At 42.1% G+C, this 121,896-nt stretch overlaps 1 protein-coding gene across 3 annotated transcripts; it reads right to left on the reverse strand.

Moving 5' to 3' along the window:
* Positions 1–25,999: 25,999 nt before the first annotated feature.
* Positions 26,000–105,107, reverse strand: LOC126253225 (trypsin-2-like). 3 transcript variants are annotated; one of them, XM_049954413.1, is made up of 2 exons: positions 104,677–105,107; positions 26,000–26,648 (listed from the first exon to the last, which is right to left on the reverse strand). In XM_049954413.1, exons 1-2 carry the CDS (start codon positions 105,052–105,054, stop codon positions 26,271–26,273), a joined length of 756 nt encoding a protein of 251 aa, XP_049810370.1. In that variant the 5' UTR covers positions 105,055–105,107; the 3' UTR covers positions 26,000–26,270. The 3 variants fall into 3 exon arrangements, with proteins under 3 accessions (XP_049810370.1, XP_049810369.1, XP_049810368.1); XM_049954412.1 differs by lacking the exon at positions 104,677–105,107 and adding an exon at positions 51,774–52,180 and having other exon boundaries at positions 26,007–26,648; XM_049954411.1 differs by lacking the exon at positions 26,000–26,648 and adding an exon at positions 90,342–90,901.
* Positions 105,108–121,896: the final 16,789 nt, after the last annotated feature.

The following is a 121,896-nucleotide window of genomic DNA, read 5'->3' on the forward strand; positions in this document are numbered from 1 at the left end:
ATTGGTTACTTAGGAATACATACTGAAGTAAATTCTTCACTACATGGTCATCTTGGATATTTGCGTTTCAGTTCCGTTTACTTCTGTTTGGGCAGATGCATTAAAATCATATGGGTCAAATGTTTCATAGGAACGACGGAATCTGGTACGACATGTAGTGAGTTAACAGTTATAAAAGTGATCGGGATAAAAATGAGAGTCACGCTTCGTTTTCGGTTCCAACATGTCAGGGTAAATTCATTAAAGTAGAAATTTAAAACTCCCCATATCAATGCCTCAGTTTTATCGGCCAATATCAAGTGAATAACTGCACTGTGTCACAGTACTGAGAGGTGGCAAGTGATCATACAGGAGTTTAGTAGGGAGAATCCAGCCGAAGAACTTAACGAAGGTCTTTTAAGACGTTACATGCTTTCTAATGGGCTGAGTGTAGGGTGATCAGTACATCTCTTCTCTGTGATGATGCTGGCGACAGGTCAAGGGTTATTCTCTACGAGATACTGGAAGCAGGACCTCAATAATTGTATTTTATTTGCTAATACACGATTGTTGACGGTCAAATTTTCTATCCAGTAAAAGGTTGCCTGGACAGTGCCCGTGAAACCTGCAATTATGGATAAAGGGATGTAAGGAGAAAGCTTAGGGTCCACGTACCATCATGCGTCATTTCCTGTTACTACCTTATCGACATAAATACATCTGAAACAGGTAGGCCTTTTGCAGTCATAATTACAGTTAATTACCACAGGTTGAATAAGATATCAGATCCCAATAACAGAGCAATAAAAATAGGTAGGCCCTGATTAATAAGAGTTTCAGCTAAAACAAATTATGAAATAGCTCTTAATTTAATTAAAACGGAACAGGAAGGCTTTCAACAACAACAGCTTTAGTTAAGTAAAATTACCAAATAGAAAACAGGCAGATCTTCAATAATAACAAGTTCTGTAAAGAAAAACTACCAAATAGGAAACATGCAGGCCTTCTTTAATAACAACTTCAATTAAATAAAATTACGCAGTGGAAAGCAGGCAGGCCTTCTTTAATAACAGCTTAGTTTAGTAAAATTACCAAATACCAACAGGCAGGCCTTCTTTAATAACAGTTTAGTTAAGTAAAATTACCAAATACCAACAGGCAGGCCTTCAATAATAACAGCTTCAGTTAAGTAAAATTACTAAATAGAAAACAGTCAAAAACAAAATTACCAAATACAAATCTGGCAGGTCTTCTTTAATAATAGCTTCAGTTAAGTAATATTACGAAATACAAAACAAGCAGGCCTTCAGTAAGAAAATAACAGTTAAAACATCAAAATCCAAAATTTAACTGAAGTTCACGAATCGAAGCTGAAGCTTCCCAGTTCCAAAGGGGGTCCAGAATTCAGCACAGCACATCCCAGAGCTGGCCTGCCGGGCTACACATGAAGACAGCCACGGATTCAAATCGGCCCATAAATATGCCCAACAACCACTTGCTGGACTCCGTGCTCAAGATGCTCGAGCAGGTGCTCGCCTTAATCGCTGGGCGGACCTCTCAAAACGTCCTCCTCGCTCCTTTAACTCTCCAACTCGCCATGCCACAACACGCCCCGTCCTCCATCAACAACCTCGAGCAAAGATTTTCGTGGCCCCAAACCAGAGCGACATCACATGACAGATCGAGTTAGTGGTGCCAGAAATTCGAAATGCGACACCAGCAACGCCACCACAGCTCAACCTCCCCCCCCCCCCCCCTCCTTAAACCAATGGATCCCGGTCCAGACCACAGAAGGAGGACGGGGAAGTTAATTACCGGGCTTAAGTTGATTAAGGTGCGCTCTGAGGACCTTACTTGTGTCCAGTTGCCTGACAAGAAAGTTAACCGGACCCAGAATTTTGATGATAGAGTATTTGCCTATGAAACGCAGAGTGAATTTCCCGAGCTTGGCACCACCTCTCACCCGATCAGTATAGTTCTTCATGAAAACCTCATTTCCTACCTTGCCCTGAAAGGGGCGTCTATTCCTATTTATCGCCGTGCCTGGTGGCGGTGGGCTGACCTAACATTATTCATGGCCCATTCCCAATTTTCCCTAAGATCTTCAGGGGTAATGGACAAAGGCAGGTGGTGGTTGATATCCCACAAGTTGGAGCGGCAGGAACTGCCTCGGATGCTTCATGCTGCGCAGTGTTGTACGCAAAATTGAGCCTAGGCAAGGTGGTATCCCACTTACTCGGAGATTTATGACGGTAAATGATCAAAGCTTGCGATTCAATCTGTCAGCAAACGATGCCTGGGGATAATATGGGGCGGTGATTAGGCACTTAACAGCATTATGAAAGCAAAACTGCTTAAACTGTTCGGAAACAAACGTTGGAGCGTTAAGCCTTAGGGCGTCCAAACCTGCTGAAGATGTTGGTCAGATGTGCAATGGTAATGGCCACCATGACCCCACGACTAGGTATTAAGCATACAAATGTGGAAAACGCGTAACAACCACCAGAATACATCGGCTCCCCTTCTTGGTACGGGGAAGATGTCTACGTAACCGATAAAGAGTTTGTCTATAGTGTTCTCCTTGTGCTCGGATTGTAACAACCGCTTCGGAGGACTATTACTGGGTTTAGCCTTCTTACAGGTTTCACACTCACCTACTAATCGCTTGATATCCTTATACAATGTGGGCCAAGTGAGGTGATCCTTAACCATTCCCAAGGTTTTTTAGAGGCCCAGATGTCCTCCCATGAAAATAACGGAAAACGGGATGCACCAGCTCCTGAGGCAAACAAATTTTTTTGAGTCCCCGGCTTCGTTAACACGTTTAAACAGTATGCCCTTCCTGATGGAGTAGCCGCTAACCTCACCACCAGATAAGAGCTGCTTTCTTAACGGACCCCACAACGGATCTTGATCCTGTTTGGTTTTAAGGTCCAGAAACAATTGTTGAACTTCGGCTAAAATGGTACACAAGACCGGGTGAGACTCAGTAACGCCCTTATTCTCGACAGCCCTCTCCTCCTGAAACATGATACTGAAGGCGTAGGTGACTTGGTTGTCAGATCCTCCTATGTGTCACACGTTGAAATGAAATGCGGAGATGCGGATCGCCCACATGGCAATCCTACCAGTTTTTCTGGATCGAGCCAACTTAGTGTCTGGTTGTCCGTCTAGTGATCAAACTCCCTATACTCAAGATAGAACTAGAACTTCTCTAAGGCGAAAAGCACAGCCTGCTTCTCGCATTCATAAATGGAGTAATTCATCTCGGGTTCAGACAACCTTCTAGAAGCGAAAGTTAATGGACGTGTTATACCTTGATCCTCCGCCAAAACAACACTGCAGAGGCATGAGTTTCAACTATAAATCTTTTGGCGGTATCCGGGACGGCTAAGACCAATGGGTTGGTGATAGCGGTCTTGATAGCTTCAAAATTCGTGTGCTGGCTCTCACCCCAGACAAATTTCTCCCCATTTCCTACGTAGTTTATTCAGGGGAGCGGCGATGTGGGCAAAATCAGAGACAAAACGGCGAAAATAATTCGCCATCCCATTAAATCTGGCTATCTCCTTCCTATTTCGAGGCTGAGGAAATTTCTTCAACACCTTAGTTTGTTCCTGATCCATCCTAATACTGTCCCCAGAAATTAAATGGCCCAGAAAGGGCACCTGTTTCCTAGCAAGTGTAATATTGGGAGGCTTAACAGTCAACCTCACATCCCAAAGCTTGGAGAGGATCTACCGAAGATGAGAAATAAGATCCTCAAAAGACTGACTATAAATGACAACATCATCAAGGCAATTAATTAAAAACAAAAGAAAACTTCAAGTCACCCAGGATATGATCTGACAAAGGAGACAAAACCGCCGCCCCAGTGGACAAGCCGAATGGCACCCAGTTCAACTCATAAAGGTTCCAATCAGTGCAGAATGGGGTGACATGTTTAGAATCCTCAGTAAGAGGAATCTGATAATAAGCTTTGTTGAAATCAAACACCGTGAACCACTCAGCCCCTGGAAACCAGTAGTGAAAATCCGGTAAGAGGACAGATTCTCAAATAACCTTTTTATTAAGGAGTCTATAACCAACCACTCGCCTGTAGTCCTGGCCTTGAACTTTAGGAACGAGAAAGATCGGTGACGCGTAGGGTGATGTAGACAGCCTAATGACCCCTTCCTTTAACATGCTCGCCAATTTCTGTATCAAAATTTTCATTTTGGGTGGCGAGTGGCGATAAGGAGACTGTCGCACTGGAATGTCGTCAGCTAAGCGTATGTGGTACCGCATGACGTTATTGACCCACACTTATTAGAGAAAACCTTGGGAAACTCCCCTAATAAATTCAACGACTGCCCTGCTTGACCTGGCTCAAGATGGGCCACATCGAATTCGCTAGAGTTACAATTTACTGAATACCCCACAGTTGCGCAACGGCAAGAGCAAAAGGCTATCTTATCACTAGGCGAAAACCTAAAGGAGAAGGTGCGGCTCACAAATCGAGAACTAATCCAGTTTTCTGAATAAAATCACACCTGAGCAACAAACTGAGAATTAGATCTTTAACAAGCATCAGCAAAACAGGCCACGAGAAATTACAAATAGACAAACTACCACACACCTCACTGACCTGATGCAACTCTCGCCCATCGGTCACACGACATTCCTGAGGGCAGGAGCACACGGAAGATAATTTACACAAATGCCCAAACTCCAAATGCCAAATATACTTCAACAAGGACACTGAACTACCAGAATCCAACAGTGCGCACAAGGGTACTTGAGCTCCCCCCTTCTTCACCTCCATCATTTGCCTGGTCCAGGAGCTTGTGCTACGGGACACTCGTGATCCAAGTGATCGCGGGAGCCGCACTGAAAACAACCTTTCCCAGAAAATGTGTTGGATGCTTGAAGAGCCCTATTAATTCTCGACGTGGGCGGAGGAATTTCCAAGTGCTCCTCACGCCTCCGCTCCTCATCGGGAAATGACAAGGATTCAATGAAGTCAACCAATGTTTGCAATTGCTGGAAGCTATTGGGGCGGGAAGAAAAGGCCGAGCATGACCTATCATCAGCACACATGCCCCCCAAAAAGTTTGATACAGTATTGAGTTCTCAAACCAACATACCAAGAGCCAAGGTGACTATGCTCAGCGGCTCACGTGATGCCTCCACCCGCCAGTAATACTTGCATTTAAGTTCGTTCCTCTTCCACAGCGAGAGCTTCTTATCGACAATCAGTCTCCTTAGTTGTTCTATCGATCCCTCCCGCTTTAGAACGTCAGATGTAAGGGGTAAATCAATGCTAATATCACATGGTGGCGCGTCCTCAAGGCGTCCGCATGAAATTCAGATCACACCAACAGCCACAAAAAGTGCTGGGAACGGCCCAAAGTATCGAGTGAAAGGAAATACCATTGAATAGGCACATGAATTGGTTGGTTAGTCTAGCGAAACGATTAACTGGAGGAATACCTAAACCTTGAGTCCTGGACGACTGACCAAAGAACTGATTTGTGGGGTAGTTGCTGCACTTGCTCCCACTCCTTGCTTTCCAAACTTAAGGACGCTGCTTGGACCTGCAAATCCCTCGCTCGATCACTCAACTGCCCCACCCTGGTAACTTCAGGCTGGCTAATTTGCAAGGAGGTAATGTCCTTCAAACGATTCCCCAAATATGCTAAGTGGGCCTTAATTTTACAAATTTGCCTAACAATAGGTTGACTGTCCTGCAGAAATGAAAGGTTCTGCTGCACCTCATCCAATCCCGTGGAAATATTATCAAGATAAACACCTGCCTCCCCAATGGTGCTCGCCGAAACGCAAAGTGCGGTGCCTAGCGCCACGCGAAACCTGTCCGCCAGCTCTGGAGCACTATCCTAGATGCTAAGCTCCCAGATTCTAAGTTCATACTGCAAGTGCTCCTTCTTTAGATGCCCGATTCCGGGGCAGCCCCTTGGATCCATAGCAAGTTAGCTCCCTGCAAACAACGGAATAAATTAATACAATGCTCGACAGGCAGTAAGGGATTCTTACGCACTAAGGAAATGATCTCAGGAAATGACAAATGACAAGAGTAAGGGTAGACAATTCTAAAACCCCCCTGTCAACAGAACGCAACCACGCTCTTTTACCAGTTGAAACCTACAATTATGGATAAAGGGATGTTAGACGAAAGGTTAGGGCTCATGTACCATCATGTATCATTTCCTGTTACTACCTTATTGACATAAATACCTCTGAAACAGGTAGGGCTTTTGCAATCACAATTGCAGTTAATTACCACAGATCTGAATAATAGGACAATAAAATCAGGTAGGCCTTGATTAATAAGAGTTTCACCTAACCCAGATAATGAAATAGCTCTTAATTTAATTAAAACAGAACAGGCAGACCTTCAATAATACCAGCTTCATGTAAATAAAATTACCAAGTAGAAAACAGACTGACCTTCAATGATAACAGCTTCAGTTAAGCAAAATTATCAAATAAAAAACAGGTAGAAGCAAAATTATCAAATAAAAAACAGGCAGGCCTTCTTTAAAAACAGCTTCAGTTAAGTAAAATTACCAATTAGAAAACAGCAGACCTCTTGTAATAACAGCTTCTGTTAAGTAAAATTACCAAATAGAAAACAGGTAGGCCTTCAATGACAGCAGCTTCAGTAGGTAAAATTACGAAATGCAAAACAAGCAAGCCTTTAGTAATACCAGCTTCAGTTAAGTAAAATTACCAAATGCAAAACAGGCAAGCCTTCAATAATACCAGCTTCAGTTAAGTAAAATTACCAAATGCAAAACAGGCAAGCCTTCAATAATACCAGCTTCAGTTAAGTAAAATTACCAAATAGAAAATAGGTAGGTCTTCTTTAATAATATCTTCAGTTAAGATCTGAAAACCCAAAACTTAAGTGAAGTTCACGAATCGAAGCTGAAGCTTTCTGGTTCCAGAGGGGCCCCAGAATTCAGCACTGCGAAATTGGCTTCAATTCTCTCATCGGTGTGCCACGTCCTAGAGCTGCCTGGCCAGGCTACACTGGAAGACAATACTCGAAGTCAGCCACGGATTCAAATCCGTCCACAAATATGCCCGGCAACCACTTGCTGGATTCCATGCCCAAGACGCTTGCGCAAGTGCTCGGCTTAGTCCCAGTGCGGACCTCTCACGCGATCGTCCTCGCTCCTTTACCACTCCCCAGTTTGCTACGCCACAACACGCGGCGTCCCCCATCAACAATATCGAGCAAAGATCTTCGTGGCCTCAAACCAGAGCGACATCACACGACATATCGAGCTAGTGGCGGCAGGAATTCGAAGGGCGACACCAGCAACTTCGCCATGGCTCGGGGTGTTCAGTCAGACAATGGTACTTGAAGGGTTGCTGCAAGCTGGTATTTCACTGCCGCAGCTACAGTACTTCTAGGTGAAATCTGGGTGCGTCAAACTGTTAGGGGAAAAAAAGTTATAGAGTGAAAATAATTACGAAGAAAACGATACAGTCGCTAACAGTAGTCTTGTCGGGTATGAAGGCCAAATGCTACAGGATAAATTAGGCATAGGTTATCAGGTCACAAGTATGAAGTGACGTGCAACTTTCAGGCAAGTGACGCTTAAAGTGGGGCCAATGTGTGAAAACTTTCTCAAAGAACTTCATGTATTTGTGGCAGCGAAGTGTGCCATTTCCTTGGTGTCCCAGTGCTTGCGTACTGCTCTAGTTGTTGATTTATCAAGGGAGGTGTAACGGCATCGCTGCTCCACCTGTAGTAATGCTGCTCTGTTGTAATTTTAAAGATTAATTTTAATTTTAATAACCAACAGCCTCAGTTGCACCGTTTACCTAGAATTTACCTAGGTTTCAGTCGGCATGACCCAACCTTCTTCAGAATAACAGTAATTACCGTTTGTCCACAGTGGAGATCGTCAAGCTAAAACTACGGTAGTTACTGTTATTCTGAAGAAGGTTGGGTTATCCCGACTTAAACCTAGGTAAATTCTAGGTAAAATGTGCAATTGAGGCTGTTGATTACTGTATTAAAATTAATATTTATACAGTTGCTCACAGGGCCGCGAAATATTGAAAATATTTAATTTTAAAGACCCAGAAACACAATACCTACTGCAATATATAACAGAATATCCCATTCAACCACCGATTTTTTAAAATCCATTATATGTCTCTTAATGATGTGAAATATTTTCCGGTTTTTAAATTTGTATTGTGCAAAGTGCTCTCGGATTGAGTAGAGAGCTCCTATTGACAAGCGAATTTACTACACACCAGGTCCCAGGCAGTCATTCATAGTTTCTTGCAGCTGTTACTTTCACAGGACCAGTAACAGATATGAAGAATTTTTCAAGAGAGCTTACTCGAGTGGCGGCCGGTGATCACGTACTACTGTGCTATAGCACACTGTAAATATCACACTAAAATTACGCCATTTCTCTTCGAATACATGCTGGTTTGCGAACAAACGTATGACAACATGCTTTGTACCTCTCTGTCTGCGATAACTAGAAACCACACAGTCGAGTGCTGAAATGATTTGAGCCACGCTACAGCGCACTTGCAGAGAGACACGGCTTCTATGTTCGACTACGCATGCTCTGATGTGACATCATCCCTGCTGGTGCTAAAGGTGCTATGCTCCTCGCAGCACCACATCAGTCTTTGGCGACATTCTGATGCAGTGACAGAAGAGCCAATGATCGTTTCCAAGCCCTGAACCATCTATAACAGGACTAGTCATCCTTTATTACTACCACTCACTTTGTATCTCTGTTAGTAGTAAAATTTTCTAACTGCCCACCGGTTCCTCAGAAATCGTCTTTCATAAAGAAGCAGAGCTACAGCAAGTTAAAGCATATAATAACAATTACTTACCAAATAATTTACATCGATATTTTATGAAAATTAATGGAAAATTTTCTAAAATCCCTACTTCCTACCGCCCACCATGAAAACTGGAACGCCCTCTAGTGGGTGGTAGCTTGACCGCCCACTGATATAGAGACAGTAATGCTGTTGGATTCCTCAGAGTTTGAATAATACTCATGATGTTTCCTTGAGAGAGAATTTAATGTTGCTGTCCAGGCTTACACTACACTGGAAAAACGAAGGTTAAATTGGTATTGTACCAACGACCAGATTTCAGGAATACTGTTGGGGGTGTATCACGACTCCGTTTCGAACAACAGTCTGCGGGACACTTTCTCTCACATAAAAAAACTTCTGAAAATGGTAGTGACAACAGTGGTGACTGCTGAACGTGAAAGATGTTTTTCACCTCTGAAGAAGACCAAGACCTTTCTTAGGAAGCAATGTCAGAGGAGCGACTTAGTGCCCTTGTAAAGCTGTCCACTGAGAAGAATGTGGTAAGCAACGCTCACTGTTTCAGCTCCAAAGTTCTGGGTGAATTCTGCAGCAGAAAAAATAGCGACGTATGGAATTCGTTTTTCGTCACAGGTGGGTACTACTTTTTATATTTTTGTGACTTCTTTTTTGTTTATTTTTCTAATATTGTAGGAGATTGGTAAAATTTTGCACGAGCTGGCACTGATCTCTCAGGTGCGTAAGTATGTTTGAACTACTAACATGATCCGAAACAGTAAGGAACTCCCTTTACAAACAAACTACATTTACAGGAGACCATTCGAACAGCCCAAATGGAAACGGCTGATCAGCATGTGGTCGAGGCAACAAACAATTTGGTATTGGCTACAATTTCAAAAGCTCATTCACACGCAGTTAACAGTGTGTTATCCGTAGTTACCAATAATTTTCGACTTATATTAAATTATCCATTCGCTCCTTGATAGATCAGCATCTTGCAGGTAAAAATGAAGTTAAAAAAAGTAAAACCACATGTAACAATGGCATTACTCACTGCATGTGACTATTAACATCAGGGCACAGTTTTTCGTTCTACCCCAAAATGTGGCATTTGCACGTGTAAGCATTACCCGGTGCAAACGGGCAAAAGAATTGCAAAATATTAACAGTTGCAAACGACTACATTCCAAACCCGAAAGACTTGCTGTCAGTTCAGGCTGTGACACTACAGCTCAAGCCAGCATCGCAGCGTCGAGACGAATACATGACTCGCGCAAGGCCAATTAACTAAGACGGAAACTCCAATTCATTTAAATCATATTCATATTCCCATGGAATATAGATCCTTTCTTGCGACTAACATGCCAGTGTTTTAAATCTGCATAACTTCATAAGCAGTTTAATTCCTCTAAGAAAATTTTGATAGAAAGGAGACAACAATAGCCAGCTTCCTTATGTATTGCAGAGTAACATCCCGGAATCTGATTTCTTATACGATCATTTTGAAAGAACTTATCATTTTTATCAAAATGGCGACTAATGTCAGACTCCGCGAAAACTTTGAACGGCTGTTTCTCCTTCAAAGAGGTGACTTGATATGAGAAATGCCCACACTGGTCTCGATTGGCGTAACAGGCAGCATGGGAAACTTCCAAGAAACAAAGGTATTACCTGCCTTCTATGATCCAGCAGGCTAAACTCGGCCACTGCCCTACTCAGCAGTTTGTAGGAGACTTGCTTTTTCTGGCCAGAAGCTTACTGTAGAGTGGCCACTCTGAGATCATAAAATTCCGGAACATGTCAACATAGTCGCACTTTCTCTTCTGACAGCAACGGTCGAAGTTAGATGGTGCAAATGGAAGACATCAACGAATATCGCATTCGGCTCTCGCCACTTTCTGCCTCGAGTCTCACTGCATTGTTGCTGATCATTACATTCGACCGAGGCACGTAATGATGCCCGCAGTAAAGTGCACCGATTTATTGCGGATAGAGCAACTTGCCATCGCAACCACCCTACCCCCTCCTCTTCGCCACCTCTAGTCTTTGACCTCTCTGCTCTATCTCGAAATGAGTCCCCTGCAGTGTCACCAGCACAGAGGTACAATAGGCTATTTTCCTATGTTAAAAATATGGATGGGGCCGTTGTTATTCGGAGTGATTATAAGATTCTAATTGCATTTATGATTAATATTCTCACAAAATATCTCTTGTCTTTATGTAATTAAAGCTTAAGAATCATTAAATAACAAGATTTAGTCACGAGATCGAAAACGGTCTGTTATTGGCTGACGCTCTGGTGACGTCACACACTAGGAGTAAGACGATGCTGTACACTTGTTACAGGAATGTTGGTCGTAGTTACTAGGTTTTTACGTACTTTATCTGCAAATAACTTAGCTATTTAGCGATGAAAAACCCATTTACAACTTTTAAGTAATAACAGAAAGGAATTTTGCGAATGCTGATAGTGGAAACCTTACGAAAATTGATGCGTTTATGCTCTACTCATTTAGAGCGGATACATGTGCAAGGATGGACATTCTTTTCCCTGCTCGTTGCAACAACATTAAAACAGCTCAAAAATCAAGGAATTGTCGAAATTTTGCAAATGGGTCCGTACCTTATACTAGACTGTCGACTGTCAGTCATCAAATACGAGCCAAAGCACAATAAAATTATTCTTGGTAAATGTTGGTGCTGATTTCTGCTGTACATGAAACACAGCAACGCAGGTTCGAATCCTAGGAGTGTCATATATTTTAAAAAGTTATACACGAAAAATGTTGCCTTAGCAAAAACTCATTGTAGCAGTTATTTCGATGGTGGAATGTATTCTGTATAGCTTACAACTGAGGATAAATGCATCTACTTTGCTTACAAACAGTTACCTTTCTAGAAAAACATTGCCAATATTGAAGATATCGCCATATTCCCGCACTACACCAAGGTGTAGAACGATGAGATTTTGTATGCGGAGAGATACAAAACATGTGCACCATGCAGGTAACACAAGTATTAAGGGCTGTGCTGTTTGTGAGTGTAAACTAACTTCTGTGTCTGAAGCAGATTTAACTTCATTTTATGTAAGGGAATAAGGATTCTAGCTGGACAGTACGAAGATTAAATAAAATTGTTTCCAAGAAAGTAAAAAGTTTGTGGTCACATTAACTAGAAAATATCTTCTTGAACATGACGTGTGTGAACAGCTATTGAAAGTATAAGCACATGAATCGCCAAGGATAACAAAGTAATATTCTGTTTCTAATCGGTGCAGTGATGTTTTGTAAATGCAATACGTTTTTCGTATGAAAGAACTGCCGATTTGTTTTACAAATAATTCGAAATATAGTTACAGGCTAGATTCGAACCAGGGACCTAATATTCGACAGTCCATCAGTGTACCAACAGAGCTACCGGTGATGTGCAAAGAAGTGGGCACGATGATAATTTTTACTAAGAGTTTAATTTTGTCGACTAACGCTATCCCAACAGTGGGCAAGCATATCTCGGAAGTAAATTAACGTTAAGTTCAGACTGCAAGACATTTATAATTAAGTATAGGAACTTGGGAATCGACGTGGTGGCATTTTTCTGGTACAATGCAAACAATTTTCACGCTCATTCTAATTCTCTGAAACACTCAGAAACAATTTTTCAAGAGTTTTCGTGGAAGTATTTGAACAGTGTGATACTACATGCCTGCCATTTGTAATCCATTTTCCGAAATGTAAATTCCCAAACAAGACATCACTGTGAATTAGCTTCATGACAGTTATTAGTGTATTTCATGTCATTTCTTGAAGTGAATCTTGTGTGACATCAGCATATTGTGAAGCCTGTTGTCGACAATGTGTAAGATCCATATTTTCAACATATGAACTTGTAAATGATAACGTAGTCCTACAAGGTCTATGGCTATTGAAACTGGAGTGAGTTTCCCCACGGACGGACCACAAGGTGGGCGCCCTCCTCTCTCTCTCCTAAATGGGAGGGCTCATACGCCAGTAAGGTTACAATCTGGTTTCCCTGTTCCAGGCCTGTAGAGTTATCGAATTCAGATGCTGTTCCCTCTCTGGCGCAGGGGTCAGCACACTGGACTCGGCTTTGCAAAGACAACGGTTCAAATCCTCGTCCATCTATCCAGATTTACGTTTTCCGTGACTTCCCTAAATCGCTCCATGCAGTTGCCGGTATGGTTCCTTGAGTAGGGCGCGGACGGCTTCCCTCCTCATCCTTTCGTAATCAGAACGTGCGCTCCATCTTTAATGACCACCGCCTCGACGGAACATTAATCTTTCTATTGTTTCCTCCCAGCGAATACCAAAGTGACAAGGGGACAAGACTCTGAATGTATTCTTGCAGCACCTACAAATAGTACTCGAATTGATGTCTTGTTTTCTTGAGGTCACATACGTGTACTTCGAAAAACTGTTTTTCTGTAAATTTTCGAGCACATTGTTAATGTTACAATATTTGTAAACCAAGAAAATAGTCACAGAAATCTTTCAGTCTTTATCTGTAGATTGTAAGGAAAGAGAAGTTGCTTTGATAGAGATGCGTAAGACAAAATGTCCATGCTCTCTGTTGATCCATTGTAGACATTGGACAGCGACTGGTCAAATATTTAACAATGAAATTCGCCAAACAGCCATGCGATTGAGACGTTATTTTATTTTCGCTACCAGTTTCTGCAATTCATTATACCATCTTCAGGTCCCATACACACCTTTCAAAAATAATCGATATTGGCATAGAGAGGCCAGTCAAACGAAAATAAAATAAAATAACATCGCAATCGCACGGCTGTTTGGCGAATTTCATTGTTAAATGTCCACACTGCCTCTTAGAACGAGGCGAAAACTATATCACTCAGTGATGGCTTATTAACAACACAGGAGAAGGGATACTAGTCGGCGATCCCAATAGAGAAATGGTCTTGCAAAACATAACTTTGTATCTGAAGAAAGTTAAAATATGTTTCAGACGTACATATAGGCATAATTGGTGAAACATGGAACTGTAAGAACAGCAGTTCTGAATTAAAAATTCTGAGCCAATTTTCGGAACAAATTTTTCGTAAAGACAAATATTGGAGTGGATGCTTACAAAACACATTATATCCAGAATGAAACAAATTATGGCTATGGATCAGCTGCTACCACTAAGTAACTGTAGAGGAAATGTGTCATCTACTGTGGTAACTGAGACATTGCAGCGCGTTATATTGAAGCAAATGACAATTGTATACACACTAAAATATAACTGCAACTATGCAGGAAACATAACTGAGACGATACTATAGCATATATAGAAGAGCGTAAAAGAAATCTGCATTAAATTTACGGACGCTTTATGAACTGAAAATTGGGATCACTGAAGTTGACTAGCACACTATCATATACTTTTGGACCAAAGACGAAAGTAAAGTTTTAAACATGCACGAATAAACAAGTTGCATGAATTAATCACACAACTACTATTTATTGTTAAAATTCCATTTTATGGTACTAAAATATATGAAATTCTGAACATAGCCGTTAACTTCAAATATTATTCAATGGTCTGTCAGAGTGCGAAATCTCGTTTGTTGTCGAAGTTGTGGCCTAATGGCAGGCGCCAGCTCCTTTTATAACGTACCTACAACAAATGAAGCCTATGTTCGTCTGTGAAAATGGACTCGATAAGTAACCTGAGTTACCAGACTCGGAATCTAACCTACATAACACCGTGTGAGTGTCGTATGAGTGTCAGTTTCACAGTCATTTAAGCCCTCAACAGATCGTTACAAGAAAAACTTAAAACTAACATTTGGATAAGCTATCTGACTGCGTATTTGAATATAAGAAACTACAGGAACAAATGAACCTGTAACAATGAATATCTAAGCAATCTGAGTGCGTATTTGAATAAGAATTTACAAGTGATACAGAATCTGGCGTGTGCAACGGAATTTACTGAATTAGAGTACATGACATGTTGTGGTGCGTCAGTGTCTCTGTTTTGGCTCTAAGTTTTGCACTCACTTGTTTAGATGACTGCCTTTTTCTAAGCGGTTTACAGAAATTCGCAGCAGCATGCTGCAGCTGCAGTGGCTAAAGCTTATTGTTACTAAGAATGAATTTAACAAAAAGGAGTTTGCTTGGGTCCTGTTAGCTACTAAATAACTTGTAAGAACGGATTTCATATATTAAGTCTGTTTAAAAACTTCAGAAACCATCATGACCAATAATAATTTGGCAAATATTAATAATGGCGAAATGCCTGACAATGACCTTATGAGTATCAATAATAGCTGAGTGCCAGATTAACAAATTATTTCAATTTCAAAGTTACATTAACATTTAATAACCACAGCATATTTATGAATTAGATGGGGAGAATAATTATTATTATTTGCAGGATACGGAGGCTTCTTCAAGTGACAAGAAAAACATGGGATTATCGCAAACTCGGACTAACAATCACGAGCCTACCCCTGCACTTGCTCTTTACGCTATGCTTACGAATTTTACCTTGAATTTAATCTTCAAGCGTAGCTAAGCCATCTAAATCTCTTCTTGCCATGTAAATGAAATCAGGCGATCTGCCATCACCGACATGAGGGTAGCATGACAGGTCTGTCTCTGAGCTCTCGACCAAAACTACTGAAATGTTACTCTCGCAGGCAGACTTCGTCTCACAACAATGCTTAGAATCTGGCTCCCGTGTTTCGCCCTCAGATTGTTACTGTCGATATCTGAGTGCTTATTTATTTCCATAGAGAATCGCAGAATCTTACGCAATGCAAATAATACCCTTAAGTTGGCTATATTGTTTTCGAAACTCAATGTAAATTTGATCAATGTAATCGAGAGTTTTGACACACTCCTTTCATAGCCTCCCTGTCGCTTCTTTAAGAATCTGAATGGGACTTAAGTATGAATAGGACAAAGCGGAGTTAAAATTCTTAATTATGAAACAGATGTATATATAAACGTATAGGTTAGACAGTAAACATTGTATTTGCAAAGAATATGGTGAGACATTTCTTGCTTACTAAAAATGTTCAAATATTTAAACAAAATACATAAAGATGTAGAAGTTCTATTAATGTTACAAGGATTGTTCATTATTGGCTCAATTGTCTTGAGACAGTTATGGGATTCTTTTAAAATAAGTAATTAGCTACATTTTAATACATGAAAAATTCCAAACTGTAAAGTTTAGAAAAATAACAAGAAAAACATGTAGAGTGTTTTTGTTTTGTAAAAATAGAGAGTTTTGTATTGTTTTGTACTTTGCACACTTGTAGAAATCACCGCACCACCGGCAGTCAACGCGTGTGAGAGATTGAAGGCAGAGCTAATACGACGAGCTCACGCATCAGGAGAGTAGTGTACACGACACGTGTTAATTCAAGAGAAAAAGGGAGAGCGCAAACCGTCGCAGTTTTTACGGCACTTGGCGCAGCAAGGTAGATATTGGTACTGTGCCTGATAGCCCGCTGTGTACGTTGTGAAGTCGCCGTCTGCCGCCACCCGTACAAGCCATCATAGCGTCGCAGACTGACAGGCTCCCGGACGTAGTGGCCGACTTGACCGACCATATATTGGATGCTACAGACCAGGCTGCAATTAGCACATGGGTAGCAGCATGCAGTGGTGCGCCGGCGTTGAGTTAGCGCCACCAACAGCCACGCATAGCATCATGATAATCTGGCGGCGGACCTCGACCACCTCACCAAACAAATTGAGGAGTTACTCTCTCGACAAGACAACAGTAACGACACGCACCGGTACCGAGGGAGGTCCAGAAGTCGTTCCTCAACTACCTCTTCCAGGACAAGAACAAGCCTCTATCTGTTGGTACCATAAGGTTGGTTCAAATGGTCATCAGTCCCCTAGAACTTAGAACTACTTAAACCTAACTAACCTAAGGACATCACACAACACCCAGTCATCACGAGGTAGAGAAAATCCCTGACCGCGCCGGGAATCGAACCCGGGAACCCGGGCGTGGGAAGCGAGAACGCTACCGCACGACCACGAGCTGTGGACAGGTACCATAAGGAATTCGGGGTCTAGCAGTCGGCTTTGACCTGTGACGTAATGGCTGCTGTGACGTCACCTTTTGGTGCGTGTTGGTGCGAACTGAATTACTGGTCGGTTTACACATATGTAATATGTAAGGATGAAATTTTGTAATTGTATTAATGGCATCTAAAACCCTATCGATAATACTGTTATTAAATGTATGTGGGCTCTGAACGATTGCATTTAGGCTTGGCATTTCGTGAATGTCTGCCCCGGTAGCTGAGTAGATGCCGGAAAGGTAGCTCAGCGTGTTCGGTCAGAGGGATAGCTGCTCTCTGTAACAAAAGAACTGAGTGAACGAATCAATAATGAACTTCGAAACTTCGACAGTTGTCTTGTGACTCCGCGCCGAAGAAACGCAACGAACAAAATGAGCAAAAAAAGAAAAAAGTGGTCAGCGTGACGGCATGTCATGCCAAGCGTCCCGGGTTCGATTCCCGGCTGGTTCGGTGATTTTCTCCGCTCAGCGACTAGGTGTTGTGCTGTCTTAATCGATCATCTCATCCTCATCGACACGCCAGTCACCGAAGTGGCGTCGACTCAAAAGACTTGCAACAGGCGGGAGGCCCTAGTCACACGACATTTCATTTAACTTCGTGAATACCAAGTAAATATTTTGCTCTGATTTTAACTAACGCGCTGAACTTTCCTATGTTCTGAACGAAATTTCGAGCATAGGTTTAGTTTTAAAACAAGATATGTAACGCTAATTTTGTTATGAATAAATAGATCATCTGTCCTCGACTTTGTAAGAACGGTGAGACACTAAAAATACTGACGTTTCACGAGCTCAGGCCAGAGTCGTAAAAAATTGTGCTGTTTAATGGAAACCTATTCTTTTGTATGAATTATGAGCACCTTTCTCACAGAAATATGTACATATCTATCCTGTAAATACCTTACTTGCACTCAGTTTCACATTACGATACGTGGGGGCGATATTAATGGACGTGTTTGTTGTTGATGTTGTGGTCTTCAGTCCTGAGACGGGTTTGATGCAGCTCTCCATGCTGCTCTATCCTGTGCAAGCTTCTTCATCTCCCAGTACCTACTGCAGCATACATCCTTCTGAATCTGCTTAGTGTATTCATCTCTTGGTCTCCCTCTTCGATTTTTACCCTCCACGCTGCCCTCCAATACTAAATTTGTGATCCCTCGATGTCTCAGAACATGTCCTACCAACCGATCCCTTCTTCTAGTCAAGTTGTGCCACAAGCTCCTCCTCTCCCCAATTCTATTTAATACCTCCTCATTAGTTATGTGATCTACCCATCTAATCTTCAGCATTCTTCTGTAGCACTACTTTTCGAAAGCTTCTACTCTCTCCTTGTCTAAACTATTTATCGTCCACGTTTCACTTCCATACATGGGTGCACTCCATACAAATACTTTCAGAAGCGACTTCCTGACATTTGAATTTTCAAGACACTGTCCATTCCGTTCAACTGCTCTTCCAAGTCCTTTGCTGTCTCTGACAGAATTACAATGTCATCGGCGAACCTCAGTTTTTATTTCTTCTCCATGGATTTTAATACCTGCTCCGAACTTTGCTTTTGTTTACTTTCCTGCTTGCTCAATATACAGATTGAATAACATCGGGGATAGGCTACAACCCTGTCTCACTCCCTTCCCAAGCACTGCTTCCCTTTCATACCCCTCGACTCTTATAACTGCCATCTGGTTTCTGTACAAATTTTAAATGGCCTTTCGCTCCCTGTATTTTACCCCTGTCACCTTCAGAATTTGAAAGAGTATTCCAATCAACATTGTCAAAAGCTTTCTCTAAGTCTACAAATGCTAGAAACGTAGGTTTGCCTTTCCTTAAATACTGTAAGTACTGAAGGACTATGATCCAGTGAACTCGATTTTAAAAATGCTTTTGTATTTGCGAGTGTGCAGTGAAACTGTAAGACTACGGTAAACAAAGTATAGTCCTAGCACGTGTTGAAATGGACAACCAGACTAGTACATCAACAAAAATCCTATAAAGAATTTTGCTCTTGCCTGAGGCGAGTTGAGCAACTTGATTTCATGCTCGTGGGGCTTTGTCGCAGATTAGGATCATCACCGAATGTGGCGATGAAGTTTTATCTGCACTAGCGCTCAGTAAGTAACAATGTTGGACACGTAATGATCACTATGCTTCGGCGTGGAGTAACCGACAATCTCCTCTGCTTCCAGCAAAACTATATTGTCGACGTGCGCACAGTCATTATTGACTTAAACTGTGAAGTAAATATAAATGAAAATTTGCTCATCTGAGATACCTTCTCGGTGCATGTTGTTGACATTAATTTTGCACGACTGCGATTTACGTAATCTGTTGATTAAAAGCGATAAATGGCAGTATAAATCATAGAGTACTGAACACTAAATAATGTCTTCAAGATGAAATATAAAAGGTCTCCTCTTCCCCCACCCCTCACCCCCACCCAAAGCTGAACACGTATCCATTTCATGTAGAGAAGTCATTCTCTGTTCTCCTACCTTACCTGAAAGATTAATTGTGTGTCCACAAAGTTCTTGCTTCAGCACAACTTCTGTAAGCTGTGCATTACGTCTTTCTGATTTCTTTGTGCAACTGTTACATGTAATCAGATTACGCTAGACTACCTGATGTTGCCTCTTTGGGGTGCAACCAAACTACTCTGAGGTATCCTACCAGCTGCTCTGGCCATCAGCCTCACTGGCCGGATCCTGCCCTTTACGCTGGGTGCTTACGCAGCCGACAACGGTCGCCTACATCTTGTTCATGGGTCCAACTTACCTCGTCAACGTCAGCTGAACCGTTCGACGAGCACCACAATCTAATATCTTTTAGCTTCTGATATTTATTGTCACAAAAGTATGAACCGCAATTATTTTCTTATTGCACTGATTACGTGTCATACGTCACTTATACTATACAACCTGTGTCATCAAACGAATACAAAAGGAAAAACAGCTCTAAAAATATGTGTACATATCTTCAAATGAGTATAAATTGCGCATACAGAACATTTTAAGAGACATGCTAGACGCCACTTATGCTGAGCAATATGTTTTGTTAAATTAATTTGCCAAGAACGATGACTAAAAGATTCATCATTTGCACTGCATTTCGTATCGAACTTTGAATGAATATTAATTTATTTTGCAATGACCTATAACGTCTTTAATCGTGTAAAGTTTGAAGACCTCACACATTTTGTCAGGTTTCCTATTGACTGCATCCAAATGGAGGAGGGGGGGAGACTAAATTTATTTAAAGATATTCCTGAGCGTAGAATTAAATCCAGACTTTAACCCTCAATCATGACATCTGGTATTCTACTGCAAAATTTTTTCAGGTCTATAGCTCTCAGATCACCAGCATAAATGTCATGACAGAGAGATCCTTGTTTACCATTGTGATTCACTAAACCGTCTTCAAAAATTCGTTAGTAGTCTATAATAAGACAACTGTTTTAACAAAACTACTCCATATTCCATTTAAATTGGCGAACTCATTGTATTCTTGTATGTCGATGTTCAAACTCCTGAGTGAAGTGGGTAAAGTGTCATTGAATGGCGCATCTATTTATTATGATACTGTCTCCGCCATTCAAGAAGACTTTTAACAAAACATTTTATTTCAAGCAGTAACCCTGACTGGACTTGATATCTGGATATTAGAGGTAAGATTACGTCTCAGAGAATCAGCTCCATCTTTTTATCTCAATTATCTGTGAAAGACATTTTCGAACCTTTCTTTGTTAAACTAACAGAACTGATGTTCCTTCGTTTCATCTCTATCTTCGAGCATCGGTGAGACAAGGTTCTATCATTTCTGTAACTTGTATTTTGTGTTAAATAATAATGCTGCTTGAAATCACGTTCCCTTTATTGTGGTAGCGAAGTACGAGACCACGCGTACCGTACCAATGAATTTGGTTTTGTGTAATTTTTGGCCTGTAAATTAGTTGGAGTTAGTTCAGTGACGCGACGATTGCACGCCATAGGTGTGCTATCGCCTTCCCATTTCATCATTCGTAAGTCCGATTGTGATTATTATTATCATGCAAAACTAACTTTTGCATCAACGATTAACAATAGCAGGGTTTCGCGTCTCCAAGTTCGCTGTTTGCCAACGACGGTTGCTGGGCCTGAAGCTAATTCTTGCATGACAGTGAAGTGCCTACAAGTATGAATCAACTTAAGCCGTAAGAAAAGACTAATAAAACCAGTTCCTTCCCGCTAATTTTGTGATTGCATGTTTTCTTTTCTTATCGGCAATGTGAAGTATTCTATCGTTGATAAAATGTGTACTCTCATGAACAAATTTAAAATAACAAAATCCATATTGGGGAAGAAAGGTGATATATTACACGTTGTACAACTTACGAGGCTGGTGTAAACATTAGGGCTAAATCAGGGTCATTCTGAAGCGTGAAAAAAAACCAAAGAACAATCTCAACTCATATAGACCTATTACTTTGCTCCCAGTCATACGAAAATCTTCGAAACAATTATTAACTAAAGACTACAATAATTCGCAGAGGACAACAGTATCGTCCCGTAAGAAGAAACCGGATTCAGGAGCGACCATAGCGCAGCCGTCCCTGTTCTGAGGTAAACCAGTAAAGCGACACAAGCTTTGTAACATGGCAGATGCAACTGCAGTGTCGTAACGCGCATTTGATAAGGTCTGCGATGTTTGGCTACTCTTTAAAATTTTACGTTTGAACTTCCCATGCAAAATTGTGCAATTATAGCAAAACTCATTTGTCACACAAACGCACAAGTCCAAGTTGTTAACCAAACTTCGACACGTTTCACACGAAAAGCAGAGGTACATTAAGGATCAGTCATGTCTCCAGTGTCATACACAATCTATAAAGCTGACGTTTATAGACCTCCATGGTCGAATGAGGGTATATCCTTATATGCAATTGATACTGCTTGCAGCTGTTACACTCTAACTTGTGACAGAGAAAATGAACATGCCAACGGCAATATAAACAGATTGTAATCTTTGGCTAACCCCCAAAAAGCCGTGTGATATTGTTCTGACACCGACACCTCACTAATTTGCAAGGGGACGAGAAATTATCCCCGAAGCACACATAAAATACCTTTGAATCCACGTAGACGAACTATTAAACTGGCAAGAAAACACAAGAGAAAGAATAAGAAAGGCAGAGAATAGACTTGTGAAATTTAGAATGCATGTCGCACACCCGCCAGTGTCATTGTTCACACAAAAAACTTTCGTTATTCCTATACTTGCGTATGGATTGCAAGCATGGTTAATGACACCCAATCGAATTAAGATCATTTCTGCAGACCTGAACACCTATCATACGAGTCCTTTACCGCCTCACTACGTGAAACTCTCAGTACAAAGAAAATACAGGACAGACTTAACAATGCACTAGATATAGACTCAACAGATTAACTGGATATATGTAATCGAATGCTGCGAGTAAGCAACAAGTATATGACCATCGTCCTCCCTTCAACCTGCATCACAAATTTCATCCAGTCTAGTGCCAACACAGCATCACAACAACTGGCTGAAATGGGCTCCACCCTACCACATTCCGCCATCTCCTGAAAGATGAAAAAAATGAACAGGTCTTTTACATTATAGTTCCTTTTGAGTTTTAAAACTTTATACATAAGTGATTTTATGCAATTTTCAGAGGCTTGTATATTTATACTTCAGTAGCTTCGTTCTTGAAAACTGAACACATAGCCAGCATTTTAACAGGCAGTGCTTATTGTTTACCTCATCCAGAATCCCATGCAGTATACCGGTTGGTCAGTACACACTAATATGAGGTACATTCAAGTTCTAAGGCCTCCGATTTTTTTTCTCCAGACTGGAAAGAGATAGAAACATGCGCATTGTTTTAAAATGAGGCAGCGTTCATTGTCAATACGTCCCAGAGATGGCAGCACCGTACGACAGATGGAATTTTACCGCCAGCGGCGAGAATGAGAACTGTTTTAAATACTTAAAATGGCGACGTTTTCCTTACTTGAACAGCGTGCGATCATTTGTTTTCTGAATTTGCGTGGTGTGAAACCAATTGAAATTCATCGACAGTTGAAGGAGACATGTGGTGATGGAGTTATGGATGTGTCGAAACTGCGTTCGTGGGTGCGACAGTTTAATGAAGGCAGAACATCGTGTGACAACAAACCGAAACAACCTCGGGCTCGCACGAGCCGGTCTGACGACATGATCGAGAAAGTGGAGAGAATTGTTTTGGGGGATTGCCGAATGACTGTTGAACAGATCGCCTCCAGAGTTGGCATTTCTGTGGGTTCTGTGCACACAATCCTGCATGACGACCTGAAAATGCCACGAATGCTGACGGACGACAACATGGCTGCCCGTGTGGCATGTTGTCAAGCAATGTTGATGCGCAACGACAGCATGAATGGGACTTTCTTTTCGTCGATTGTGACAATGGATGAGATGTGGATGCCATTTTTCAATCCAGAAACAAAGCGCCAGTCAGCTCAATGGAAGCACACAGATTCACCGCCACCAAAAAAATTTCGGGTAACCGCCAGTGCTGAAAAAATGATGGTGTCCATGTTCTGGGACAGCGAGGGCGTAATCCCTACCCATTGCGTTCCAAAGGGCACTACGGTAACAGGTGCATCCCACGAAAATGTTTTGAAGAACAAATTCCTTCCTGCACTGCAACAAACCGTCTGGGAAGGGCTGCGCGTGTGCTGTTTCACCAAGACAACGCACCCGCACATCGAGCTAACGTTATGCAACAGTTTCTTTGTGATAACAACTTTGAAGTGATTCCTCGTGGTCCCTACTCACCTGACCTGGCTCCTAGTGACTTTTTGCTTTTTCCAACAATGAAAGACACTCTCCGTGGCCGCACATTCACCAGCCGTGCTGCTGTTGCCTCAGCGATTTTCCAGTGGTCAAAACAGACTCCTAAAGAAGACTTCGCCGCTGCCATGGAATCATGGCGTCAGCGTTGTGAAAAATGTGTACGTCTGCAGGGCGATTACGTCGAGAAGTAACGCCAGTTTCATCGATTTCGGGTGAGTAGTTAATTAGAAAAAAAAATCGGAGGCCTTAGAACTTGAATGCACCTCGTAGTTCACACTGGGTTACATTCTCTCAGCTTCACTCCGCATAAGACGTAATAAATATACTTACCCGCAAAGGTACTTTGAAGAGCAAACAATGATCCTTTCAATTGTTATAAATACTCAACTCATACTGATACATTTACGTATACTTCTATTTTTACAATTTATGTAGTGTGCCAGTGCCTTACATCGCCCGGCCTGTATCAAGACAGGAGGGAAGTTAATAGCGAGCTTCTTCAGAAGCATCAGTTATTGTCTTGAGACTGGGGCAGCCTAAATGCGCGTCATTTTGAGATACCTTCCAGTTGCAGCCTTGCAAGATACCTATGTATGAACTGTCTTGTAACAGCATAAAATACTGTAATCATTTGGTTATTGTAGACAGTGAGGCGATAACACTGTGATAAGTTGTCACTGTCAAGTGTGCAGGCCGTATTCTAGTGTACATTAGACGTGTTGAAGAGTATGCGAACGCTAGTGTAGCGTACATAGTCAATCAGACGTTGACCAGTACGTTATCACATAATAATAAAATTAATATGAAAACATACAGCCTGTTTTAATGTATGCTTATACACTCCTGGAAATGGAAAAAAGAACACATTGACACCGGTGTGTCAGACCCACCATACTTGCTCCGGACACTGCGAGAGGGCTTTACAAGCAATGATCACACGCACGGCACAGCGGACACACCAGGAACCGCGGTGTTGGCCGTCGAATGGCGCTAGCTGCGCAGCATTTGTGCACCGCCGCCGTCAGTGTCAGCCAGTTTGCCGTGGCATACGGAGCTCCATCGCAGTCTTTAACACTGGTAGCATGCCGCGACAGCGTGGACGTGAACCGTATGTGCAGTTGACGGACTTTGAGCGAGGGCGTATAGTGGGCATGCGGGAGGCCGGGTGGACGTACCGCCGAATTGCTCAACACGTGGGGCGTGAGGTCTCCACAGTACATCGATGTTGTCGCCAGTGGTCGGCGGAAGGTGCACGTGCCCGTCGACCTGGGACCGGACCGCAGCGACGCACGGATGCACGCCAAGACCGTAGGATCCTACGCAGTGCCGTAGGGGACCGCACCGCCACTTCCCAGCAAATTAGGGACACTGTTGCTCCTGGGGTATCGGCGAGGACCATTCGCAACCGTCTCCATGAAGCTGGGCTACGGTCCCGCACACCGTTAGGCCGTCTTCCGCTCACGCCCCAACATCGTGCAGCCCGCCTCCAGTGGTGTCGCGACAGGCGTGAATGGAGGGACGAATGGAGACGTGTCGTCTTCAGCGATGAGAGTCGCTTCTGCCTTGGTGCCAATGATGGTCGTATGCGTGCTTGGCGCCGTGCAGGTGGGCGCCACAATCAGGACTGCATACGACCGAGGCACACAGGGCCAACACCCGGCATCATGGTGTGGGGAGCGATCTCCTACACTGGCCGTACACCACTGGTGATCGTCGAGGGGACACTGAATAGTGCACGGTACATCCAAACCGTCATCGAACCCATCGTTCTACCATTCCTAGACCGGCAAGGGAACTTGCTGTTCCAACAGGACAATGCACGTCCGCATGTATCCCGTGCCACCCAACGTGCTCTAGAAGGTGTAAGTCAACTACCCTGGCCAGCAAGATCTCCGGATCTGTCCCCCATTGAGCATGTTTGGGACTGGATGAAGCGTCGTCTCACGCGGTCTGCACGTCCAGCACGAACGCTGGTCCAACTGAGGCGCCAGGTGGAAATGGCATGGCAAGCCGTTCCACAGGACTACATCCAGCATCTCTACGATCGTCTCCATGGGAGAATAGCAGCCTGCATTGCTGCGAAAGGTGGATATACACTGTGCTAGTGCCGACATTGTGCATGCTCTGTTGCCTGTGTCTATGTGCCTGTGGTTCTGTCAGTGTGATCATGTGATGTATCTGACCCCAGGAATGTGTCAATAAAGTTTCCCCTTCCTGGGACAATGAATTCACGGTGTTCTTATTTCAATTTCCAGGAGTGTATGATAGTTGACCTCTTTGCGATAATACAGAATTATTGATTTATTCATATCTATGAAAAAAATACATATTTTGTTACCTAGTTTGGTTCTAGGCAGGAACACCATAAATATTGGGAAGGGGAAAAAGGATATCCAACGCCGTGTACGTTTCATTGGGTGTTTTAAAACGAGTTTTTTTGTATGTTCTTTCCAGTTTTTTATCACTGTTTGATTTGCGTAATTTTATTTACATTCGTCTGAAGCTGAAATAGTGTCACCAAGACGATAGAGTGTCACAAATGGAAAGCACAGCAGCAGCAGGCTCTAGACGCCGGTGGTGTCATTGATCCACTGCCTGATGTCGGCGTTGGCGATGTTGGCGTAGACGCTGGGCCAGCCGGGAAGGGCACAGCCGTTGCCCCAGGAGGAGATGACCCCCACCAGCACGCCATCCAACACCATGGGGCCCCCATAATCGGGGCCACAGCGGTCGCGGCCACCGCCCGGCCACCAGGCGCAGATCTTGCGGACGCTCACCTTGCCTAGCCCGTCATAAGCGTCGTTGCAGACGTCCCGGTCCACGATGTAGAGCTCCACCATCTGCAGCTGGTCCGCCAGGTAGCTGCCGCTATAGACCGTGCCCCAGCCAGTTATGGACACCAGCGTGCCGGCCTCAGGCTCCACTGTCGTCAACGGAATGGGCTGCTCGGACATAGCAACGAAAACGAGGAGTCATCACAGAGAATGCTCCAAGATAACGAGAGAATGTGTTAGTAGTTGCACCCTCCAAGCCTCAGAAGTCTGGCTAAACATAGACCTAAGATTTGAAAAGTAATAATGGGACATCACAGAAACAATGGAGCGTTCTAGGTAACAGAGTCTCATCAGAAAGAACAGGAAAATTTACAAAGTATCCAGAATACGTAAGAAACCCAGAATACTTTCATAATACACTGACGGAAAAAATCGCAACATCAATAAATAATTAATGTAGAGTAATTAAATTTCGGGAACACATTGGTGTGGGTAACATTTTAAGTGATTAACATCGCAAGATCACGGGTTAATTAAGCGCGAATAAGCCATTGCAAATGTAAAATACTGGTACATTAATAACAGGTGTAACCACTAGAATGTTGAAAAGATGCACGCAAACGTTCATGCATTATGCCATAAAGGTGCCGGATGTCAGTTTGTGAGATGAGTTCCATGCCTGTTTCATTTGGTCAGTCAATATAGGAATGGTTAATGCTGTTTGTTCGTGACGCTGGAGTTGACGCCCAATGATGTCCCAGATATGCTCAATTGGAAACAGATCTGGTGATCGAGCAGGCCAAGGCAACATGTCGACACCCTGTAGATCGTGTTGGGTTACAACAGTTGTGAATGGGCGAGCATTAACCTGTTGGAAAACACTCCTTGGAATACTGTTCATGAATGGCAATACAACAGATCGAATCACCAGACTGACATACAAATCTGCAGTCAGAGTTGTTGGATAACCATGAGAGTGCTTCAGCTGTCATATGAAACAGCACCCCAAACCATAACTTCAGGTGTAGCTCCAATGTGCCAATGTGTCTAGGCCACTGACAGGCTGGTTGCAGGCGCTGAGCTAGCCTCCTTCTGCTCAACATACAGCTATTACTGGCACCGAGGCAGAACCAGTTTTCATGAGAAAACGGAACAGTCCTCCACCCAGCCATCCAAAGAGCTCTCGCTTGATATCACTGAAGTCGCGAATGGCGGTGGTTTGGGGTCAGTGGAATGCACGCTACAGAGCGACTGACTCGGAGCTGTCCTTGACGTAACCTATTTGTAACAGTTCGTTGTGTTACTGTGGTGCCAACTGCTGCTCAAACTGCTGCTGCAGATGCAGTTCGATGTGCTAAAGCCGTACGTCGATCATGATGGTCTTCCCTCCCCGTAGTGCCACGTGGCCGTCCGAAGCCCGGTCTTCTTGCGGCCGTACATTTTCGTGACCGCTGCTGCCAGAAATCATGTACACTCTTTGACATAAAACTTGACCGGCGGCCGGCCGCTTCAGAGGCTAAGTCCGCGCCGATCGCGACATGGGACAAAAAAACTGGCCAACTCGCTAATTCTCTAAGTCCGGTTATCTGCACAATCTGGCAACACTGTAGACTGCGGCACTTCCTGGAGGAAAACTTGTCCCATGATAGAGAAACTCTAGGCTGATTACGCCTGTGGTCTAGCGGTAGCGTGCGTTGTTTCTGTTCATAATGTCAGTGGATCGAGAGCAGCTGGCATAAAATATTTTTATAGCCTCTTCTGTCTGAATGCTGAAGACGTGAATGTAATGGTAGCGCAGATTCAATCTATTTCGCTTTGTGACACACCGATATCAAAATTTTATCCAGTAACGATTTTGCGGCAGATTTCCTGCAGACTGTCCTCCTCTGGACGCCGTATGCGGCAAAGCTCCGGGATCCATTTGCTGGCTACTGGCAGCGGCCGTGGCGACAGCAGCGGCGCTGCACTCCCCCGTTCTTTATCGAAAGCGCCTGCTACCGCTCATCGCTTTTGATGATTTAAAACGCTTTATTATTAAATGTTGCTCCACAGAAAATTTCTACAATTTCCATTCACGCTCAAAAGCAACGGAGACAGACGCCCTGATTAGAAGGCGGGTATTATATTACATTAATCGGCAAGAGCTGAGTATGGCCCGAAATTAATTTTATAGACTGGGACGAAATTAAACCACCTCACTACATTCGATGAATTTATAAATGCTTCATACCTCGTTTCTTTTCCTTTCAAACTCAATTATTTGTGCAACTTTTGGACAATGTTTGGATGTTTTCGTCAAGCCAGAGTGAGCGTCTGTGGTGTAAAATGTATTACAGTTCTTGTTTCATTCCTTATGGTAAGTCTATGCGATAAACTGTGTGAATACCTTGCAATGCATGCTCTGTAGCAGTGCAGGAACACTGCACATTTGGAGTTCCATGTATGGGTTCATGAAGTATTTATTGTTGATCGGAAGTGATAGTTAAGGTCTTCAGATTTAAACCAGAAAAATTTGTCGTTTTGAAGGTTTCAGAGAACGGAAAGGAATTGCTAACGCCGGTGTTAGAAAACGTCTACAGTTAAATGCTATTGCAAAAATTTAGAAGAAGGGAACTATATTAATGAACATGTGCACTTCATAAACAACCTTCTGACATGTTAGACCTATATGACGAACAAAGCTCAAATTTATATCGTTGACAGTCGGTTTGAATCTTTTCAGGGTCTATTTTACAGTGAAGCACCTTGGAATTTGCAAAGCAGAAATCCATGATATTAACTTAATTTACTAAGTCGAAATCGGACGAAGATTGATGTTTAAAGGCATTCTTCAGATTTCGCATAAGAAATTTTTACTAGCAGTTTGCAACTCCATTAATTAAAATGGAAAATAAAAGGTTGTAGTCAGCGGCTTCTACCGTGATTCGAACTGCTATGTTTTATAGTACAAGCACTGCAACGCACAAGGGAACCTCTGAGCTAACGACACACTGGCGGCCAGAGGCGGAATATAGTCACTGCGATGTTGCCTGAGCCTCAAAACGCAACCTTAAACACACGAACAGAGGAGGTGGAGATTACTGTTTTAACGTCCCGTCGACAACGATGTCATTAGAGACGGAGCACAAGCTCGGATTAGGGTAGGATGGGGAAGGAAATCGGCCGTGCCCTTCCTAAGGAACCATCCCGGCATTTGCCTGAAGCGATTTAGGGAAATCATTGAAAACCTAAATCAGGATGGCCGGGCGCGGGATTGCACCGTCGTCCTCCCGAATGCACACACAAACAGGTGTTACTTATGTGAAGCACGCCGTTCTTGGAGTCCAGAAATTAAATATACTTTCTAATTGTGTCATCTTGCAGTGGATTATATCGTACGAGTCTTCGATGTGGAAAACGAATGTCAAGTGAATTTAGCGAGGTAACGCCGACCTACTCCCGGAAGTAAATGCACTATCAGAGTGTTGACAAATACTTGCTACGACGCTGCCATTTCTAGGCTCTCTGACGAGGCAGCTCTTCAGCGAAATGCTTGCCGTGATTCTCCGATACGGTTCTTCAGAGTGGAGACGCGCGCGCACGTTTGGTTTTTATGCGGCGTTCTCCCCTGATGGTTTCTGACGTCGCCTTGTGGGCTATGTATACATATGAGACATTCAATTATCATTAATCCAGAATCATAAAAGTTTCAGCTTCCGGCGTGGAAGAAGGCTGTTGACGCCGACATTATATCATTTCAACGTAGGGAAAGCAAAACGGATCATTCAATGTTTCTCATTCAACATAAAGCATGTGAGATAATTTTCCGTAACGTTCATAATCATCTAAAAATACAAACGAAGTAAAAATACACCGGAAGCTTATTCGAATTGAATATAACGCTTTGCACCTCGATGTCGAATTTGTCCACCTGTAATCTTTTGCAGCATACACATAGAATGTCATGATTACCACGAGAATGAAGAAATATGTTGGTAAGGATGGAAGCAGGAAGAGACGCAGTCAACAAATATTCTATTCCTCATGGCATTCATTTCATTTGACACGTAAGAAGAGGTAAAGCGGGAATTTACTTTCGTTAACACGAAAGATATGCCGCACATACTGATAACGAGGAAGTCTGCGTCTTCATACGTTTCCTCCTTGAAATCTGTATGCTCTATTATATACTAAGTAGCCCGATCATTGTTTCAGTAATGTTACCCTCTTGTTTGACCCCGTAACGATGAACAGATTCCAAATGCATGTCTCCCTTCCTGGGTTGTTTTTTGTGTTTTATTGCTTGGAATTCCTGAAGCAGACCACTGTGCCTTCCCCCCCCCTCGTGGGTTAGGTCTCAAAACTAAACCGCTTTGTATCCAATGGTATAATTTATTCAGACAGCATCAGCATAAGACTATCAAACAAAGCCTTCCATTTACAGTTGCAGCACTCTAACCAGCACTGACCAAAGTGTAATCCACGGTCATGGTCCTAAATTACCAGCTGTCTGCTACTGTGGCAAAGTCCGTACTACACTTTCGATTCCGCAGCACCATTTTATCTGGTAACACTGTGTAGTTGCACAGTTGTGCTACCAGGTCTGTCCTTACACTGTCAACTTTACGTATCTCACTTCTCCTGTAGCGTAGATCACGAGGAGCCGAAGTAAATGAGTGTATTCTGCATGACGTAACATTCAGTATTCCCTTCTTTCATAGCCACTCTTCATGTGCATCGATACCAAATAGGAATGCGAAAACTCTTGCGAGTGAGAGAATGACAATAACAATCGTAACAAGAACAAGCAAATAATGAATGATGTTTATTCCAACGCAGAACGAGAATGGCTTTAAATATAAAAATCTGTATCTATATCTATATCCATATCTATTGATCTTTGAGTTGGCACAATGCAAATATATTCTTAGCATTTAGTTACTGAATTTAGTTCTGGATGTTTGCAGAGAAAAGGAAAAGTCGGTACTTCTCGCTAGTGTAATATAATGTGAACCAGCAACTACCCTTTCCTTAGAACACGACTCAAGCAGGTCCTCAAGTAGGTAGCAAGGCACTGCTGCATTCTGTTCCCTGACATTGCTCTGATGACGGTTAATGCTGATAGTTCCGATTATGAAATACAAAACGTATTGCAGGTTAGTTCCTAGGATAGTAACATTAAATTTGCGTTGTAGACGGCACATGAACGTGACGACTATCCATATCACTCATCAATATAAAAAGACAATATTTTGGGAATTTAGCAGGATTACTCAAAATGAATTCTGAAATTGGGTGACTGACTGCACAGGTGCTAAACGTCGTCAAGAGTATACGATGTCCTAATCGCATTAGGAATATGAAGATCGTCTTCGACAGCTCGCAACTTTCACATTGCTATCTCCACCCTACTCCAGACAGCCCTCGGTGGAGTTGCACTACGTTGCCGATGTTATGGAAGGCCTTCAAACCGACAACAGACCACATATTGAAAAATACAAGCGAATTCTCTTGCAGCGTAAGCTTATTGTAACTAATCTAAAAATTATTGGAGAGGAACATTGTCCTATTCAAAAAAAGTAAAATGTTACACACTGTTGACGTCAAACGGACATTATCTATGTCCTGTCTTGTGTCCCACTCATCTATAATATCAAGTGTACTATGAAAATGATTATATATAATGGATGATAGGGTAATGCATTGATACCAGATGGCGGGGGCCGGCCGGTGTGGCCGTGCGGTTCTAGGCGCTTCAGTCTGGAACCGCGTGACCGCTACGGTCGCAGGTTCGAATCCTGCCTCGGGCATGGATGTGAGTGATGTCCTTAGGTTAGTTAGGTTTAAGTAGTTCTAAGTTCTAGGGAACTGATGACCTTAGAAGTTAAGTCCCATAGTGCTCAGAGCCATTTGAACCATTTGAACTATTTAACACAAAATGACATTAAAAATTAAAGTTATTCACGAGCAGCTAGTTGAGAATATGTATGAACATTAAATGACACGACGAACTGAAATAATATGACGAAGAGTTCAGCGCTCACTGGGAATAGAGCCCCACACATATCGTTGTTGACTACACACAAAGAGACGTCAGCTACCGAATTTTTATCCACCAGCTGCTCAGAATAGCATCTTGAACTTACAGTCATCTCGCAAATAGTTCTGTGTCTCACTGGGAGTTAAAAACGTCAGATATCGTTAGTGTTGACAACGAATGAAAATACATTAAAAATCAAAATTATTATCCACCAGCAGATAGGTGTTCTCATGATAGAGCTTGATGATACATAATTAAATCTTTAGTGCCGGGCCAGGATTCGATCCCATTCACGCGTAATATGTGAAGGTGTTGAGGAATCTGCAGTTTTGAACAAACAACAAATTGTAGCCGAGCTGTATTGCCACGAAGGGATCAAATTCCGCGTTAAGGGCGGTCTGAGTTGCATTCCCAGTTTAGAACCAATTTTATCGACACAGAGAAGCTCAAATAAAAGATGGAATAAGTGTCCTGTGACCATACATAGCGTTTGTGTCGTCACTTGAAATAAATAACTAGTATAAGAAAGGTTACTGGTGATAGAGTTTCTACATGTCGCCACTCCAGACTTTATTGTGGTTCAACCTACCGTCTACTTGGTAAAGAAGGAATATCATCTTTAATGTGAATTTTCAGACCACGCAGCCATTATATCTCCTTCACTTGGTGTAGCCAGGAGAGAATGGAATCTGTCTCTCCCTATCTAAAATCATTGACGGAAGTGGGAATCGAACCCAGACCATAGGTATAACAACCTACCATCCGTCCAACAGACCACGAAATCCTATTCTCTGCGAGTCATTTTTCTATCGTAACGCAGTTGCGCCACACTGGATGAGAATTCTGACACACAGGCTCCCTGTAGTAATTTGCAGCATGTTCAGTAAATTCATTTACTTGGTTGACCGAATCACCAAGAACTAGCTGCCTCGGCTACCCAGTGCATACATTCGACTATTTTGTAATCACAGAAATAAAATCACGTAACTGCCACCTACACACAATTGCCAACAGTGTAGGATGCAGAAGTTTAAATAGGAAGTGTTCCTTTCCACTTGAGCTATTCTATTGCGCTATCTGTTACTAGAAAACGTCGTTCAGTCCAAAAGAAAAGCTGTAACTGTTTGTCTCTCAGAAGTCAAGACCTGGCCATATGCATAATCTCACAGAGCTGTGGAATCCAAAAGTTCTGGAGGAATAGTTGCCGAGCTCTGGAGCTGCTGTAGCTACGTGTCAGCTTGTAGCATAGATAAGATGTCGCGAGTTCGAATACATTCAGTGCTACATTTTTTAAAACGCAATTCTGCTCTCTGCTGAAGGTATCAATCTAATGGAACTTTGAACATAATTCCCTTCACTTCTCAACCCAAAGTAGTCGCATGTGGAAAAAGGGCTAACTACTGTGACATTTTGTTCTATTCAGGTTTAATAGACAGCAGGCAGCAGATGCATCTCGAAGATGTGCAGGGAGAGCGCATCGTGCCATAATATGTCAGAAAAGTATTTTCTACATTAGCCGTCGTGTGGTAGTGATATTTTATTCTTCTTCAAACTTTGTTTGACAGCTTTCACTCAGAACAAGTTTTCTACATGCATGTAATCAATAAACTGCATGTGCATTGTCAGACTGTCATAGGTAACATCAGAGAATTCGCATATATCGTTGATGTTTAATTTCTCTATCATGTTTACTATTGTTTTAATAACACTAAAGGAAACCTTACGAAAATTGTGCACTGTATTATAAGAAATGAAATAAAACTAACCATGATAACCTTATGACGAAAGTATCTGTACACAAGCATGCCTCTATCGACACGAATTAGTAAAATACTACTCACTTAGATTTTGATTGGGTCTGTGTTTAATTGGTATGCTGTGTCATACTCAAGAGGTATGCAAATGTGGCATTTCATAAATATAGTTACGTATTCCTAGAAACCCAAAATTCGCTTTGCAGCAGCGGAAAGAGGCCTTACCTGTTGTGCAGCATTGTAAGTTTTTCATCATTGCACTATGAGCTGAAAGCATTTTCTTGCGATTTCCTTATTGATGTTTGATCTGACTGCTTGTAGCTCTTTCACAGAAGGGATAAAAACGTTACAGTCAGTGAGACTGGAACTGCGAACCGTAACAGACGCTTTTTCACAGGTCAGCACGTTACCACAGAGCTGGCGAGGAGGTATGGGTCTTAGCTTCCTATTACGAGGGCAATAGTAACTAGAACTCGTAAACCGCTATTTGAAGGTCGAGATTAGTTGCGGTTTCCACCTGCAACGACTTTCCTGGGCTGAAAACCGTAAATTTTCAATCTTTTGTTACCCTTCAAGCGATAATAACTCAGATTATTCAATGGAAATGACAGGTAAAATCAAGTGAACTTTGAGGCTTAATTCCGTGCACACCAGGAAGTAACTCGTCGATCACAGAGTTGCCAAACATACGTTGCCTTGTTGCCAAATCTCAGTTACAGTACCAGCAGGAAGAAGACGAACCGATGTGATCCTACAGCGGTCTGGGAAGTGACCATAGCTGGTGTCTCCAAGCCGCGGCTGCTACGGCCTGGAATACGTAATGCGTCTGATTCGCTTTCTGTAACTAGGTTTAGGGACTGGAGCGTAGTTACTAATAATACTCAGAACTGACTGCAAACTGAGCATCATAAATCAGTAACTCTCATTGTTGTTTTTATATTTCTTTCGTAAGTGTACTCAAAACTAAGAAAGTCATTCAAAGGCGTTTTCGTGCCTCGTCGATAGTCGAGCACAACATACAAATAAAAATAAAAAAGAATGTATGTGTGTGTGTGTGTGTGTGTGTGTGTGTGTGTGTGTGTTTGTGTGTGTGTGTGTGTGAGAGAGACAGAGAGAGAGAGAGAGAGAGAGAGAGAGATAAATAAAAAGCAATGAGAGAGAGTGTAAAAAATTGTTGTAAAGAAATTGAATCATGGTATTTAAAGAAAACTTTCATTAAAATGACACGTTCCACATCATTACGAAATGTCGTATTCATGATCTATGGAACAAGAGTTAATCTAATGTAATCTAATCTAATCACATCATATTGATGATTAGCCATGAAGAGTCATGAATTACCGAAATTTTGGCCAATACCAGTAACCAAATCTAAACTTGAAAATAAAAGACGACAATTTTTGTAATAAACCGTGACTCCTATCAAGACCCTTTCGTCCCTGTTATCTAACCACGAAAGATGTCTGATATACCTCCATTCTGAAGTAACAAAGTGTGCATGCATTTAAAGATGAAGTGCATGATGTGAAGTTCTGTGACGGAGATACGAACCCAACACGTAATCCGATTGTTAACTAAGAAAAATCAAATGTTACGTATCGGTTTTTCTTACGAGCCGCTAGGTGTCTGAATCTAAAATAAGGATACAAACGTTTGTGCCTAAGCGACAATCGAACTGCACACCTACCGTGCATCCACGAATATAGCTTAAGTATCAGTTGCTTACTCATGAACAGTAAGATGTGTGCGTGTTTGACCAGAAATAACGACACCTGTTGCGATTGTTGGAAACACATGAACAGACATTCAAATTGCGCGTTAATTTTCACTAGCAGGTGGGTGTACACTTGATAAAGCTAGAAATGAAATTATGAACATTTTTGTACTGGATCAGGTTTCAGACCCACATACTTACCTTTGGAGGAGACCTAGAGAAGATTGCAGTCTTGGGAAAAGGAACGAAATGACTGAACTATACTGTTCCGAGAGATTCAGATCCTCGAAAGAGGAGATACGAATTCGAATCACAGTCCAGCACCAAATTTTTAAACGTCTCTAGTTCAATCAAGTACAAGTAAAATAAGAGCCCTGTCCCTTTAAATGGCTATCGGTTCATCAAATAAAATAAAATTTCCTAATGTAAGTAAGCTTACTGGCGACTGTATTTCTGTTTACCATGACTTCCGCTGTGTCATTTCCCAACGTAAACCGGCTCTGCCCAGTTGGTAATGAAGGAACGTGATGTTTAATGCGGATTCTGGATTATAACGTCTTTCTCTTGAGGTTACCAGAGGTAAAATAAATCTGTTTGTGCCTCTTAAAAGTAAATGCCTGAACCCACGCATTGCACCTGTGATAGCTCGTTCCACCAATCCATTGTGGCCACATTACCCAGCCCCAAGAGTGTGCTGTAACGGATGATGTGCTTAGCTTACAAAATTAGTCACGGTGGAAAAAATGCGAGTCTATTAAATGGTCAAGTAGAAGCAAGCTTCTGACGCAGAGATTATGCTATTCTCATGTCAGCAGGATGTAAAGACTCTTCTAGGCATCATAGGCTGGATGTGAAGCCATTTTGATTTTTCACAAATTCAGCAAATTTCTTAGTTCGAGAAAATCCACTGTGAAGTGTGAAGTTGCCGGATAATTCGATTATTACTGTTATTATTACTATCATTCTATTCATACCGCTGCTGTAACACAAGTGCTTGAACATCATTTAATGCCTTTTGATCACTATAGATGTAGGTTCCCAAGAACAGGTTCTTTCCCTGTCTACGGAATCCTTTTCATGTTAATATCAAACACCAGCAATTACTCGTAGATTACTTTAAAACTAAAGTAATTGACGAAGACGTTACTTGGTAACAAAAACGCACTGCCTTTCTTCATTTACTTTCGCCTAGAAATGGCTATCGAGTACTGACAAACCAAAAGGCAAGAGATCTTACTGCCTTCCGATATACGTTGCTGTTAGTTCTTCCACATGATTTGGTCGACATGACCTGTTTCAAGTTGTGTATGACAGACAGTGTTTTAGAAAATCTATTGTTTCCCTTTGAAATAAGCAGAAGTATTTTCATTCTAAGCTGTCCAAGCACAAAATTTTCGCAATATTAGTTCAAATTTAATATTCGCTTCTATAATGTAGGAAAGTATTTCACAGTCGCAAAACTCGCATCCGAAACGTTGACCTTACACTTTGTCGCTGACCATACATTCTAGCTCAGAGTGACACCAGTTTAAATAACCTAATGTAGCGAAGACTGTTTGCCAGTGCTCTTTCTCACCGGAAAATACGCAATTCACTCATTTGGCTCCATAAGTACACTGTAACAGTAATTTCTGTGTGAAATTTGTCAGTAAGCTTTTGCCTTCCAACCGGCAAAATACGGCAGAGTACGGCCGGTAAACAATTCACAAACCACGATTTAGTGCCAATAAGACGATTTCTTTAAACATTGTCGAAGCTGAGGGAATTTAGTTTCTGCTTAAATCGTCTTAAGCAGCAACGTTCACAGATATCTCAAATAGGAAAAAGCTGAATATCCAGGTACGAAGGTTGTAAAACAAACTTCCCACAGTTTGTGTCAGGTTGATCTTTTCGTCTGATAACACTGCTTAAGTATTTTGTCTAAGAGGTATCACAAGTAGTATCCCTGTAGCTGTGGGAATCATTGGTTGAAAACGAGTTTAACACCAATGGGTACAGTGCTGCTAAATTTTCACAATTATTATCAACCTAAGTCTGAGTTCATCCACAAACTGAGGCGTATTTATAATATTGGAGCTAGACTGTATATCCTTGTCTTTCTTGAGTGGTCATTGGAAGGCGTTTACACACACGTATACAATACTATGAATACTTCGAACGCTATGGTTAACGTTGCTCTCATAAACTACTTTTTTTTTACAGTCTTCTGGGTCTTCAGCGTGCAATATGTGTTGTAGATACAGTCTCAGACCAAAAAATTGACCGCCGAGTCGTTCACGTAAGGTGGACAATACAGTCGTGCTCCTCTCAGAATTCTATGTCTGGCAATATGCTCGATCTAGCAACATGTAGACTGCGGCACTTCCCAGAGGAAGTCTTAGTACATTACTCTTGACTACGACCGTAGTCTTGAGGTAAAACGCGAGACCAGCTAATATGATATTGTAGATTCGCTTGAATTACACTCATAGCTTCAGCACCGAGAGGAAAGGGGCGATAAAAATTTTGTCGATATGTGCTTTCGGTCGCCAGACGTCATATTAGCTGGTCTCGCGTTTTACCTGAAGACTACGGTCGTGTTCCAGCAGCGGTATGAATAAAATGATAGTAATAATAACAGTAATAATCGAATTATCCGGCAACTTCACACTTCACAGTGGATTTTCTCGAACTAAGAAATTTGCTGAATTTGTGAAAAATCAAAATGGCTTCACATCCAGCCTATGATGCCTAGAAGAGTCTTTACATCCTGCTGACATGAGAATAGCATAATCTCTGCGTCAGAAGCTTGCTTCTACTTGACCATTTAATAGACTCGCATTTTTTCCACCGTGACTAATTTTGTAAGCTAAGCACATCATCCGTTACAGCACACTCTTGGGGCTGGGTAATGTGGCCACAATGGATTGGTGGAACGAGCTATCACAGGTGCAATGCGTGGGTTCAGGCATTTACTTTTAAGAGGCACAAACAGATTTATTTTACCTCTGGTAACCTCAAGAGAAAGACGTTATAATCCAGAATCCGCATTAAACATCACGTTCCTTCATTACCAACTGGGCAGAGCCGGTTTACGTTGGGAAATGACACAGCGGAAGTCATGGTAAACAGAAATACAGTCGCCAGTAAGCTTACTTACATTAGGAAATTTTATTTTATTTGATGAACCGATAGCCATTTAAAGGGACAGGGCTCTTATTTTACTTGTACTTGATTGAACTAGAGACGTTTAAAAATTTGGTGCTGGACTGTGATTCGAATTCGTATCTCCTCTTTCGAGGATCTGAATCTCTCGGAACAGTATAGTTCAGTCATTTCGTTCCTTTTCCCAAGACTGCAATCTTCTCTAGGTCTCCTCCAAAGGTAAGTATGTGGGTCTGAAACCTGATCCAGTACAAAAATGTTCATAATTTCATTTCTAGCTTTATCAAGTGCACACCCACCTGCTAGTGAAAATTAACGCGCAATTTGAATGTCTGTTCATGTGTTTCCAACAATCGCAACAGGTGTCGTTATTTCTGGTCAAACACGCACACATCTTACTGTTCATGAGTAAGCAACTGATACTTAAGCTATATTCGTGGATGCACGGTAGGTGTGCAGTTCGATTGTCGCTTAGGCACAAACGTTTGTATCCTTATTTTAGATTCAGACACCTAGCGGCTCGTAAGAAAAACCGATACGTAACATTTGATTTTTCTTAGTTAACAATCGGATTACGTGTTGGGTTCGTATCTCCGTCACAGAACTTCACATCATGCACTTCATCTTTAAATGCATGCACACTTTGTTACTTCAGAATGGAGGTATATCAGACATCTTTCGTGGTTAGATAACAGGGACGAAAGGGTCTTGATAGGAGTCACGGTTTATTACAAAAATTGTCGTCTTTTATTTTCAAGTTTAGATTTGGTTACTGGTATTGGCCAAAATTTCGGTAATTCATGACTCTTCATGGCTAATCATCAATATGATGTGATTAGATTAGATTACATTAGATTAACTCTTGTTCCATAGATCATGAATACGACATTTCGTAATGATGTGGAACGTGTCATTTTAATGAAAGTTTTCTTTAAATACCATGATTCAATTTCTTTACAACAATTTTTTACACTCTCTCTCATTGCTTTTTATTTATCTCTCTCTCTCTCTCTCTCTCTCTCTCTCTCACACACACACACACACACACAAACACACACACACACACACACACACACACACACACACACACATACATTCTTTTTTATTTTTATTTGTATGTTGTGCTCGACTATCGACGAGGCACGAAAACGCCTTTGAATGACTTTCTTAGTTTTGAGTACACTTACGAAAGAAATATAAAAACAACAATGAGAGTTACTGATTTATGATGCTCAGTTTGCAGTCAGTTCTGAGTATTATTAGTAACTACGCTCCAGTCCCTAAACCTAGTTACAGAAAGCGAATCAGACGCATTACGTATTCCAGGCCGTAGCAGCCGCGGCTTGGAGACACCAGCTATGGTCACTTCCCAGACCGCTGTAGGATCACATCGGTTCGTCTTCTTCCTGCTGGTACTGTAACTGAGATTTGGCAACAAGGCAACGTATGTTTGGCAACTCTGTGATCGACGAGTTACTTCCTGGTGTGCACGGAATTAAGCCTCAAAGTTCACTTGATTTTACCTGTCATTTCCATTGAATAATCTGAGTTATTATCGCTTGAAGGGTAACAAAAGATTGAAAATTTACGGTTTTCAGCCCAGGAAAGTCGTTGCAGGTGGAAACCGCAACTAATCTCGACCTTCAAATAGCGGTTTACGAGTTCTAGTTACTATTGCCCTCGTAATAGGAAGCTAAGACCCATACCTCCTCGCCAGCTCTGTGGTAACGTGCTGACCTGTGAAAAAGCGTCTGTTACGGTTCGCAGTTCCAGTCTCACTGACTGTAACGTTTTTATCCCTTCTGTGAAAGAGCTACAAGCAGTCAGATCAAACATCAATAAGGAAATCGCAAGAAAATGCTTTCAGCTCATAGTGCAATGATGAAAAACTTACAATGCTGCACAACAGGTAAGGCCTCTTTCCGCTGCTGCAAAGCGAATTTTGGGTTTCTAGGAATACGTAACTATATTTATGAAATGCCACATTTGCATACCTCTTGAGTATGACACAGCATACCAATTAAACACAGACCCAATCAAAATCTAAGTGAGTAGTATTTTACTAATTCGTGTCGATAGAGGCATGCTTGTGTACAGATACTTTCGTCATAAGGTTATCATGGTTAGTTTTATTTCATTTCTTATAATACAGTGCACAATTTTCGTAAGGTTTCCTTTAGTGTTATTAAAACAATAGTAAACATGATAGAGAAATTAAACATCAACGATATATGCGAATTCTCTGATGTTACCTATGACAGTCTGACAATGCACATGCAGTTTATTGATTACATGCATGTAGAAAACTTGTTCTGAGTGAAAGCTGTCAAACAAAGTTTGAAGAAGAATAAAATATCACTACCACACGACGGCTAATGTAGAAAATACTTTTCTGACATATTATGGCACGATGCGCTCTCCCTGCACATCTTCGAGATGCATCTGCTGCCTGCTGTCTATTAAACCTGAATAGAACAAAATGTCACAGTAGTTAGCCCTTTTTCCACATGCGACTACTTTGGGTTGAGAAGTGAAGGGAATTATGTTCAAAGTTCCATTAGATTGATACCTTCAGCAGAGAGCAGAATTGCGTTTTAAAAAATGTAGCACTGAATGTATTCGAACTCGCGACATCTTATCTATGCTACAAGCTGACACGTAGCTACAGCAGCTCCAGAGCTCGGCAACTATTCCTCCAGAACTTTTGGATTCCACAGCTCTGTGAGATTATGCATATGGCCAGGTCTTGACTTCTGAGAGACAAACAGTTACAGCTTTTCTTTTGGACTGAACGACGTTTTCTAGTAACAGATAGCGCAATAGAATAGCTCAAGTGGAAAGGAACACTTCCTATTTAAACTTCTGCATCCTACACTGTTGGCAATTGTGTGTAGGTGGCAGTTACGTGATTTTATTTCTGTGATTACAAAATAGTCGAATGTATGCACTGGGTAGCCGAGGCAGCTAGTTCTTGGTGATTCGGTCAACCAAGTAAATGAATTTACTGAACATGCTGCAAATTACTACAGGGAGCCTGTGTGTCAGAATTCTCATCCAGTGTGGCGCAACTGCGTTACGATAGAAAAATGACTCGCAGAGAATAGGATTTCGTGGTCTGTTGGACGGATGGTAGGTTGTTATACCTATGGTCTGGGTTCGATTCCCACTTCCGTCAATGATTTTAGATAGGGAGAGACAGATTCCATTCTCTCCTGGCTACACCAAGTGAAGGAGATATAATGGCTGCGTGGTCTGAAAATTCACATTAAAGATGATATTCCTTCTTTACCAAGTAGACGGTAGGTTGAACCACAATAAAGTCTGGAGTGGCGACATGTAGAAACTCTATCACCAGTAACCTTTCTTATACTAGTTATTTATTTCAAGTGACGACACAAACGCTATGTATGGTCACAGGACACTTATTCCATCTTTTATTTGAGCTTCTCTGTGTCGATAAAATTGGTTCTAAACTGGGAATGCAACTCAGACCGCCCTTAACGCGGAATTTGATCCCTTCGTGGCAATACAGCTCGGCTACAATTTGTTGTTTGTTCAAAACTGCAGATTCCTCAACACCTTCACATATTACGCGTGAATGGGATCGAATCCTGGCCCGGCACTAAAGATTTAATTATGTATCATCAAGCTCTATCATGAGAACACCTATCTGCTGGTGGATAATAATTTTGATTTTTAATGTATTTTCATTCGTTGTCAACACTAACGATATCTGACGTTTTTAACTCCCAGTGAGACACAGAACTATTTGCGAGATGACTGTAAGTTCAAGATGCTATTCTGAGCAGCTGGTGGATAAAAATTCGGTAGCTGACGTCTCTTTGTGTGTAGTCAACAACGATATGTGTGGGGCTCTATTCCCAGTGAGCGCTGAACTCTTCGTCATATTATTTCAGTTCGTCGTGTCATTTAATGTTCATACATATTCTCAACTAGCTGCTCGTGAATAACTTTAATTTTTAATGTCATTTTGTGTTAAATAGTTCAAATGGTTCAAATGGCTCTGAGCACTATGGGACTTAACTTCTAAGGTCATCAGTTCCCTAGAACTTAGAACTACTTAAACCTAACTAACCTAAGGACATCACTCACATCCATGCCCGAGGCAGGATTCGAACCTGCGACCGTAGCGGTCACGCGGTTCCAGACTGAAGCGCCTAGAACCGCACGGCCACACCGGCCGGCCCCCGCCATCTGGTATCAATGCATTACCCTATCATCCATTATATATAATCATTTTCATAGTACACTTGATGTTATAGATGAGTGGGACACAAGACAGGACATAGATAATGTCCGTTTGACGTCAACAGTGTGTAACATTTTACTTTTTTTGAATAGGACAATGTTCCTCTCCAATAATTTTTAGATTAGTTACAATAAGCTGACGCTGCAAGAGAATTCGCTTGTATTTTTCAATATGTGGTCTGTTGTCGGTTTGAAGGCCTTCCATAACATCGGCAACGTAGTGCAACTCCACCGAGGGCTGTCTGGAGTAGGGTGGAGATAGCAATGTGAAAGTTGCGAGCTGTCGAAGACGATCTTCATATTCCTAATGCGATTAGGACATCGTATACTCTTGACGACGTTTAGCACCTGTGCAGTCAGTCACCCAATTTCAGAATTCATTTTGAGTAATCCTGCTAAATTCCCAAAATATTGTCTTTTTATATTGATGAGTGATATGGATAGTCGTCATGTTCATGTGCCGTCTACAACGCAAATTTAATGTTACTATCCTAGGAACTAACCTGCAATACGTTTTGTATTTCATAATCGGAACTATCAGCATTAACCGTCATCAGAGCAATGTCAGGGAACAGAATGCAGCAGTGCCTTGCTACCTACTTGAGGACCTGCTTGAGTCGTGTTCTAAGGAAAGGGTAGTTGCTGGTTCACATTATATTACACTAGCGAGAAGTACCGACTTTTCCTTTTCTCTGCAAACATCCAGAACTAAATTCAGTAACTAAATGCTAAGAATATATTTGCATTGTGCCAACTCAAAGATCAATAGATATGGATATAGATATAGATACAGATTTTTATATTTAAAGCCATTCTCGTTCTGCGTTGGAATAAACATCATTCATTATTTGCTTGTTCTTGTTACGATTGTTATTGTCATTCTCTCACTCGCAAGAGTTTTCGCATTCCTATTTGGTATCGATGCACATGAAGAGTGGCTATGAAAGAAGGGAATACTGAATGTTACGTCATGCAGAATACACTCATTTACTTCGGCTCCTCGTGATCTACGCTACAGGAGAAGTGAGATACATAAAGTTGACAGTGTAAGGACAGACCTGGTAGCACAACTGTGCAGCTACACAGTGTTACCGGATAAAATGGTGCTGCGGAATCGAAAGTGTAGTACGGACTTTGCCACAGTAGCAGACAGCTGGTAATTTAGGACCATGACCGTGGATTACACTTTGGTCAGTGCTGGTTAGAGTGCTGCAACTGTAAATGGAAGGCTTTGTTTGATAGTCTTATGCTGATGCTGTCTGAATAAATTATACCATTGGATACAAAGCGGTTTAGTTTTGAGACCTAACCCACGAGGGGGGAAGGCACAGTGGTCTGCTTCAGGAATTCCAAGCAATAAAACACAAAAAACAACCCAGGAAGGGAGACATGCATTTGGAATCTGTTCATCGTTACGGGGTCAAACAAGAGGGTAACATTACTGAAACAATGATCGGGCTACTTAGTATATAATAGAGCATACAGATTTCAAGGAGGAAACGTATGAAGACGCAGACTTCCTCGTTATCAGTATGTGCGGCATATCTTTCGTGTTAACGAAAGTAAACTCCCGCTTTACCTCTTCTTACGTGTCAAATGAAATGAATGCCATGAGGAATAGAATATTTGTTGACTGCGTCTCTTCCTGCTTCCATCCTTACCAACATATTTCTTCATTCTCGTGGTAATCATGACATTCTATGTGTATGCTGCAAAAGATTACAGGTGGACAAATTCGACATCGAGGTGCAAAGCGTTATATTCAATTCGAATAAGCTTCCGGTGTATTTTTACTTCGTTTGTATTTTTAGATGATTATGAACGTTACGGAAAATTATCTCACATGCTTTATGTTGAATGAGAAACATTGAATGATCCGTTTTGCTTTCCCTACGTTGAAATGATATAATGTCGGCGTCAACAGCCTTCTTCCACGCCGGAAGCTGAAACTTTTATGATTCTGGATTAATGATAATTGAATGTCTCATATGTATACATAGCCCACAAGGCGACGTCAGAAACCATCAGGGGAGAACGCCGCATAAAAACCAAACGTGCGCGCGCGTCTCCACTCTGAAGAACCGTATCGGAGAATCACGGCAAGCATTTCGCTGAAGAGCTGCCTCGTCAGAGAGCCTAGAAATGGCAGCGTCGTAGCAAGTATTTGTCAACACTCTGATAGTGCATTTACTTCCGGGAGTAGGTCGGCGTTACCTCGCTAAATTCACTTGACATTCGTTTTCCACATCGAAGACTCGTACGATATAATCCACTGCAAGATGACACAATTAGAAAGTATATTTAATTTCTGGACTCCAAGAACGGCGTGCTTCACATAAGTAACACCTGTTTGTGTGTGCATTCGGGAGGACGACGGTGCAATCCCGCGCCCGGCCATCCTGATTTAGGTTTTCAATGATTTCCCTAAATCGCTTCAGGCAAATGCCGGGATGGTTCCTTAGGAAGGGCACGGCCGATTTCCTTCCCCATCCTACCCTAATCCGAGCTTGTGCTCCGTCTCTAATGACATCGTTGTCGACGGGACGTTAAAACAGTAATCTCCACCTCCTCTGTTCGTGTGTTTAAGGTTGCGTTTTGAGGCTCAGGCAACATCGCAGTGACTATATTCCGCCTCTGGCCGCCAGTGTGTCGTTAGCTCAGAGGTTCCCTTGTGCGTTGCAGTGCTTGTACTATAAAACATAGCAGTTCGAATCACGGTAGAAGCCGCTGACTACAACCTTTTATTTTCCATTTTAATTAATGGAGTTGCAAACTGCTAGTAAAAATTTCTTATGCGAAATCTGAAGAATGCCTTTAAACATCAATCTTCGTCCGATTTCGACTTAGTAAATTAAGTTAATATCATGGATTTCTGCTTTGCAAATTCCAAGGTGCTTCACTGTAAAATAGACCCTGAAAAGATTCAAACCGACTGTCAACGATATAAATTTGAGCTTTGTTCGTCATATAGGTCTAACATGTCAGAAGGTTGTTTATGAAGTGCACATGTTCATTAATATAGTTCCCTTCTTCTAAATTTTTGCAATAGCATTTAACTGTAGACGTTTTCTAACACCGGCGTTAGCAATTCCTTTCCGTTCTCTGAAACCTTCAAAACGACAAATTTTTCTGGTTTAAATCTGAAGACCTTAACTATCACTTCCGATCAACAATAAATACTTCATGAACCCATACATGGAACTCCAAATGTGCAGTGTTCCTGCACTGCTACAGAGCATGCATTGCAAGGTATTCACACAGTTTATCGCATAGACTTACCATAAGGAATGAAACAAGAACTGTAATACATTTTACACCACAGACGCTCACTCTGGCTTGACGAAAACATCCAAACATTGTCCAAAAGTTGCACAAATAATTGAGTTTGAAAGGAAAAGAAACGAGGTATGAAGCATTTATAAATTCATCGAATGTAGTGAGGTGGTTTAATTTCGTCCCAGTCTATAAAATTAATTTCGGGCCATACTCAGCTCTTGCCGATTAATGTAATATAATACCCGCCTTCTAATCAGGGCGTCTGTCTCCGTTGCTTTTGAGCGTGAATGGAAATTGTAGAAATTTTCTGTGGAGCAACATTTAATAATAAAGCGTTTTAAATCATCAAAAGCGATGAGCGGTAGCAGGCGCTTTCGATAAAGAACGGGGGAGTGCAGCGCCGCTGCTGTCGCCACGGCCGCTGCCAGTAGCCAGCAAATGGATCCCGGAGCTTTGCCGCATACGGCGTCCAGAGGAGGACAGTCTGCAGGAAATCTGCCGCAAAATCGTTACTGGATAAAATTTTGATATCGGTGTGTCACAAAGCGAAATAGATTGAATCTGCGCTACCATTACATTCACGTCTTCAGCATTCAGACAGAAGAGGCTATAAAAATATTTTATGCCAGCTGCTCTCGATCCACTGACATTATGAACAGAAACAACGCACGCTACCGCTAGACCACAGGCGTAATCAGCCTAGAGTTTCTCTATCATGGGACAAGTTTTCCTCCAGGAAGTGCCGCAGTCTACAGTGTTGCCAGATTGTGCAGATAACCGGACTTAGAGAATTAGCGAGTTGGCCAGTTTTTTTGTCCCATGTCGCGATCGGCGCGGACTTAGCCTCTGAAGCGGCCGGCCGCCGGTCAAGTTTTATGTCAAAGAGTGTACAGTGGCTACATTGCTGCCACGTCTTTATGCAATATCGCAGAAGGAACATCCAGCTTCTGGTAGCCCTATTAAATGAACTCTTTGAAACTCAGTAATGCGTTGATAATAGCGTCTTTATCGCCTTAAAGGCGTTCTTGACTAACGTCAACTTCCTTCATCCAATTTCAAACGGACTAACGCTCACGACCGTTACAGTGAGTATTTGGAGGAAACCTGATTTGCATCCTCGTAATGGGGCTCCTAGTGCCATTCTTATGCCACTGACACAAAATTTGTATAGACGCCATCTTTCAGATGTAGAACCACGCGTACCAACTTTCGCTTATGTCGCACAACTCCTTGGTGTTGCGGTTTTCTTTCCGTCTGTGTATTACTGCTAGACAGTGCACCATCTCACGATATTTAACGAAAGCACGAGTAAACACTCCTGAATCGTCTACTGCATCCCCTACGAGCAGCAGCTGCAGCATAGCCGTTACAAAACCCATACACAAAATACCATACTGACATACTGAGGATTTGTAAATACATGCGGCATGCTGAAACGGTACAGTAGAATTGTCAAGAAAATCACAGTTACAGTTTAAAACACGGTTAGTTAAACTTTACGTTTAAAAAAATTACTGTCGACAAACTCATAGCAACTAGTGTGCCAACACCGAGATGAATACATCAGCAACCAGCTTTATCTCTGTTACCAACAAAAATTTGATCCATGTTAAGTGGAATAGTTAATTCGAATTAGTTTACTCTACCTTTTCCTAAAATACTTGCTATTCCTTCTGGAACACATTTCATGCGATGTAAGAAAACTGGGTCCTCGCCTGAGATTCGACCTTGGATGATTGTCTTTCGTGTGCAGTGCTCCACTGCACGAACAAGCTAAACGAACCGACTGAAGATATGAATCTGCTATTGCTTTCACTCCATTCCTTCTAAAATCCCATGAGGATCCCACAAAATTTTGTGCTATTAGCAGACGTTGTAGAGCCGATACAGTGGAGAGTTAGGCTTCACCACAGCTTCAGTGTTGTAACTGTCGAAGCAATTCTTTTGCTCTTACCGGTGTATACACTTCCTTAATCGTATGATTCTGTGGTATTTGAAAGCAACGTAAGGCAGCCGTGGCAAGTCACAGCTTTACGTTAGTGGGTAGCGCATGTGCTAAAATAAAGCACTTGGAAGGTAAGTATTTGCTGTGGAAACAGAGTGCCGTGCGGCTTAAAGTTTTCGTGTGGGTCTACAACACACACAGCGTGTACTCTTCAAAAACTAAAGAAATCCAAGGCTGGAGCCTCTGAAAGCTGTGCCTGCGTGTAACAATTCGTAGGGATATGAAATGGAGCGGTCACCACAGTCATAGGCATGGCAGGTGGAAGACTTCGTTCCATTTGCAGAATACCGGGAAAATACTGTCAGCCTATAAAGAAGACTGCTTACAGATCAGTTATGCCTCTCATTCTAGAATATTGCTTAAGTGTGTGAGACTCATATCAGATGGGACTAACACGAGATATTCAACATATAAAAAGCAGAAGGCATGAATGGTCACAGGTTTGTTACCTCACACTTGATGTACAGCCAAATATCCTGCGGAAACTACAAAATTTTCAAGAACAAGTATCAAGTGAAGAATCCAGACATACCGTCCACGGCCGGCCGCGGTGGTCTAGCGGTTCTAGGCGCTCAGTCAGGAACCGCGCGACTGCTACGGTCGCAGGTTCGAATCCTGCCTCGGGCATGGATGTGTGTGATGTCCTTAGGTTAGTTAGGTTTAAGTAGTTCTAAGTTCTAGGGGACTTACGACCACAGATGTTGAGTCCCATAGTGCTCAGAGCCATTTGAGCCATACCGTCCACACCCCTGGCTGGAGAGAGTGCCAAGACATTCTGTGTATTTGCGATAAACACTGTGTTCGGGTGTTGCAGCGGTTAACGCAGCTGCCTACTCAGCAGGAGATCTCGGGTCACAATCCCAGTCCAGCACGCATTTCCACTTGTCGTTGATCCCTCATAAAGTCCCGATGCAGCTGATCTCATTAGTCTTTCCCCTTTCCTTTCCTTTTTACCACTTCACACAGAGGGATTTAAAGAGTTATTCTGCCAGCTCTCCATATGTTATTAACAGGAATCAGCATGGGAGGATGTATCAAGTTAAGTACATTACATGACACCCTTCAGTGGTTTACAGAGTGTGTATCTGGATGTAGACGTCTTTCACATCCTCCTCTTTCCATCAATGCGCAGAGTTTTACAGTTTCTTGAAACTATATGCACACCATACAAATCTTCAAGAAAGTTGTGTAACGAAATACGTAAGATTAAATTAGATAAATTTTTAGTTCCATAAATACAAAGTGAGGACATTCACGGGGATGTACAATACGTCACAAAACAAGAATCCATATCAGTAAGTAATGAGATATACTAATGTTCCTTTGACAGATCTCAAATTAAATGGCTATCTTGGATGTGGAATAAGAAAAAGAAATTGAGAACATACTTTCATCTGAGATGTAATAACAAACCTAGAACTAAACTAAACTCCGTCTGAAGAGACCTCGGAAGGTTCAACGGCACTGACCAACCCCTATGTCATCCTCTGCCGATAGACGTTACTGGATGTGAATAGCCTGTGGTCAGCACACCACTCTCCCGGGCATTGTCGGTTTTCGTGACTGGAGCCGCTACTTCTAGATCAAGTAGCTCCTCAACTTGCCTCAAGAGTGCTCGGCAGACCTTACGGCCATTCAAGTGCTAGCCAAGCGCGGTCCTCTCAACTTCGGTTGTCTAACAGGAGCCGGTGTTACCACTGCGGCAGGGCCGTTGACAATAACAAACCTAGTTACAAAACTAGCAGCTGCTAATGGTAACTCTTGGACTGTTGTAGCCACGAACGTCAATAGAAAATCAGTTTCAAACTCTTCTTTACGTTGATCACTGCACTGCAGACCTGCAAAGTCCGACTTTACGTAACACTAACAATGTACGATACTGTTAATAAAATATGCATCCGGTTGGTTGTGAATGGATTAAAAGGAGTTGGCCACTAATAAATCTATCATGCCCCTCATAAACTGAACTTTATAAGTAGGTAAACTTTTTATGATCGCTGGTAAGTTAACGCAAATGTTGTGTTCTTCAGTGATGGACACCTTTCTGGACCAATTGAATCACTTTAAATATTTATGGAGATTAATCTTAATCCTGGCACTGATTTCACGAATTGGGCTGTTGGCCTGAAAAGAAGATAAACTATTTACGATAAATTTGTAAATTTCATTAAGGAATAAATATATTGGGAATCAGTAGAAAGTATAGCCAGTTCCTTGAACGTACTCTGAAAGACGTTCCTGAGTTCACACCACAGATAATTCGTATTAAACGTTTTCGGACTCGGTTGACTTGATGAATACCCCCTTCTATTAAAAAAAAAAGAATAAGCTCGTATGAAATAATGGAACCATAGTAATCACAGTATGCTAGCTGTTTCACATATTCAGGGTGTAACAGGTATAATTGCAGATATTTCTATTGGTGACTTAGAACGGTGTACTGAACAACGTTACACCAGTATTTACGTCATATACAAACTAACAATTATAGCTATCACAAGTCATATGTTTTTAGGTTGGGTAGTGCCTCCAAGTACATGTGGCAAGAGCAAGCCATTTATGCTTCTTTTCCTGTAGGCAACACGTCAGGTGTTGAAGTGTTGACGAGTGGATGGAAAACGGTTGGTCTATACTGACAGGTGTACTCCACTTGTTGATGCAGCTATGACCCTGCAGAAAACATCAGGTAGTAAGGAATGAAGTTTTCTCAGCGGTGCGTACGCTAATATGAAACTTCCTGGTAGACTAAAGCTGTGTACTGGACCGAGGCTCGAACTCGAAACCTTTGCCTTTTGCGTGCAACTGCTCTAGCGCTTGCCCGCGAAAGGCAAAGCTTCCGAGTTCGAGTCTCGGTCCGGCAGCAGTTTCAATCTGCCAGGAAGTTTCATCAGGTAGGAATGTTTGTTACATGTTTCAGGGAACACTGTTCGAAGCTGAGAAAAAAATGACGAACACACTCGTGTGTATATATTTAGGTGCCATATATAAAAATATTTGCACCTGTACGCGTTACACCCTGTTATTGGGAGGAAACCAATAACAACTTCTGAACAGCTTGTACTTTTCAACGTTTAGTGACGAAAAATTATTTAAGAGCCATTTATTAATTTACCTGAATTTTCTCATTGAAGGTGAAGGTGCCCAGTATCTGCGCTGCTCCGATGTCGTAGTCCATGGAGGTGGAGCTGTAGTGGCTGTTGTGGGCGGTTTTGGTAACGTTGTAGAGAATGCCGCCAGTGTCCCGGATGGATGTGCCAACGCGTACGAAGTAGTACGAGGGATCGAACTTCTGTACGCACTCTGCACAGGTCAGGACCCAAGTCTCACTGATAATAACGCCGCCACACTTGTGCCCGTCCTCAAACTGAATGGACGCCATCCACGGGTAGTCCTGGATGTCGACACTGGTGCCATTCACTATCCGTGGTGCGCCCTGCACACATGGCCAGACAGAGGCCACTGCGAATGCACACACCACGATCTTCCACATGTTTGTGTCTACAGTTAAGCTATTTCCGTTGTTCAGCTGAGAGACTCTCGCGACGCCGTAAGAGCCTTTATATAAAGTTGCTGATTAGATTAAAGAAACACATCACTTTAATCGTTTGAACTATTCCGATAAGAATACGAGTGCGTCCATTAAAAACCACTGTATGCTTTATTCTGAGGAGCGATTTGTTATTTATATTGCCAGCAAGACATACGAGGTATGTGTGAATCGTAATGAGATTGATTTTTTAATCTAACGAAGACGTTTTTTTTTTCAAACAACAGTATTATCCATTTCAAAGCAGTTGCCTTCGGCAGCTGTACGTCGGGGCGGAGTAGTAGTTCCCAAGTCTAGGCAGCAGCGCAGAAAAGCTTCAGCTGAGAGGACTTTTAATATATCAGTCTCATTCTTTTAAATGGTCTCTAGATTCCCAAAATGTCATCCTCTTAAGAGAGTTTTCAGTTTCGGGAAAAGAAAAAAATCACCAGGATCAGGTGAATATAGGGGCTGTGGAACAATCGCTTTTTAAGGCCAAATATAACTGTGACTTGTGGCGTTGTCATGACACACCATCCTTTTGTCTACACTATCCTATCTCACTCGATTCACCAAGTCCTTCAAGGACAGCTTTGTAACACAGTTGGTTTATGGTTTGTCCTGGAGGAACAAATTCCTTACGAACGATACCTCTACTGTCAAAAAATCAAATTTGTATTGTTTTGACCTTAGATTTGCTCATTCGAGCTTCTTACGGTCGAAGGAATGTCTCAATGTGTCACTCCTCACTCTGCCGCTTCGTTTCAGGATCGTACCCAAAAATCCAGGATTCATCACCTGTGGTCACACAGCTGAACCATTAGTGGTCATTGGCAATCCTCTCAAAAAGACCAACATAAACGTTTGTTCGATCGCTCTTTTGCGCAGTTGTAGGGGTTTTCGGCAACATGTTGGCACAAACGTTTCGCATGTCCAAATCTTCGTTCAAAATTTGATGTGCGGTGAAAGTGTGTAAGTTTATCAGGCCACCCATCATCCTTTTTGTGAAACGTCGATCTGATGTCGCAAGAGCACGCACACATTCGACGTTATCATCGGTTTTTGAAATTGATGATGTTGCTCAGCGAGGTTCACCTTCAGTGTGATCTTGGCCTTCCAAAAATGATTGGTGCCAGCGAAAAACTTGTGCTCTTTATAAGGAATGTTCCCCATAGGTTTCAACTTTTAGAAGGTCACACTTGCGAATGCCCCAAGTTTAACACAAAACCTGACGGCGTAACGTTGCTCTAAATTCCGCTGATCGATTTTCGTAACACACAACAAAAACTCGACTTTATTGCAGGCGCTCTCAGAAATCACATGATGGCTGTACGGAGCTGAAACTCGGACTGAGCATCTGGAAGGGATGAACACACCGGTTTACACAAGGAGAAAAACACAGCGTTGCTATTTCGCTCGCACTGTTGTCAGTGTCATTACTCTCCTCGCACAGCTTGTAGTGTCAATCTAACTCCACAGACAAAATTTAGTAAGTTGTTCAGGGATATTTTATGAGTATTTTGGAGCACGAGACCTATGGTCTCTGGCAGCGCGTCACTGACTAATAGTGCAATTATGATTAATTCGATTTACTAGCTCAGTTACATTTGTTTCCGCGAAACTACCTTCGACAAAGAGTAAAACCCTTCATTATCGCCGAAATTTACAACACAGAACACAGAGTAATGCAACAACCTTCAGATGCGAAAATACTGTGGTGTGCTTGCCGACGCTGCGAGAACAGTTCCAAATAGCGTCGATGTGACATTCTTCCATAACATTCAGTGAACCAATAAACGAAATGGATTTAACTCTTCATCCGTAAACCTATCCAACCTGATCTGCATCACAAGGTACAATGCCTTGTCGCCTACTTGTGGTTCCACTATCCTTCAAACCACTCTCCATGGACCCTCACGACAGTAGCACGCAAACAGCTGACTGGCTTCAGTGTCTACAAGATGCTCATTCCCAGGGTCTATGTGGACTTTCCGATCGTGGTGTTTCCAATTCTTTTGTAAGTGCCGAAAATACTGTGGGATTTCCAAGTTTTGCACCGTGGGTTTTCCGACAAGAGCCTTCCCCATAACTGATTTCACCAGCAGCAGATATGTTATCGCCGTCGCGGATATGTTATCGCTCACAGCCATTGTTTCCGTATATAGTTTCGTAGGCCGGAGCTACCGGAATTTCATATACTGTGACTAAAGGAAATAATTACAGCAAAGACCGGAAGCAGTGTATTCTCAAGGATGGTTATCGCTACAATATTCATAGAAAATGTTATGAGTGCACAAACTGATTGTGCGTGAAGTACGAATAGAGTAAGTGCTGAGTCCGTTTAAAAACTGCAAATGCTGAATCATGGCTGAACAACAACCCGACGAAGCAGATGTGCTGATTAAGAAACGAAAGCATAACTGAAAGAAAAGAGTCCACGAAGGAAAATCAGTCCATGTTTTCAGGCTTTTAAAGAGTAATTTCAAGATTTGAAAGATAAAAGTTTAAATTTTGTCCCAAACTCCAAGACTGGATTGTGTAACGCAAGAAGAGAAAATATTGGGACGAACCTGAATCCTGGCACTAATTCGGAGATTCAGCTGAGCGAAGGCATTTGAAATGAACCAAAGATTTTTTGAAAAATTGACGCTGGGTCTGTTCCTGACAAAAGAATCCTGTTGTTCGGTTGCGAAGAAGGGAGAAAATCCTTTGTGAAAATGGAACTGTTCTTATGTATGGGACATTTGACGATTGTTTGAAACAATTTTAAAATGTGTCCACTATACACGATGACATTGGAAGCACAGAAGAAGGGATGAAGATATTTCCTGTTTTATTTGCTTAGCTCACAGACAAACGTCAAAACAAATATTAAATACTTTTTAAGCGAAAGATTAGATGCCTGGGTGGTCACCGAAAACTGCAGTGCTAGACTTTGTAATGGCTACAATTTTCAAAGCTACGAAAACAATTTTCGCCGAAAGAGCCCTTTCCGGTTGCTAATTTCACTTCAACCAATGTCTGTGGAAGAAAATACAGAAACTAAGATTAATTGCCCGTTACAGGAATTGAGAAGACGTCCGATTGTTTTCCTCCATGCACATCTTTCACCGAACACTGTTGGTGAAGTATGGATGGTAATAATGGAAGAAATGTCCAGTGGAGAAAAGGTCACGATGTGTGATCTTAGGCTTTCCCGGCGAATTAGCTCTTTGTACTGTTCTCGGGTCTCCAGCCGAGCGCAGTCGTTTTCAAACCATGATATTTCGACAGCGTTCCTTGCCGTCATCTTCAGGTGATACCTGCAGACTGAGCGTCTCCGCTGAATCTCCTCCGCTGCGTGGAGTGTTGGTGGGCAGGGGCGGGCTGCAGGCTGCTGGATGCGAACTGTGGACCATCAGATGTCCTGTGGCCTTCGTCGGGCACGGAAGTCGCTTTGGGTCGGCGCTGTGCTTTTAGTTGGCTGAGTGCTGGGTCCCAGGCTTTGCTGAGGTTGAACCCGGCGTCTCTGTTGATCAGCCCATCAGCTACACGTATTTCAATCACCTCCTTCAGGACCTTTTTGGGACTGTGTTCTAAGGTGGTTTGAAAACGATTGCGCCCGGCTGGAGGCCCGAGAACAGTACAAACAAAAGGTCACGAAATTTGCAGATAACATGATCAATCAATTAAGGAACATCTCAACATACCAAATGAAATATGGAATGTTCTCAATTAGTGTCACAGGACCACGAATGCTGTAGACGGTTGGCATAGGAAACTAAACTCCTCAATAAATCGAAAACATCCGAACGTATGCTTCCTGATAAGCTGAAGGAGGAAGCAGTAAATGCTATACTTGAAATTAAAATAGATTCCACTGACGTGCCGCTTCAAAACGGAAGAGGAAGATACATAGGTCTTGACAAAAGGCTGCAAGGCATTACCTATACTTACATACTACTGTATAAAGACAAGTCGTTGTTTAAAGTTGTTACCGAAATTTCGAAAAGTTCATAGCCAATTTGTTTCAGATTTTTACACGATACTCTAATAAACTTTCGGGCGGAAAAATCTCGAAAAGTTCTTGACTGACTTACTTCAAAGTATTATACGATACTCTAATAAACATTTATACGGACAGAGGCTAACTTTTTTAAACAACGAAGTGATCGCATGTTTTCAATCATACCGACTGTGAGGAAGAAAGCAGTCAGTTTTAACCACGATAGCATAGCTTTTAAACCATTAGATGAACCATTTTTCTCATATACGGTGTATTCTTTCTCCTTATAAATAATTTTACACACAAATTGTATACACAACAATGAGTGGGCTTGTCTTCTTCCTCACACTCGGTTGTAAAAGAAAACAGGAAAGTTGTATTTGTGACTAATTCTGTATTCCTACCAGTTCGCAGATTAAAAAATATGCGAAATATGTCACTAAAGCCACCAGCTTCACAGTTTCAGCAGCTGAAAGGGTCTCTCTCGTGCCCCGTATGTCAGTTATCTCAGTCGATTTAGCCGTTCATTTTAAGCGAACACTAAGGTTTCGTTTGCAATGACAATAAACAAGGATCAAGGTTAGACGCAGGGGAGAAGAGGAGACGGACAGAAAGGCGTCGAGAAGTAGACATAGAGAGGAGGAAGGAGAAGATGTATCAAGACATGGGGAGGAGAAATTGGAGAGAGGGCGTCGGGGAAGAGGGTAAGGGACACAGATAGCGAGAGAAAGGGGGGAGGGGGAGGAGATAGAAGGGGCTTAGGACGTCTATCCAATTCCCACACATATTCAGCAGGTGGGAAGAAGCATCCCCATGTTCATTAGTAAGAATATATAACAACTGGGATGGATTTAAGAATATGTTTAAAAAATTTGGTTCTACAAAAAATTGAGTTACACATTAAAATTCATTAAATAAGCCGGGAAGTTTCGTTATTTGCTGAAGTTATAGTGTAGAAAGAAAAAAGATAAAAAATAAAACGATAAAATAAAAGAACAAACAATAATTTAGACATGCCTATGTACCATGAGCGTAGACAGTCCTGAGCCTGCATAAAATGTAGAGGGATGTTGTTATCACAAACCGGACGGCAGTTGAGACCTACATCTACATCTACATCTACATCTACATCTACATGACTACTCTGCAATTCACATTTAAGTGCTTGGCAGAGGGTTTATCGAACCACAATCATACTATCTCTCTACCATTCCACTCCCGAGCAGCGCGCGGGAAAAACGAACACCTAAACCTTTATGTTCGAGCTCTGATTTCTCTTATTTTATTTAGATGATCATTCCTACCTATGTAGGCTGGGCTCAACAAAATATTTTCGCATTCGGAAGAGAAAGTTGGTGACTGAAATTTCGTAAATAGATCTCGCCGCGACGAAAAACGTCTTTGCTGTAATGACTTCCATCCCAATTCGCGTATCATATCTGCCACACTCTCTCCCCTACTACGCGATAATACAAAACGAGCTGCCCTTTTTTGCACCCTTTCGATGTCCTCCGTCAATCCCACCTGGTAAGGATCCCACACCGCGCAGCAATATTCTAACAGAGGACGAACGAGTGTAGTGTAAGCTGTCTCTTTAGTGGACTTGTTGCATCTTCTAAGGGTCCTGCCAATGAATCGCAACCTTCGGCTCGCCTTCCCCACGATATTATCTATGTGGTCTTTCCAACTGAAGTTGTTCGTAATTTTAACACCCAGGTACTTAGTTGAATTGACAGCCTTGAGAATTGTACTATTTATCGAGTAATCGAATTCCAACGAATTTCTTTTGGAACTCATGTGGATCACCTCACACTTTTCGTTATTTAGCGTCAACTGCCACCTGCCACACCATACAGCAATCTTTTCTAAATCGCTTTGCAACTGATACTGGTCTTCGGATGACCTTACTAGACGGTAAATTTCAGCATCATCTGCGAACAACCTAAGAGAACTGCTCAGATTGTCACCCAGGTCATTTATATAGATCAGGAACAGCAGAGGTCCCAGGACGCTTCCCTGGGGAACACCTGATATCACTTCAGTTTTACTCGATGATTTGCCGTCTATTACTACGAACTGCGACCTTCCTGACAGGAAATCACGAATCCAGTCGCACAACTGAGACGATACCCCATAGGCCCGCAGCTTGATCAGAAGTCGCTTGTGAGGAACGGTGTCAAAAGCCTTCCGGAAATCGAGAAACATGGAATCAACTTGAGAGCCCCTGTCGATAGCGGCCATTACTTCGTGCGAATAAAGAGCTAGCTGCGTTGCACAAGAACGATGTTTTCTGAAACCAAGCTGATTACGTATCAATAGATACTGGTGCGACCTGCGCAATTTTCCAGTCTGTAGGTACAGATCCATCGGTGAGCGAGCGGTTGTATATGAGTGCTAAGTAGGGAGCTATTGTATCAGCGTAATCTGAAAGGAACCTAATCGGTATACAATCTGGACCTGAAGACTTGCCCGTATCAAGCGATTTGAGTTGCTTCGCAACCCCTAAGGTATCTACTTCTAAGAAACTCATGCTAGCAGCTGTTCGTGCTTCAAATTCTGGAATATTCCATTCATCTTCCCTGGTGAAGGAATTTCGGAAAACTGCGTTCAATAACTCCGCTTTAGCGGCACAGTCGTCGGTAACAGTACCATCGGCACTGCGCAGCGAAGGTATTGACTGCATCTTGCCGCTTGTGTACTTTACATACGACCAGAATTTCTTCGGATTTTCTACCAAATTTCGAGACAATGTTTCGTTGTGGAACCTATTAAAGGTATCTCGCATTGAAGTCCGTGCCAAATTTCGCGCGTCTGTAAATTTTAGCCAATCTTCGGGATTTCGCGTTCTTCTGAACTTCGCATACTTTTTCCGTTGCCTCTGCAACAGAGTTCGGACCTGTTTTGTGTACCACGGGGGATCAGTTCCATCTCTTACCAATTTATGAGGTATGAATTTCTCAATTGCTGTTGCTACTATATCTTTGAATTTGAGCCACATCTCGTCTACATTTGCATAGTCAGTTCGGAAGGAATGGAGATTGTCTCTTAGGAAGGCTTCTAGTGACACTTTATCCGCTTTTTTAAATAAAATTATTTTGCGCTTGTTTCTGGTGGATTTGGAAGAAACGGTATTGAGCCTAGCTACAACGACCTTGTGATCACTAATCCCTGTATCAACATATATTAACATATGAAAACTCGTTTTGTCCAGGGGCTAAGAAGTATATTAAAAACAAAACGTAACGGCACATAAGAGTATGGTATCAAAGTTCAGAAAAAAACGTAATGTCACACAGTGAAAATAAATTAATACTGTGTAAACTAAATAGCAGTTCTGACGTCTGGTTGCTGTACCACAATATGTATTTAAAATCAATGTGCTATATTGCGAATAACTACAGACATTTTTTTAAAAAATTCATATTTTTAGCATGTTCTCAAAATATTAGAACATTTGCATATTTAGTGAATAAAGAGGCGTGGAAAGTGTACACAGCTGAATTAAGGTAAACTGAACATCCCGCAGAACCCAAAACAAGGCTTGCATAATACATGCGACATTCCTGAGAGGGGCGCAAACCGGTTTCATTGGCTGTCGTAAGAACTACTTTCGACGAAGTTAATGATAAAGCACTTAACACCACCTATTGCGTACATGCGACTGTGTGTGGTGAAACCGACCATAAGAATCTGAAAGGTTCTGTGTTCAGGATGAGCAGAGGTTAAATACCAGGGGCGGTGGCATAAGAGCGGGGGGGCGGGGGGGGGGGGGGTTGCTGTGGGTGCATAGCCCCCCCCCCCAAATGGAGTATAGGGAGTATAGGTTGCAATATATTTCAAACATATTTTAACAAAAGAATAAGAGCGGCAAATAGCTTACTATCTAAACCAATATCATTTAACTTAAAATGGGCGTCTTATTATTTATTAATATACATTGGATGTATATTAATGTAGGAGTACCACTTACAATAATCAAGAAAGCTAAATATGCCGGGTATGCCTACCAACACTTAAATTCCTGACCCCAGACAAAAACTTCGAAATCGCGGGATATCTGGATCAAATCGTGTTATTTTCCTGGTCATACACATTCTGTAGATACGTTTTTACCCTGAACTCCAAAATAAGTTACCAAAAACTACTTTAAGCAACACCAAATTTTACCAATTTGTCGGTGGAGGACCCCAACTCTCCTTTTGTTAAGCGATATTCCATTCCCCCAAACCCCCTCGCCCCACTCCCCCCCCCCCCCCTTGACCGACTTCTAGAACCGCCCCTGTTAAATACCAAGCAAGTCATTCTGGTTCCAAACTACGAAAATGGGTCGAGTGCAAAGAACACGAACTGCAGACTGCTCCAGAAATGACATATAAGACAGTATGGATTCCCTCGACAGAGATTATTTTCTCACACAATACTGTCTGTCGACCTGAGATCGATAAAAACAAAAACAAGAATGGAGGTTCTACATTTGATCGACTGCAGCAGTGCATTTAATGTTGTTCATTGCAGTTTTAATGCTGAACTTTCAATAAGCTCTCAAGACCTGAGTAACTTTTCTATTTATCGTACGCTACAGATAGTTGATCTTAAAAAGTTAAAAAAGCTGCTCATATCAGTAAGTGGTAACTTACGTGATAATACTTCTATTTTCATTTTTAACTGTACGATAGCGGCAGGATGTACTAAGTCCACGTAAACACTTAACAACGATTGCTATCTGTTGGATAATGTACAAAAACGTTACTTTCATTGTTGAGTATCTGATAATTAAACAGTCATATTTGTAATGCTATTTTGAAGCTGTATCGTCATGCTCTTTAAATGAAAGAAGATTCGACAAAGAATATACGTAAATTTAGGGAAGAAATTACATCAATAGCAATAGTTTGGGTAAACGTAAGGCGGTTGACACGAAGTTTGGTCTGCTGTCACCACAATGAGATGCACAACACTGTCACAAACAAACTGGCCGGCCGCGGTGGTCGAGAGGTTCCAGGCGCTTCAGTCCGGAACCACGCGGCTACTACGGTCGCAGGTTCGAATCCTGCCTCGGGCATGGATGTGTGTGATGTTCTTAGGTTAGTTAGGTTTACGTAGTTCTAAGTCTAGGGGACGATGACCTCAGATGTTAAGTCCCATAGTCCTTAGAGCCATTTGAACAAACAACTGGTTGCGTCATCAGTACGGAGCAGACAAGCGGGTGTTTGAGAGACAGGCGGCAGTTGCTGCTGTGGGAGTGAGGAAGACCACCGAAATACTACCTTGGTAGGACTTTTTTCCGGACGAGCTGGTATGGAGAATCACTGAGAGATAGAGCGTGGCGGTGGCCATGTGATGAAAGGTTTCACCTTCTGTTGCTCGCAGACGTAGTAACTATTTCTAATCACAATTGCCATATCCAGAAGGGTCTTGCAAAGGCGTCTGAGGTCCAGAACGAGTGCCACGGTGAAACAGTTTCCTCGACGCTACCGGTGTAGGTCACATCCCTACTGCAGTGTGCTTGTGTAACAGCCGATGCACGGGTGATAATCGACGAGTATTGCGCTCTAATTTGTTGTTAGTCTGCACCGTTTCTATTGAAATAATGGGGAACCAGCTGATGTTCAGGCTGAATTATGACTACACGTTGGTCATTGAAAGAGTGATGAGAGGTGACAAGTGGCAGGTCAGGAGTGTTTCAGGGAAGGAACAGCGGAAGAGCTTAGCAATGATCCTTCAGTCGTCACATGCTTAAGGGGCTCCGGAAAGGCTCAAAATCATGAAAAGTTCAATTTTTACTTTTTTGCGTTTTCTGAATCTGCAGACTATTACCTTTTAATAGATATATAATTTATTCAATTCCGAAGACTACAACTATTTTTAAATTTTTTTTGAAATGTGTTCTACATGGGCGTGACCCACTGTGGCGCTGTTAAACTGCTGTCAAATGGTGTTATTATTAACGTCTGTGTTCATCAGATACATTTTAGTGATGTGAGATAAAGCATGTGTTGTGGCTAACCTGTGATGGTTCAATACATATCGCTGGTGTGATTGTCGATTGTTTCATGTTTATTTACTCTGTCGTTATCTCGAAAATATTCGTAATTAATTCTGTTTCTTGAGTCTCTGTTTTGTTGAAGTATAATAATGAGTAAAAGTAAAGTTATTAGAAATCCTCTGAAGGCTTTTAAGAAAAGGAGAAATGTTGGAAAGCCAAAGGTATGTGTTATTACTGTAAACAATAAAGACGATGAAAATCCCCAACATAGCTTGTGTCCCAAAGAAGAAGACAGTTGGTGTAAATACACTCCTGGAAATGGAAAAAAGAACACATTGACACCGGTGTGTCAGACCCACCATACTTGCTCCGGACACTGCGAGAGGGCTGTACAAGCAATGATCACACGCACGGCACAGCGGACACACCAGGAACCGCGGTGTTGGCCGTCGAATGGCGCTAGCTGCGCAGCATTTGTGCACCGCCGCCGTCAGTGTCAGCCCTTGGTAGGGCACTTGTCCGTAAAAGGCAAAGGTCCCGAGTTCGAGTCTCGGTCCGAGACACAGTTTTAATCTGCCAGGAAGTTTCAAATCAGAGCACACTCCGCTGCAGAGTGAAAATTTCATTCTGGTTATGTACCTATCTGATATGTTTGTTTACCTATTTGCCGACGGAAGCCGCATTTGGTGCACCTGTATTTTTCCCTGTAGTGATGTGATGTCCGCAGCGAACGGCAAGCATTGCTACGACGTAATACGTGGTTCCTGCACGTCAGTTCCTTAGTGACATTGAAGTGTGCATATCGCTAGTATGGCTCCACGAGTGGAGATATCCATAGAAAAAAGTGCTGCAATTGTAGCACTTAGCCAAGCAGGTTTATCTATTCGCCAAATTGCAAAACAATGTATTGTGCCTATACAGAGATTGCAATCCACCCTTCACCGTCAGAAGACAACAGGTAGCAATAAGGACATACCACGACCAGGACGACCTCGTAAAACAACTAAAAGTGATGATAAATATATCAGAATTACCAGTAAGAGAAAGAGATTCAAAACAGCGCTGCAAATTCGTGCAGAATTGGTAGAAATGAACACGACAACAATATCCGTTTTAACAGTAAAAAGGAGAGTGACTGAAGCCGGCTTGAAAGGATGTGTAACAGCAAGAAAACCCCTTCTAAGGCCCATAAATAAACAGAGGAAACCTTAATGGGTTAGAAAACATCGTAATTGGACATCGGAACAGGGGACGAAGGTGTTATTCGCCGATCGAGATTTTCGGAACCAGAAGGATAATATTCGTTCGCCGATTTGTACGGAAAGGATAGCCCAGCAGTGTGTTCTACCTACAGTTAAACATGGTGGAGGTTCTGTTATAGTTTGGGGGTGTTTTACTGGAGATCGAGTTGGCGACATTGTGAAAAAAGAATGATGTATGGATCAGGAGCAGTACCACCGCATACGTCAGTATCATGCAACACGAAGTGGATTGCGCTTAATAGGGAAAGGGTTCATCTTACCACAGGATAATGACCCAAAACATCGGTCGGCATACTATACGAACAAAACTGCATCACAGGAAAAAAACAGAAAGCACTGAATCATATGGTATAGCCGTCCCAAAGCCCCAATTGTAATCCCATTGAAATGGTCTGGGATCAAATGGACAGACGTATCAGGGAAGGTAATACACTCCTGGAAATGGAAAAAAGAACACATTGACACCGGTGTGTCAGACCCACCATACTTGCTCCGGACACTGCGAGAGGGCTGTACAAGCAATGATCACACGCACGGCACAGCGGACACACCAGGAACCGCGGTGTTGGCCGTCGAATGGCGCTAGCTGCGCAGCATTTGTGCACCGCCGCCGTCAGTGTCAGCCAGTTTGCCGTGGCATACGGAGCTCCATCGCAGTCTTTAACACTGGTAGCATGCCGCGACAGCGTGGACGTGAACCGTATGTGCAGTTGACGGACTTTGAGCGAGGGCGTATAGTGGGCATGCGGGAGGCCGGGTGGACGTACCGCCGAATTGCTCAACACGTGGGGCGTGGGGTCTCCACAGTACATCGATGTTGTCGCCAGTGGTCGGCGGAAGGTGCACGTGCCCGTCGACCTGGGACCGGACCGCAGCGACGCACGGATGCACGCCAAGACCGTAGGATCCTACGCAGTGCCGTAGGGGACCGCACCGCCACTTCCCAGCAAATTAGGGACACTGTTGCTCCTGGGGTATCGGCGAGGATCATTCGCAACCGTCTCCATGAAGCTGGGCTACGGTCCCGCACACCGTTAGGCCGTCTTCCGCTCACGCCCCAACATCGTGCAGCCCGCCTCCAGTGGTGTCGCGACAGGCGTGAATGGAGGGACGAATGGAGACGTGTCGTCTTCAGCGATGAGAGTCGCTTCTGCCTTGGTGCCAATGATGGTCGTATGCGTGTTTGGCGCCGTGCAGGTGAGCGCCACAATCAGGACTGCATACGACCGAGGCACACAGGCCAACACCCGGCATCATGGTGTGGGGAGCGATCTCCTACACTGGCCGTACACCACCGGTGATCGTCGAGGGGACATTGAATAGTGCACGGTACATCCAAACCGTCATCGAACCCATCGTTCTACCATTCCTAGACCGGCAAGGGAACTTGCTGTTCCAACAGGACAATGCACGTCCGCATGTATCCCGTGCCACCCATCGTGCTCTAGAAGGTGTAAGTCAACTACCCTGGCCAGCAAGATCTCCGGATCTGTCCCCCATTGAGCATGTTTGTGACTGGATGAAGCGTCGTCTCACGCGGTCTGCACGTCCAGCACGAACGCTGGTCCAACTGAGGCGCCAGGTGGAAATGGCATGGCAAGCCGTTCCACAGGACTACATCCAGCATCTCTACGATCGTCTCCATGGGAGAATAGCAGCCTGCATTGCTGCGAAAGGTGGATATACACTGTACTAGTGCCGACATTGTGCATGCTCTGTTGCCTGTGTCTATGTGCCTGTGGTTCTGTCAGTGTGATCATGTGATGTATCTGACCCCAGGAATGTGTCAATAAAGTTTCCCCTTCCTGGGACAATGAATTCACGGTGTTCTTATTTCAATTTCCAGGAGTGTATATCCAGCAAGGAACATCTCTGGAATATTGCTAAGGATGTGTGGAATCATATAGATTCACAATACCCACAAAAACTGGTTGACCACATGCCTCGAGTTTGTGAGGCAATTATTAAATCCAAAGGAGAATACTTTTGATGAAAGTAAAATATAATGATTGTGATTGTATTAAATATGTGGAAGTTAATATAATTATATTTTGTGAGAAATACCGTTTGATTTGTGTTGTATTGAAATTAATGAGCGGTAGTGTAATCAATTTTTATTATCTACACAAGAGTTTTCTTCATGAAACATTCAATAACTGTTTTTGTATACATATTTACGAACAAATTGCATGTTTTCCAGCGAGTAATGAAGTAAAGTTTACTGTGTTCTAGCTGTTTTATGCGAACCTATTTGTTTATCTATGTTTTCTAAACCTACAGGCAGTGTATATGAGGTAAAACGCCAATTTGTACAGTTTTGTAATCGTCATTACACAATTACTTACTCTATCATTGGAAAAATAGCACTATTTTTTATTTTCCTGGACGATCAATGGTCATCCTATTCCGTTACAATGCTATGCTGCTGGAACACACCATTTTTCTGTGTAATTTATTTCGAAAATAGAAAGCTTATGGTGAGAAAATGAAAACTGAAAACACACGTCAAAACTCACAATGTTTACTGCAATACAAATCTGCACAAACTGCAGCGGAAGCTACGGAAAAATTTAATATTATTCCTGTTGCAGTTACACTAAGCGTGTAGAGCTTTCCTCAATCAACGGGTTTTGCCAGACAGACATGAAAAACAGCTATTCACTTGGTACTTGTTCGTGGAAATTCCGTTTTTCAGCTGAGATGTACTGCCATATGTCAAGTATGGATTTCTTCATGGCACTTCTTACTGACAGATGATTATCATACAAGATAGGGAAAACTTAACTGTTATCTAGCGACAGATCTTTTTCCATTACCTCTCGGCTTCCTTGCACTGCTATGACAAATTCACGGTTGCCGGATACTATGTCTTATTCTTCTCTCCTAGTGCAGTAGGAATCCATTGTCCTCGGCTTTGGCAATGACTGGAATCCAGTCATTTTGTTTATGTCCTGTAACGTGGAACTTCTGATAGCAAGCAGTGAAATATTTACGGATCATCTGATTTTGGAAAAGTATCCTAATATTTCGAACATCTCTCACAAAATCAGCAATATTTAGACTTACACCCAAATGAAAAACGTATGAAAAATAGGAATTATGATTAAAACATTCCAAATACGTGGTGTCTGCTCATTCAGACATGTTCAAAAGAACAGACACCATTTTGATCCTTCAGCCACTATGAATCGAAACACAAGGGAGTTGATGACATTAGCTGCCAGAGGACATTAATTTAAATTAATGGGGAAAGTTGAAAATTTGTTTCAGTCCGAGATTTGGACCCAGGTCTCCTGCCTACCAGGCAGATGCGCTGACCACTGCTCCATCTGGACATTGTGGTCATCGCAACTGTATGGAATACCCTAGCGTGCCTCCCATCGGACGCAAATTCTCAGCTTATCCACACACTAATGATACAGTGCCGCTTTCTCATTAACCTTATGACTCACGCCACTTCACTGTTTCCTGTAAGATTTAGAGTTTGGTGTGCATCCGCAGTGATGTGGTCAATGGTCGTCCTTGCCTTAATTGTTTATGTTGTTTCTGTTCTTTTGGAAATGCTGACGAGGCAGATGCGTTGACCACTGCGCCATCCAGACACAGAGGTCTTTGCATCTGCATGGACTACTGTAGAACACCTCCTGTCAGACACAAATTCTCAACTCATATACACACTACTGATGTAGTGCCCCTTGCCCGTTATCCTCATTACTCGCGACATTTCGCCGGTTCCCATAAGAGCTTAAGCGTGGTGTGCAATCACAATGAAGTGATCTATGGTCATCCTCGCTTTTATTATATGTGTGGTGTCTGTTCTTCCAGACATGTTCGTGCAGTTACAATGACCACTGTGCTGGATGGCGCAGCTTTAGTAAGCGGGAGACTCCGGTTCGAATCCTAGCTTTTCCCATTGATTTAAATCAGTGCCCACTGGTAGCAACTTTCATTAATTCCTTTGTGTCTTCAAACATTCCAGTTTCGTTCCTTTTCTGTGAATGCTGTCCTTCACTTTATCTAACAGAAGACAGAAACACTTTGGAGATATTCTGTCAAAATTCTGGAAACTACATCCACATAGATACTTCACAAGCCAGCGTACCACGGAGGATACCCTGTACTACTACTAGTCATTTCCTTTCCTGTTTCACTCGCAAACAGAGAGAGAGAAAAACGGCTATCTATATGCCTCCCTATTAGCCCTAATTTCTCGAATCTTATCTTCATAATCCTTAAGCGCAATGTATGTTGGCAGAAGTAGAATCGTTGGGCAGTAATCTTCAAATGTCGTTCCAGAATGAAATTTTCACTCTGCAGCGGAGTGTGTGGAAGGTAGGAGACGAGGTACTGGCGGAATTGAAGCTGAGGTCGGATCGTGAGTCGTGCTTGGGTAGCTCAGTTGATAGAGCACTTGCCCGCGAAAGACAAAGGTCCCGAGTTCGAGTCTCGGTCCAGCACACAGTTTTAATCCGCCAGGAGGTTTCAAATGGCGTTTCTCTTAATTTCCTCCATAGCGTTTCTCGAAAAGAATGTCGCCTTCCCTCCAGCGATTCTCACTTAGTTCCCGAAGAATACTAAAATGTAGACTTTCACGGCCGGAAATATCATGTCCAGTATAATTATCCGGGCTGTTATGTCGTGGTCGGTTGATGAATTCTGTGTCAATTCCCAACGTTTCGTCTCCGACTGCGGGAGACATCTTCAAGGGGGTCCGTTGTTCGATGGAAGGTCCAACACACCCACTGGCTCGCTACTGACTGTCAGTAGCGAGCTACGGACCCCCTTGAAGATGTCTCCCGCAGTCGGAGACGAAACGTTGGGAACTGACACAGAATTCATCAACAAACCACGGCATAACAGCCCGGATAATTATAATGGACATAATTCCCGAAGAATGTCCATAACACGTACTATTCGAGCCTACCGGTAACAAATTTAGCAGCCCGCCTCTGAATTGCTTCGATGTCTTCTTTCAACCTGACCTGGTACGGATCCCAGACACTCGAGCAGTACTCAGGAATAGGTCGCTCCAGCGTCCAGCATCAGCGTCCTATATGCGGTCTTCTTTATAGGTGAACCACTATTTCCCAAAATTCTCCCTATAAACCGAAGTCGACCATTCGCCTTTCCTACCATAGGTCTCACATGCTCGTTCGATTTCATATCGCTTTGCAACGTTAGGCCCAGATATTTATGTGACTAGAATGCATCAAGAGGGCATAGTAATACTGTAACAGAATATTACAGGTTTTTTTAATCCTACTCATTCGATTAACTTATATTTTTCCACATTTAGAGCTAGCAGCCATTCGTCACACCAACTTCGGCACCTTACCATACACAACAGCATCATCAGCAAACAATCGGAGATTGCTGCTCGTCCTGTGCGTCGAAATATTTACGTATATAGAAAACAACAGCTGTGCTATTACACTTCCCTGGGGCATTCCCGATGATAACCTTGTCTCTGACGAATATTTACCGTCGAGGACAACATACTGGGTTCTATTACTTGATAAGTCTTCGAGCCTCTCGCATATCTGTGAACTTATTCCATATGCCCGTACCTTCATTAACAGCCTGCAGTGGGGCACAGTGTCAAATGTTTTTCGAAAATCTAGAGCCATGGAATCTTCCTGTTGACCTTCATCCATAGTTCGCACTACATAATGTGAGAAAAGGGCAAGATGAGTTACCCAAGAGCGATGCTTTCTAAAACCATGCTGATTCATGGACATAAGCTATTCAGTCTCAAGAAAATTTATTATATTCGAACTGAGAATATGTTTAAGGATTCTGCAGCATACTGAAGTGAGGGGTATTGGTCTGTAATTTTGTGGATCCGTTCTTTTACCCTTTTTATGTCCTGGAGTGACTTGCGCTTTTTTCCAGTCGCTTGGGGCTTTGGGATGGGCGAGATATTCACGATAAATGCAAGCTAGGTAAGCGGCCAATGCCATAGAGCACTCTTTGTAAAGCAGAATTAGGATTTCATCCGGACCTGGTGGTTTATTTGCTTTCAAATATTTCAGTTGTTTCTCCACGCCAGAGATGCTTATTACTATGTCGTCCATACGGGAGTCTGTCCGATGGTAAAATGACGGTATGTTCATACGATTCTCTTATGTGAACGATTTCTTGAATGTGAAATTTAGAACTTCGACCTTCGGTTTCTATCTTCAACTGCCACGTCAGACTGGTCAACGAGGGACTGAAAGGAAGCCTTAGACCCGCTTAGCGATTTTACATAGGAGCAGAATTTTCTCGTGTTATTCGCCAATTTTGACGGTGGTAGCTGTTGTACGCTTCGTGCATAGATCTTTTCAAAGACGTACGAATCTCTAATAACTTTTGCTTGTCGTGATTTGTGCTTTCTCTTTTGAACCAAGAGTGCAACAGCTTTTGCTTCCTCAGCATCCTCCTAATTTCTTATTAAACCATGGTGGGTCTTTTCCATCATTTATCCACTTACTAGGCACCTACACTATGTGATCAAAAGTATCCGGACACCTGGCTGAAAATGACTTAGAAGTTCGTGGCGCCCTTCATCGGTAATGCTGTAATTCAATATGGTGTTGGCGCACCCTTAGCCTTGATGTCAGCTTCCACTCTCGCAGGCATACGTTCAATCAGGTGTTAGAAGGTATCTTGGGGAATGGCAGCCCATCCTTCACGGAGTGCTGCACTGAGGAGAGGTACCGATGTCGGTGGGTGAGGCCTGTCACGAAGTCGGCGTTCAAAACACCACAAAGATGTTCTACAGGATTCAGGTCAGGACTCTGTGCAGGCCAGTCCATTACAGGGATGTTATTGTCGTGTAACCACTCCGCCACAGGCCGTGCATTACGAACAGGTGCAGGTGTTGAACGATGCAGTCGCCATCCCCGAATTGCTCTTCAACAGTGGGAAGCAAGACGGTGCTTAAAACATTAATATATGCCTGTGCTGTGCTAGTGCACACGCATAACAACAAGGGGTGCAAGCCCCCTCCATGAAAAGAACGACCTCACCATAACACCACCGCCTCCGAATTTTACTGTTGGTACTACACACGCTGGCAGATGACGTTTACCGGGCATTCGCCATACCCACCCCTCTGCCATCGGATCGCCACATTGTGTACCGTGATTCGTCCTCCACGCAACGTTTCTCCACTGTTCAGACGTCCAATGTTTACGCTCCTTACACCAAGCGAGGCGTCGTTTGGCGTTTACCAGCGTGATGTGTGGCTTATGGGCAGCCGCTCGATCATGGAATCCTATTTTTCTTACCTCCCGCCTAACTGTCATAGTACTTCCAGTGCATCCAGATGCAGTTTGGAATTCCTGTGTGATGGTCTGCATAGATGTCTGCCTATTACACATTATGACCCTCTTCAACTGTCGGCGGTCTGTCAGTCAACATACGAGGTCGGCCTGTACGCTTTTGTGCTGTACGTGTCCCTTAAAGTTTCCACTTCACTATCACATCGGAAACAGTGGACCTAAGGATGTTTAGGAGTGTGGAAATCTCGCGTACAGACGTATGACACAAGTGACACCCAATCACCTGACCACGCTCGAAGTCCCTGAGTTTCGCGGAGCGCCCCATTCTGCCCTCTTGCAATGTCTAATGACTACTGAGGTCGCTGATATGGAGTACCTGGCAGTAGGTGGCAGCTCAGTGCACCTAATATGAGAATCGTATATTTCTGGGGGTGTCTGGATACTTTTGATTACATAGTGTAACTCTCCAGACCATGGTTTACAGTCGGCTTAAATGTTGCCCATAATTCCTCTACGTCCATCTTACTGGAACTGAGTGTTGCCAATTCGCTGTCTATGTGAGATACTAATAACTGTTTATCTGCCCTACTAGCAGAAACACTCTCCTAGGCTTCTTGGCTCATTTATTAATTTTCGTAATCATAGTTGCTACAATGACATCATGATCGTTAATCCCCGTTTCTACACTGACATTGTTGATAAGTCAGTTGATTTGTAGCTACAACATCTAAGATACTTCCATTGCGTGTGAGCTGCTAGCAGCTCAAGAAAACGTCTTCATATGTATTTCGCATAATTATCACGTATTTCACACGATAATAAGAAAAGCACAATTTGAAGAGCAAAAATAGGAAAACACATTAGCATAGCACCTAAAATAATATCTCTTTAATTGCAAGCGCAGCTGCGAAATACTTGGTGCAAATCTATATGCATGCCACAACTTTTTTACTGTACAACAATGAAATACTACAACTACAAAGGAGATTCTCTCTACAATTACGCGCTAGCAATAAACAGTAGCTACACTGATTACACAAACTACAAGAAAAATCAGAAGATTCCAGTGAGGTATCCTCGGCTAAGGGTCGACATATGTAACGTCCCCTTAGAAAAATTAATGAATTATTGTGCTGATAAACCTCTTACGTTATTTGATTTTCAAACAGCTGAGCAGAACTGAACGTACTCAGACATTTCTCTCTTTACTTATTCTGATCAACACTAAACTGACACACAATATTTTTAGCCCAACGCAATCTGACTTTCAAGAATCCCTACAAAAGAATGGCCCTGACTAACAATAACCTATACCTTCCATGAATCACTTACATCACAAAAATCTTCGTTACTCGAACTGCTGCACTACAGTGAGCGCCAATACTGCCAGCTAAATAAAAGTTTCTAACTACTGAAGGCACTAACTACTGATATGCATAGTTACCAAATGAAAGATTTTGATAGAGAACAAACAATGTATTTACCTTAATAATGTTCAAAAGTCATCATATATATATATATATATATATATATATATATATATATATATATATATATATATATATATATATATATAAGTTCATGATATCCAGTATTACAAATTTACTCTTTCTGATGGACACACGTCCAGGTGTCAGCCGTCAAAATTCTGCCATCTCTCTCCCCACACCCACCACTGCTGGCGGCTCACCTCCAACTGCGCAACGCTACGCGCTGCTGTTCACATCCAACTGCCCAACACTACAATAGCGAATATTCCAACAATGCCAACCAGCCACAGCCTGCACACAGCACAGTCAGTGATCTTCATACAGAGCGCTACGTGGCGTTACCAACATAAAAACCTAAACAGCCTACTTACAATAGTTCGTATGAAATAGTATGGGTAGGGGTTAAACCTTACAATCGGACTAAACTATTAATTGGATTGTTTTAGCGACCCCCGACTCAGAAGATATAGTTGCTGAACAGTTCAAAGAAAACTTGAGTCTCATTTCAAATAAGTCGGTGGTGACTTCAGTCTACCCTCGATATGCTGGAAAAATTATACGTTTAATGCGACTAGAGCAACTACCTTGCCCAGCTGGATGCTGTAAAGTACCGTCGGCATCGCCATGTGGTAAGAAGACATCCCAACCACCTCTTCCCCTCCCTCCTTCTCTCTTCACCACTGTCGTTCTCTCATTTGTCATGAGTTCAATTATCCCTGTGATCTTTCTGATATAATTCGAAATGATCACCTCACTGTATCATCGGCTTGAAGGTAGAATTTGGCCTCTAGAGTAACTGCACATTGTCTACCACTTCGTTACCACCTCCTTCATAGCAACTTTTTAGTGATGGCTCACTTTGGGTATTTATCAATGTTCTGCATTCCATTTTCTGCTGTGAATTCTGTATCAGTACAATGTGAAGGTTGTTGTTGACAACGTGTAAAGTCCTGATTTTCGGTATATGGTCTTTTAAATGAGAACCTTCTTCTTTGCATATTCTAACTCCTGTCCATCCCCTTAGTAGGTTATTAATCAGTTTGAAACCAGCTTGCAAGTAAGGACGAATTAGCTAGCTTTATACAGTATAGGACGAGACTGAAATTGGAGTCAGTTTCCTCACAGACACACCACAAGGGGGATGCTCTTCCCTCTCCCTCCCCCTCACTCCTCCTAAACGAGAGGATCGCATACCAATAAGATTACAAACGAGCCTTAGTTTTCCAGAGCGCAGATAAATCATTCCACCACATCATAAGGCGTTTGTGAAGTGTCCGAAATCAAATGCTGTTCATACACAGAGAACAGCAAACTGGCATGGGACCAAGACTCGGAAGGGATTCGCAGAGCAGTTAGAAATATTAAACGAATTTATATCTTCTTTTCTTGAGACCACATAAATGTACTTTGGAAAACTGTTGATTTTGTGTAAATGTGAGACCACATTGTTAATGTTACATTATTTGTAAATGCAGAAAGATATAATCATAGCAATCTTTCAGACTTTATTTGTAGATTGTTATGGAAAGAGTAGGTTGTTGTGATAGAGATTCGTAAGACAAAATGTGAATGCTGTCTCTTCGAACGAGGTGAAAACTACTACTCAGTGATGAATCAATTTCAGATTGAGGCTAGAAAAAAAAAAGACATTCAGCAATTCCAGTAAAGAAATGGTGTCCTGGAAGAAATAACTGTGTGTCTGAAGAAAGTTAAAACACATGTGATATGTTTCAGATGTACTCATTGGTATTACATAGTGCAACATGGAACTGTAAGATTACAATGAGGGTTCTGAATTCAGAGCAAGTTTTCGGGGAAAATTTTAGGCAAAGAACAAATATTGGACTGAAAGCTTAGAAAACTTATTATCTACAAAACGGAACAAAATATATGACTGTGAATCCGTTGCTACCATTGTGTAACCAAAGAGGAATTGTGTCATATATACTGCATTATTTGAAAATAACACAATACAGTACACTATATTAAACAAATGTCAATTGTTTATCCACTGTGATATTCTGAAATAAGACATTATAATACATTATATTAAGCAAATCACAATTATTTACCCACTAAAATATTACTGCAAGTACGCTGGAAACGTATAACTGTACTTATGCACATAACTATAGCATGCACAGAAATGCAGGAAAACAAAATCTGCATTAATATGATCACTGAAATTGGTTAGACAGTATCATACATTTTTAGCACAAGACATAAGATCTATGCCTCTATGCAGCTCAAGCCCAAGGAAATTTTTAAACATACATATATGAAATTTGAGCATAGTCAATAACTTCCAACATCATTCAGTTTTGTTTGCAAGCCAAATGTTCAATGCCCAGTACACAGTTTGAATTCTTAGAACAAAAAAGTAGATCTTTGGGTGATGAATATTAGACACCTTATATTGTACAAGTATTCAGACATGAAAATTATTTGAAATTTCATTTTTATTTTTGGTGAAGAAGATAAACAAAATAAAAAAATACTCTCAAGAATATCCCACAATTACAAAATTACATAAATACATATCTCTTTTTGAGTGGCTTCTTAATTGTCAAATAGGATATTGTAAAGGGCATGTTTTCAGCACTTCCTTCATAGCAAGACAATGTTATGCCACTTTACTGTTTGGCTGAAATGTATAACAAATATATTAATTAGTCATTCATTTTTAATTTCTTTTGTTTATTTAATTGCGTAATATAACTGGCAAGTAATACATCATACAAATTTGTTGTACTAGTTTTAAATGTATTTGTATGTAATTTCAGTGTAACATAAAAACTCCTTGGTCTGATAGGAAATATCATCTTCATAAAAGTTTGAGGAAAGGGAAGGGTAAATGAATATGCATAGTCTAAGTCAGAACCCAGAAGTGTAAAGGTGGACTGAACGAGCTTGTCTAATTGTTAAGAAAAGTCAGTTACATGTTATAAGAAGAAGGTGACTTCTTAATAGCAATGAGAGGAAGATGGAATGTAGTGAAGAGAATTCGAAATACTGAAGTGGAGAGAGTCTAGGCCAGGACTTGGATATGTATAGACAGACAGGTGTGAAAAGAGGGCCAGTTACTATAAAACTGTTAATTTTGCAGAAGATTATGTAGCTTCCGTTGTGTTCGATGTCTGAGAAGATTAAAAAGATCATAGAAGTATTGTACTGCGTTAGAGGAAACACAATAAACATGAGAAGACGAGCAGAACATCGAACCTTCTAGAAAACTATTGCCTCAGCATTGTTGCAATAGAACACCAAAATTTCGAGAAGGGGTCTTATTCTGAAATTCGGCGATGAAGAGGAGTCTCAAGAGGCCAAGATTTTAGAATGGGAAAGGAAAGCAAGGATCAAGATTTTCAAGGCAGAAGATGCACCATGATTCATCGCAGAAAACAGTGGGGTCAGTACGACAAGAAGCGAATATCGTGACACTGATGCACCTAGAGAATACGAGTATTTTGTAGTTCCGCTGTGGCACTGTCATGAATACTATCAGTTTGCCTCAGACTCAGGAGAAACTGTAGGTTACAACTGTGCTTTGGACTGTGTAACGAGAGGTGACTGTTAGTAATTTATTTTGTGTACTTAAATGTTAGCCGATTTACAAAAGTTAATCTAATTAATGTGAAGATGAAAGTGAACGTGATTTGAAAGTGAATGCCAACGAAGATAGGGATTCACCAGGCTAACATATCATTACGGGGTAATCCATGTTTAAAGTTTAAAACTGTACCTGCATAGTCTAGTACCGCACCCTACTCAGAAACAGTTCTACAATTTATCATTTTCAATAACAATATGACACAACGGAGTGGGAACAGAAATCTTATTTCTGAAATTTTATTCCTTAATATCTCATTTGCAAGATAGTACCCGCCATCTTGTCTTGGTAGAGCGATCATCAAAAAACTGTGATGCACCAGGATCAGAGATTAACCAACCCAGTGACGACAACAGGTGAGACAAGTGAATCCTCCAGCGATTTGTCTACTGCGCTAAGTATTGTTTTGAATCAAGTGAATACAGCAGTGTAACAGACTATAATTGGATATTTATAAAATACTAAGAACAGTTAAGTCAAATTCATTAACTATGGAAAGGATAAGAGTTTTATTAAAACATTATTTTACTATCACCTTAAAATTGTCTCACGGCTAGAAACGGATACTGAGCCACTTAAGAGGATGGTAACATTAGGGCTTGAAACCTTTGCTCAACTTGGCCTTAAAAATAACAGTCCTTCAGCAATGGAAGCAAGCTAAAATGAGGATGATGCTGAAACGTGACAAACCAAGAAACAATCCCAACTCGTACAGGTCTAGACAGCAGATCTTTTTCTATGGATAAGCAGTAAAGCGACAGAAGCATCCAACATGGAAGATGCAACCGTACTAATCTTTAACATCGAACACAAACTTGATAAAGTGTGGTACAGTGGGCCACTCTTTGAAATGTTACGTTTCAACTTCCCATATGCAGTGGTGCATTTAATAGCAAGTCGCACCTGTGACAGGAAAGTAGAAGTCCGAGTTGGTCGACATGTTCCACACCAAATGCATGGATCTCCGGAATCAGTCGCATCTCCACTATTATACTCAGTCTATATCGTTAACATTTATATCGCAGGTTCGAATCCTTCCTCGGGCATGGATGTGTGTGATGTCCTTAGGTTAGTTAGGTTTAAGTAGTTCTAAGTTCTAGGGGACTGATGACCTCAGAAGTTAAGTCCCATAGTGCTCAGAGCCATTTGAACCATTTTGACATTTATAGACCTGAATGCTGGAATGAAGGTAGAGCCTTATGTGCAAACGATATTGCATACAGCTGTGACACCCGGGCTAGTGATAGAGCAAACGAACAGGTCAAGTACTTTATAAAGAGAGTAGAATCTTCACGAAAGCCGACAGCAGACATATTCGTCACGAAAGAATCAGCACTTGTATTGGTATAACAATTCTTATTTATTCTTACTCTGATATGAGGTTCTGAACAAGGCGGGTTGCTAACGTAATTTCTTAGATGTGAAGATCATCCAGAGTGATCGAAACATGTCACGTAATCAAAAATGTGCAACTCAGACTGAGAAATAAATGATAATTTGCTTTAAATACTGGAATATTGGCTAAGCAAGTGGATGATACGACGTGCCCCAACAAAAACCAGTTCACATTGTCCTGACGCCGACATTCACTAATTGAATTTATTTCGACGAACTACTTAACTGACAAAAACTCAAAACAGAAAAAATAAGAAAAGCACAGACTAGACAACCTTGTACCACTTACGAGATATAGAATGTGTGGTACGGTCCCACCAGTATCATTGTTCACATACAAAATTTTCGTCGCCCTATTCTTTTGATGTAGAATGCAAGTATGAATAATGTCACCCAGTCAAACTAAGATCATGTCTACATACAGGAGGATACTGCAAATATCTGGAGAAGTGGCATACGAGTTCCATACTGCCTCATTTAATGCAACTCTCTCAACAGAAGGTAAATACAGGTCACACTGAAAGAACAATTCGTTAGATATGGACTCAGCAGATTTACGAAATCTCTCCTTCAGTATATATAATAAAAAGAAGGAGAAGACTTCATGACAATAGGCATTATTTATAATACATTGGACTATAGAAAATAATAAGATACAAAAAGTCCTGACACAAGATAATCAATCCTAACTGAGGTTTTTCCTATAGGGATCTTTTTCCTCAGGCTTAAGGCAAATGCTGTGATTAGGCAAGAAGTATATGAAAATCCTCCCCCATTCAACCTGCATCACAAATTTCATCCGAACCAAGTAAGTACAGAATTCAAAACTAAAAAGTGCCAACACAGCACGATAACACATGGCTTAAATGGGCTCCGCCCTACTGCAGCCCGCCATCGCCTTCAGAAATGGAGTGAAAGATTTTAAGAAATGTTAAATACCACACTGCACAACTTTTGCAGCATATAATATTGTAACTGTTATTTAATTGTTTGTCTCTTTAAATACACATAGATGTAAGTGAAATCAGATTCTCTCATACTTAGCAATAACTATATTAGACCTGTACTATAGAATGGTACATATCAGACGCAGCAAAACATATCTTTTACACTACAGTTTCCTTGAAGCCTTAAAATTTATATCAGGAGTGGTCACAATGAGACTCAGGATCTTGTGTAGCTCTTTCTTCAGTGTAGTATGGCCCTTGAGGTAAAGTATATAAACAAATAAATAAACTACAAAAATGCCTCATTTTGACATACCTTCCAGTTCGGAGTGTGATACTGCAGCGTCGCAGGACCCTATATATGAACCGTTTAACAAGAGCAAGTAATACTTTAAAAATTTCTTTATTACAGAAAGCAAAGCAATAGTAGTGGACTTGGTTATCATTGCCAATTGCTGCAGGACGCTTTCTGGCATACATCAGAGGCGTTCAAGTGCGTAAGAACAGCAGTGTAGGTGCATTGTCAGTCAGACTATAATCCGTTCAATATACGAATAAACCTGATGTAAACAAACACAAACGCGATGATTGGTCGGAAGCCGTAGCACACGTACACTGGTGTTGTTACGCTCTTGGAAGTTGGTCCTACTTATGTATTAGGTACATTACATACATCAGAAAAAAGTTTTGCATCACCCCAGTTCCCAGAACTCCTGAAGATAGACGTTGACTGTGGATATTGAATCACAGACACGGTCTCTTTGACTGTTTAGAGATGTCACTAAACCCGCCCAAAGATGTAAACAACCATGCATGAGAAGCGCCTATTAGACGGAGGGGGTGCGACAGCCGATCAGTTCCAGTCATTCCACCAGTAAGGAGGTAGACGGCTAGTGTTGTCTGTAGTTCAACCATGCCTACACGGTCAATACCGCCGTTCGATCGCGTCCGCATTAATACTTTGTGTCAGGAAGGGCTCTCAACAAGGGAAGTGTCCAGGCGTCTCGGAGTGAACCAAAGCGATGTTGTTGGGACATGGAGGAGATACAGAGAGACAGGAACTGTCGATGACATGCCTATTTTAGGCTGCCCAAGGGCTACTACTCCAGTGGATGACCGCTACCTATGGATTATGGCTCGGAGGAACCCTGACAGCAACGCCACCATGTTGAAGAATGCTTTTCGTGCAGCCACAGGACGTCGTGTTACGACTCGAACTATGTGTAATAGGCTGCATGATGCGCAACTTCACTCCCAACGTCCGTGGCGAGGTCCATCTTTGCGACCACGACACCATGCAGCGCGGTACAGACAGGCCCAACAAAATGCCAAATGGACCGCTCAGGATAGGCATCACGTTCTCTTCACCGATGAATGTCTCATGTGCCATCAACCAGATGATCGTCGGAGACGTGTTTGGAGGCAACCCGTCAGGCTGAACGCCTTAGACACGCTGCCCAGCGTGTGCAGCAAGGTGGAGGTTCCCTGCTGTTTTGGGGTGGCACTGTGTGGGGCCAACGTACGCCGCTGGTGGTCATGGAAGACGCCGTAATGGTTGAACGATACGTGAATGCCATCCTCCGACCGATAGTGCAACCACATCGGCAGCGTATTGACGAGGCATTCGTCTTCATGGACGACAATTCGCGGCACCATCGTGCATGTCTTGTGAATGACTTCCTTCACATCACTCGACTAGAGTGGCCAGCATGATCTAAAGAGATGAATCCTATCGAACATGTCTGGGATAGATTTAAAAGGGCTTTTTATGGACGACGTGACCACCAACCATTCTCTGAGGCATCTACTCCGAATCGCCGTTGAGGAGTGGGACAATCTGGACCAACAGCGCCTTGACGAACTCTTGGATATTATGCCACGACGGATATAGGCATGCATCAGTGCAAGAGGACGTGCTACTTGGTATTAGAGGTAGCGATGTGTACAGCAGTCTGGCCCACCACCTCTGAAGGTCTCGCTGTATGGTGGTACAACATGCAATGTGTGGTTTTCATGAGCAATAAAAAGGGCGTAAATGATGTTTATGTAGATCTCTAGCCTAATTTTCTGTACAGGTTCCGGAGCTCTCGGAAGCGAGGTGGTGCAAAACTTTTTTTTGATGTGTGTATTACTAAGTAACGTTAAATGAAACTTTAAGATATTCAAATGTATTAACAGTCATCAACTTTCTCTTAATCACGCTTTAGCTACGCAGTTTTTATTTCAAAAATCGTGTACAGTCACAACCTCTGCAGCGCTGTGCTCTGATTGTCACGCTGTTAATGCACAGTATGAAAATGGATGAGGCTGCTTTCTGTTCCGTAGTGAAACATGAGCGGGAAACGCGGTTAAAAAGTGCCGATAATTAGGCTGTTCTTAGCGTTTTTTCATAAATTTACGAAGATAATCGGCTTTGAAGTTTTTCCAGTGGTGTATATATTGCAGTTGATTAAAGTACTAGCACTGAACGAGTAACGCAGTCGGCAGCGTAACGAAATATGACATACGCGGTTATTTGTACTATTTTTTTTTCACCTTCAATTTGAAATATCTACATCTCGTAATTATAAAACTCATCATCATTTTTATGAGTAATGCACGTCTTCGTGTTTCTATTTACATATTGGACGCGAAATTTCTGTTTCCATTTCAAATACAAATTCCTAATTATCGATGTTTTATGAAAGACAGTTTTCAAATAGTAGTTTAAATTAAAAAACATAACAATGTAATTTTTAAGACAAAAGTGAAAAAACAAATCCTCTGTATTTGGACTATGTCCATCGTTTTCTACCACAGAGTAGATAAGTATCGTAGAAACACGAAAAACAATCATTTTCACAGCGTGGAGCACATCATACAAATGCAGCAATTTTACATTTGCTGCTGCACCATTACAATTTGAACCCAACAGAAGTGATCTGGAGCCAAGCTGCGCGATTTGGCCCGAGAAGTAACAAGACTGTTAAGCCCCCTGACGTACTGGAGCTAACGCACGCAGCTTTTTATCACGACACTGCCGAATACTGGCGGAATATACGTAGAACGGCTCGTCATAGAAGAAGAAGAGAAAATGCTGCGTCCGGTTGGCTTCGTGGATTCTGTTGTTGGTAAGCTCGTTAGCAACGTAGCAGGTGAAACTTCCAGAACTGAAATGTATTTCTCGGGTTCGGATAAGGAAAGAGCTAAGAGAGTACCAGACGATGATATTTAACTATACGTTGCAATACTTCACTACTCTCTTATGTTACACACAACTTATGCAGAAAAATTACCCTGTGGTTCAATCAGGAATTTTCATCATTCTTGTTTTTAATTGCAATAGTATGTTAGCTAAAAACGATAACGTGTTGTGGTTTTCGTCTAGTCGTCTAAGGAGCGTATTGTGGGAGGTTTGCAGTGTATTGTTTCATTCTGTTTAAAAATTAAATGACATTCGAAGCTGTATTGCTCCTCTGCTCGTCTCTTTTTACGTGTAAACTGCAGCTGGCCACGTCACTGCAGGCTCGCTCTACCAGCTGACCGGCGAGTGCTGTTTAAGTTAAATTTGCCAATAAAGCTGTTGTCCCGAGTCTGTTCGGCGGTAAAGCCGTGCTCTGGCAGTCTTTGATAACGGACCTTGACGTTTTACAGTACTGTGTGTGTGTGAGGAGAAATTCGCTTCAGGTGAGAAAACGCATATACATGGGTATTTTCAAACGTCAAATATTGAAAGGTGGCTACACTGAGCCACAGCGCCAGAGATCGCTAGAGAGCATTGTTCCGCCGCCTCCACTGGCGGTGATTATTGAGATGTCGTAGTGGGAGTGCTTGTCCAGGACTCGTAGTAGTCAGTTCGTGTTCAGATGTGCTAGTAGGGAGTGCTTGCTGAGATGTGATACTGAAAAGTTCTTGTTGAGATGTGATAATAGCGAGTCGGTGTGGAGATATATTGTAATGATGGTTCAAATGGCTCTGAGCACTATGAGACTCAACTGCTGAGGTCATTAGTCCCCTAGAACTTAGAACTAGTTAAACCTAACTAACCTAAAGACATCACAAACATCCATGCCCGAGGCAGGATTCGAACCTGCGACCGTAGCGGTCTTGCGGTTCCAGACTGCAGCGCCTTTAACCGCACGGCCACTTCGGCCGGCCGATTGTAATGATTAGAGTGATTTTGGTCAATATATGAAGGTAACGAAACTTGATTTATTTTTCATTATTTCCATGTTTTAAATAATGCGTCATTACAGGTTCAGTCAACAAAGCATCTGGCTTGTGTTCTTGGATTAGAGTGTAATTCTGGTTCTCTTGAGTAATTATGGTATTTTTATTTTCTTTAATTAATTCAGTATAAATGATATTTAAAATTTCTTGTGTTGTTGAAGAAGAACCGTGCCAGATGCGTACGTTGAGTTATACTTCCACACGCAGAACAGTTACACTTGTGCTTTGGTTTCGTAGGTTTTATAGTTGCTGGGGACTTAATTAATTAATTGTGTTAATGAAAATTTCCATTTCATTCTTTGTTATTGTTCTATGCAGTCAGATAGCGTAATAATACTAGTCAGGGCCAACCGTTACGAGACTTCGTAACCGAACAGACAGCTACTGAAGCAAAAAAATTAAAATTATTTGCATTATATATTTAATTAAGCCCCCATGCACGTGGCGACCGCTGCTTCGGATCGTCCCTTGGAATCTTCTGATTGTAGAAATAGTAGACAGTAGGATTGTTGTAGTAATTTGTAGTTTAGTAATTGTAGTCTATATTGCATGTGTAGATTTGGTAATTGTCATTCTTCTAATGGTATTTTTTTTGCAGAATTTAATTTTGTTATCTTGTATACGGGTTTGACAATTTAGTGCAATTATTTCAATTGTTCGTTAATCGTGTTTGAGGGAAACATTTCGTGTGAATGGTATTGTTGGAGATAAAGTGTCATTGTGTGTAATTTTCATATAGTGACGAGCTTTGTATGTTTTGTAAATGATTACGCGATCGACGAAACAGGCAAAAATGATGAATAGCGAGAATAACGAAATTGTTAACATGGCGAACTCGCCAACACAGGAGAACAGGATGATGAATAATGGAGTTGAAAACAATTTAATAAGCAGGGAAAATAGTCCAGAACTAGTTCAAAATTTTTCACAATCAAAAAATTTTCAGAATACGAGATTAACGACAGAAGATATGCAGCAGTTGTTGGGTGCAATATTAAATTTGGGATCTCAGTTAGAATCACTACGAAGAACAATTAAAACCGAATTCAAAACAGTGGGATCACAGTTAAGATCTGAATTAAAAACAGTGGGATCACAGTTACGATCTGAAATTAAAACTGATATGGGAACAATGGAAACACGGTTAGACTCACGGGAATCACAAATAGGAACAAATAAAACCGAGATGGAAACAATGGAAACACAGTTAGGCTCACGAACAGGGACATGTTTCAAAAACATGAAAGATGAATCAAAGAAAGAAATTAGAGAAGTACAACCGATTTTGAAGGCTCACAATAATAGTTTAATTTCAACAGGAATTAGACAACAGGAACAGGAGAGGGAACAGGAAGAAAAAGATCGCGTGATAGTTCAAAAATTTTCAGAGTTAAATTTACAACGTGCACATGATAAGGAAGAAATATTTGTGAGAATCGAGGAATCCGTAACAAATGACTTAACGCAACAGTGTGAACAGTCAACTACTAAATGTGACAATACCGAAACCCGAGTTGCGACACTGACGGAAGACGTAAACTTATCGGAAAGAGTTGAGGAGATTCCAGATAAATTGACAAGTCTTAACTTAAATGGGGACAGAGATTCAGATGATACAGCACCATTACCATTTGCAGAAACCGAAGAGTACCAGAACATAAATAAGCATGTTGAAAATCAGGGAAAAGTTAATGAACGCGTCAAAAGGGAATCTGAGGCATTACAAAAGCAAGACAAATATATTGAAAGCGAAATCGCAGGAAAAGACAGCAGACGAAATTTAGTATCACAGATAGCAGAGGGCTTTGAAGAAAGTAATTTGTTTCATTTACGGGATGTAACAAGAGAGCGCCAGGCGCGGGAACTTGACAATAATCGACATTGGGACTGGGACAGACGCGGTAGGTCTTTGTCGCCGCGAGGCGGAAGCTTTGACTGTAAACACTTCTTGACTGTTCGGAAATTTAAGATCTTTTGCAATTCTAGGAATGACATACGTCCATGTTCATGGTTGGATCGATTTACGTGCGCACTTCCGCCAGATTTGCCACTGAGTCACAAACTGGAATTTATGTGCAGCTATTAAAGTCCTCAGGGGATTCACTACACTAAGTGAATATGTGCCGTAGCGTTCACAGGGCCTCGAGCTGTAGTAGTGCTATTTCCCTTTTAGTTTTCTGCACCGCTGCCTACTCTTATACTATTCTTTGCATCTATAAAAACAATTCTTCTACTATCCATCTATCTAGACAGTAGGTAAAAAATAACCGGATTTGACTGTTTTACCCAAAAGTGACTTTGGAAATTACCGTTTGGACTTACTATATTTTCTGCAGCATTAATTCGTAGCTTAAATGAAATTTTACCTGTTTATCTTCATGACAATATTACTTCATATGTTGACGATATTCTTATTGCTAAACGTTCTTGGAGTGAGCATAACAAAATTTTGGATTTATTATTACGTATTTTTGCACGAGTTGGCATGACAGTGAACTTGGAAAAATCTGAATTTGGTCGTTCTCAGGTGAAATTTCTAGGTCACAGTATTTCTACAGAAGGTATTCTCCCTGATCCAGAAAAATTAGACGCTATTCGTAATTACGCTGTTCCTACCACAAAACGTGATTTTCGTAGTTTCCTTGGTGTCTGTAATTTTCTTAGACGCTTTGTTAGATTGGATGATTTGGCCACACCTCGTTTACACATTTCAGTTATGCGCACTTTGGTCCCAGAAAATGCTTTCATAAATTACGAGAAAATTGCTACTTCAGTAATATGGAAAAAACGTATTCGATCTGTTCTTGCCAAATGCAAATTATGTCAACAGGCAACGTTAAAATTTTTGTGGAATGACATACTTTAGAGAAACTAACAGCTACATGTAAACATGCAGAGAATACAAGGATACCGCGCCGTGTTCTGGCGGCGGCGCGTACTCAAAGCAACAGTGAAGTCTGCGCGCCGCACAAGGCAGTCGTTGACCGCTAACAATCACTTCCTACGTCACGCGCCTACAGCTGATCGAGCGCTCAGTGCGAATGCACTGACAGCCGTAAACAAATACACAGTCTAATTTCTCTGACTAAATTCTGTATAAAGCTATAAGGACTTCATAAATTATGTTATTAACGTTCAGTATTTTTCAGGATACGGTTGTATAAAATATTTAAGACCTTCAGGTAAATTCTATGTGTGTCCGACGTTAAGAGGACTTGCTATGGAGAAAATTTCAGGAAGAATGTAATTCTTTTTTTTTTAAAAAAAAAAAAAGAAGGAAGTAAAAACCAAAAAGGTAACGATTAATTGAGTTTATTTTTCAGGTAACATATTTCCACTTAGGTACGTACTTTAGACGTAATTTGCTGCTCGCGATTACGTGATTCATACTTTGTGCTAAATTTCATGTTCTATGAATTTACTAGTGAAGCGACGTGCTTGCGCACATTAACTGATTTTGACAATGATTGACTAATGAACAGGGTTGTTATTTGTATATATTATGCATTGCTTGGCTGCACTGCTTTTTCACTGATGTCATATTTTTTATTATGTGCCTGCTGTGCTTATTTATTTAAATTATAATTGTCACCCTATTAGTTGTGCTGTTATGTATGTAGGTTACACTTTGTGATTTATCTGCTTGCGCCTTCATGTTTACGTATTAAGATTACATATAAACATTTATTTGCTTATGCTGATATGATGCTAATGACTTGTTTATCACGTAAGATATATGTTTGCTGCTTTTTGTATGGATTGCATATTTACACATTTCTGTTTTGTTGTCATAACTACTCTCCAATTTAGAATATAGCAATGATGATGTACAGTGTACGAACATAGAGTTTAGGTTACACTGTGGTATTAATTATAGATTGTTCGCTTGGCAGAGCCTCGTTGTAAGAATTGTGCTGCATCCACTTGTTGACCTTCTGTTCTCTACTGGTATATTTACTCGCTATTGCATGTTTTGCTTATGCTCAGTGCCTTATATTTTAAGATAAGAAAATGAACTGCTATAATTCGACGAACGACATTAGTACAAGAAACTTCACAGAAGCCACATGAGCTGGAGGTTTTATGGAAGGTGTATAAATTTATGCTAATAGGAAGGAAGCTATCGACATGACATACCAAAACTAGGTTTAGACCATTGACAGTTATTACACTGCATTTTTCGTGAGCAATTGAAATAGGAAGTGACACTTGACACAAAAAATACTCCACATGTTTGCTTCTGCTATGATTCTTGAAGTGGTGTACACACTGTGAAATATTATGATCATTCACACTCCGTAATCGTACTTAATTACTGAGAGTTATTCGAACTAAGTCTGTTAGAGGTCATGTATGCATTTCTTTTATTTAATGATGGACAAGGAACCAAAATGTATCTTATAATTTATAATGAGTAGAAAATTTGGGTCAGATGGATTACACAGAGGTTGTGTGTAGACACTGTGTCTTCGGATTGTATGGGATGATGAAGTTGCACTAGGATTTTGTCTGTACTTGTTCGAGGAGACTGACTAGAGGAAAGAGTTGTTATGGAAGTGAAATGATATTGGTGCTGAGGTTTATATATATCGACGTAGTGAAGAGGTATTATTGAAGTATTTAGATTAAGTGATGATTATTGGAGTTTTCGTGGACAAGAGGTAAGGTAAATGATATTGATGATAAGGTTTATATTTATCGACGTATTGAAGAGGTATTAGTGAAGTATTGAGATTATGCTGATGATTATTGGAGTTTTGGTGGATAAGAGGTAAAGTAAGTGAGGAGCATATTTTTTTTGTTGGTCCATATGGAACAAGGAGGATGAAGATGGCAGACTAGAACACTCAAGTAGAAGGAAGATTGTCTACACACACACTTTGTCAAATCACAAAGCAGTATATACTTTTTTTTGAGAGAGGAAGCATTTGCATATCTTGGTACACTGACAGTTGTTCAGCAACCGTACATTTTGATCTGGCTTGGCAAACATTGGTCTTGACATGATGACTATGATGTTGACTTAACTATTATTGACTGTTATACATTGCTGCCACTACTACTTGGTACACATGATGAACATCAAATCTTGGACAGAGTTACATTTACACAGTTAACACTATTCAATTACACAGTAGTACTTAATGTGGATGAAAGATGAGTGAGTGTGTTTTGTGTGTTTTCCTTTCCTAATCCTACCCACCTATCTCCTAAATATTATTTTATTTGTTGGTAGTGGCTTGCACTGACACCCATAAATGTTATAGGTTTACTGGTATTTGTGTATTGTAATAGTTAATAGGACAATTATCTGATATCATTTGTGTGTTTGTTATGATTTGTATGTTTAGTGTAAAAGCATTGTATGTGTATTCAAACTATTGTTCATGCCTGAACTGTCTGATTAGTGATGGTGCTGCACTTTTCAACATTATGCGTGACATTTAGTCATGTTTAATTTCTGCTGATGAACTGTGTGATCAGTGATTGTAAAAAATTATGGACTGTTACTTGTACCTTTTCTACATGATTGGTGCCGCTAGGACATGTTTAATTTCTGCTTATAAACTCTGATGAACAGTGTGATCAGTGCTAGTGAATTTTATGGAACTGCTTCTGCTGAGAAATGTGACTTGTTGATGTCTGCACCTGCTCAACATTGCTGGGTGCCACTGATGGACTGTTTCTACTGAAAAGATGTCACCTGTTGATAACTGTACCTGCTCAACATTGCTGGTGCCACTAATGGAACTGCTTCTACTGAAATGGTGTTACTTGTTGATGTCTGCACCTGCTCAACATTGCTGGGTGCCACTGACGGACTGTTTCTACTGAAAAGATGTCACCTGTCGCTGTCTGCACCTGCTCAACATTGCTGGGTGCCACTGATGGACTGCTTCTACTGAAATGATGTCACTTGTTGGTGTCTGCACCTGCTCAATATTGCTGGTGCCACTAATGGAACTGCTTATACTGAAATGGTGTTACTTGTTGGTGTCTGCACCTATTCAACATTACTGGGTGCCACTGATGGACTGCTTCTACTGAAATGATGTCACTTGTTGGTGTCTGCACCTGTTTAACATTACTGGGTGCCACTGATGGACTGTTTCTACTAAAAAAATGTCACTTGTTGGTTTTTGCACCTGTTGACCATTGCTGGGTGCTACTGCTGGAACTGTCAACTGCTTATTCTTGGGCTATGGAAAGCGTTTATGTGAATATTTGTATAAACTGATTTTTTGTGTATTACTGTTTGTGAAAAGTTATGAGACTCTTACCTGCACATATTCGTCATTGCTGACGCTATTGATTGAATTGTTTAACCACATAATACTTGTGTAAACTATTATGTAAAGTCACATGTATGAAAGAATTTGTATTGCTTACTGTATTCTATATAATAGGTTATTGAATGGTCAGTGCAAAGCCAAAATTTTATCTAGTTATATGATATTTACGTATTAATATTATCTTTTATTTTTGTCTGTATTTTTTTTGACGAATTTGGTGGTATTTTCACCACCAATGCTGGCAAAAATACCATCAAATTCTAGCCGTGGAGGAAGGGCATATGAAAGGTGGCTACACTGAGCCACAGCGCCAGAGATCGCTAGAGAGCATTGTTCTGCCGCCTCCACTGGCGGTGATTATTGAGATGTCGTAGTGGGAGTGCTTGTCCAGGACTCGTAGTAGTCAGTTCGTGTTCAGATGTGCTAGTAGGGAGTGCTTGCTGAGATGTGATACTGAAAAGTTCTTGTGAGATGTGATAATAGCGAGTCGGTGTGGAGATATATTGTAATGATTAGAGTGATTTTGGTCAATATATGAAGGTAACGAAACTTGATTTATTTTTCATTATTTCCATGTTTTAAATAATGCGTCATTACAGGTTCAGTCAACAAAGCATCTGGCTTGTGTTCTTGGATTAGAGTGTAATTCTGGTTCTCTTGAGTAATTATGGTATTTTTATTTTCTTTAATTAATTCAGTATAAATGATATTTAAAATTTCTTGTGTTGTTGAAGAAGAACCGTGCCAGATGCGTACGTTGAGTTATACTTCCACACGCAGAACAGTTACACTTGTGCTTTGGTTTCGTAGGTTTTATAGTTGCTGGGGACTTAATTAATTAATTGTGTTAATGAAAATTTCCATTTCATTCTTTGTTATTGTTCTATGCAGTCAGATAGCGTAATAATACTAGTCAGGGCCAACCGTTACGAGACTTCGTAACCGAACAGACAGCTACTGAAGCAAAAAAATTAAAATTATTTGCATTATATATTAAATAAGCCCCCATGCAATATATATTTATTGTCCGACATTCGGACGAAGTTGGAAAGGATAGTTGGTTTTATTATCGGTGTATCTGATGTTCAGTCATGTAGGGGTATGAAAACGGCATTGATTTATATAACTAAATATGATCCTGAACCGTTTACAAAATGTAATGAGCCTGCTATGTCATTTAATGTTCGTTTGCGTAGGTGGACCAAAAGTACGAAGAAGTTCGATTATACTGATCCGTTTCTGGTTAGTCATTGGTCGCGTGCAAAGCTTATTGAAAAATATTGGGAAGCTTTTCAACAGAATCGCAAGGAACGTCGCGAGTTATCCCATTGTGATTTGTTGTATTCTGGGTGAGTTAAAGAAGTCGATGTGCACGTAACGCACAGCACAAAACGTACCCTTATTATCGTACTTGACAGTACTCGAGACAGCTTGGCTGCAGTCCCACGTGAAACGGAAATCCAATGAGGTTCCAGCAAACGCGGAAGAATACTTAGTACAATGTTTACATTAGGTTCATTCTTATGATAAACGGATTATAGTCAGTACGTTATGATACCATAATAATAACTGTTAAACACAAAACATACCGAACATTTTAAAATACGCTTATATTTTTGTTGATGTCTTTGTGATAATATAGAATAATTACTTTTTTCACCTCTATGAATAAAAATATATTTTGTTACCTAGTTTGGTTCCAACTCCATAAATAATGCGAACGGGAAAATGATATCAAACGCCGTTTACGTTTCACTGGGTGTTTTAAAACGAATTTTTGTATGTTCTTTCCAGTCTTTTATTACTGTTTAATTTGCGTAATATTATTTACATTCGTCTGAAGCTGAAATAGTGTAACCAAGACGAAAGAGAGAAAGCACAACAGCAGCAGGCTCTAGACGCCGGTGGTGTCATTGATCCACTGCCTGATGTCGGCGTTGGCGATGTTGGCGTAGACGCTGGGCCAGCCGGGAAGGGCACAGCCGTTGCCCCAGGAGGAGATGACCCCCACCAGCACGCCATCCAACACCATGGGGCCCCCATAGTCGGGGCCACAGCGGTCGCGGCCGCCGCCCGGCCACCAGGCGCAGATCTTGCGGACGCTCACCTTGCCCAAACCGTCATAGGCGGCGCTGCAGTTGTCCCTGTCCACGATGTAGAGCTGCACCATCTGCAGCTGATCCGCCAGGTATCCGCCGTTCCAGACTGTGCCCCAGCCAGTTATGGTTACCAGTGTGCCGGCCTCAGGCTCCACAGTCGTCAACGGAATGGGCTGCTCAGACATAGCAAGCAAAAAGAGAAGTCATCACAGAGAACTCCCAAAGATAACGAAAGAATGTGTTGATAATTGTGCCGTCCAAGCCTCAGAAATCTGGACAAACACTGACCTTAGATTCGATTTTCGTCACGAAATTAAATGTAATATTAGGACGTTATAGAAACAATGGACAACTGTATGTAAAAGAGTATCTTCAGAAAGAAAACAAAATTTACAAAGTATCCAGAATAAGCAAGAAACCCAGAATACTTTCAAACTACACTGACTGGAGTAAATCGCAACACCAATAAATATTTAATATAGTGTAATGAAATTTTGGGAATACATTTGTCTAAGTAATGTATTTAACTGATTAACAGCCGGCCGCGGTGGTCTCGCGGTTCTAGGCGCGCAGTCCGGAACCGTGCGACTGCTACGGTCGCAGGTTCGAATCCTGCCTCGGGCATGGATGTGTGTGATGTCCTTAGGTTAGTTAGGTTTAAGTAGTTCTAAGTTCTAGGGGACTGATGACCACAGCAGTTGAGTCCCATAGTGCTCAGAGCCATTTGAACCATTTTTTTTTTTTGAACTGATTAACATCGCAAGATAATGGGCTATTGTCAGTGTGAAATAAGCCATTACAAATGTGAAATACTGTACATTAATAACACATGTAACCATCAGAATGCCGAATGCAAGCACACAGACATCCATGCATTGTGTTGTACAGCTGCCGAACGTGGGATGGAGTTCCACGCCTCTTGCACTTAGTCAGTACAGGGACGGTTAATGCTGTTTCTCAGTGACACTGGAGTTGTCGTCCGATGATGACCCATTTATGCTCGACTGGGGACAGATCTGGCGACCGGGCAGGCCAAGGCAACGTATCGACACTCTGTAGATCATGTTGTATTACAACAGTGGTATGTGGGCCAGATTTATCCTGTTGGAAAACGGCCTCTGGAATGCTGTTAATGCCGGCCGCGGTGGCCGTGCGGTTCTAGACACTTCAGTCCGGAACCGCGTGACCGCTACGGTCGCAGGTTCGAATCCTGCCTCGGGCATGGATGTGTGTGATGTTCTTAGGTTAGTTAGGTTTAAGTAGTTCTAAGTTCTAGGGGACTGATGACCTCAGATGTTGAGTCCCATAGTGCTCAGAGCCATTTGAATGCTGTTAATGCATGGTAGCACAACAGGTCGAATCACCAGACTGACGTACAATTTTGCAGTCAAAGTTCTTGGGATAACTACGACAGTGCTCCTACTGTCACATGAAATCTCACCACAGATCGTAATTCCCGGTGTATGTCCAGAGTGTCCAGCACACGCACAGGTTGGTTGCAGGCCGTCAGCTGGCCCCCTCCTAACCAACACTCTGTCATCACTGGCACCGAGGCAGAAGCAGCTTTCATCAGAAAGTACAGCAGACCTCCACCCTGCCCTCCAATGAGCTCGCGGTTGACGCCACTGAAGTTGCAAACGGCGATGCTTTGGGGTCACTGTAATGCACGCTACGGGGTGTCTGATCGGAGCTGTCCTTGAAGTAACCGATTTGTACCAGTTCGTTGTGTCACTGTGGTGCCAGTCGCTGCTCAAATTGCTCTGCAGATGCAGTACGATGCGCCAGAACCTATGCCGAACACTTCTCTGTAGTGCCATGGCCGTCCGGAGCTCGGTCTTCTTGCGACACTTCCGCTGCCAGCAGTCATGTACAGTGGCTACATCCCTGATAGGTCTTTCAGCAATATCACAGAAGGGACATCCAGCTTTTCGTAGCCCTATTACACGACCTCGTTCAAAACCAGTCAGGTTTGTCGCATTGAAGGCTTTTTTTTACTAACATCAACTCGTCACGTCGAATCTCAAAGGTAACTAATGCTCACGACCGTTACCCTTTAAAGCAAACCACCTGGTTTGCATCCTCATTGTGGCGCTACTAGTGTCACTCTTATGCAGCTGGCGCGAAATTTGAATAAACATATAGAAATCATCTTTCAGATGTAGAAACACGCCTAATAACTTGCATTTATGTTGCACAACACCTTTTTAATGTTAGGTTTTTTCTTTATTTTTTGTCTTTAGTGTATCTTTCAAAGAATGTATCTTTTAAATTCAGACTGTAGAATATGATTGCCTTGTAGTGGACGACTGTTGCTGCATACACAGACATATCTGTGACTTTCTGCCTTGCTGCAGTTAAGTATCACAGCACAAATACTGTCTGCGGCTGAAATGCATGAGTGCGACGGGTATGTGGTAGCGAGTTTTGAGAAGTGCTCTAGACAGAATAGCACATGGTGTTGTAAAACCATTCTCATTAATTCAGTTTCATCAATATAGTAACTGTGACACACTTGAAGAGGTTCAAGCGATGTAAATGTATAAATATCTCTTCAGTGCTGTGTCACTGCCGAAATAATATCGGGCAAATCCTCCATTTCTACATATACGGTACCAGTAGCTGCAGTATCAATAACTTATTAATACTGGCACTATATATGTAACTACTGAAGCGTGTATCTTCGTCGCCATACAAGCTTCGCTTTATTCAGTTGAATCACCGTCAGTGGCAGCCAGTTTCTCGCTCGCAATGTTGATGTGACGTCTTAGTGCAATTCTCACCAGATTATTCCTCTTTCTCACCAATGGTATGCATAAAAGATAAAACAAACTGGGAGAATTAATAAATAGCGAACTATGAAACCCAATTACTATGACAATGAAATCTACTAGTGAGGCATTATTTTTCGGGCGCGCAGTAAACTAAACAATCGACGGACGCGAGGTGGATGGGAGCGAGAAAAGGACTGTTTCCCCAACTCTACACCTCACCCTTCTCAGGAATTTTTCTCAACTGCTTGATGTATGCATACCACCCTTTCAAACTATGTATCTCTCTGCGTTTGCGAAGCTTGTTGACACTCAGTTCGGACAAAAGGAGCACTGGTATCGCCAAACACTCCCGTGGAATTTGCTCTGCAATTGGTCACATGAAATGACGTCAGAGGACTTCGTCGCTGAGTACAGGGTTGAATAGAACTCGTCGGACCGAATCACTGTGGTGAGGATTTTCCTCAGAGCTTGTCGCGGGTAGTGGTGTGTGGTTGGCAACACCTGATCGCAGTATTGCTAATCTGAGCTAATCAGAATATATTAGTCCCCCAGAACTTAGAACTACTTAAACCTAACTAACCTAAGGACATCACGCACATCCATGCCCGAGGCAGGATTCGCGCGGTTCCAGACTGTAGCGCCTAGAACCGCTCGGCCACACCGACTACCTCCATCGCCAGACATGACAATTCTCGACCTTTACTAAAGGGAAATATCAATAATAATTTTTTTTTGATACCCCGCTGAGTTCAGAACGACAATCTATATCGTAGCTGAAGACGTATCGACTAACAGGTTGCAGCAGTTTAGGCAAGAAATCGAATTTAGGTTGAATATCTGCCTAGTTACCAACAGAAGTCACATTAAACCTTTAAAAAAAACATGATTTCTATTGTTGAAGTACGATACCAGAATATGCACTGTGAGTCATCAAATTAAACATATTGTTGCAAGCCATGGTGCCTGCAGTGTGGTTTACTCGTTAGCGTCACTAATTAGTAGCTATGATCGGCGGCTCAAACACACCCACCAAATATTTGTAGAAAAGCAGCTTAAAAGACAAAATACAGGCAAGTCCGCGGTCCTGACTGTATACCAGTCAGGTTCCTCTCACATTATGCTGATACAATAGCCCCATAGTTAGCAAACATATACAACCAATCGCTTGCCGAAAGATCCTTACCTAAAGACTGGAAAGTTGCGCAAGCTACACCAATACCTAAGGGAAAAATAGGAGTAGTACGCTACCCATATCATTAAAGTCGATTTGCAGTAGGATTGTGGAACATATACTGTGTTCGAACATTATGAGCTATCTCGAAGAAAACGATTTATTGACAAACAGCCAACACGGATTCAGAAAATATCGTTCTTATGAAACACAACTAGATCTTTATTCTCACAAGTAATGAGTGCTATTGATAGGGCTTTTGATACTGTACCTCACAAGCGACTTCTAATCAGACTGGGTACCTATGGACTATCGTCTCAGCCGTGCAACTGCATTCTTGATTTCCTATCACAAAGGTCACAGTTCGTAGTAACTGATGGCAAGTCATCAAGTAAAACAGAAGTAATATTTGGTGTTCCCCAAGGAGGTGTTCTACTCCCGCTGCTGTTTCTGATCTACATACACGATTTAGGAGACAATCTGAGTAGAACTCGTAGATTGTTTGCACGTGATGCTATTATTTACCTTTTTATAAAGACATCAAACCTTTAAAACAAATTACCAAACTATTTAGACAAGATATCTGTATGATGAGAAAAATTACAATTGACTTGTAATGATGTAACGTTTGAAGTCACCCACATGAGAACCAAAAGGAATCCTCTAAATTTCGATTACATAATAAATGACACCAATTCAAAGGCTGTAAAGGATTACAATCACAAACACAGTGGAACATCATATAGTGAGCATAAATCGGTCCAGAATCTTGCTCGTAGTGCGAAACACTCGTTAAGCGAAACAATTTATTCCTTAGAAATTAATGTAAAATACATCAATGCGTTCCACGCATAAAAGTACTAAAAGTTTTTATCTTATTCGTGACATTTATTCAAATTATATATACACCTATTATGTTGAAACATCCCCTTAGAAAAATTTATGAATTACTGTGCTGGTAAACCTCTTACGTCATTCGATTTTCAAACAGCTGAGCAAAACTGAACGTACTCAGACATTTCTCTCTTTACTTATTCTGATCATCACTAAACTGACACACAATATTTTTAGCGCATCGCAATCTGACTTTCAATAATCCCTACAAAAGAATGGCCCTGACTAACAATAACCTATACCTTTCATGAATCAATTACCTCACAAAAGTCTTCGTTACTCGAACTACTGCAATACAGCGAGCGCCAATACTGGCTAACTAACTACGGAAGGCACTAACTATTGATAGGCATAATTAGCAAATGAAAGATTTTGATAGAGAACAAACAATGTATTTACCTTAATAATGTTCAAAAGTCATCATATATATATATCGGTTCATGACATCCAGTCTTACAAATTTCCTTATTTAATAATATATATATATATATATATATATATATATATATATATATATATATATATATATATATTCCTTATTCTGACGGACACACGTCCAGATCGTTCGATCTCAAAACTCTGCCATCTCTCTCCCCACATCCACCACTAGTGGCGGCTCACCTCCAACTGCGCAACGCTACGCGCTGTTCACATCCAACTGCCCAACACTACAATAGCGAATATTCCAACAACGCCAACCAGCCACAGATTGCACACAGCACAGTCAGTGATTTTCATACAGAGCGCTACGTGGCGTTACCAACATAAAAACCTAAACAGCCTACTTACAAGGTACTTTATTATTCACGACACATAACTAATTCTTTTTTACTAGGAAAATATCTTTGGTCATTTCTTTCTGCCGACGCTTCTACACATGGCAGAAACGCGACACAGAATTATCGTGAAATAAATTTGTAGCGCGCCTAGCCTCTGCTTTATTGGGGTAATTCCCATGCTTGTAGCATTTCTCTTCCTACACGAGAAGATTGCTGCTTTGCTATTAAGTCTCAACCTCCGCCACCTATCCCTCTGCAGAACTCCTCTCCACAACTTCCTGTTGTGAAACACACTGCAACTCCAGAAGCTCTTTGGTGGTCATTTCTTCGCTGTGATCTTCCATAGACTCATCGATATCATTGTTATCCACTTCTAGTCACGTGCTCTTGGCGAAAGATAAAATTTCGTTGACTACAGGCTCCACAGGGACTGACACTAATGCCTCAGTAAACAGTCTTAATGGTATTACTCCGCGATCACCAAGTAGGCAACGCCTAATTCCAAATTCCTGCCTTCATCTTCTTCTCGATGGATTTTAATCCGCTGTAAATAATACATGGAACATCGATAAGTGTCGGAATTGTACGTGTTTTTGTTGAAAGTCTTTATTCTACCAATTCAATAATGTGTTCTACTTCATCCAAACTATGTTTATTTGTACGAACAGACGTGATGTTACTGCTGCGCGCCAGTCCCGCGGGTTTTTGTGGAAACACGAGTAAACACTGTTGAATCTGGTACTGTGTGAATAAGAAATCGTCAGCCGTGTTCCCTTCAAGTAGCAGCAGCAGTATTGCCGTTACAAAACCCATACACAAAATACCATACCGGCATACTCAGAAATTGTAAGTACATGTGGCATGCTTAAACGATACAGTAGAACAGACTAACAAATCAGAATAATAGTTTAAAAATTCAATTATTTTAACTGAAGCCAACTTCACAACTTTAAGTATAAACAAAAATGACAATAGATAAATAAACCCATGGCAACTAGTGTGCCAACACCGCAATGAATACATATCTTTCCAACCAGCTGTAATTCTTTTACCGATAAATATTGGACCCATGTTAAATGGAATGGTTAATTCGAGTTAGTATACACTGCCATCTCCTAAAATATTTACTATTTCTCCTAAAACATGGCCTGAGGAACCCGCGAGATTCTGTGCAATTAGCATACGCAGTAGAATCGATACAGCCTAAGTACTGTTAACTGGCGAAGAAATTCTTTTAATCTTGCCATTGTATATACTTTCTTGATCGGAAGACTCTATGGGGGGTTGAAAACAAAGCAAGGCAGCCACGGCAAGTTGTAGCTTTGCGTTTGTTGGTGACGTAGGCGATAAAATAAAGCATATGAAAAGTAAGATATTTGCTATGGAAGCACAGTGCCCCACGGTTTAAAGTTTTCATGCAAGCCTATTACAATTACTTCAAGTATTCTTCAAAGACTAAAATAAACTAAGGCTAGAGCCTCTGAAAGACTGTGTCTGTGTGTCACAGTTCGAAGGGATATGAAACGGAACGATCACTTAAGCTCAATGCTGCCAGTGTACGTCTAAATCTGCATCTACATGGATGCTCTGCAAATCACATTTAAGTGCCTTCACAATTCTCTATTATTCCAATCTCGTATATCGCGCGGAAAGAACGAACACCTATATCTTTCCGTACGAGCTCTGATTTCCATTATTTTATCGTGGTGATCGTTACTCCCTATGTAGGTCGATGTCAACAAAATATTTTCGCATTCCGAGGAGAAAGTTGGTGATTGGAATTTCGTGAGAAGATTCCGCCGCAACGAAAAACGCCTTTCTTTTAATGGTGTCCAGCTCAAATCCTGTATCATTTCTGTGACACTTTCTCCCATATTTCGCGATAATACAAAACGTGCTGCCCTTCTTTAAACTTTTTCGATGTACTCCGTTAGTCCTATCTGGTAAGGACCCCAAACCGTGCAGCAGTATTCTAAAAGAGGACGGACAAGCGTAGTGTAGGCATCTACTTAGTAGATCTGTTACATTTTCTAAGTGTCCGGCCAATGAAACGGAGTCTTTGGTTAGCCCTCCCCACAACATTTTCTATGTGTTCCTTCCAATTTAAATTGTTCCTAATTGTAATTCCTAGCCGGCTGCGGTGGTCTCGCGGTTCTAGGCGCGCAGTCCGGAACCGTGCGACTGCTACGATCGCAGGTTCGAATCCTGCCTCGGGCATGGATGTGTGTGATGTTCTTAGGTTAGTTAGGTTTAAGTAGTTCTAAGTTCTAGGGGACTGATGACCACAGCAGTTGAGTCCCATAGTGCTCAGAGCCATTTGAACCATTTTTGTAATTCCTAGGTATTTACTTGAATTTACGGCTTTTAGATTAGACTGATTTATCGTGTAACCCAAGTTTAACGAGTTCCTTTTAACACTCATGTGGATGACCTCACACTTTTCGTTATTTAGGGTCAACTGCCACTTTTCACGCCATTGAGATGTCTTTTCTAAATCGTTTTGCAGTTTGTTTTGATCTTCTGATGACTTTATTAGTCGATAAACGACAGCGTCATCTGCAAACAACCTAAGACGACTGCTCAGATTGTCTCCCAAGTCGTTTATATAGATAAGGAAAAGCAAAGGGCCTATAACATTACCTTGGAGAAAGCCAGAAATCACTTCTGTTTTACTTGATGACTTTCCGTCAGTTACTACGAACTGTGACCTCTCTGACAGGAAATAACAAATACAGTCACATAACTGAGACGATATTTCATAAGCACGCAATTTCACTACAAGCCGCTTTGTGTGGTACCGTCTAAAAAGCCTTCCGGAAATCCAGAAATACGGAATCGATCTGAAATCCCTTATCAATACCACTCAACACTTCATGTGAATAAAGAGCTAGTTGCGTTTCACAAGAACGATGTTTTCTTAACCCATGTTGACTATATGTCAATAGACAGCTTTCTTCGAGGTAATTCGTAATGTTCGAACACAATATATGTTCCGAAATCCTGCTGCATATCGACGTTAACGATATGGGCCTGTAATTAAGTGGATTACTCCTACTACCTTTCTTGAATATTGGTGTGACCTGTGCAACTTTCCAGTCTTTGGGTACGGATCTTTCGTCGAGCGAACGGTTGTATATGGTTGTTAAGTATGGAGCTAATGCATCAGCATACTCCGAAAGGGACCTGATTGGTATATAGCCTGGACCAGAAGAGTTGTTTTTATTAAGTGATTTAAGTTGCGTCACTACTCCGAGGATATTTACTTATACATTACTCATGTTGGCAGCTGTTCTCGATTCGAATTCTGGAATAATTACTTCGTCTTCTTTCGTGAAGGCATTTCGAAAGGCTGTGTTTAGTATCTCTGTCTACGATAGTATCTCCATTGCAATCGGTCAGGGATTTTCTCTGCCTCGTGATGGCTGGGTGTTGTGTGCTGTCCTTAGGTTAGTTAGGTTTAAGTAGTTCTAAGTTCTAGGGGACTGATGACCACAGATGTTAAGTCCCATAGTGCTCAGAGCCATTTGAACCATCCATTGCAATCACGCAGAGAACGCATTGATTGTTTCTTGCCACTAACATACTTCACATACGACCAGAATCTCTTTGGATTTTCTGACAGGTTTCGAGACAAAGGTTCGTTGTGGAAACTATTACAAGCATCTCGCGTTGTAGTCCGCGCTAAATTTCGAGCTTCTGCAAAGGATCGCCAGTCTTGGGGATTTTGCGTCTGTTTAAATTTGGCATGTTTGTTTCGTTGTTTCTCCAACAGTGTTCTAACCCGTTTGTGTACTAAGGAGGATCAGCTCAGTCGTTTGTTAATTTATTTGGTGTAAATCTCTCAATTGCTGCCGGTACTATTTCTCTGTTTAAATTTGGCATGTTTGTTTCGTTGTTTCTCCAACAGTGTTCTAACCCGTTTTGTGTACCAAGGAGGATCAGCTCAGTCATTTGTTAATTTATTTGGTATAAATCTCTCAATTGCTGCCGATACTATTTCTTTGAATTCAAATCACATCTGGTCTACACTTGTATTATTAATTTGGAATGAGTGGAGATTGTCTCTCAGGAAGGCGTCAAGTGAATTTTTATCTGCTTTTTTGAATAGGTATATTTTTCGTTTATTTTTGGAGGATTTGTTATTACAATATTCAATCTCGCCACGACAACCCTGTGTTCACAAATCCCTGTATCGGTTTTGAGACTGCTTACAAATCATTTCTGTGTCCAATTTAGAACACTGTTTGTGTGAGACCCGCATCAAATAGAACTAACAGGGAATACTGAACATAAGCAAAGGAGAAAGGCACAAATGATCGCAAATTGGTTGGTTCACAGGAGAGCGTCAGCGAAATCTTAAAAGAAAGAAAAAGAAACAGAACCTGAATACCGAGCAAGTCACCCTGCGAAAGCGTAACTACAAATTTTCAAGAACAGTATCAAGTGAAATATATGGAGATATTCTTCACATCTCTACATATCGGCCATGTTGCGACGTGTAGGCAAGATTAGGATAATTACATCACCCTCATGGACATTTAAGCAATAATTCTTCTCACACTGTATATTCTACTTTAAGGGTAAGTAATAGCAAGGTGAGTACCCTCTGCCATATACTTCAGTGTCTCACAGAGTGTGTAAGAATCTGTAAATGTTTTTTATGTTCTCCCCTTTCCATCACAGCGCAGAGTTTTACGGTTTCTTGAAACTGTATGAACAGAATACGGATCGACATGAAAGTTGTATACGAAACATGTTAGAGTAGAAATACTTTTTATTCCGTAGATCCAAAGTGAGGTAATGTCATAAAACAATCACAGACGTATGCAAAAAAAAGAAGAAATACTAATTTTCTTTCGACAGATTCCAAGTTAAATGGTTCTCACGAACGTGGAATAAGAAAAAACAAGACTGGAACATATTTCCATTAGTGAGGTAATAAAATTGTTCACAGAACACGTTTATGCATAATACATTAATGAGCATGTGATAGTTCTTAACAATGCTGTAGCTTTGAATCAACAAAATAACACTTCTTTACAATAATGACTTTACTACACTGGAGATGTGCAGAGATCTGATTTTACTAACACCCACACTGTTCGATATTATTAATAATATACACATCTTTTGGTTCTACTAGAAAAATCGTCATTGCACTAGAAGAAACTGGTTGCTAATGAATTCTTCAAACTTTTCCGAAACTTTACATGATATGGTAGTTAGCAAGTTAATGATAATATGCAGTCTTCCATAACGGACACTTGATTTTATCAATTGAGCCATTGGTTGGAAAAGAGACATATTAATTACAATAAATTGCATTAAGGAATAAATATATTGGGAAGCAACAGTTATTATTCACATTACCTTGAAAAGAACTCTGCAAGACGTTCTTGAGTTCACAACAAACGACAGAAAACTGAATGAGAGTAGGCAAAGTATATCGGCTTTTTTAATTTTTTGTGTTATCTGGATATACATATCATTAAATATAGAGATTTGTTTTGGTGCTTAAGGGAGTTCTGTGATTTGCTCTTTCCATCTAAACTTATTGTGTAACTAGCTGCTACGAGCAGCTGCAGTTGCATGTCAGTACTTGTGTCACGATGAGTGATGGTGAGTAAATAAGCTGTTGTTCACACAATAATGTCAGCTGTCTGCCTGGTCCGATGAGCATAGCTAGTGACGTAAGCCTCCCCCCACCCCCCCACCCCCACCCCCCTCTTTACGACTCTTTCATCTCACTAGTGCCCAATACGCGACACAGCGACATGTGCAGCGTTGCTGCCGAGTGGCATGTGCTAACAAGGGAACCTCCCCATTGCACCCCCTCAGATTTAGTTATAAGTTAGCACAGTAGATAGGCCTTGAAAAACTGAACACAGATCACTCGAGAAAACGGGAAGAAATTGTGTGGAACTAGGAAGAAAATAAGCTAAATATACAAACTGAGTAGTCCATGTGCAAGATAGGCAACATCAAGGACAATATCGGCTGGGCAGCGCCGTGGTCCCGTGGTTAGCGTAGGCGGCTGCGGTACGAAAGGTCCTTGGTTCAAGGCTTCCCACAGGTGAAAAGTTTAATTTTTATTTTCAGACAATTATCAAAGTTCAGGCACTCACACATAATTAACTTCGCTCTCCAAAATTCCAGGACATGTTCAGATTTGCTTGGACATATGCAGGATTTGACGGTCTACACACGGAAAAACTTGAAAACGTTAAAAACATATGTTTTGACAGAGCACGGGGAAAACTGTGTGACTGTGAAACTGTTGCATTCATTTGTTGCAGTTTATGTGACAAACTCTTTATGTTTTCATCACTTTTTTGGGAGTGATTATCACATCCACAAGAAAACCTAAATCTGGCAAGGAAGAAGAATCTTTTTACCCATTCGCCAAGTGTAAAAGTTAGGTGGGTCGACAACATATTCCTGTCATGTGACGCACATGCCGTCACCAGTGTCGTACAGAATATATCAGACGTGTTTTCCTGTGGAGGAATCGGTTGACCTATGACCTTACGATCAAATGTTTTCGGTTCCCATTGGAGAGGCACGTCCTTTCGTCTACAAATCGCACGGTTTTGCGGTGCGGTCACAAAACACAGACACTAAACTTATTAGAGTGAACACAGACGTCAATGAACGAACGGACAGATCATAACTTTGCGAAAATAAAGAAAGTAAAATTTTCAGTCCGGGGAAGACTTGAACCAAGGACCTATCTTTCTGGGGCTGCTCACGCTAACCACAAGACCACGGCGCTCCTGAGCTCACATTACCCTTGATGTTCCTATCTTGCGCATGGACTACTCAGTTTGTATATTTTGCTTATTTTTTTCCTAGTTCCACACAACTTCTTCCTGTTTTCTCGATTGATATGCGTTCAGTTTTTCAAGGCCTATCCACTGTGCCAACTTATAACTAAATCTGAGGGGGGTGCGATGGGGAGGCTCCCTTGTAAGTAAAGGGGGCAGGAGCGCACATCTGCGCATCGTGCTACTGAAGTAACTACGCATCATACAACATGGATATTATACAGCAAATTTAATCACGTTAATACAATTGCAGACATGTTGAATCCCCTACTTCACACTCTTAGGGGAAGATTTTCTTTCTTTACTTTATAAAGTAGCCTATTTTCTTACCCAGGGTTCGAACTACCCCATTACCAAATTTCATCGAAATCGTTTCAACTGTTTAGTCTTGAAAATATAAGAAATAGAGTTACTTGGGCGTTTAATAATACTAGTATGGACTGGATTAAACATATTGAGGATTGTAGAAGCATGGTATTCATTATGTTGAATCCTTTTGCATACCATGCATCAATCAATAAAAGCGTTTTCACAAATACGATCTAGTTCAAACGTCACAGAGTAATCAGCCGTTTTCAAAGAGTAAATATGTTTCCCTATGGCATGTTATATTCTACAACTACTACTACTACTACGGCGACGCGATCAGGCCCAGTGGACCGAACGCATGTACAAGTTTCCTCCTCCACTGTATTCTGTCCATTGCTGTTATCCGCCATCCGTCTACATCTATTGACACTTGGTTTAAATCTTCATGGAGTCCCTCCCTCCAACGCTTCTTGGGTCTCCCTGGCAGTCTCTTTCCTGTGGGTGTGAAATCCAGGAGCTTCCGAGGCCATCTGTGATCCTCCATCCGGGCCACATGGCCGGACCACTGCATTCGTTTGGCTTTGACAGTTCCCGCTATATTGGGCTGCTGGTATAGTTCCTCAAGCTCTTGGTTGTATCTGATCATCCATTCCCCCCTATTTACATCCAGAATTCATCAAACGAGATAACACTTTAAATTACGATATCTTGATTGTGCTGAAATAAAGTCTGTTTGCTCCCTCATGCTACGCTCAAGTTACCTGTGAACACACCTCGAAAATTTGTCTAGTAGTTTGAGAGATAACCGTGTTCAAACAGACAAATAGATACGAGGGGTCTAGACAAACTTTAAACCACGATAGCTTTTTCTCGTGATCCGATTTTATGAAATAGAGCATATACGTTGCCGCAAGCTGCGCTCAACTTTCCTGTGAAAGCTGTATGAAAATCCGTCTAGTAGTTTTGGAGGTTAGCGTGTCGAAACAAAACAGACAGACACGACGTTTCTACAGCGTCGTCATTAGTATAGACATAGATTGTAAGCCCATGAATTTAACTTTGTCATCTTCTTCTACCTATTTGTCACCGCAGTTTGCACAAATACATGGGAGTAAACCTCTTAGAAGTTCTAAATTGCATCTATTGTGCTTTTCAAAGTTTGGCGGAAAGGCATTGGCTAACAAATATTTATTAATTTACCTGAATTTTCTCATTGAAGGTGAAGGTGCCCAGAATCTGCGCTGCTCCGATGTCGTAGTCCATGGAGGTGGAGCTGTAGTGGCTGTTGTGGGCGGTCTTGGTGACGTTGTAGATGATCCCATCGCTCTCCCGGATGGACGTGCCGACGCGTACGAAGTAGTACGAGGGGTCGAACTTTTGTACGCACTCTGCACAGGTCAGAACCCAAGTCTCGCTGATGATGATGCCGCCGCACTTGTGCTGGTACTCGAACTGAATGGACGCCATCCATGGGTAGTCCTCGATGTCGACGCCGGTGCCATTCACTATCCGTGGTGCGCTCTGCACAGTTAGCCAGCATGAGGCCACTGTTAATGCACACACTACGATCTTCCACATGTTTGTGTCTACAGTTAAGATATTTATGGAGTCCAACTGAGAGACTTTGGCGACTCTGTGAAGAGCCTGTATATAAAGCTGCTGATTAGATTAAAGTGACACTTCACTTTAATCGGTTCAACTATTCTGATAAGAAGACGAGTGTGTCCATTAATAAACACTACATGCTTTCTTCTGAGAAGTGATCTGTTATTTACACTGGCAGAAAATATATAGCGTGAACTAATAAAATTTCGTAAATTGTTCAATGATATTTTATGACTATTTTGATTAATAAATTCAATTATGATTAATTCGGTTTATTACCCCAGTTACGTTTGTTTCCGTGAAAGTACTTTCGACACAGTGAAAAACCCTTAAATACGGCATCGCTGAAATGTACAACACAAAATATGAAATAATGCAACTACCCTCATACACAAAAGTACTGCGGTGTGGTTGCCGTCACTGCGGGAACAGTTCCACATATGGTCGTTATGCCGTTCTTCTGTTTCATTCAGTGAACCAATACATGAGGCACATTTTGGCCAACTCTTCATGAGTAAACCTATCTATAGTGCTGTATATCACAACGAACAACTAACACTACCAGAAAAACAAACCCGTGACAGAACCGCGTATTTACAGCGCATATCTTTATTTGTATACTGATATGTGATTGAAGAAGTGAGTTTTCTTCGCTGGACCCGAGGTATATCACCTGATGCCCTACGCTTGATATTGCCTGTATCTCTTTTTTATTTATGTCTGCTATTATTTTAACAACGTCAGTAGTTGTCAGTCATATTCCACAACGCATTCCGTCGCTCGCCTGTACGCACGCATGCTCTGCCAGTTCTTTGGATTGCCTCTGCCTCTTCCGTTGTTTGTCGGCTCCCTGCTTGCACCGAACGATTTCCCCCTCCGAGGGGGCGTAGTTCTTGCTGGTAAGGAGCAGACTCGCTCGCCGGCCTACGTCACACCGGTTCTAGTTCCTTGGGTAATGGAAATGAGCGTTTGGCGTCATTGACCGGGAGGCCCCTTGCGGGGCAGGTCCGGCCGCCTTGGTGCAGGTCTTATTACATTCGACGCCTCGTTGGGCGACCTGCGCGCCGGATGGGGATGAAATGATGCTGAAGATTGAGCAACACCCAGTCCCTGAGCGGAGAAAATCTCTGACCCAGCCGGGAATCGAACCCGGACCCGTAGGACGTCAATCCGTCACGCTGACCACTTTTTTGTTTTTTATTCTTTTTTTGTTTTTTGTTTTTTTTAATTTTTTTGCATAATTTTTTTTATAAAAAACACCCTAAGTGCCACCGCCACTTTTTATCCTATAACACAAAAATCTGGTCCACTTCAGGCGTTGGCTCTTGACTAAACCTACTCCAGAGAGCTACCTATATACCAGGGGAAATATGGGAAATCAAGGTTAGGGCTATCCTTATTTTTCTTTTTGTATTTCTTTTTGTTGTGTAATTGATCAGAGGCCTTCTGCGCCCCGCTGGTAATATGTTGAGTCACGTCTTCTCGAAATTGTTGTGTTCCGTTAAATTGTTCAGAAATGTTCATTGGTTCAAACAGGAAAACTTCTTCTCTCTTGGCTTAACACATTCCAGCTACGAGGCGGGTCGTGGAAAGCACTCCCAAGGAAGTTTGAGAAAAATTGTCTGTATTTTGGGTGACGGACAACGACATAATGACGGTCATTCAGGTATGTCCAAAAATCGAGTACAGAGTCGACAGTTTGTCCAAATAGGTAGCGAATGGCATGTCCGCGAATCCAGTTCACAGCATTGGTCTTTATCCGAGGAAAATAGTCACGTTCTGGAAATAAGAATGAAAGGGGAGTAATCTGATCCGGAATGTCCCGCGTTAGAAAAGCCACAATACGACGAACCAAGTGCCAAACCTCCGCCGCCGGTCCGCAAACAAACCGATGTTCGTCATTGTCTGACACTCCACACGTGGAACATAGAGGTGATTGGGCGAGGTGGATACGATGAAGGCGAAATTGGTTGATTTGCTTACCATTGACAGTTTGGTACCAGGCAGATTGAACATTCGTGTCAAGGTAACAGGCGAACACCGCGCGCCATACATGACGGCAGTCAACCTGGAAGAACTTTTGTTCAATCGGGTTAGGTGGACGACCTAATTGGAGGACATTATATACTGCCTTTGTCTTGAGTAAAAGTTGTCTTGGTAAGGTGAGGCGTAGATAACTGAGTTCAAGAAAGAAGTATCGTATATAATGGAACTGGGCTGGAACATCCGAGATCATCACTGGGGCTGACAGTGACACCGGCGAATATGCCGACAGGAGGAGACCAGTGAGGCTCGTTGGGCAACGTGTCCATACCGTCATCTGGGAGCTGACAAATAGGGCGCGAGCTCTATCCGGCACGTAAAACAGACCTATCCCACCTCGTTCACGGGGAAGAGTAAGGGTTGCATAGTTAACTTTGAACAACAGTCCAGAGCTGACGAAAGATGCCATCGCTGCCAACATGCGACGTGCCACAGTAATCGGGAAAGGTAGAACTTGTGCTACATGGGGAACTCGGGATGCGATATATATATTTACATATCGAGCTCGTTGGAGAATATCTAGGGATCGAAGGCGATGGTCCATAAGACCTGCTCTGATCATTAAAAGGAGGCGTCGGCAGTTGATGGTGGCTGAACGCCGGAGATCAGATGAAAAATCTATTCCCAAACAGCGAATGGTATCAACGGTGGTGAGAGGTGTAACGCTCTCCACGGGAAGTCCCGTGCCAATGAACGTAACTTGTGACTTACGTACGTTTAAAGAGCTACCCGATGCCTCACCATAAGTCGCTACCCACGTCAAAACAGCTCGAACCTCGTCGGCATTACGTAAACAGATGACTACATCGTCAGCATAGACCGTGCAACAGAATCGGTAGCGATCTATGGACAACCCTACCAAACGTTGTCTTAATCCACATAGCAAGGATGCCAAGGAAAAGGCGTACAAAACCGCTGATAGAGGGCAACCTTGATGTACGGATCGACCTATTTTTATCGGAGGAGTGAGTCTGCCATTGTACATAATCCTGGATGAGGCACCCCGCAGAAGGCGCATCACTACCGTGATAACGGCGACTGGGAAACCCATATGGTGGAGAACGGCCGTAAGGAAAGAATGGTCAACCCTATCAAAAGCTTGACTAAAGTCCAAAGACGCAAGTGCCCCAGACAGGCGTTGTGCCTGGGTAACGGCGATCATATCCCTGTAGCGGCATAAAGCCGTGCGGATATTATCATCCCCTCCCAAAGATGCTTGGTCTGGCGACACAACATATTGGGCAACGTTTTTAAGTCGTGCCGCCAAAAGGCGAGTGAAGATTTTCATATCACTGTTAAGGAGGGTGATGGGCCGATAATCACTGATATTGTTGCCACCATGCGGTTTATGTACAGGAATAATAATTCCTTCCATGAAAGCGTCCGGCACAGGTACTTCCGGAGACATCAGTTCCCGATAGATGGAGGTGAAGGTGGACTCCAACAAATCACGGAAGGTGCGATAAAATTCGAGGGGAAGACCGTCGGGTCCTGGGGAGCGATTGTTGATTCCTGCCCGGATCGCATCGCGGACTTCATCATCAGTCACCTCTGACATCAAGTCAATCGCCGCATCTCCTGGGATAGCACCGAAGTTGAGCTGCGAGGCTTCCTCGATCAACTCTGGGGAATGTGGAATTGCAGCGTAGAGCTGCTGGTAGTGGGCATGAAGCACATTCCCTATTGCAGATTGGGTTACGTAGCGATGCCCTTCTTGGTCTGTTAGGACGTGAATCAATTTTCGGCGTCGATTTTGGCGTTCTTGAATGATATGGTACATCGACGGATGTTCATGAGGCATGCGATCAGCAGTACGAGATCGTACTATCGCTCCTTCCAAATGCCTCCGCATGAGATTGGAGATTTGTGCCTTAGCATGGTTCATCCTTGTATGGCACTCAGAGGAGGCTGGCATCGTGGAGCATTCTCGTAGGATCCTGTAGTAAAAGTCCATAGTGCTCTTCCTCCAGGCTACAACATCTTTGCCATACCGGATCAAAGTTTTTCGAAGAGCAGGTTTTGCACACTGGATCCACCAGGATATGGTAGACGGATACGTGGGACGGCGTCTATTACATGTGATGCAAGTGTCTTCTATTAGAAGTCGACAGTCAGGTGAATTAAGAAGTGCCGTGTTCAGTTTCCATAAACCACGTCCGTGCTATACTGCCTGTCTTGTGAGAACAACATCACAGAAGTAAGCCTCATGATCTGAGAAAGCAACAGGCCAGATTTCAGCCTGTCGAGTGTGTTGAATTAGGGATCGCGAGATGTAGATGCGATCCAGTTGGCTAGAGGAGTGCGCAGTGTAGTACGTAAAGCCCATAAGATCACCGTGAACATCTCTCCACGTGTCGACAAATTGTAGCCGCGTGACGACTGTTTCCAGAGCTGCGCATGGTGAGTGACGCGGCAATTGATCCTGAGGTCGCTGGGTGCAGTTGAAGTCTCCACCCATGACCCAGTCATCGTGTGGTCCCATAAAAAGGGGTGTAACTTCATTCGCGAAGAAGGCATTGCGTTCACGACGGTAGCTGGAGCCCGACGGCGCATAAATGTTGACGATGCGTACACTAAAGAGAGTAAGGGCCATACCTCTGCCGTTGGGGAGGTATAGGACATCTTCGGCAGGAAGACCTTCTCGTAAGATGATGGCAACACCACTACCGGTGTGCGAAGCGGGAGAAAGATGCGCCGTGAAGCCATGTGGTGGTGAAAAATCGGCGACATGCACTTCCTGAAAAAGCGCAATATCTATGTCCGCATCATAAATCATATCGCGGAGCAGCGCTAGTTTGTGGGGCGCACGAATGGTCGCGAGGTTAATCGTTGCGACACGATAATGCTGGTGTTGTAGTCCCACAGGTACAGGTGGGGCTCCTTCTTCAGGAGCGAGAGGTCGTCGATCTTGCCGGTCCGCTGAAGAGGTTGCTATTGTGGAGAGTTTGCGGGCGCGGGCGCAACCGATGGGGGCGCCCCATCATCAGCACCGTCCACCCCAGTCCCTTCGATCTCCACGTCGTCTGCCCAGGAGACTGATACTGCGGTAGGGCATCGGCTGTGCACATCATCCACGTGGAGAGGAGACGTAGTTTTCGGCTCTGCGGATAGGCTCTCTTCAACGTCGACCTGTGGGGGGACGGCGCCAGTAAGGAGGGGTGTTCGTTGCCCGTGGTCGCCTGTGGCGGGTCGTTCGTATCAGACTTTTGGTCATCAAAGAGCGGTTTGTCGTCCATCTTCGGGTCTGCATCCCTGGTATCCATCCGTAGAATGGATTCATCAGGGGGTGTGCGGCTACGTTTCTTTCTCTTTCGTGTAGACCCTTGTTTTCGAACATGTCGTTCAGAGTCTGATTGCGGGTGGCTTTCGTCTGACTCCGGACCAGTCTGAAGGAAAGCAGAAGTAGGTACCACTCCCGAATCAACGTCCATCTCAGTAGCATTTTCAGTCACAGTGCTGCGAAGATTTGGCAGGTCAGGATTTGGCGTCTGTGGCACCTCGGAAGGAATCTCAGTAGCGGTTGCATCTACCTGATCAGACGACGTCAACGGAGCCGGAAGACCCTGTGTAGAGGTGCTACCTTCCTTGGCAACCTTGGCATATGTCACATGGATCTGAGTGATCACCGCTGGGGACGTTTCCTCGCCGACCGGCGTCTGGATCAGGCGGCGTCGCATGCAGGCGGATCTGACGTGGCCTTCTTGTCCACAACCCGCACATGTTCGGGGTTGGCCGTCGTAAATGACAATGGCTCGCACCCCGCCAGTTGTCAGGTATGATGGTATATGTTTTTTCAGTTCAATTTTGACCTGACGCACACCATTAAGGACGTGGTAGGTCGTGAGGGTTTGCCATTTTTCCTCTACGTAACCGATGACGTTACCGTATGGTTGTAACGCAGAGACAACTTCGTCCTACGGCACTTCAAAAGGTAGTTCAAACACCCTAATCGTACGTTGACCGTACTCTGCGAGTTCAAGTGTTACAGCTCCGACGTGACCATCAGAGTATTTGAACTTAAGTCCATTGGCATGGCGGCGAATAACATCTTCACACACCTCGGTGTTTGTCATTTTAATATAAACGACACTACTCATGATCGAAAAATGGATTCCGATAACGTGGTTAGGATCTAAACGAACTCCTTCACGTATGAACGTTTCAACTTCATGCGCACGAGGTCGCGCATGCTCAGCTGCGAAGGAAACTTTAAGGGTCGTACGGCGGTAAACGCTCGACATGTTGTTCATGGACGGACACAAGCCTTAAAGCTACGACGCGGAAGTGAAAAACGCCTGCAGCGGAGCACTGGCCGGCGCGCGGGGCCGTCCGCACGCTGCCACGGCTGAGAGCCGACTACCACTCAGCTATCGGAGCGGACGTACCTTGGGTAGCGGGTAGCGAGACACGGCCCACAGCTGTGTTTCTCTCTGGGGTTATTAATGGTGGCCGTGGATGCGGTGCTGGCTGTTCTGCCACAAATGTTGACCTCAGCTGTCTTCACTGCGGCGCTTCTTGATGTTCTGCCGCAGCATCCTGCAGTGCAGAAGACGGCAGTTGATTGATAAGATAATGCACTACCCAAGTGACGGTGATATCGTTCAGGATCTGCCATTCTGTTATGCAACACAGAATCTCCTCGACATCGAGTCTTCTGTGCCAATCCAGTTGCTGCCGATCAGTATCAGCAACAAAGGCATACAACAGACATCTGGAAATAGTATGTTCTGACGTGCCTTCTTCACCACAGGAACACTCGGAGGTAGGTCTTCTACCAATTTGGAGCCATTAGGCGCCAGACAAGAAGTGCACCAGGCCTCTTGACGGACTCAGGGGTCACATTCCCTGTCTCTGTTTTATATTTGGCAGAAAACCTTAGGTGCACCTCGCTGTTTAGAACTTATCCCGTCGTTTCTGCCACAGGTGGAGGATATAATTGCGAATTTATGCTTCCCTGTGGAGTCTATTCCCAAAGTTCAGCAGTTACTGGTATTGTCCCTTCTTCAGCCAATATATCGCCTTTTTTTTCGTATCTGCAGATCGAGCGGGCATGTTCCATGTATTACTTGCAGCACCTCAACTGACACAGTGCTAGCTCCCGACAGCTGAACAAGTATTCCACGTTGCACCCTGTTATCTGTCAAGCTGGTGTTCTGAGCAGAAGTCTGTACGCCCTGGCACTCACGCAATATCCCAAGATCAGGACAACGTCATGATACGTTCTTATTGTTTGCATTGATAGCTTTTAATCGTAAGTGGCTAGACTAATAATTTTGTACATTATGTTCCTACCTGTCTTGCTCCTTTCTTTAATATACGCACTATAATTTTCCCTTTCGTCCAAGAAGACGCTTAAGTATCTGATGACGGACTTTCTGTTTGTGGATCTGTCGCTTAATTTCATCATCTCTTGTCTTTGGTCTCTGCTGTGCACAACGGATCGTTCCAGTGTAATGTGAAAAGTCAAATGCATTAACACATGGCAACATTGATGGTCACCACCATACTTCGTCTGGCATACACTCTAACAAGGTTAGGCGGGATGATCGGCCCGTGCACGACAGTGATTCATACCAATCTGATCCAAAAATACGCGCGCGAATATGCGATTTTCAAGGCATCATATATTAGGTTATACCGATCACAGAGATAATAGGTCACATGTTTTGGCGAGCGCTTGGCCTAGCGACTATCTGTATACCTATCGGAAGAATAGGCACACTGTAAAAATCCTACAGCACATGGTCAAAATTTAAATATTACACACTTCCTCTATCCCAGACAAATTGAGCAAATCGACTAGTTGTTTTGCGTTAAAAATGGTCTAGGATGGACTTCAGGCGACTTACAAAAGCACCATTTTTTCGTGGGCAGCTCCTGAAAAAAAAAAAGAAAAAAGCAGAAAAACCATGATTTGTGGGTACGAAAATTACCAATTGTGGAGATGGACAGTTCTATAATTTCTATTCATAGTAGCTAGTCGAAATATTTTACCATGTGTTCTTAAGATGATATTCTCGGGGAACTTCGAAACTTTTTTCGGAATCATTATCCGTTAGCGAGATCCGGAGTTTCAAAAAACAGCAAAAATCAGTTTTAGGCGTTTCTGCAGCGTGGGCCGCAATTATCTATATTACTAACTGCAGGAAATGGCTCAAATTTTAACTCTACCGTCTTTAGACATTCATTTTCTTGTTTTCCAAAAAGTTGTATCAGTTATCAAGATACACCCAAAAACCATCGTTTTTGGGTACTAAAAGTACCAATTGTGGGCATGCCACTTTTATATTTTCTATTCATGGCAAATAGTCGAAATTTTTGCTATATGCTATTAAGATAGTGTTCTCGGGGACCCCCGAAACATTTTTCGATACCATTATCCGTTACCGAGATTCAGAGATTAAAATTTACCGTACTTACGCGCGTTTTTATGTGCGTATCATCCGGTCTGAAGCGTAATGCAGTTCTAACTGACTTGGTGAAAACATGACAAGAGTTCTGATGTCACCGAAAGGTTTCTAAGCTCACCAGACTACGTTTTTAAGCGCCATTTCGCCATTTTTCACCAATAAAGGTTTATGAAGTCCTGCCCCTGTATAATGGGTATTTCACGCATATACAATCTGTATTGACGTGGAAATTATTCGATGGTGCCAACTGCCGGCGTAAGCACCTTATAAAAAATTATACACTAGAAATACATTCGCACTACAAATACAAGCAACCATCAGCTGTATGATGGAATGGTACAATGAAAATTTGTGCCGGATCAGGACTCGAACTCCGATCTTCCAGTTGTCGTGGGCGGTCGCCTTACCATTAGATATCAGAGCGCGATTCACGTGTGGTGTCACCGCTAGACACCACACTTGCTAGGTGGTAACTTAAATCGGCCGCGGTCCTGTAGTACATGTCGGACCCGCGTGTCGCCACTGTGTAATCGCAAACCTAGCGCCACCACATGGCAGGTCACAAGACACGGAATAGACCTCGCCCCCAGTTGTACGGACGACATAGCTTGCGACCAGACGTACGAAGCTTTCCTCTCATTTGCCGAGAGACAGATTGAATAGCCTTCAGCTTAGTCCATAGCTACTACCTAGCAAGGCGCCATTTGTATCAGTGCTTATAGCTAACGAATAGTCAAGAGAGATGTATTCCAAGGATTCATTAAAGTTAAGTATAAAAGAAGCTCCCTTCTTTTCTTTATAGTTTTCATCCAGTATCCTGTTTCAGACTTCACGCCCGTCTGCGTTAGTTTAGCGTGCACCTAGCTACCTCATTGTGTCTATGCTGTAGGAGCTAGACACAACATTATTTGGCGCCGAGGAGTGGTGCCGCGCCCACGTCGCATAAATTGATTGTACTTTGCTCTGATTTGCTTGTATCATGGCTTCGCCACAATCTCCAGATGTACTGTCCGAATTTTTTCGCTTGCAGAATCAGCAGACGCAGACGTTATTGGAAGCCCTTGGACAGCTCGTCCAGGGTCAACGTGCGCTACAAAACGATGCGGCAGCCGCCGCTTCTTCGCTACCGCTGCCACAAAACGCTGTTGCACCTCCCTTTCGGCCATACGTGGCGGCCGATGAGACCTGGCAAGAGTGGTCTCGCCAGTTCAACTTTCACCTAGCAGCATACAGAATTCAAGGTAAAGAGCGGCAGCCGTTTTTGCTTTCGTGTGTCGGTGTGTCTACCTACCGTGTGATTGTGAAATTGTTTCCCCGACGCGACGTAGCAACTCTGTCCTACGAAGAAATTTTGTCGGCTTTAGATGCCTATTTCAAAGAAACAGTAAATGTAGTTGCAAAACGGTATACGTTCTTTCGTACAAAACGTACGGCCGGTCAGACTAATAGGGAGTGGGTAGCAACTTTGCAAGGACTTACTAGGGAGTGTGCATTTGAATGTGACTGTGGCCCCCCTTGTCTCATTACGTGCGCATACACCTCATGTTGACGTGCACCCTGGACTAGGTTTGCAGGCGTTCCTAGCTCCCCTCGGACCGAATGGCCGGGTGCGGGTGGCACAGCCTCGCCTGTTGTTAGGCTCCCCACCTCATCGCATACGTCAACATGGGGTCCTCCCCACGGCGGGCGGAAGCCTTATCTCACGACCGTTCGCCGATTTGCGGGGGAGGAATGTGGTGTCACCGCTAGACACCACACTTGCTAGGTGGTAACTTAAATCGGCCGCGGTCCTGTAGTACATGTCGGACCCGCGTGTCGCCACTGTGTAATCGCAAACCTAGCGCCACCACATGGCAGGTCACAAGACACGGAATAGACCTCGCCCCCAGTTGTACGGACGACATAGCTTGCGACCAGACGTACGAAGCTTTCCTCTCATTTGCCGAGAGACAGATTGAATAGCCTTCAGCTTAGTCCATAGCTACTACCTAGCAAGGCGCCATTTGTATCAGTGCTTATAGCTAACGAATAGTCAAGAGAGATGTATTCCAAGGATTCATTAAAGTTAAGTATAAAAGAAGCTCCCTTCTTTTCTTTATAGTTTTCATCCAGTATCCTGTTTCAGACTTCACGCCCGTCTGCGTTAGTTTAGCGTGCACCTAGCTACCTCATTGTGTCTATGCTGTAGGAGCTAGACACAACATCACGTTCAGACCCATGCTTTCATATATCGTCAACCATGTGTCTCCAACATGTTCTCGCATATTCATTATGTATATTCCCGTACAGGAGAGCCATTTGAATGAAAGTCGCTTGCACGGTGTCGGCGGATAAAAACGATGAAGAGTGCCAATGTTGTTCACAAGTACGATGCATGCATTTCATGACGACCGTGGTCGTTGCAGTGCCTGTTCGTTCGGATGTGCATGCATATCCGAGGAAACAGTGCATTGCACTTGTGAATAACACAGGCGCTGCAATATCGTATCGTATCGTAAAAAATTATTTTGTCGTACGAAATTCTTTGTACTTGCAAATCGAGCACCGAAGTTTTTTGTATACTTCAGATGTAGCCTAAAATATTGTGCATAGTGTAAAGTGAATTTGTTTTGGATGGTAGTCCTGCGCTTACTTTAAACGAGAGGAAGCATCTATTATGTGGTGTGTTCAGCTTATACTGTACATTTGTAGTACCTGCATCACTTGAAAACTTTTGTTTCTGTTCTTCAGGCGGCGGCTTTAAAATTTTTTAAATTTAACGTGGGATTCATTCTGTATTTGGACGAAACGAATGACGAAGATTAAGTAAACCTGGAAAGACTTAAATTCAGTAAAATATGTCTAATAGCATTTTTACTCCTTCAAGGCACAAATAATAAGCCAAGAGTTTTCAATTAATTGTGATCGATGCCCAAAGTATTCATAAAAAATGTAAAAAAAGACAATTTTATGTTAATCTTATGTTATGCATAGTTATTTATTGTTTATATGTTTCGAAGTATATTAAATGTATCGAAGTAGGTAAATAAATTATCAAAACATTACTGACCTATGGAATCAGTGTCATACAAGCAGCGGGAACGAGCTGAAAAATGCTCCTGCGGGAGTATAAAAAAGACGAATATGGTTCACTTTAAAAGACTCTGGAAGAAAGGTGGGGACCCAACTTCCTCATTCCACCTGCCTCGCCAAAAATTTGGACATGCCAACAAATTCGCGCTTTTTATGCTGAAAGAGAGCTTGAAAGAGACTGTGACTGTGGAAGAGAGAGGAGAATGTGCCAGTGGGAAAGAGAGAGGAGACTTTGGTGTTGGGAGGAAGAAAGTGGCAGTGAAAAAGAAAGGGGGATGGACGAAGACAACAGCAGTGGGAGCCAAAGCGAGGGGAGACATTGTTGGCCAGTGAAAGATAGTGGCAGTAAAAGGGAAGAACAGATGCATGGAGATAGAAGCAATGGGAGCAAAAGAGAGAGGAATCATTGGAAATTAAAAATAGAGACGAGTCGAGATCATAGATGGGCTTGGAAGTCTGGAGCCTCCGAGACCGGCGAACTATATTGGGGGACGTCACATTTTGGACCGATATTTTAATCACTTGAAAATAGGGGAAAAATAAATTGGTACCACAAGATTTTTTTAGCTGCCGAGTTATGGTGGAGACAGTGGCAGTGGGAAAGAAAGACAAAAGGAAGCAGTGTAATTGAGACAGCAGACGGTGGCAGTGTGATATACTGGAAATCAATGGCAGAAAAAGGAGACAATGGGAGAGAGTCATACACAGACAGTGGCAGTGAGAGGGGGATGCCAAATATGTAGGCCTAACTACAAAGAGAGACTCTATCTATTATTCTAAAATAGTGAAGCACGATTATATCTCATCTCGGTCCCTAATAAAGTGGCCAAGTTATTCGTCGTCTCTGTGCTTGTCCAACTGTGGTACAAAGTGAACTACTCTGACCAATGTCCAGCCCAGCTTCTGGTGCTCGTTTGAATTTTGAGAACGGTTGGGTTATGATACGTACAGAAATTGGCGATTAAACGTTTGAATTCCTAACAGAGCAGAGTTTAGTTACGTGAAAGCGACCTATTTCAGCTCCCATGTTTTTGGAAGTGAATACTTGACGCCAGCGGACTGATACGTTAAGTTCGGCCTTTTAAATAGTCAGCCCTCTCACCTTCAACGTGATTGAGTTTTTTCTCCATCCATACAACTTCACAACGACAAATATTCCGAGACTCAAAGCTCACTGGCCTCTAGTAGTTGGCTTATGCCATTCCTATATTATTTCTTTCCAACATCGTGTCATTTCCCCCCCCCCCCCTTCTTCGTTGCTCAGTGATAAAAAGACCATAAAATTGAAGATGGGTGTTTTGTGACAGGAATATCTGGCTAACATAGGTCTTAGCATCACTTTTGATTGCATCTGTAATGCACTTCACTGATATTCTTTATCTCTTTTTATGTGGCAGTGTTTATCCACTTTATAATAAACTTAGACTTGAATTTGTTTCTTCTTTCCTCCTGTTATTCTATCGTTAGAGTACTACTTTCTTTTTCGTTTACTTCTGCTTTGTTTGTGGATTGTTGGACCAGGTGGGTCGTTTCTTTACTTACATCTTGATGATAAGTATTTCCACAGTGTCTCACCCACTCACTCACTACACTATCAAGCACAACAGTAAAAACTAGCAGTACTTATATTTAAACAGCAGTCAAAAAAAGAAACCATACTATACAGAGATTGCAGATAAAAAAATTGTTTTATATTATAAAGGATTTTTAAAAATATTCTAGACATTCTCAAAAAATGAAAAAAATAGAACACTTATTTTACACTCATAATAACAAAAGATATTGTTTAAGAAAATACTAAATTTACGTCATCGATATTGAATAAGCTCTATTGAGGCAGACTATATCATTAAGTCACAGTCTTCTGTCCATACATCCTTCACTTACTGTCTACGCTGTCCTCCTGAGACAATGAATTACATGTGTCTAATAGTTTTTGAACATGTCCTTTGGCACCTGAGATTCAGCTGTACCAACACACATGAGTCCACTACTGCCTATCTCAAGCTGCTTCTCCTTATAACATCTCCCATGTTCTGTGGTATGCATTATGTGCCCAGGGAACTGAGCAGTTTGTTTAGAGGCCCACTGGTGTCTACCCCTGCATCACTGAAGTGACACTTCCAACAGCAGCTAAAGATGCTATCATGTCCAAGCATTCAGTCTGGAGTGCATACTCCTGCATGCTCTTGGTAGCCTGGCTGCATTTGTCATGCTTTAGCTCATTTCTTAGCCCTGATGTTACGCCTGAGTTGGACTCAGGATGGGAACTTGGCACTTGGCACTTACCTTTCCAGCAACTACTACAAGTCTCATTACTCATCGCACAGCCAGATATTCCGTATGAGTTGACTGCCTGTGCTGGTTGCGTCTCAGCTTCTGCAACAATACTTAAAATACATTACTAGTGGTACAGTCTCTTTCTTCCTTGGCAATGAAGGGTTTAATGCTTGTTCCATTAAAATCACTAGGTTCCTGTCCACGTTTTTATTCGCAGGCACGATGGAAGAAACACAATGTCAAATTTTCAGCTGCTAAGTCGCACTGCAAGTATTCTTCAAAAAACGTTGGATATTGCCAAATTCGTAGCTCATCAGGTGGCTGGAAAAATTAAATTCCTGTCGCAGCTGTGGCAGACACCACTTGCACAACATGGCAGATACATATCCTTGGTTGACGACTCACAGGTAAACAGATAACACAGCACAACACAATCGTAATTTGTTAAGCTAATTTCAGTTTCTGTTGATAGTTTCTGTGGCACAATTGTTCACAGCTACTACTAGGTCGAAGCTGCAACTAATTGTTCTTTAATAATTAGCAGTTTCCTTTATGATATTGCTAAGTGTTAACAATGGAGATAAAACTGGATTAATGTTTTTTGTCATTTCATTGCATACGCTTCCTAATAGCATCTGTCTTTGTGCAGGTTCCAGAGTTTCACTGTACATTCCAACTCCAAACAAAATATATATAGTAATAGCTTTCGGTGACAAATAAAAGGCTATAAATGTTTTGGTTAAACAAAGGAGGGAGAAAACGCATTAGATTAAACAATGTGCAAAGCCAGCTTCGTTTCGTAAAGTCTAACCATGAATTGTACAGGGTGTCCCAAAAAGAATGACCCAATTTTAAATAGAATTATTTATTAGGAAGAAGGACTTAACACTAACAAATTGCATACTAAATTACTCAGAAAAGCAGAAGTTTATAAAAATCCATCATAAATGTTTAATATGTCCTCCATTGGCTGCACGGACGACATCTAACTGATAGCCGAATTCATCCCAAACTGAGCGTGAGTTGTCTTCTGTCACTGAAGCTACAGCAGCTGATATTCTGGTTTTTAGTTCATCATTGTCACAAGGTAAGGGAGGAACGTAAACACATTGCTTAACATATCCCCATAGAAAGAAATCACATGGTGTTAAGTCAGGGGACCTAATAGGCCAAGCAGTCTCGCAGTCCTATACGCCCTATCCAACGTTGAGGCACGTTGGCATTGAGTAAACTGTGCACGTTGTTATGCCAGTGCGGTGGTGCTCCATCTTGCTGACAGATGAAATTGTCCGTCAAGTTGTGGGAATAACCAGTTCCATAACATAGGAAGATATGATTGTCCTGTTACGGTTTCTTCCTCAAAAAAGTAGGGTCCATAAACCTTGCTTTGTGAAGCAACACAAAAAAATTCACTTTTGGTGAATCACATTCGTGTTCAGTTGTTGCATGAGGATTTTCGAGCCCCCATATATGCACATTGTGATGGTGAACCTTACCGCTAATATGAAAAGTTGCCTCATTGCTGAATATCAACTGTGACATAAAAGTATCATCTTCTATGTCCTCTAGAACAGCAATGCTAAAGTCCACTCGCTTCACTCTGTCAGTATCTCGAAGAGCTTGTAGCAGTTGTAATTGGTATGGTTTGAGGGCTAAATGACGCCATAACACACGCCACACTCATGCGCAGTAACGCAAGTTCTCGGCTAGTACGACGCATAGACTTGCGAGGGTTCCGCTCAAATGTTTGTCGGATTTGTTCTACTCTTTGCTCAGGAACGCGTGGCCAGCCAGAACTTTTGCTTTTACCGAGGCACCCTGCTTCTTCAAACTGTTTATACCACCGTCGAATGCTCTTTGGTGATGGTGGTTTACCACGAATTCGAATATGAAATGCCCACTGAACTACAATCACTGATTGAGTGCGACTAAATTTAATAACATAATACGCCTTCTGTTCTTCGGACGCCATATTGCGCGAGACTGGCTGCACGCTCCAGGTCAGCGCTCGTAGCGACATCTAGCGAATTTTTTCTGAAACTCTAGACCATGCCGATCACATCTAACGCTGTTTCAGTTACCTAATGACATTTGTCTCAATATTATTACAAGTTAAAATTGGGTCATTCTTTTTGGGACATCCTATATAAATGGAAGAAAGATGTAACCGAAGTAAAAAATAGGCGCCAAAATGAAACTCGCAAAAATGTGAAAGAAAAACTATTTGAAAGTTTTAGAACTGCTCATGAGAGTCAGTGCATCATTATCAAGGCGTATCTACAGGACTGGCCGATCTGAATTGCAAAGTGAGATGAATAGTACTAATTTCCAGGCTTCTTTGACCTAGTTGAACAGGTTCACGAAATTATATGGAAAATGAAGTCACAAAATTACGAAGTTCACTTTAAGTAAATGTGTATATCTCTCATTAATACGTTATACTATAGAGGAAAAGAAATGTAAACCGCTGTTATAACTAACGTGGAGATGACGCTCCTTATTATCCCCTAAAATGCTCTGTATAAAGCCAGTCAACAGGCTTTGTGCAAGAACTGCCTGCAAACTGTGTTTTATAATTTTGAGTGAAGAAAAGACAGTCACTTGTGCAGTCGATGAATGGCAAAACACATTCATATACAACAATACCAGAGATAAACATCAATAAATTATTGTTTCTGCAGCTTTATATCTGCCTTCAGGACCATCAAGGCAAATTAGGACCAAACATTAAAAAAAGGATTGTTTACTTGCAAAAATCTTGTAACTGATATAGCAAAATGTAGGAAAATGAGAGAGAATAATTTTCAATGTTACACCCAAAACATCTTCTTACCATTTGCAGAAAATAATTTTGTTGTGCTCTAGTTCTGGACCTAACGAAACCTATGTCTTTAGGAGGACAGCTAAAAGGCTGTTCATATAATCCGGATCACACCTGAAACAATTACTGTGATGCAGCCTCTTACTAGAAAAGAATTTTCAAGGGAGTAAAGCGTTTCTGAGAAATTTT

The sequence above is a fragment of the Schistocerca nitens genome, chromosome 4 (genome assembly GCF_023898315.1).
Source record: "Schistocerca nitens isolate TAMUIC-IGC-003100 chromosome 4, iqSchNite1.1, whole genome shotgun sequence".
Classification (NCBI taxonomy): Eukaryota; Metazoa; Arthropoda; class Insecta; order Orthoptera; family Acrididae; genus Schistocerca; species Schistocerca nitens.

Bases quoted from the DNA above. Each gene is read 5' to 3' on its own strand.
- LOC126253225 (XM_049954413.1), bottom strand. From the start codon at position 105,054: ATGTGGAAGATCGTAGTGTGTGCATTAACAGTGGCCTCATGCTGGCTA. The intron at 26,649-104,676 runs GTAAATTAATAA...ATGTCCGAGCAG, and splicing joins CCTTCAATGAGAAAATTCAG to CCCATTCCGTTGACGACAGT.